Source organism: Podarcis tiliguerta, assembly GCF_965153285.1.
Source record: "Podarcis tiliguerta genome assembly, chromosome: 16".
NCBI classification, from domain to species: Eukaryota; Metazoa; Chordata; class Lepidosauria; order Squamata; family Lacertidae; genus Podarcis; species Podarcis tiliguerta.
Window position 1 is genome coordinate 9,178,257 of NC_139549.1, and position 142,132 is coordinate 9,320,388.

The window sequence follows — 142,132 nt, forward strand, 5'->3', positions numbered from 1 at the left end:
GGCCGGATTTAGAAGGCGATTGGGCCAGATCTGGCCCCCGGGCCTCAGGTTGCCTACCCCTGGGCCAGGGCTTGGGAACTGTGAGAAAGCCCTCTTCACAGCCCCCCAAATATAAAACAACAGCAGTCATCCGGATTATTACATTTACTCCCCCACTTTCTCTACTCCAAGGAGTTCAATGAGGGGTAGGTTAGGCTGACAGAAAGTGACTGGCCCACAGCCTCCCAGTGCACTTCATGGCCGAGTGGGAAATTCTTCCGGGTCCTAGCCTGACACCATTCTAGTGTGTCCCTAGTGTGTGTTACTACAAGGAAAAAGGTAAAGGTAAAGGGACCCCTGACCATTAGGTCCCTCTTCCTTAGTCTCAGAGGGCGAAGAGCGCTAGGATCTGCTGGCTCTGCCTGCCATTGGCTCTCTGGCGCCATCTACCTTTGGGCTCCCTGCCTTCCACCCTATCGTTTTCTCTGGGCACCAGTCTTTGCGAGTGACAAGGTGGAGGGATGTGGGCGGGCAACGAGAGGGGCCAGAGCTTCTCTTTCTCTCTCTGTCTCCTTTCTTCCCTTCTAGCCTCCCCCCACCCAAGGTGGCTGCTTTAAATAAATAAATAAAATAGTTTATTATTTATACCCCGCCTGGGCAGCTTCCAACAGAACACTAAAATACAATAACCTATTAAACATTAAAAGCTTCCCTAAACAGGGCTGCCTTCAGATGTCTTATAAAAGTCTGGTAGTTGTTGTTCTCTTTGGCATCTGATGGGAGGGCGTTCCACAGGCCGGGTGCCACTACCGAGAAGGCCCTCTGCCTGGTTCCCTGTAACCTGGCTTCTTGCAGCGAGGGAACCGCCAGAAGGCCCTCGGCGCTGGACCTCAGTGTCTGGGCAGAACGATGAAGGTGAAGACGCTCCTCCAGGGAAAAGGCTGCTCCTGCCCAAGTAACAAAAGCATTTGCTTGCAGAGGTCTTGGCTCCCCCCGCTCTCCTGCCCCCCCCCCGGCCATTTCAGCTTCTTCCCCCACCCTCCTTCCCAAATGCATGAAATTAAGCACATAGATCCCTCCTCCCGCCTTAGAGAATCTCATGGGAGATGGTCTCCCCCCTCCCAAAAGAGGAACAAAAAAACAAAAAGATGTTTGCTTTGCCCCCCCTCTCCTCGGGGAAAAGAAAAAGAATCACACCAGCGAAACCAATACAGAAAACCTTTTTTTTATTATTATTATTTTCAGGCGGAATGTGATGACTTCAGTTGTCAAACGATGGTATCTAGAGGGGCAATTAAAAGCAGACTTGCCAAAAAAAAAAAGGGGGGGGGGGAGGAGGAAATAACCTGAATTACAATAGTGGTGGGAGAAGGATCAGATTTGCCTTGAATAAATTTACATCTGTTTTTTATTATTATTTGCTCGCCAGTGCCTTCGCGACTAAGGAAGGAAATGAACTGTGCGTCATGAAGATGGGGAGATGAGGGCTGGGGGAGAGGCTGCCGCCTTTCGAGAGAAAAGAGTTTGCATAAAGAGAGCTCTCCCCCGTTAATTCCACTACAGCAACTGCCCAGACGTAACTGATGGGGAGGAGAAAAGCTGGAGGAGGCAAAAAAAAAAAATCCCCAAAGCCTCTCCGGGCTGGGATCCTTTGCATTTCAAATGCACCTTTAGAAAACGAAAAAGAAAGGCTGCTTGGAACATCAGGGGGAAGGATTCCACAAATAAAGACAAACCACTGCCGACTCCATAGCAGCCAACAGCTTGGAACTGGAGTTTTATATACATATATTTAAAAATTGAGGACTAGGAACTTCAAAGAAAGGGGGAGCGTGGGAATTCTGAGGTGTTAGAAGGAATCAAGTGATGACCCCATGTTTAAACATTCATAGAGACCCGGTGGTATGTTTCTAGGCTGGGCCGCCACAGAGACTACGGCTAGGATATATTTGCTTGAGTGACTGCTCCTCCATGCCTTTTAATATTAAAAATTAAGGTGAGTCTGGCTGGCTCTCACGACAGCAGGTGTCAACACAGAAGAGGGAGGAAAGGAGTTTGGGAGAATGTGGGGGAGCTGTGCGGTTTTAGCTTAGAATGACCTCAGAAAGGCTGGGCTGTCTCGCTGGGAACAAGGCGAATTGAATTCAACAGCATTCCAAAGATTCGGGGAAAGAGGAAATGATCACACACACACTCCCCCCCCCCCATTAAAAAAACTCCAAAATTATACCATAACCTGGCGGTGCGATGGGTAAATGTTGTAGTGGCTCCAAAGGCAGACTTCTGAATTAAACAGAAAGGTAAGAGGAGGAGTTGGGTTATATATATCAGAAAATTAAATTCAAGTGAGGGGAAATCTCTGTGATTTTCCTAGAGTTCACCTTTATGCAAATCCATGGAGAGACGGAACTGCTGTGGAAAAGACAGTGTGTGCATAATTACCAGTTCCTCAATTCACAGCTTTTAAAAATAAAATAAAAGGAGGGGTTCAAAGAATTGATTTTTTTAAAAGCAGAGAGAGGACAAGAAAGGCGGCCTTTTGACTAACCAGAAGGGGACAGAGATGGGAGAGGGGTGTTGTCACAAGACGAGCGTTGATGCTGGTGGATTTCTCTCTTTCTCTCTCAGGTTTGCGCACTCGGATCATGTCTTTGCAATGTTCGTTGATAAGGGGGGGAGGGGGATTAAAGGGGAGGGAGACTCCCCCCCCCCGGCTCCTTCCCCCATGCTGCCAATTTAAATCGGAAGGCCTCGCGGCAAATCCATAACCCTAAGTTAACATTCCTGCTTCCATTTTTAAAAAAAGAATACACACAACCTATGTTAATAAAAAAAATACCCCTTTCCTTTCACCCCTCCCCCCGCAGCCAAAAAATAAAATAAAATGGTAAAATAAAATAAAATAATAAAAATGCACAGCTTGCTAGACTTCGGAAGGGCCAAAGGTCTTCTCCTCTTGGGGCTTGCAGATCCAGCTCCCGTAGCCCATCTCCTGCAGGGCCCAGAAGAATTGCCGCTTGGCACTCTGGTATGTGACGGCCGCTTCCTTGGCCTCCGAGTACACGGTCAGTTTCTGCAGGGCCTTGCGATCCATCTTGGCACAGAGCGATTGGAAGAGTGCAAACAGGTTCCTCTTGGAGACCCGGGACACGTCCAGTTTTGGTCTGAGGGGAGGGAGGGAGGAACGTAAAGGAAAAGGACTCTAGGAGGGAGCCTAAGTGTTTCGTTGTCCTCCTGGCTTTCCCACGGCAGCCGCCAGCGCTAGCAATTCAAACTGGACGACAGAAAGATAAGAACGTGCTGATCTTTCGTAAGAATGTGTCAAAACTGTTGGGGCCGTCCAGCTCGCATTACCTTCACCAGTGACGGCCAAACGTGGCCCTCCGGCTGTTTTTGGACTACAATTCCCACCATCCCTGGCCACTGGTCCTGTTAGCTAGGGATGATGGGAGTTGCAGTCCAAAAACAGCTGGAGGGCCAGGTTTGGCCACACCGACCTACACTGAATGAATGTGTGAGGTTGGGTATGTTCTCTGCTCTGCCTGAAGATGCCTGGGACCATCTTCGTGCAAAGGAAGTGTGTCTCCCCTCCCCCCCTCAATTACCCACTTTTCTTATATCTCATCCAGTGTCAGTTTTGTTGCTGGTCCCAAGCATATGGCTGGAATATGCACGAAAACAAAGGCAGACAAAAATCTGTTTCCCACACCCACTGGAAGCAACCACTCAACCATACCTGATGTTACGGTTACCCCTCTACGCCTCCCCTCCGATAGCTGTGCCCCAGTCTTACCCATCTACTTTGCCTTTTGTGCCATCCAGGACTTCCACTTCAGAGTCATCGGGGAGGCACCAGTTGACGCTGGATTCCTTTGTCTTCCCCGTCTGCCTTGCGGAGTCGTAGACGCTGACTCTGCCAACCTGTGTTGGGAGAGAGAGAGAAAGAGATAGCAAAGCTGAATATTATATATATATATATATATATATATATATATATATATATATATGTGTGTGTGTGTGTGCGCGCGCGCGTGTGTGTGTGTGTAAAGGTAAAGATACCCCTGACCATTAGGTCCAGTCGCAAATGACTCTGGGGTTGCGGCACTCATCTCGCTTTACTGGCCGAGGGAGCCGGCGTACAGCTTCCGAGTCATGTGGCCAGCATGACTAAGCCGCTTCTGGCGAACCAGAGCAGCGCATGGAAACGCCGTTTACCTTCCCGCCAGAGCGGTACCTATTTATCTACTTGCACTTTGACATGCTTTCAAACTGCTAGGTGGGCAGGAGCAGGGACCAAACAACAGGAGCTCAATATGTACGTATAACAAACAGTGTATCCAGTGGTTTTCACCAGGACCGGGTTTCAACACTGCGATATATCGCCAGCTAAACATCATGTTAAGATTGATACATCACGATCTCTGAAATAAGGGTGGACCTAGGTAGAGGCACTGGCTGGCACTTTGCCTCCAACAGCAGAGGTAAGAACATGCCCTAGCAATTATTGACAGCCTTAGCCTTCACGCATGTATTAATTCTCTTTTAAAGCCATTCAATCTGGTGGCTATTCCAAAGCAATCGTCTTCCAAAGCAACCACTCTATTCCAAACTTAAAAATGGAAAGCGTAATGCTGGTGGTCAACAAAAGAGGTTTAAAGACTGTCTCAAGCCAAATGTAAAAAAATGTAGTATAAACACCAACAATTGGGAAACACAGGCCTGCGAGCGCTCCAGTTGGAGAACAGCCTTTACCAAAGGTATCATAGGCTTTGAAGACACTCAAACTCGGGACACAAGGGAGAAATGTGCTAAGAGGAAGGCATGCTTGGCAAATCCACACTGTGATCAACTTGTGCCCAGAAACCAATATCCCCACTGTGGAAGGAAGTGGGGATCCAGAATTGGCTTCCAGAGTCACTTATGGACTCATTGTTAAAACCGTGTTTATGGAAGACAATCTTACAGTGGTGCCTCGCAAGATGAAATTAATTCATTCTGCGAGTTTTTTCGTTCTATGAGTTTTTTCGTCTTGCGAAGCACCAATGTGTATTGACGGTTTCCCATAGGAATGCATTGGCGGTTTTTAAAAAAAAGGCGCAAGACGTTTCGGCTTGCAAAGCAAGCCCATAGGGAAATCCGTCTTGCGAAGCAACTCAGAAAACGAAAAACTCGTGTGCCAGTGTGGTGTAGTGGTTAAGAGTTGTAGTCTCGTAATCTGGGGAACCGGGTTCGCGTCTCTGCTCCTCCACATGCAGCTGCTGGGTGACCTTGGGCCAGTCACACTTCTCTGAAGTCTCTCAGCCCCACTCACCTCCCAGAGTGTTTGTTGTGGGGGAGGAAGGGAAAGGAGAATGTGAGCCGCTTTGAGACTCCTGAAGGGGAGTGAAAGGCGGGATATCAAATCCAAACTCTTCTTCTTCTTCTTCTCTTTCGTCTTGCGAGTTTTTCGTCTTCCAAGGCATTCGTCTTGCGAGGTACCACTGTACTTTGCTATGAGTGATTGCCAAAGAGGAAGATTCTGCCACATCTTGCGACAGCAAACTCAGCAGTCCATTGTGCAGAGGTATGTTATTTTGCCTGTCCTGAATCTTCCACCATTCAGGTTTGTTGGATGGGCCCAAAGTCTGAATACTAAGGAGGGAGAAAAGACTCTCCTCCCATCAATCCAATTTCTCCACAGCAGGCTTAGTTCTGTATACCTCTATAATGTCCCCCACTTACTTGCATTCCCTCCTCCAAACTAGAATTATAGAATTGTAGCGTTGGAGAGCCATTCCCCAAGGGTTGTCTAGTCCAAACCCCGGCAATGCAGGAATCTCAGCTAGACCGTATGTGACAAATATTGCAGCCGCATAGAGAAAAGGTCCAGACACCTATGCTTTGAGCATGACTGAACTATGGGAAGGTGGCATACAAATAATTGATGATGAAGGAGGAGGAGGAGGAAGAGAAGGAATTAAAACCGCAATGGGAATCAAACAGCGGTTACCTCCGGGTGATTGACAAAATACGGCTCGGGGAGTCCGGACTGGAATGTGTTGCCGTCTCGTGACATGCGGCAGCAGATGGCACGCGTCAAGTGACCTTGACTGTACAAGTAGCCTGGAAAGGGAACACAAAATGAGGTTGATGGCGCAGGCAATTTTATTTTGTTTTTTAAAAAGGAGCACAGATCAGCTGCTTCATCAACATGAAGGGCACCACCATCTTTGGAAGGGCTAACGGCAGCTGCATCTTGACAGGAAGGACAGAGGTTTAACACAAGCCTTGAGTACTTTGCTGCCTTTAAGACATTTATAGCCAGGGCCTGCTGTGTCCTTGTCATGAGACGGGGGCTTCCAAGGTCCCAAAAGGAGGAGGAGGAGGGGGGAAAACACCCAAATGAACATGCAGCAAAATCCCAACAGCCTCTTTTGCTTCCTATAGAGCAGGGATGGGAAAACTGGGCTGTGTGGATGTTCTTGGGTTCCGGTTCCCATCAGCCTCCAGCCAGCAAGGCTAATGGGTGATGGGAGTTGTAGTACAGCAACATTTGGAGAGCCCCACAGGTTCCCCAGCCCCTGCCCCAAGGTGAGTCATTCGTGGCAGAATTGCGTCTCTGTGCTCACCAATTGTGCCCATTTTTTTTAAACAACTACTGCTAATCAGATATTTTACTTGTGCTTTGCCATGCCAGGGCAGGTTACACTGGTTTAAATGTGCTGCATTACAACTGGTTAAACCAAAGATTTTTGGGGGTGTCTCTCTCTCTATATATATATGGACACCCCCCCAAAATAATTTATACACCACTTAATTTTGATTATCTCTAGGCAGTGTATACCAAGCCCAACAAATACAATCAAGATAAAACCAGTTAACCAACTGTAAAATCAGAAATGGTGTAAGAATGGCTGCTGGGATTTATTATTATTACTATTATTATTATTATTATTATTTCTTTTAAGTCTCCAGCAGATGCCGAAAAGTTCAACAGTTAAGCAACTGTAAAATCAGAAATGGTGTAAGAATGGCTGCTGGGATTTATTATTATTATTATTATTATTATTATTATTATTATTATTATTATTATTATTGTCTCCAGAAGATGCCGAAAAGTTCAACAGGGAAGGGGCATCTCTTCCCAGAACTGGGCCCACCATATGGAACGTGCAGCAACTTTTCCAAAAACCTATGTGGCCAGGCAAGGATAGAAGGAATCAAGCACTCCCAAGCTATTCTGGACCGAAGTCATTAAGGATGCTGAAAATTAATGTAGGAACCTTGAACTCAGCTTGGCAGCATCCTGGCAGCCAGGGAAAAGTTTTTGAGCAACGCACTGGCAACAGTCTGCCCCATCAACAATAGGAAATGTTTCTCTGGTGTCAAAGCTGCTGGGGGAGGGGGTGGAGAGAGGTGTGTCTTCTATGTACACGGAAGGCTACACAGCCAAGGCACCAGGGTGCCTCTGCCGGGAGGGAATTCTACCGCATGGGGCTGACACAGAGAAGGCTCCCCCCAATCCTGGGCCAACACTGCCCTTCCCCTGCTGATCTTAACACACAAGAGCATGGGTAGGCAAACTAAGGCCCGGGGGCCAGATCCGGCCCAATTCCCTTCTAAATCTGGCCCACGGACGGTCCAGGACGGTTTTTACATGAGTAGAATGTGTGCTTTTATTTAAAATGCATCTCTAGGTTATTTGTGGGGCCTGTCTGGTGTTTTTACATGAGTAGAACGTGTGCTTTTATTTAAAATGCATCTCTGGGTTATTTGTGGGGCATAGGAATTCGTTCATATATAGTCTGGCCCCCCACAAGGTCTGAGGGACAGTGGACTGGCCCCCTGCTGGAAAAGTTTGCTGACCCCTGCATCTCTTTAGCGAAGGAAGTTGCCTTTCAGACATCTTGGAATGGAGTGGGGTAAAGTAATAGGTGCTTTGGGGGGGGGGGTTATAGCTGAGAAGGCAGGGGAAAAGAGAGATACGAGACCCCCACACCCAGCAACAGGGAGGATGGAGAGATCTCTTACCAAGCGTGACTGAGCGGAGATACACAGGCTGCAGGAAGTGGGAGAGCAGCGCCCCCTGCAGGCCCAACACATTCCAGCGCAGGATTTTGTCGCTGCAGGACATGGTGCGCAGACGCTCGCCGTGCTGGATCCCGTCCCACGTTGGCACGATGTCGCTGGATTCCACCGGGATAGTGCCTTCCCCTGCAGGAAGAGAGGGAGCCAGTCGGGAGCTGCCTTGGCTGGAATGGCCCAAAGGCCACACACACACACACACACTAGAGCCCAAGGATGGCTGTCTTCAGCTGCTGCCGCCAGACAGACGCTGCTGGGTGCTCAGAGAGGAGGGCAGGGGGGCCAGGGCCTCTTTCAGCACCTGATGTGTTCAAAAGGTGGACCGCCTCTGCACAGAGAGGTTCCATTCAGCTGTTAGGTAAAGGGACCCCTGACCATTAGGTCCAGTCGTGGCCGACTCTGGGGTTGCGGCGCTCATCTCGCTTTATTAGCCGAAGGAGCAGGCGTACAGCTTCCGGGTCATGTGGCCAGCAGGACTAAGCCGCTTCTGGCGAACCAGAGCAGCGCACGGAAACGCCGTTTACCTTCCTACCTATTTATCTACTTGCACTTTGACGTGCTTTCGAACCGCTAGGTTGGCAGGAGCAGGGACCGAGCAACAGGAGCTCACCCCATCGCGGGGATTCAAACTGCCGACCTTCTGATCGGCAAGTCCCAGGCTCTGTGGTTTAACCCACAGCGCCACCTGCGTCCCCCATTCAGCTGTTACCGCGGCATAAAACAGGGCACACCCCTCCAGAGTTCCCTGAGCCTGGCTGAAATAGTGTCCTGGGCAGAGGGGCAGCCAGAGGAGCCTCGCAATGCCAGTAGCAAAACGAACAACTATAGTGGTACCTCGGGTTACAGACGCTTCAGGTTACAGACTCCACTAACCCAGAAATAGTACCTGGGGTTAAGAACTTTGCTTCAGGATGAGAACAGAAACTGTGCTCCAGCGGTGCAGCAGCAGCAGGAGACCCCATTAGCTAAAGTGGTGCTTCAGGTTAAGAACAGTTTCAGGTTAAGAACGGAACTCCGGAACGAATTAAGTACTTAACCCAAAGTACCACTGTACAGTGGTACCTCTGGTTGTGAATGGGATCCATTCCAGAGGCCCGTTCGCAACCTGAAAAGCCCGCAACCTGAAGCGCTGTATCTGCGCAGGTGCGCTGTACAATTTTGGGCTTCTGCGCATACGGCGAAACCCGGAAGTAACCCTTTCCGGTACTTCCGGGTCGCTGCGGGATGCAACCTGAAAATACGTATCATGAAGCAAACGTAACATGAGGTATGACTGAAAGGGGCCTGCCCACGAGACACTGACGCAAAAACCACTGAGAGCCAGTGTGGTGTAGTGGTTAAGAGCGGTAGTCTCGTAATCTGGGGAACCGGGTTCGCTTCCCCGCTCCTCCACATGCAGCTGCTGGGTGACCTTGGGCCAGTCACACTTCTTTGAAGTCTCTCAGCCCCACTCACCTCACAGAGTGTTTCTTGTGGGGGAGGAAGGGAAAGGAGAATGTTAGCCGCTTGGAGACTCCTTAAGAGGAGTGAAAGACGGGATATCAAGTCCAAACTCTTCTTCTTCTTCATGCACAAACGACCCAACAGAATGAAAATACCACTATTCCCCCAGCCTTTTTCCTGTCCCCCTCCCCAGAATTGAAAGCGGAGATGCTATATGTACCTTTCCTTGCTTGTCTGTATCACAAAAAACTTTAATTAAACAACCAATTTTAAAAAAGAGAAAAGGAACAAGCCTATAGAGCAAAAGTGAAATTGCTGTTTATCACCCTACTACCGTATTGCAACGGGCATTGGGCTGCATACAATGAAAAGAAGTTATTGCTGCTACTGGAGGGACTGACTGACTGACTCAGTATAAAGCAATTAGAAGGCTGGAAACTGTTATCCTAAAAAAACCACGTACCAGAATCCCCGGCCGCACATGTAAAAGCTGAAAAAGGGAAGCAACAAAACCCCGGTCGCGGGCTCAGTTCCCCCGGCACTCACCGTTTTCCACTTTTGTGCGCAGCTTCCCCTGCTTGGGATTCTCGAAGAGCGGCTGGTGCTGGCCTTCCCCGACTGTGTTGGCCTGGTCGGTGCAGGATTTGTCAAAGAGAGCCCCGTCCCCGCAAGGTGCCGTGCTAGGGGGCAGAAGAACAAGGCACACCCTGAACCCGAGAGGCTATGAAGAAATCAGTGTGGGCTGCTTTTCAGCAGGTCCCCCTGAAACAGCGCTCAAGCAAATTCTTAAAACGGCAAAATTAAAAGGCATTGAGCTAAATGGCCCTTCTAGCCCAAGGAGAGAGAATAATAATAATAATAATAATAATAAAAAAAATAAAATTTATTTATATCCCGCCCTCCCTAGCCGAAGCCAGGCTCAGGGAGGCTAACAACAATTAAATAATCAAACAATCCAACATTCTAAAAACATTTCATTATAAAATTAATTAAAATCAAATTAATGGCAACCGTTAAGCAAAATTCTGTGCAGGTTGCCAGAGGAGGGAGTCAGGTCCTACGGCCACACGCAGAACTGCAGGCCTCTCTATCTGACCCTTGGGCAGTTCCACCTCCCTCACAGAGCTCGCTGGGGGGCAGCAATCTTGGACAGGGCCTTTTCTGCGGCAGCCCCCAAGCTGCGGAATTCCCTCCTGAGAGAGGTGCGCCTGTCACCTTCACTAACATGGTTTTCATTGTGTGCTGAAGAAGCGCCTCTTTGCCCTGTCCTTTTGAGGTGTGTTTGGGGGGAACCCACCCTGCTCCTGGGACTGCAATTTGTTCTGAACTGCTCTTTAAATGGTTGTGACCTGCCCTGGGACCTTAAGGGGAGGGGTAGGAAATAAAATCAACGTCACACTGCCTGCCTGCTGTGTGGAACACTTATTTACCCCTGCCCAACTCTCCCCTTTGCTGTTTTTTGGGTTCCCCGATAGCTCTTTCCCCGTGTCGCATTCAACATCTCCTGCAAAACGCAGCACAATCAGGCACTCACGCCCTTCAGCCATCTTGCACCGCTGCACGCAGGTCAGGCCCCAGCTGGTGCTCACCTGATATACAGGTGAAAAGTGATGTCATCTTTGATCTTCAGCTTGCCATCCTCCAGGGGCTGGAAGATGCTGTCTTCGGGTGCCGAGGGGTCAAACTTCATGAGCTCTGTGTAGAGGAACCTGGAATAGCAGCACCACAATGTGAAGCGGTGCCAGGTCAACCTTCTTGCATTCTGCACACATTTACAGTGGTACCTTGGGTTAAGTACCGTATTTTTTGCTGTATTAAGACACACTTTTCCCCCTCCTAAAAAGTAAGGGGAAATGTGCGTGCGTCTTATGGAGTGAATGCAGGCTGCGCAGCTATCCCAGAAGCCAGAACAGCAAGAGGGATCGCTGCTTTCGCTGCGCAGCGATCCCTCTTGCTGTTCTGGCTTCTGGGATTCAGAATATTTTTTTTCTTGTTTTCCTCCTCCAAAAACTAGGTGCATCTTATGGTCTGGTGCATCTTATAGAGTGAAAAATACGGCACTTAATTGATTCTGGAGGTCTGTTTTAACCTAAAACTGTTTTCAACCTGAAGCACCACTTTAGCTAATGGGGCCTCCTGCTGCCGCCATAGCACAATTTCTGTTCTCATCCTGAATCAAAGTTCTTAACCCGAGGTACTATTTCTGGGTTAGCTGAGTCTGTAACCTGAAGCATCTGTAACCAGAAGGGTATGTAACCCGAGGTACCACTGTACTTGGCCGTAAAGCCCTCCACAGCAAGGCTGCCCCCCCCCCCAAGTAGGACTGCAATGTTTAATCAATCAGTTGTTTGGCTTTCCTTTCCCCCTCCTGCTCCTTGTTTAACTGCTTTTTAAACAGGTTTGTCGTTTTGAAATTTTAACGCAGGGTTTGGGAGGTTCTGGTGGCCTCGAAAGTGGGATGTGTTAAAATCTAAATAAATGGGCAGATGAAGCTGATGGACTACATGGAAATGGCGGAAATGACCGGCAGAATCCGAGACCAGGGAGAAGAGTCGATGGAAGAAGATTGGAAAAAATTTAAATTATATTTACAGAAATATTGCAAAATTAATGAATGTTAGAAGAATACTGGAATGAAGTTATATGGTTTTAGCAGAAATGTTATAAAGAATTAAGCAAAAACTGACTGTTAATGGGCCAAAGTGGAAAATTTAAAGACTGTGTTAAGATAAAATACAGATCAAAAAACTGAGAAAGAGGGAAAGGATTTGCTGAACCAGTTAATTTGAATTAGAATACAAAAAAGGGAGGTGCGAGGAAGTCGAGGAAACAAGCAAATGAAAGATAAAGATATGAAATTTGGATGTGTTTTTAAATGTTTTTGTTTCTTCTTGTTGTTTTGTTGTATTGTTTCTTTTTTTATTTTTGATGTATTGTTTGTTGAATTTTTGTATTTTTTTTTTTACCTTTTTTCTTTCTGTAACTATAAAACATCTAATAAATATTACTTATAAAAAAAATCTAAATAAATGATGAAAAGGCGCTTCAAACCATCAGGAAGCAGTTTATAAAACACATGTGCACACGGTGTTAGGGTTTTACTGTATATTTCATCATTTTAAGGTATCATTATTCATACTTGCCAGTCAACACCCTGTAAAGAGGGGTAGACAGCGAAAGAGAAAAGGGGGTGCCTCACCCTCCACCAGCCTCTCTGTCCCCTCCCAAAATATTTTATCTCTCAACAGAAAAAAACAAGTTCCTCACCCATGTGTGATACAGATAAAAATTGGCATCATTAAATACTCCGTTCATTCACAGTACAGTGGTGCCCCGCAAGACGAATGCCTCGCAAGACGGAAAACCCGCAAGGCGAAAGGGTTTTCCGTCTGCAGAGGCGCTTCGCAAGACGAATTTCCCTATGGGCTTGCTTCGCAAGACGAAAATTGATGAAAATTTTCGGGGTTTTTTTTTGCTCCAAAACCCATTTTGAATCGCTAAGCTGCTAAAAGCATTTTAGCAGCAAAACCGCTAATCCCCCACCCCTTAAAAAAGCCGTTTTTAGCCCTTAAAGTGCCAATAGCGCTAATAGCGCTAATCCGTCAATGGGCTTGCTTCGCAAGACGAAAAAACCGCAAGACGAAAAGACTCGCGGAACGGATTCTTTTCGTCTTGCGAGGCACCACTGTATCGCTCACAACGACCTGCAAGGTAGGACCAGTGCCTAGTATTCTCTCCTTGAACAGAGGCTGGGCACTCGAAACACATGCCCCGTTCTGGGCAGAGCTCTGCTGAATGGCCTTGCTTGGCTTCCCGCTTCCGCCTCCTCACCTTATGAAACCCCTCCTGGAAATGATCTCCGCATGACAGTCATTGACCGTCTCCCCTTTCAGGCTCAACTCCTCCCCTTTCACACAGCGATTCCCTGAGAGGCAAGGAGGAGAAAGAAAGAGGTCAGGAAAACACTGCATTAACAGACCCCAAGCAAAGGGCTTGGTGTAGACAAAAGGAGAGCCGAATTTGTTTACTTCCAGGTGGTTGTTGTGTGTGTGTGCATGTTTTTTAAACAACAGACCAAGGAATCCTTGGCGGTTTGCTGGGACAAAGAGTCAGTGGCATAGCGTGGGGGGTGCAGGGGGGGCCGGACGCACCAGGCGCAACATCGGGGGGGGGGGGGGGCGCTCGCACTCGCAGCTCTCTGCCCCTACCTGGCTCACTCATTCTCTCTCACTGCAGTGCTGGCTGTGCGAATCCGATCCGAGCCGCCGGGTCGCCGCCCACTGTGGAGGGGAGGGTGCCAGGCGTGCGGTGCGGTGCGGAGAGAGAGCGAGGGACTATCTGGGGGAGGGACAGTGCAGCGGGGGGGGGGGGCGCAAATTACTTGCCTTGCCCCGGGTTGGGGGGCGCAAATTACTTGCCTTGCCCCGGGTGCTGACAACCCACGCTACGCCACTGCACAGAGTTGTCACTCGCGAGCCGTCACTGAATATGAGCCTGCTGTAGAACCTGATGCCGTGCTACGGTTTACGTAATGCACTCCACAAACCCACCTTGGAAAGCTGCACGATATGGGCTGCGCTTGCAAAGCCGTGTTTTACAATGAGAGCAAATCTATACGGATTGACCTTCTGCAGCAGCCGAATTGCATTCCGATTGTTCTATCCCCCTTGATTACTTATTTATTTAATTAAACGAAAAGACGGCTGAGGCTAGTTTCCAATTTCATTCTGGGTTTGATTTTAAAACCTTCTTCGTGAAAGAAAAACCACCCAAAACATAGGGGCACTTATTCCCAGAGGAAGAGGCGGATAGTGGTTTGTACAGGGTTTTCCCTGGCACCCATAGGCCCCTTCCATGTGCTGCCCCTGGGGTCGCGAGATGAGTGCGGCTGTCTTTTCCTCCACTGAAAAGCACATGGAGCTGAAGGAGGAAGTTGGAAGTCGGAAAACTCTTCCCCATTTCCTCTTTCAGCTTTATGGGCTTTTCAAAGCTCATATTAACTCTGTTGGATCTGATTTCACTCCAGATTCCATTAATAGAACAGCAACAAGAAGGCTGGGTGCCTGCTTACTCCAATTCCATCTGGCTTTTCTTTGGGGGGGGGGGGGGCGAGAACGAAGTGACCTGAGTGGATGGTGTCCAAAAATAATCTGTTCCCCATGACCTTTTTTTTAAAACAAGTTTTTGTTTAGAGCAAGATTTCCCAAACTTGGGTCTCCAGCAGTTTTTGGACTACAATCCCCATCATCCCTAGTTAGAAGGAACCAGTGGTCAGGGATGACTGGAATTGTAGTTCCCAAACCGCCGGAGACCCAAGTTTGGGAAACACCAGTTTAGAGTCATTTAAATAAAGGTAAAGGGTAAAGGGACCTCTGACCATTAGGTCCAGTCACAGACGACTCTGGGGTTGCGGCGCTCATCTCGCTTTATTGGCCAAGGGAGCCGGTGTACAGCTTCCGGGTCACGTGGCCAGCATGACTAAGCCGCTTCTGGCCAACCAGAGAAGCGCATGGAAACGCCGTTCACCTTCCCACCAGAGTGGTACCTATTTATCTACTTTTACTTCATGCTTTCAAACTGCTAGGTTGGTAAGAGAAGGGAACGCGCAACGGGAGCTCACCCCATTGTGGGGATTTGAACCGCCGACCTTCTGATCGGCAAGCCCTAGGCTCTGTAGTTTAACCCACAGTGCCACCCGCATCCCTTAGAGTCACTTAAGGTACCCCTGCCCGTACGGGACAGTCTTGACAGACTCTAGGGTTGTGCGCCCATCTCACTCAAGAGGCCGGGGGCCAGCGCTGTCCGGAGACACTTCCGGGTCACGTGGCCAGCATGACATCGCTGCTCTGGCGAGCCAGAGCCGGACACGGAAACGCCATTTACCTTCCCGCTAGTAAGCGGTCCCTATTTATCTACTTGCACTTAGGGGTGCTTTCGAACTGCTAGGTTGGCAGGCGCTGGGACCGAACAACGGGAGCGCACCCCGCAGCGGGGATTCGAACTGCCAACCTTTCGATCAGCAAGCCCTAGGCGCTGAGGCTTTTACCCACAGCGCCACCCGCATCCCTAGAGTCACTTAGCAATGGCTAAATGGAGCTTTTAAGCAAGATTCTTCCCAGCTCTGATATGAGTAATCCCCCTGCCCGGACCAGAAGCGTCTCTTACCTGTTCCGATGCTCACCACGACCCCCAGCCCCTCTTGCCCTCGCCTCATGATGATGGCGGCCAGGATCTTGCGCCCGAGCAAGCTGTGCTGGATACGTGCGGTCAGGGTGTTGAACCGCTGGTGGCTCAGCATAGCGATCTGGTCGTGGAGTGTGCTTCCGCTCACGGGGAGCTGCGAGATGGAAGAAGAAGAAGAAGGGGAGGCCGGGAGTTTTCACAGCCGAAGAACAAGGCCCAGGGGAGAGGGGAGAGAAGCAAACTGCAAGGAAGCCTCTCCGGATATTGCTGGACTTCAACTCCCATCAGCCCCAGCAAGACTGGCCAATTGCTCGGGGTGATGGGAGCGGTAGTTCAGCAACATCTACGGGTCCAAGGTCTTCCCATATGGCCCATTAACAGTGACAGGAGAGGCGAGCGAGGGTGGCAGTTTTACCTCTGTGATGGTCAGGCCTTCGGAGTTCTCTGCCTTCTCCGTCTCCCCGATCAGAACCCGGAGCGCCGCGTCGGCAGCCTCCTGCTTGCCTTGCTTTTTGCTGTGCGCCGTGACGGCCGGGAACCAGCGGCCGCCCACTTTGGCTTGGAAGACAAACCTGCCAGGAGGAGGAAAATCAGCAGAGAAGGTGCAGGTTCAGTAACCGAGGGGCCCTGGGTGAGGTTGGCGCTATAAAATCAAGAGCCCCAGCAGGAAAACAATGCACAGGAAGAGAGCTTGAGAGAGTTGGAAAGGTCTCAACCAACAGGTACACAAGGAGGACAGGACATTCTTTATGTATGCTACAACAGCAGCAGGAATACTCATCACACAGTATTGGAAGACACAGGAACTACCCACGCTGGAAGAATGGCAGATGAAAGTTATCGACTATATGGAATTGGCAGAAATGACTGGCAGAATCAGAGACCAGGGAGAAGAGACGGTGAAGGAAGACTGGAGGAAGTTTAAAGACTATTTACAGAAACACTATAAGATAATGAATGTTTGATGACACCAGATTGAATGTAAAAGGTTATTAGTAAAAAATCGTTTTAAGGATTAAGAAAGATCAATATGTTATGATATATGGAAATGCAATTATATTAAGATATTAAAATTATGACAAAATTAAATCAAGACAGAGGGAAGGAATTTGCTGATAGAATATAAGATTTGGAATACAGAGAAGGAAGGTCTGGGGAGGTCGGTGACACAAGTTAATGCTAAGATTATAATGAGATAAAAATTGTTTTTATTTTCTTCTTTTTTTCTTTTATATGATGTTGTTGTCTGTGTTTATAGGGTGTTTTTTTCTGTTATATGTTGTATTGTGTTTTTCCTTTTGTTATGTTATACTTATTGTAAAAGCAAATAAAATATTATTATAAAAATAAAAGAGAGAGTTGGAAAGGTCAGAAAGAATGCAGCAAGCTTGAGTAAAGCCCGAAAAGTGACTGGCTGGGTCCTACCCCCCCCCCCCCGGTTCTGTTTTTAAGATCAGCCTGCTAAGAGGCTGCTGGACTTCCACCAAGCAGGCTGGATCGCTACATCTCTCCGAAGGGGACACCTGAGGCCGTCCAGGTGTGGCTGGACAGGTGTTGGAAGCCTGACCTCGTCTGGAGGGCCCCAAGAGGTGCCCCATCCTCAGCTTACAGTCCAGGGCAACCATGTGGTAAAGAATAATCGTAATAATAATAATTCAATTTATTGCCATAAGGTCCCAGGGCAGGTTACAACGATTTAAAATACAATATTAAAAACAGTTTGAGAACAAATTATAGCCACGAGGACAGAGCAGGACATATTAACAGGAGAAAGCTGGACCGAGAAACGTTTTTTCTCCCTCTCTTGTAAAAGGGGCATCCAAGAAAGCTGGATGTAAAAGGACTTCAGGCAACAGTGACAGAACTTGCTTCTGCAGGAGGGGGTGATGGCCACTGGCCTGGATGGCTTTAGACGAGGACTGGACAAATTAATGCAGGATAAGGTTATCAAAGGCCACGATGGCTATTCTCTGCCTCCACAGAGGCACCAGCTGCTGAAAACCACATGAGAGGGTCCCCCCCCCTCCTTTCTTTCCATTTCCCTCTTTTTCCTTCCGTTCCTTTTTAGATTTAGATTTTTAAAAGTGTTTCTTTCATTCTAGTGCATTATAAAAACACACCTTGCATTGAGTATGAACTTTCATATATCTGTGGACAAGTATCCAGAAAATAGAAGATGATGATGATAATAATACAAGTCATACCTCGAGTTACAGACACTTCAGGTTGGGTTTTTTCATGTTATGGACGTGCTGAAACCTGGAAGTACCAGAACGGGTTACTTCTAGGTTTCAGCGGTCACGCAGAAGCGCTAAATTGCGCTTTGCACAGAAGTGGTGAATCGCAACCTGTGCGGCGCTGTGGGTTGCGATCGCTGAAGGTTGTGAACATGCCTCCCACATGGATCACGTTCACAACCCGAGCGTCCACTGTAATAATAATGAAAACCACAAGAGAGTTTCTCTTGTGCTTGGGTCCTGCTTTTGGGCTTTCCCTTGTGGTGTACGGCTTGACCACTGTGAGAACAGGAGGCTGGATGAGCAGAGCTGCTGGCCTGATCCTGCAGCGAGAATCTCCTTATGTTTAATGGCCATCCTGCCCGGGGCAGTTCCCTAGTGGACCAGGAGGACTTATCGGTGATGCAGGCGAGCCCTTTCCGATACAGAAGTTCTGTAGCTCAGCAGCGGAGCTCCTGCTTTGCACACAAGACTCCAGTTCCCCCCGGGGTCTCTCTGGTTAAGAGAGATTAAGCCCCTGCCAGCCAGAAGGTGACCATCAAATGGGAGACTAAGGGCCTGGGCTTTGTTTTCTATGTTCTGCAAGCAACACAAGGAAAGAACCCTCTGGCTGGCTGGGCAGAGCGCCGCTGCGCCTACTCACTTGGGGTCGTGGGGTGGCCCAGTCTGATTGATCAGCTTGAACTCAGCAGCAAAGCCATTGGCCCGGGCGTACTCCAGGAGGCCACTGACTGGGTTGGAGTTCAGGTACTTAATCAGCTCGCCGACACCCTTAGCGCTCGCAGCTTTTGCCTCTTCCAGAGTTGCAGGCTGGACACCAGGCACATCCGCAGGCTGGTCACCCTGGGCCTCTGTCTGAAAAAGTCACCAAGGAAACAGAGAGAGAAAGAGGCTGATGAGGAGGCTGGAACGAGGCCAGGGAGCGCGGCGCACAGAGGAGGCCGGGAGACCTGTCTCCGTTCTCATTTTCATGACGTACTGAGCGTTGTTCATATTGTGATTTTACGTTGCGAACCGCCCTGAGATCTATGGGTATGGGGCGGTCTATACCTTTAAGAAACAATAAACAACAAGGATACCTGTTCAGGTAAGGTGCTGGTGTCCCCAGTGAGGCCCCTCATGGCGGCCTCGGCGGCCATCTGCTTCGCTCCCTTCTTGCTGTTCGATACCACGGCAGGGAAGACTCGTTCGCCCACTTTCACGCAGTACTTGAACCTGATCGAAGGAAAAGGGGAAGACAGAGTGTTCATGGGCTTATTGAGACTGAAGGTAGATCACACAGAAAGTGGTTGCAGCAGGAAGGCAGGTGGGGCCTGGGTCATTTCATAGAATCATAGATTCATAGAGTTGGAAGAGACCACAAGGGCCATCGAGTCCAACCCCCTGCCAAGCAGGAAACACCATCAGAGCACTCCTGACATATGGTTGTCAGGCCTCTGCTTAAAGACCTCCAAAGAAGCAGACTCCACCACACTCCTTGGCAGCAAATTCCACTGTCAAACAGCTCTTACTGTCAGGAAGTTCTTCCTAATGTTTAGGTGGAATCTTCTTTCTTGTAGTTTGGATCCATTGCTCCGTGTCCGCTTCTCTGGAGCAGCAGAAAACAACCTTTCTCCCTCCTCTATGTGACATCCTTTTCCAGAACCCCCACTCCCTTTGAACAGAAAAAGGAGAGGAAGCCTGTCCCCCCCCCCAAACACACACACCATGTTTCTTGATTTTAGTTCCTTTTAGACAGACAAGCCACTGGACAGAGCCAATATCTTCCTCTGCATTTTGTGCAGAGCCCAGCACACTGCTAAATACCATAACCTAAACCAAGCTAGTCAAATATTATAACCTAGACTGTCCCCCTTTGAGATAACTGCTGCTTTTTTTGGGGGGGGGGGAGCAAAGGCAAGGCTGATTCCAACCTACCTCAATCTGTGGCCCTCCAAAAATTGGAGGCCTACAACTACCATCATCCACGACCTGTTTGCCACGCTAGCTGGCGCTGATGGGAGCTGGAGTACAAAACACCTGGAGGGCACCCGGTTGGCAAAGGCTGGTTAGTGGGCTGGGTGCTCTCATAACCTTTGGCCTCCAGGTGTGGCTGAACTACAGTCCCCATCATCCCTGCCCACGAGTCATGATGGCTAGAGCTGATAAGAACTGCAACACAGCCACATCTGGAGGGCCAACGGCTTGCCACACCTGCCCTAGTGAATGAAGGGGCTCGGGAGAGGCCATTAAAAGAGATTAAGTCAGGCCTCTTGAAGCAAGACCGCCAAGAATGTTTTTGATCTTTAGCAGTGAGCCCTGAGAGCTTTGTCTCTTGCATAGTCAAGAAACAGAACCCAGGGCAAAAAAAAAAAACCAGAAGCATTTTTGTTAAGGATTGTAGGACAAGACCTGCCAAGAAAAATAAAGAACTTATTTATGTATGCTACAACAGCGGCAAGAGTCTTGTTGGCACAAGGATGGAAGAATCGAGGAAATCCCAGCGAAAGAACGGTGGCAAGAAAAATTGATGAGCTATGCGGAATTGGCAAAACTGACATATAAACTGCGTGAAAAGGACAACAGTGACTTCAAGGAAGAATGGGAACTTTCTACAAATTACCGCATTTTTTGCTCTATAAGACTCACTTTTTCCCTCCTAAAAAGTAAGGGGAAATGTGTGTGCGTCTTATGGAGCGAATGCAGGCTGCATAGCTATCCCAGAAGCCAGAACAGCAAGAGGGACTGCTGCTTTCACTGTGCAGCGATCCCTCTTGCTGTTCTGGCTTCTGAGATTTAGAATATTTTTTTTCTTGTTTTCCTCCTCCAAAAACCAGGTGCGTCTTGTGGTCTGGTGCGTCTTATAAGAGCGAAAAATACGGTACTTTAAAAGACAACAAAATGATCTGGACTCCTTGGCAGGTTTTGAATACAGCACAAGGAGAAACAAGAGGTTTTCCCGGTGGTGATGATGTGAGTGCGCGGACATCCTCAGGGACTCTTGCAATAAATAAACAAGCCCTCCCTCCATCCTCACCCCCCCCCCCAAAAACCACAAAGGTGGTGCCTGTGTCCTGGTCTATTCCCCTGAGAGCAAGAGCAGCCTAGGGCTTCGCCACGCTGTGAGCTTCACACGCTTCTGAACGCGAGTCGCGACCTACTTGGGATCGTGGGGAGGGCCATCCTGAGAGAGCAGCTGGAACTCGCAGACGCTCCCCGACTTCTGTGCGTATTCCATCAGGGCGCTGACGGGGTTCTTCCCAGAAAGCACATTCAGCTGTTGCGTTGTAGACAAAGCCTCTGACTCTGTCTGCTCAGGCTGGAGAGGGAAGGGAGGAAGGAAGAGAGGAGGAAATAAAGAAGGGGTTGTACCAGGATGCTGTAGAGTGGGGCTCTTTCTGCTGTTTTGTTTTAGTATCTCTCTCACTGAAGCACCATGTTGATTTGGCAACTCAGGGCGGGGGGGGGGGGCACCAATGGGAAATTATGCTCCTGGTGCCCAGAAGAGGAAATAATAATAATAATAATAATAAATTTTATTTATACACTGCCCTCCCCGGCCAGAGCCGGGCTCAGGGCGGCTAACACTAGTAAAATTACAGTAAAAAACAAACCAAAAAAACCCCACAATTTAAAATGCAGGTTAAAATGCAATTTAAAATGCAAATGAAAGGATGGCTGTAAAAGCCAGCTGACCACCACCCTCAACAAAACTTCCACTGACCCCCAACCTCTCCCCAGAGGCAAAATTTTGGCTCACAGGGCTGCAGTTTCAGGCACCCTAGCCTGGGGGAGACCCTCCCCACTGACTAGCCTGCTGCAAAACCCCAGGGGCTTGTGGGGGAGAGACTACAGCAGGGGCGGGCAGACATCAGGCAAGACAGATCTATTTTGCTGTTTACTACAAGCCCATGGTCTGCCTACCAGAGTCACGTGCGAAGACCAACAGTGAAGAATTAAAAGGACAGGGTGCCTCATGCTCATGACCTTAGGATCTATTTTCAACAGTACTGAACTTGGCTCAAAATCCTTTCACACCTGAGTCCATACCTGGCTAGCTTTCTTCATTTTTGCAGCCTAATTTAAGGAGGTGGGGGAAATCATTTTGCTATATATATATATATTTTTGACCAATTAAACTATTTATTGCACCAGCCGTAGGCCACGGCATCATTCAGAAGGAGAACAAAAAACAAACAAACCCAAACCCCAACCCCCCCCCCAAAACATAAAAATCATCAGGCACCACACATACAATAAAACCACAGTCACAGCTACTAAAATTATTTGTTGCATTAAATAGAATAGAATAGCAGAAGATTCTCAGGTAAAGGTAAAGAGACACCTGCCCATTAGGTCCAGTTGTGGCTGACTCTGGGGTTGCAGCGCTCATCTCACTTTATTGGCCGAGGGAGCCAGCGTACAGCTTCCAGGTCATGTGGCCAGCAGGACTAAGCCGCTTCTGGTGAACCAGAGCAGTGCACGGAAATGCCATTTACCTTTCCACCAGAGTGGTACCTATTTATCTACTTGCACTTTGACGTGCTTTCGAACTGCTAGGTGGGCAGGAGCAGGGACTGAGCAACGGGAGCTCACCCCGTTGCGGGGATTCGAACTGCCGACCTTCTGATTGGCAAGTCCTAGGCTCTGTGGTTTAACCCGCATCCCTTAAGATTCTCAGGTAGGTTGATTTTCAGGTAAGTTGTGCCAAATTAAATATCCGAATCCCCTTGTCATTTTGCTGTTGTTATCACCAAACAACACCCTTTCTGGGCTAACCTTGATGACTATGTTCTCCACTGGCAGAGGCAGCATTCCCAACAATCGACTAAAAGGTAGGGATGCCTATGTGTGTATATACCACAGTTTCTCAAGAAACATCAAAATGGTTTACAACAACCATTAAGAAACAAAAACCATACCCACCCCCCAAAAAACCCCTAACACAGATCTACCACCTAATTATTACAGATCAACAACAAGAAGCTGGGCCACTTCCATTGTGAGAAAATAAATCGATATGAAAATCGGATGAAGCTGATGGACTACATGGAATTGGCGGAAATGACTGGCAGAATCCGAGACCAGGGAGAAGAGTTGGTGGAAGAAGATTGGAAAAAATTCAAAGTATATTTACAGAAATATTGCAAAATTAACGAATGTTAGAAGAACGTTGGAATGAAGTTATATGGTTTTAGCAGAAATGTTATAAGAATTAAGCAAAAACTGATTGTTAATGGGCCAAAGTGGAAAATTTAAGGTTACGATTGTGTTAAGATAAATTATAGAACAAAAAATGGAGAAAGATGGAAAGGATTTGCTGAAATAGCTAATTGAACTAGAATACAAAAAAGGGAGGTGTGAGGAGGTCGATGAAACAAGTAAATGAAAGGTAAAGATATGGAAATATTGGATGTGTTTTTAAATGTTTTTGTTTTTCTTGTTGTTTTGCTGTATTGTTTTTTCTTTATTTTCGATGTATTGTAAGGTATTGTTCTGTTCTGTTAAACTTTTTATTGTTTCTTTTTTCTTTTTTCTGTAACTATTTAACCTCTAATAAATATTATTTTTTTAAAAAAATAAATTGATATGGAAATCGGATTGTGGTGGAGCCGCTTTTCACAGAAATGGCAGCTCCAGCGATCTCTGCTTTTGGCCCCTGCCTGCTACTGGGGTGGGTGGGGAGCCGCTCTCACCAGTTCTGCTTCGCTGAGAGAACTGTCCTCATATAAGGTTTTCTCCAGCTCCATGCCGTCCTCCCCTTCGTGCTCCACTTCGCGCAAGAGGATCTTCATGGCGTGGGCGGCTGCTTCCTGCTTGGCCAACTTCTTGCTGCCTGCTTCCGCTGGGGGGAACCGGCGGCCGTCGATCACCGCCTGGAATTTAAACCTTGACCAAAACACACAAGGCACAAAATGGTGAGCATGTGTGCTAATCAGTGAAACTGGCGCCATTATTTATCACATTTATGTCCAAGGAGCTTCAAGGCCCCCTCACCCGACACCCAATTTATCCTCGCAGTGATAACCACACAGTTAGGCCTCGAGAGTGTGTGATTAGCCCAGCGGACGTCCTGGATGAGCAGGGATTTGAGCCTCGGCTTCTATGCTCCCAAGTCCGATGCTGACAACTACAGAACACTGGTTCTCCTTTCCAAGCCCTCTGCCTCTACAAATAGGTTTTGTTAGGAAGGAGTTATTGATGCAGGTGGCGCTGTGGGTTAAACCACAGAGACTAGGACTTGCCGATCAGAAGGTCGGCGGTTCGAATCCCCGCCACGGGGTGAGCTCCCGTTGCTCGTTTCCTGCTCCTGCCAACCTAGCAGTTTGAAAGCATGTCAAAGTGCAAGTAGATAAATAGGTACCACTCTGGCGGGAAGCTAAACGGCGTTTCCGTGCGCTACTCTGGTTTGCCAGAAGCGGCTTAGTCATGCTGGCCACATGACCCGGAAGCTGTACGCTGGCTCCGTTTAAACCGTGTGTATCCTACCATTGCATCAATTAAGTCTTAATTTAGCTGCATCCCTTGATTCATCCCCGCGACGGGGTAAGCTCCTGTTGCTCGGTCCCTGCTCCTGCCAACCTAGCAGCTCGAAAGCACGTCAAAGTGCAAGTAGATAAATAGGTACCGCTCCGGCGGGAAGGTAAACGGCGTTTCTGTGCGCTGCTCTGGTTCGCCAGAAGCTGCTTAGTCATGCTGGCCACATGACCCGGAAGCTGTACGCCGGCTCCCTTGGCCAATAAAGCGAGATGAGCGCCGCAACCCCAGAGTCGGTCATGACTGGACCTAATGGTCAGGGGTCCCTTTACCTTTTTATTGGTGCAGCACTTACACCAGGGGTGGCAGAACCAGCACTCGAGCACTGGCCATGCTGGCCAAGGCTGTGGGGAGCTAGGAGTCCCAATGAAAGCTGGAAGGCCAGAGATATCCCCCACCGTCTTGCGCCTTTAGAGAACTCCTTCCTCCTTGCCTGATCTGTGGGCACAGCAAAAATTGTGGGGCATGCTCTAAAAGCTTGCTAGCTGGCTAGGCCTCTCAGTTCTAAGGAACAGCGCCCTTAGAAGAAGCCCAGCCCTCTTCTGTGGCTGTGCACTGCCAAGATAAAGAGGCTGCCAGGTGAATCATAGAATCGTAGAGTTGGAAGGGGCCCCCCAGAGCTCATCTAGCCCAACCCCTTGAAATGTAGGAATATCAACATGCGGTTCCCCCGTCCGATTTGGAACCACACTGGACCCTGCTTTGAGAATGTGTTAGCAGTTCTCTTTCAGGGAAGCTGGACTGCCAGTGGAGATTTTCTCTTTGGAGGAAGCCCCATCCCACCCCAAAAACTAAAACTCCCAAGGAACCCAGTTTCAAACTGTGGCGGCACTACAAGGAAGACAAGGAAGAAAAAGGCCTCGGCTGATGGTGGCAGGTGCTTGTTGGGCATGGGTAGACAAAATAAGGCCAGCCCATGGATCCGGTCCAATCGCCTTCTAAATCCGGCCCGCAGATTGTCCGGGAATCAGTGTGTTTTTATGTGAGTAGAATGTGTCCTTTTATTTAAAATGCATCTCTGGGTTATTTGTGGGGCATAGGAATTCTTTCATTTCCCCCAAAAAACTATGGTCTGAGGGACAGTGGATCGGCCCCCTGCTGAAAAAGCTTGCTGACCCCTGTTGTTGGGGCTTGTAGGACCGAAGGCAGGGAGCCCAACAGTAGGTGGCGCCGCCCAATTTCTGCTTTGCCACAGCCACCCTCCCTGCTGAGATCTACAAGGGCAACACTGAGGCTAAGTGGGAGGATGCCGGATGCAAGAAAGAGGGGCAGGCAGGTGAGAGCTGGCTGAGGGGGCAGAATGAGGTTGGCAGGGCAAAGCCCCATACGTTCAAGTGGACCAGCCTCCACTGGCCCAGGTAGCAACAGAGACTACAGAGCCAAACATCCCATAGCGGTTTCAAGCTCCCCGTCCTCACAGCTTGTCCTTCCCCGCTCTTTTGCATGGGAAGAATCTGCTCTCATGGAAAAAAGTAGGCCAATTTTCCTGTCTGGCGGGTCTATTGATGTACCAGAGGGTGGCACACACACACTGCTGGTGCCTAGAAAAGGCAAGGAGTGAGACAGAAAGAGACTCGTGTGTGTGTGTGTGTGTTTCTAAAAACACAGTGGCTATAAAGAGCAGCCAAGCAAGAACGTAAAAATAAAATCCAACCCACCCAACTGTTCAGAGCAATGCGCCAGAGGGAGGGAAGAGGAACGCTCCGGGTCCCCCCCACATGGCAACAGATGCTCCCTGCCAGAAGCAGACAGCGTGGAACTCCTCCAGCCATACGGGAACTTATGGGGCATAATATTTGCCTAGTGCAAAACTACTAATTAGCCACACAGCGGGCTTAACCCCCCCCCCCTTTGGAACTGCAGTTGAAGATTTGCTATTCTAAAGCCGAGGTGGAGGACCTCAGGCTGGGGGGCCAAATGTCACCCTCCAGGCCTCTCTATCCTCCCCCCCCCCCAGGGCACCTCCCAGGCTACATCCCCCTCCCCAGGCTGACCCCCCCCCTTCCATGCACCCTCTTCAAGTGCTTTTGTCGGGACAGAATGTGCCTTTGAACTTCAGCAACGCTTCTTGCTCGCCTGAATGATGTGGGTAGGTGGGTGTAGAAACTCCCTGGTTTTCGCATGCCTTTTTCCTGCTCAATTTCACCTCTGGCTTCACCCACTGCTTGCACGTGGCCCCAGGAAGACTGCCCATGGTGGAATGTGGCCCCCTTGGGCTGAAAAAGAGACCCCCCACCCTCCGCTCTAAAGGGGACCGCAGAGCTCATGCCAAGCACCGCTTTTCAAATTTGGAGACACAGAGAGAGAGGAAGGAGAAATACATTCAGCGTGCAGGTGGTTTGGTTCTCCATTTTACTCTCGCTTAGCTGAGTCTTCCTCCTTCCCCCTGAGGCTTTCGCTGCCTGGCAGTGGGAAGCGATTCTTAAATTGCAAGCGGCTGTTTCGCAGGCCTGAAGGAGGAGATGGAGCAAGCAGAAACGAAACCTTCCTATTGCTGCCCATTCATGCTCGTTCCTCTGTCCTGCGCTCCCCAACTTCAGAGCCCTGAAGGCGGAAACCGATCGCCACACACGATGATCAGGGTTTCAACACCAGCGTTGCGTGGAGTTTTTAAAAGACGGCGAGTCCTTGCTCCACAGAGCTTACTAACTAAATTTAGACGGACTTGGGGCTGTGGGACATTATTAGATTATTCAGCAGAGACTGCTGTGTCATCACTCGAACTGTTAATATAAGAAGAATGTTGTTTTGTAAAAGAAAGAAAGAAAGAAAGAAAGAACAGAGATTCCTGCATTTAAAGTGCTAAAACAAACAGTCTTTCTTTCCTTTTTAAGGGAAGCCTTGAAATATATCTCATCTGCCTGCTTATTAAGAGGCTTTTGTAACCTATGGGGCAGAGTAATACACAAAAGCAGTTGTGAAAGGAAGAGGGGCAACACACAATCTTAAACCAGCTGCAATCACCCTAGCATTTTAACCAATTCACATCTCTTGCTTTAAAGAAAACTGCTCTTTTTAATGTCTGCAGTGACTTGTACAAAGCCGAGGCAAATGCATCGAAACGTAACCTGAGCAAAAGTAATCCCCTTCTCCTTTCGGAGAAAACTTTCCTTTTTAACATATTTGCCAATGACCTGCACAGTCCGAGACAAACGCATAAACACTGAGCAAGCACAATCCCCTTCCCCGGTAAGAACAAACCCCCCCCCCCAGAAAGCGCTCCCTCCCCCTCTCCTCTCTTACCGTGGCTCGTGTGACGGCCCGCTCTGCTTCAGCAAGACAAACTCGCAATGCTGGTACGTGTACTGGGTGTATTCGATCAAGCCGCTGACGGGGTTCTTCTTCTGGCACGCCATGAGCTTCTCCAAGGGAGTGCACAGGAAGGCCGTGTCGAACTGGGCCGCGTAGCTGGGGGAGAGCGGGGACTCCATGATGCACCGGGACTCCTCGTCCTGGTTGTTGATGGCATTCAGGTCCTCCGGGATGTCGTCGGTGGCCCACTTGCCGTTCTCAAAGTTGTCGTAGTTGGGGAACCAGTGGTACCGGGGCCGCTTGCGAGGAGGGGGGGCCGCCGCCCGGGGAGAGCAAGCGTCTCCCTGCTCCGCTGGCTCCGACGACACCTGCTGCCCGTTCTCGACGTTCTCCTCCTCACTCTCTAGAAGCGGCGGCGGCGGCGGTGGAGGAGGAGGCGGGGAAGGGGAAGGAAGAGGAGGAGCTGGCAAGCTGGCGGGCAGCTCCGGTTCCGCGCAGGGGGTTGGAGGCTCGGGGTCCGGTTTTGGAGCAGGGGCGGCCATGTCCCTGACCTCTTCCGCCTTCTGCTTGTTCTGCATCCTCTTGCGCTTGTTGTCAGTGAGGGACCACTTAGGGGGGTTGGCGTTCTCCTTGCACACCTCCCCCAGCTTCTCCAAGGACAGCAGGGTGGAGTTCACGTTCCGGGCCTTGGAGAGGCCGATGTTTTTGGCAAGGTCGTGCGCCGTCGAGTCCGCGACACTGAACAGGTAGTTGCAGATCTTCTCCCTGACCTCGGCCATGGCGGCGGAATCGGGATAGTCCTCTGGGTCAGAGGCAGAGCTCTCTTCTTCTCCTCCTCCTCCTCCTCCAACCCCAGGAACTGGGAATCGGCCCTGGCCCCTCTGGCCGGTGGAGTTCCCTTCTCTCAACGCTCCCTGGGGCCTAGGGCTGTCTGCTAACCTCCACAAGGGAGGGTGCTCCCCTATTTTGCACAACTGCCCTCGCGTAAGAAGCCTGTAGAGGTGATGATTGACCTCCTTCTTCTGCACTTCGAGTTTACGGGCAAGGCAGCGGGCAGACTCGGCCTCCCCAGGTCGGAGCTGCCCCAAGATGTCCAAGAGCCGCTGTTCCACTCCTTGGCCGGAGAGCGTCAGGTGCCGCAAGTCTGTGATGAGCCCGTCAACTTCCCTCCTTGAACTGCCGCTGTACCTCGGCCGGGGGGGCTGGGGAGGCTGCTTCTGCTCCTGCCAGCTAGTGTTGCAGGGAGGCCTCCTGGCTGCGCCCCAACTGCTGTGCTGGGAGTTCTGGGGAGGTGAGAAGGTGCCTGGACCTCGGCGGTAGCCCTGGTACAGTTGGGGTCGCTGCGCCCGGGGCTGCCACAGCGGGGCTTCGGCGAGCTGCCCGTTTAGGAAGAGGACCTGCCGCTGCCGAAAATCCTCGCCTCCCTGCGGGACAAGAGGACCGTTAAAGAAAGCTGGGTTAGAGAGGCCGCTATGTTTTGGGGGCACCTGATCTGAACCTCTGCCTCGAGTGACACCTCTGCTCATAGCGTGCTGCTGGGGCGCAGGGCTGGGGGCGGGCACATGGGCACCAGACGAGAGGCAGCTGCGGCTTGCTCTCACGGGGGCTGCTGCGCAGAGGCCTGGCAAAGAGAAAACAAGAGAACAGGGCACGTTTCAGACCTCGGGTACACGCTCGGGGGAGCCGACGCACTTCTACCGAAACCAGTCCCTCTGCCCGTTCCCAAAAGACAACACCTGACGACGGGAAGAGGGTGGACGCCTCCTGTACAGCTACTGAAGACCTGCGCTCCCTTATCAGAGGAAGAGACTGGCTTAAGGTACCAAGGTCAGGGGAGATCTACAGATGAGCCTGGGATGGAGAACGCGTCTCCCAAACACAGTTCGACGCAAGGTATGTTCAGCTTGATTCAGGGTTTCTTGGGCAAGAGTTGTGCGATTTTACTTCCCAGCACATAGTAAAAGAGATTCAGGGGGGAAGAACGGAAGCACTTCTTCCCATCAGTTCAGAGTTAAACTATGGAATCCACTCCCCCAGGTGGCAGTGATAGACAAATTCAGGGAGAATGAGGCCATCGGTGGCTGCTAAGCCTGTCAAGAGGCAGCATGCTCTGAGTTAACAGTTGCTGGAAACTGCAGGTGCAGAGCTTTGCTAATGCACTGCTTGTAGGTTTCTTGTCGACATGTGTTCGGACACGGTGTGAACAAGATACTGGACCAGGCAGGCCACTCTGAGCTCTCCTCATGTTCTTAAAAGGAAAACCACCCCATAGCCCAGCTTTCCCTGTACAGCCATATTGCCTGCGTTTGTGGGGATATGGTTGGGGCCAGATTAAGAGTAGCTTCATAGCAGAATGGAAATTCCTAGGAGACCTTTAGAAAATAGTCAAGAGGAACAACCCTGGGGCAGAGTTAAGATTCCAGATACCAGGATGAAATACTTGCAAACCAAAATGACTGGGATTTCCCCCAGTCTATACATATGTGAGATTTTCGTCATTAAACCCAGCTGCAAATTGGGTTTGTCAGCAGAGTCTGTTTACATGGTTTCAGAGTCTATTTGGATCAGTACAGCTGTAGAACTGACCACCACCTGGCCGTCAAGACTCGTTCTCTCCAAGCGGCAGATTTGGAAAAACCTATGACTGATGTTGGAGAGCCAAACTTTTTTTTTATAATAAAAACAACCACCTTGTTCTAACTCACAGAACCAACATAACTGTTACATCTTCCCTTCAGTCGATGAAAAAGAAATCCTTAAGAGGGCTAGCCATGTTAAGGCAATCCCAGCCGAGTCTATCCGAAAGCAAACTGAGTTCAACAGAACTTACTCCCAAGCAAGTGCTAGCAGGACTGCAGCCTGGCAAAGCAATCCTTTTACATTCCTAGATCTACAGGATCACATTCAGCACCCCCCACCAAGTTCACAGGGGCTTCGTCACCAGGAAAGCAGGTATAATATTGTGGCTTCAGTTTGTCACAGCACCCAAACACAAAGAAAGAGACCTGCGGTGTTTTCAGACTCACAAATTTACTATGGTATGGAGACACGGAATGGATTATCTTTCAAGGCACCACAAGACTCTTTCTGCAGCAACCAAATTAAGTGTCTTCTGCTCTCTGGGAGAACAGGAAGTTGCTTTATGAGAAGTCAGAACGTTGGTCCAGCTACCTCAGTAATGCCTACACTGACTGGCAGTGGCTCTCTGGTGTTTTCGGCAGGTTTGAAGCCCATAGAGAGGGAGTTATATTCCTTTCCAGAATGCCCTCTGTTCAAACCCTAACTACCCCAATCTCAAGAGTTACAAGGGAAAAAGGAAGGCGGGGGGGGGGGGGTTGGTTGGTTGAGGGGTAGCAGAGGGAATTCCAGGCGGCAACTGGTAAAACAGGTATAGATAAGGGAAATCGGATAGTCTTACCTCTTTTTGTTCCACGCTGGTAAGAACCAGGCATTGCATAGATAGCAAGAAACAAAAAAAGAAGGGGAAAGCTCTGCAAAGAGAAGGCCTTCCCCAGAACAAGGGGGGGGGGGTAAGGGAAGAGAAGAAAGAGGAGGTGTGTGTGTGCCCCACTATGAGAGACACAGACACCCGTGGGTGGTGGGGGAGAAGGAAAGGCTCGCCACAAAGCAAGGACTCTGCAAGAACTACACAAAAACCCCACTATCCTCCTCCCTTCTCTCTCCACAGTACAGCAGGCAGGCTGGAATCCCTCCCTTAACATAACTGCCAGATAAGTTTCGCTTTCAATTCTCCAGAGGTCCAGCCTCCCTCTATGCTGTTCCGCCCAAGGAGTGTCTAGTTACAGACAGAGGGATGGGCCGGAGTTAAAGGCATTAGCTTTAGGTTGGGGGGGGGGCTTTAGGTGTGGGGGGGAGAAACCAACGATGATTGCTTCCTCCCCCTCTCTTGCAAGCTCATTGCAGCATTGCCTAGAAGTAAAAAAGCCTAGAATGGGAATGCCCCACCTCCGGAAAATACTTTTGGTTCCTTTTCATCACAGGCTGGTGGGAGGGACTATTACCTGCCAGGCAGAAGGGAAAGCACTTACCAGAATCTCATGCTTCTCTAAGTGGGAGATTCTTTCACTTATAACTCTTCTTTCCTTTATCCCTTACCCAGAGCTGCCAGACCTCAACTCAGCCTTCTCTGCTCCAACACTGCAACCAAATAGGCACCAGCTTCCTGCAGTTTGGGGTATCTTTCCGCATCTCCTTAACAATACTTTTGGTCATTCCTAAACCAGCCTCAGTACTAAGTTCACACACCTCTTATCTGCTTGTTTGTTTCGAAGGTTCCTGAGACACACATGCATCTATCCGCAACAGCAACTGCCCATTTGCCTTCATGGAGTTGGCTCTTTTCAGTCATTGCTCACTGCTCAGTAACTTCCAGTACAGAGAGTATTAAAGAACCTGCCTAGTGAATGACTAGTTGAATGTATGAATGAAAGCTCTGGCTTCACCTCCTATGGGTGCGTGTCATCTTGACAAATTACAATACATACAGTGCTACGATTCTCAAGTGGTTTAACAATCAATTCCTTTTCCCAGGGAACTCTGGGAGGGGAATATGGGTTTCCTAACTCTCAGCACCCCTAACAAACAACAATTTCCCAGGATTCTTTAGGGAGAAGCCACAACTGTTTAAATAGTGCTTTCAATGTATGGTGCAGATGAGACCTGGATATGACAGAAGAGAAAACTGAAGTGACATGCGCCTCCCCCCAACTATCTCCTCTTGACATAGCCATAGGCCAGTCCATCATGCCCTCCAGATATTTTGGACTACAACTCCCATAAGCCAGCATGCTGGGTTAACACACATAATTGATACCTACAGATCTCAGACAGCCAACAGAGCAGAGGCGCCAGGAGCCATCCTAGAACCCCAAGTGAGAAGCATTAAGCGAGGCAGGCGCGTAGCTCAAAACCGGGTCAAGGGCAGGTTGCAAATGGCACAGCATAAACTTTCCTCCTCGGATTGGTTAACAGGCTCAGATAACCCGCTCGCCTCTCCAGGTGCAAAACGAGACCTGCACATGGCGACTGTGGAAGAGCTTGCCAGGTCAGTTCAATGGGGGGGGGGGGGGCAGAACTGCACAGCTGTTGCATGGGCTGAGGAACAGTGGGAAGCACCTGGTCCACCTTTGGCAAAGAAGCCATCCGAAAGAATTAAACAACAAAAACAAAACAGCACTAAATTGAGCACCACGCATTTGCGACATGAACGTGAAAGGATTTTAAAACCTTGCAGCGAATAGCTCTATGGCCAATAAAGCACCCAATAACAACCAACACCGATGTGATATTATATACAGTGTCTGCCTTTCAGAGTGAAGTCACAAAGATCGTTGGGTATTCATGCATACTCTATAGGACTCATTCTTGTAAGTTTGGGCCCTCTCCTCAATTCACCAAGGTTAAGATTCAAAGCCCACCAGCGCTCTGCCCCATCAAAACACAAGTTATTCCCCACCCCCCAAAAAATATATAACGGCCTCAAGATACACTGGAAAGATTGGAGGCAGGTCTTTCCAGGAGGAAGGAAAGAGCTTAACTCTGGACCTGGTTAACCAAAAGGTGCCACTTCCCACCACTGCCTGGTAAGGCATTAAGACGATTGATTTTGCCATAGCCTGAGGATTATCTGCTTGTGGTAACACTGAGGAGGGCTTTCTCAGTGGTGGCACCAGTGTTGCTTAATGCTCTACCTGCTGAACTACAGGAGGCCCCATCAAGCACCGGCCTTCTACCAGCTCTTGAACATACACCTGTTCAGACAAACACTTCCCCGCTTAAGATTCATGTTTTAATTGCGATGCTGCTTTGATGGGCTCGTTTACTATATAGTTTAATCGTGGATGTTTTAATGCAGATGTTTTACAATGCATTCTAATTAATTGTGGGCAGCTGTGTCATTACTGGTTTTGTTGTCGTCGTTTCGTTGATGTCTTTATCCTTTTGTGAACCACCTTGGTATTTTCTGCTTCAAATGAAAGGTGGTGTATAAATTCTAACAACAACAACAACAACAACATTCTGATTTCAGCCAGCAGCCTTCTCTCAGGCAGCTGTGACACATCAAAAGGAGATCGAAGCTTTTGCATGTGTTTGCATCATGTTCTTGAAACCAGCTAAGCATAAGTTGCGGGGGGATCTAAGTTACAAAAGGGGAGGAATTCACACTCCCAGTTTGCCCCTACCCTCTTCTAACACCCAGGGGGCCTAAACAGTACCACAGAAACTTACCAGCCACAGTTCAACTCACCTGTCTAACCTGGGACTCTGAGAGCAGCTCCTCTGGCTCTGTTCAAGCTGCCTGGTCACTTGAGCCGGGAAGGTGAAATTTCACCCCAGTGGCAGCTCTCACGCTGCGCTTTGCAACAAGGTTCAAGGGCGGTAACTTTATCCCAGGGGGAAAGTACGTGCCCAATATTCATGGCGTTGCCAAACATATTTCAATTATTTGGAGCCAACAACATCTCTTGTGGCAGCCAAGTCTGCAGTTCACACATATCCCATTTCCTGCCCGATTGAAAATACGCTTTGAAAAAGAAAGGGAAAAAAGCTTCCTTCTTTGGATTCTTAAATGAGGAAGTTCTCGGGCAGCATGGACACTGACTAAAGTGAAATAATGCACATCTCAACAACTTTCAAAGCCAAACTTAACAGTCTGCAAAATGTCATAGCTGTTGACGGTAGCAGAGTCCAGAGGCTTTGTGCAAAATAAATTCAGCCATGCAAAAAGCCTACACACAACTACCCGGGAAGAACTCTCTCAAGGGCTCACAATTCTGTGGCAAAGAACTTGTGTTGCATCCTGAGGGTCCCAGGTGCCGTTCCCAACATCTGCAGTCAATAAGAAGGAATCACAGAACTGTAGAGTTGGGACTCAAAGGGTCATCCAGTCCAACCCCCTGCAACGCACCAATAATGGGTCTGGCAGTCTTTGCCGAGAGCTGCTGCCTTCAAAGTGAGAGGCCAATTCTCCGACTCAGGATAGAGGCAACTATACCGTTCAGCTCTCTTTTTGATGTGCATAATGAATGGGGCGCCTGCCGCAGGGAACTATCTCATCTCCAACGCTATTTAATTTCTATATGAAGCCGCTGGGAGCAGTCATTAGGAGTTTTGGGGCAAGGTGCCATCAGTATGCTGCTAACACTCGGCTCTATTTATCCAGGAGAGGCCATGCAAGCTCTAGAACCAGCGCCCTGGACGCAGTGGTGAGATGGGATGTGGAGAAACAAGCCGAGCTTGAATCTTGGCAAGGCGGAGGCACTGTGGGCGAAGGGTTCCCAGGTCCAAGCAATTGGTCCATTCATTTCCCGAAGGAGCAGGTTCACAGTCTGGATCCAGCTTTGTCCCTGGAGGTCCAGGTAACATGAATGGATAGAAGTGCATTTTACCAACTGCAACTGGTTACGACAGCTGCAACCTAGACTGGGGAAGCTGGGCCACAGTAGTGCAGGCACTGGTTACTTCAAAACTGGATGGCTGCAATGAGTTCTATGCGGGGCAATGCACGTGATCCAAAAGGTGCAATTAGTTGCTTTATGGTCGCTGATAGGAGTGATGCCCTCCTGGGCAGCTTATGTAGCAGGACAGATACATTTTCCATGGTATTCCCACCATCCAGGAAATTAGCCTGGTCCTCTACTTAACATGGATAAAAGCTACTGACAACAATTATCCCACAAATTAAGATTTCAGGGGTGGGAAGATTGAGCTCACCATCGCCTCCCCACTTGGCGCAGCTATTCTCAACCACAGAAACAAACACTTGTGCTACATGTGGTGAGGCAATATCTTATTTATCTGTAACACATGCGCAGGAACCAAAACAAGCATACATCAGATATTTAGTTGAAACTTGCTAGAATATAAATGACCCAGAAAAAGGGAAGGATCAGCACTTACGGCAGCTTCTGAAAAACATGAGTGGGCTGGGCTTGTTAATCTTCAGGCTGCCGTGCTTACGGAATTCACTGACTGTGGTTCGTGTCTCTTGAAAGAAATCACGATCAGTAAGCCATGGAACTTTGCTTAAGAGAGAAATGAACCACAAGGGCTAGATAGTGCCTTACCGCACTGAGAAAAAAGATGGTCATGAGAAATCATGATATTCAAATGGAAGCCCCATGTTTAGAGGCAGTCTACTTCTAAAAGGGTATTGCTGGGAGACTGACAGTGAGAGAAAGCTGTGGCTCTCCTGTCCTGCTTGTGGGCTTCCCTAGAGGCATCTGGAGGGCACTATGACGGACTGAGGATGCTAGATTAGATTGCCCCTTGGGCCCAATCCACAATGGCTCTTCTTAAATTATGATTGGAAAGTAGAGAGCCAAGTTCCATCTCCCCAAGCAGCATCTTCTTGCAGTGCAGTACCATGGTGTAGCAGTTGCTGCAGCAACAGGTCTTGCTACCAGCCTACTTAGGAGGACCGGGGGAAACCATCCTCCATCTTTCCCATGAAAGGAACGGTCTCTAGCTCAGCGGAAGAGCACCTGCTCTGCATGCAGAAGGTCCCAGGTTCAATCCCCGCCATCTACAGGCGGCACTGGGCATGTGCCCTGCCTGAGACCCTGGAAAGCCACTGTTGCCTATCTGTGTAGACCAGTGTTTCTCAAACTTGGGTCTCCAGCTGTTTTCAGATTATAATTCCCATCATCCCTGACCACTGGTCCTACTAGCTAGGGATGATGGGAGTTGTAGTCCAAAAACAGCTGGAGACCCAAGTTTGGGAAACACTGGTGTAGACAATACTGAGCTAGACGGATTACTGGCCTGACTTGGTGTAAGACAGATTCCCATGTTCCTAGGCTCTCTGTGAATTGGCTTTCCTGTAAAACTGATGGTTGACCAGGTTCCTATGCCAACAGTGTTTTTATTCTCCAGTATATTGTCTTTACCGTCTAAATGTGTTTTTTCTGTAAGTGCTTAATGCTGCTATTGGTTTTCGTGCTTGTTCTGTGTTGATTTTTATTTAGCTTCTCTTGCACCAACAACCGACAGTGACGGCTGTTAGGTTCCAAATAAATTAAATATCATGCTTTGGCCACATCAAGAGGAAGAGCGGCTACCTACAGCTTCAAGGTGCTCTTACAAGACAGCCACCCCCCGAAAGCCAAGAAACAAGCATGCACACATGTGCTTTTTAGCAGAGAAACTCTGCCGCATATGGTGTAGGGCAACAGGAAAGACAGCATAGCCTGAAAAATGCCTAGAAGTGTGGTCATCGTTGCAACAATGATTTATACCCCACCTTTCAGGAAGCAATTCCTTCCACGGTGGTACTCCTTCTATCTGGGATGGTCGTCCTCTTCCACCGAGCGCGCAGCTTCGGGAGGGACACACATGGAGCGGTGAGGGAGGAAGGGGACACCCGCCTAGCCAGCCAGATCAGCCGAATCAACCCTGGCGATCAATGGGGTGACAGATGTCGCAGCCAGATTGCCCTCACAACGATCATTGTGTAAAAGAGTCGTCAGGATCCTTGCAACAGAAAATTGGTGGTCAATACTTGTGTGAGTGACGAAGGGTGCTGGGACAGGAGCCAGATTTGCTGTCTTCTTTGGGCATGTGCACATTAGCGGCTTAAAACACAGTGGGAGTAGTTCCCCCTGTGCTTCAAGTTGCTTTTTTTAAGCTGCTGTACACACCACTTCCAGGTTTGTTTCCCCATGCCTGCAACTCAGGCACCCCAAACTGCTACTCAATGAAACTGCCAACTGCACAGACGCTGTCGTCTGCACAGGCACAAGAAATGTCTGAAAAGTGTACACCTCAGCATAGCAATAGTTTATGTATTCAAATCAGATGGGAAATGCATCAAGCAACCGTGTTTCTCAAGAAAGCACATGGACACCAGCGGTGGGAGAGCGCTGGAGTAGGAGTAAGTGGCAATGTGTACGAAACCTTTGTCTGCCTCCGTGTTCTCACAGAACCTTTCCCACAGGACAGCCACTGGTAGACACAGGATTGTGGGGAGACTTAAAGGGGGGGGGTTAACACTGCATGTGTTGGACTATAGCAAACGCATCATGCAGTGGATTAAAGCACACACAGGAGACACACTTTTTAATGTGTGTTTGGCCACTTTGGATTAATGTGTGTTTGGCCACTTTCGATTAATCTTTAGGAGGCAGATATAAACAAGTCAATGTAAACAATTGAAGATGCATACCACACAACCATCAATGAGATACGAAAGATCCAAGTCCACTATAGTGGAGCTCGTAACAAATATAAACGGAACTACTCAGCACTTTAAAATAATGATCACAAATAACCCTTTAAGGTGGGCCAGGATGGTTATCATCCTATTGTGTGTGCGTGAACTTAACCTTCACCGCTCCACTTTGGTACAACATACATCTAATGGAGTACTTCCTGGTTCACAACCCAGTCTTTTCACCATTAAGCTCCACTAGTTCTCTAACATAGCCTACATTCCTTTCCCAAACTACAGCTGATTTTGTTAGCAACTAATGCAAACCGTGCTGTTTAATGGGCAGCTGCCCAGACTAACAGTACCCCCTTTTGCAACAAGGGCTGGCTGCGGGTTTCTTCTGCGAAGCCTTCAACGAGGCAGAAAAACAACAACCCTCCCGATTTCCGGGGATTGATCCCTCTCCTAACAACTGACGTTCAAAGGTATACTGCTTCTCAACCCGGAGGTTCCATTTCACAGATCACGCTGCAATCCTATGCCCCTCTCCGACGCGGGAGTTAATTCCACCGAGCTCCGCGAAATTCACTTCCGAGTAGGCATGCAACTGGATCGGGCTCGTCAAGAGACGGGCAGGTTGCATGCATGGCGTTTCCTGGTGCAGTTCTACGGAGGGGCAATGGTGCAGCCCCAGAGGAGAGGGGGGAAAGGGGGCTGGAGAGAGGCTTGTGCGGCCCTTGTGTTGCATGCATGGGAAACGGGGCGCTTCTTCCAGGTCGGTGGAAAGCAGGACTTTGCGCACACACACATGCACCCCCCCCTCCGTGCCCCAATCCCCTTCCGAGCGAAGCTTGCCTTGGCCTGGCCTTACCTTACCTCCCCCCAAAAAACTACCCTGCGGGCACCGCCGACTGAAGCCGCCTCTATTGTGCAGGAGGGTCGCCGGCAAGGGCTGATGACGAAAGAACAGCCGCGCGGCGCCACCAAGCACGTGATACGGGGGGGGACATGGGGAGTAGGAGGAAGTGAAGCCGGAGCCGCCTTCTTTGGAGAGGGCAGAAAACTCTCCGCCTCCATCCTTCGGCGGAGCTTTCCCTAATCTCCCTCTTCCCAGGTACCGCCTTTTTGAAAAGGCGAGGGAAGGGAAATTCAAAGAGCAGCATCAGGCATGGTTGAAGTTCACAGCTGTTTCCTTTTTTAATGGAAATTCCCTTATTCCGAATAGGATTCCTCGCAAGAAAGGGGAAAGGTTGACAGCTTTCCACAGCTACATGCCTATAAAGAAACCTTCCCTGTTAAACACACGTGCTGGGGGTGGTGAATGACATGGGTATAGATGGCTTTAGAAACGGATGGGACAAAACTGAAATGGGCGTTTGGAGGGGGGGTCTATCAAGGGTTATTGGGTTTTATTTCTAAAAATAATGTGCGCCGTCTAGGGTTTGGAATCAGAAAACTGGAGCACTTGAGGGTTTATGTTCCTCGTTTAAACTGTGTGTACCCTACCATTAGGGACGCGGGTGGCGCTGTGGGTAAAACCTCAGCGCCTAGGACTTGCCGATCGTCAGGTCGGCGGTTCGAATCCCCGCGGCGGGGTGAGCTCCCGTCTTTCGGTCCCAGCTCCTGCCCACCTAGCAGTTCGAAAGCACCCCCGGGTGCAAGTAGATAAATAGGGACTGCTTACTAGCGGGAAGGTAAACGGCATTCCGTGTGCTGCGCTGGCTCGCCAGATGCAGCTTCGTCACACTGGCCACGTGACCCGGAAGTGTCTGCAGACCGCTGGCTCCCGGCCTCTAGAGTGAGATGAGCGCACAACTCTAGAGTCTGGCAAGACTGGCCCGTACGGGCAGGGGTACCTTTACCTTTTACCCTACCATTGCATCAACTGAGCCACATCCCTTGATTTCAGGGAATCTACTTTGGGCATAATACTTCGTTGGATACAGGCCAATGCATTTAAAGTCAGGTTTCAAAATTTAAATCAGGATCTTTTTTAACTCCCCCCCCCTCTAAGTTACAATCTGCGAAGGTGCACTCATACTTGGGGCAAGCCTACCTTGGGGGGGCGGTCCTCCTACCCCACATTGACACCAGAGAGCAACCTGTCCTCCTGGATGCCAGAGGGTGATGAAGCTTGGGGCTCCAACTGGGACCTAGGAGGGACTAAGCCCCTTGTAATGCTTGGGACAAATCCTGCCAACACCTGCAGTCTGGCCAAGGAACCCAGAGAGCAGAACACGTTGGAATGTAAGGGAGCAGCTTTTATGAATTTGTTTAAGAACATCAGAGGGGACCAGCTGGATCAAGTCAAAGCCAAATCTTGGTCAATAATCCCTTCCTTGCAGCAGGCAACCTGGTGGTCCAGGCATAGGAAGCTACCCTACACAGAATCAGACCATTTGTCTGTCTTGCTCAGTACTGTCTACACTCGTGGTTCAAATAATCAATAAATAACTTCCCACTAACTACTCTGAAGTTGCTGAGGGGCTTGGCGAATTGCTTCATGCGTGTTGTAGCAATGTAATGTGCTATGCTAGATGCTGTATGATTTTTAATGGCCTTTTCTCCTTATATAATTGTATTTTAGTCTATTCCGCAGTGCAAGAAATAACGAAACCACAGAAACACAATTTAAAATCTACTGTGAATATTTAATGAGATGGATGTGCCGTCCTCCCATTTTCAACTACAAGTCCACATGCATGCCACAGACCACCTGAATGAAGTATGCGGACCACTGGTAGTCCATAGACCACAGTCTGCAAACTCCTGGTCGACAATGACTCAAAGTGGCTCTCCAGCATTTCAGACAGGGTTCTCTCCAAGCCCTACCTGGAGAAACTGGGGATTGAACCTGGAGCATTCACAATGGAAAACAGATTTTTCAACACTGAGCTGCAGCCCCTCCTTCTCTGGGAAGCACAATAAGCAGTGCCTTAATGGGCAATACAGTGGTACCTCGGGTTAAGTACTTAATTCGGCCTGGAGGTCCGTTCTTAACATGAAACTGTTCTTAACCTGAAGCACCACATTAGCTAATGGGGCCTCCTGCTGCCGCCGCGCCCCCCAGAGCACGATTTCTGTTCTCATCCTGAAGCAAAGTTCTTAACCCGAAGCAATATTTTTGGGTTAGCGGAGTGTGTAACCTGAAGCTTATGTAACCCGAGGTACCACAGTACCCTAATGCAAGGATGTCTTCCATTTATTTTTCTTTCTTTTACACACACACACACACACACACACACACAGAGGCACACAGCATCCTACATCAGTGCAGCAGAGGGCCCGTACAGCAACCAGAGGGCTGAACTACTGTATTTTTTGCTCTATAAGACTCACTTTTTCCCTCCTAAAAAGTAAGGGCGTGTGCGTCTTATGGAGCGAATGCAGGCTGCGCAGCTATCACAGAAGCCAGAACAGCAGGAGGGGTTGTTACTTTCACTGCACAGCGATCCTTCTTGCTGTTCTGGCTTCTGAGATTCAGAATATTTTTTTTCTTGTTTTCCTCCTCCAAAAACTAGGTGCGTCTTGTGGTCTGGTGCGTCTTACAGAGCGAAAAATACGGTAAGTTTGGAGATCTATCAGGATAGTCACAAACAGGGAATGAAGGCCATTCCTCTCTGCTGCTGCTGATCCCCAGCAGTGGGTCATCAGAGACTGGCTCTGAATGTGGAGGTTCCATTAGATTCAGTTAGCATAGTACAGACAGCCTTCACGCGTGTTTCATCCGCTTTTCCTTTCCACTGCCGCCGTAGCCCCCCACATCAAATTCCACACATTAATTAGGTGCCATATTTAAAACTACCCATTCGCACTCCGGTTTCCGTCTGGCACTCTGTAAAGATAACTGGTGCTACATGTGAAGCAGGCGCAATAAAAAGAAAGCTTCCCTCAGAGGAATTGAGAGATCAATAGAATCATCACTGTATCCCATTACACACACTCTGCAGGTTGGTACAATTGAGGCTTGCAAGCAGCCACCTGCTGGTCTGCCCATTATGAGGCAGAAGCCAATAATATAAAACATTCTAAAACATAGCAGCCTTCGCCAACTTGGCGCCCTCCAGATTGGCGAAGCGCGTTTCTATGGAGTGGACATGGATCCAAACTACAAGAAAGAAGATTCCACCTAAACATTAGGAAGAACTTCCTGACAGTAAGAGCTGTTTGACAGTGGAATTTGCTGCCAAGGAGTGTGGTGGAGTCTCCTTCTTCGAAGGTCTTTAAGCAGAGGCTTGACAACCATATGTCAGGAGTGCTCTGATGGTGTTTCCTGCTTGGCAGGGGGTTGGACTCGATGGCCCTTGTGGTCTCTTCCAACTCTATGATTCTACAAGCGGTTGATGCATCTTTAAACAGCATACACTGGAAGGCTTGGCAGCTGGGCTACCAAAGTCATTTGCATGTTATTCACTTTGGATATCTTTGTCTAACGTTGCTGTTTTAGGAGGAAGCTTGGCTGGTTCCAAGGCGCAGTGGCCTTGATGCATCTAGAACCAACACATAATCTTAAGAATCAGAGAGGGACCAACGAGTGAAACTCAAGGCGTGTTCCACAGCAAAACAAAAGAAGCCACAGAGCTCTTTACCATTTAGCCCACCGAGAGCAGGAACAACTGAGGCACATGGCCAACACCAAGGGGGATTAGAGACTGCAGTCAGTATCTGTTTGGGAATCTCACACAAGCCACTCAGAGTTCCTCAGAGGAAAAGCAAGATGGAGAAGAAAGTTCAAGCTGACACATGAGCAAGCCAACATGGAGAAAGGGTGTCTCCACCAACACTGTGGTCCGTGTCTAATCACACTAGGAAATAACTCCGTAGGATTTCTCCCCTGATTCTCCTCTTCCACCATTTCAGCTTGCTTGTTCACGCACCTCTTGCTCCGGCCCAGAGAGGATAAGCAATCAGGAACATTTCAAGCTCTCCATATTCCTACCAGCCTACCTCCGAAGTGAAATGGAAATAGGAACAGAAAGCTACACATTTCAGCAACAGACGGAAAACCCCAAGGCTCTCCATGCAGTGGGATGAACACTGAGAACCAATCAGTCATTACTACCACCCTAGACTATTTATAGTCACCAGCAAAGAGGCCAGTCAAGTCCTCACCCAGGAGGAAGCAACACATAATAAGAGTTAACACATCCGAAAGGTGAAGGGAGACCTATTAAGCAAATGATTTTTGGTGAGCAACACACACTGAGATTCAGAGAGGAAGGTGGAAAGAAAAGGCACCCCCCCCTTTTTTGCTTTTAATGTTATTGCAGAGGCTGACAATTGGGAAAAGCAGCATGGATTCCAATTTCAATTAAGCTCTGATATGCAGACAGGCCTCTCTCATGAAGCACAGATAACTGCCTGCAGAAATGAAGGTGATTAAATCAAAATATACTGGGGCGGGGGTAAGAGGGGGGCCATTAAAGAACAGGGGTGAGCATAGTATAGCTTTTCAGGGTATAACATTTCAACTGCACACATTTGCAATATACATATATGAACTACAGCAGGTGCGGTCGAACTACAGCTCCCTGCCACCCCCCTCCGCCAGTTAGACATACTTGCTAGGGCTGACGGAAGCTTTATTTACTTTTAAACTTTTATCAGGCCCTTCCTCCCAAAGAAGCTCAGGGATACTCAGCAACAGCTGGAAGTCCAAATGTTCCCCACTCCTGAACTGCAGCCTGATTAAATCATGCATGTCTGCACCACTCTTTCATTTTGAACAGTTTACTGCGGCTCACTCAGCCTTGCATTTAAGCGCTGGCCTGACAGCCAGAGGCAATAAGGAATTCCATGCAGGCAGATGAGCTGGTTGGCAGAGAAAGACCGGAGGGCTCTGTCCCTCTCCAGAGCCCAGCACAGAAACCAAATGGACCACCACACACCAAGCCCCCAGCGCAGAAGTGAAACATGCTGCTGTGAGAGCGATGGAGTTCTCTGTCACTCTTTGCCAGCCCCATGCATGTTACTAACTTTGGCGGGCTGGATTTGCTAGTCACAAAAGGGGCAAGTCGGGCACGGACCACTGGACATCTTATTTCACACTACGCTTGCTTTAGAGATTTCACCAGGTACCTCCTGTGGAATTCCATGCAAACATCAGCAACCATAAGGGCTGGAAACTTTTAAAGTCCAGGTGCTTGCAAAGTTGAATTCTGAGGCCAGTACCACAGTCTGTACTCTCAAAGAAATATGGGGCACACAGTCTGTATTAGAACTGTTTGAAGGCTCCAATACACCACATTCTGTCCCCCATCAGCATTAAGATCATCTCTTTCTAGTCAACCACAGTTAAGCATCATGTGGGCACTGATGCTAACCATACTGAACAGCAACAAGGAAACATATTGTTTTCAAGTCATGACTCAATAATAAGCATATCCCTTCCTTTAAAATAAAAGGACACCTTGTATTTAACAGTTCATAGGCAACCTGGAATTCCATACAGGAAAGTGATCAGGTTGGAATTGAAGGGACATGTCACTCCATTCCTCCTCCTCCAGCCTTTGTGGTTCCTATGCATAGAGGAAACAAAATATTTTCCTCTGCAACCATATTGGAAAGGCAGCGGGCTGGCAGAGGGGAGGACTGCGTGAACCATCCTACTCCAACATCCCACTTGATGGAAGTCTGTCTTTTTCTTTCTTTCCTTCTTTCTAAAACCACCCTAGCAGCACAATTGTAACTCCATCTAATCAGAAGCAAAGCCTCTTTAATTCAATGGGGCCAGTTCCATAGTAGATGGGGTTAGGGCTCAAGCCTAAGAGGCTAGTGGCCTGCAATTCCATGCTTCCTGAGGAGACCATTAAGGTTTCTGGGGTTAGTGAGCAGCCCCAGGTTTTAAACCATCTCCTTTCCATTTTCTCTAGAGGGAGGTGTGGAGAGAAAGGCATGCAACCCCCCCCCCCTCACCTGCAGCTTTCTTCTCATTTTATCTGCAGCGCCGAGCGCTGAGGTATAATGAGCAGGGGGCAGTTAAGGTGGAAAGGAGGACAGCAATACTCATGGTGAAGATCCACACCAGGCATAGGCAAACTCGGCCCTCCAGATGTTTTGGGACTACAACTCCCATGATTCCCTAGCTAACAGGACCAGTGGTCAAGGATGATGGGAGTTGTAGTCCCAAAACATCTGGAGGGCCAAGTCTGCCTATGCCTGATCCACACCTTGCATTTGTGAAGAGGCTGCATCCTAATGTTTTAATGTTGTATCTTAATCTTTTAAACTGTATTTTAATCAACTTGTTTTTATTATTGGTTGTTAGCCGCCCTGAGCCTGGCCTTGGTTGGGGAGGGCAGGGTATAAATAAAAATGTATTATTATTATTATTATTTAAAGCACACCCAATGCACATTTAAAGAGCACAGGACTCCCAACAGTCCTGGGAACTATAGTTTCCCCTCACAGGTCTACAATTCCCAGTACCCGTCACAAACTACCATTCCTGGGGTTATTTGGTGGGGGTTTTTTTTGTCATGTGCTTTAAATGGTGTGGCTCTGCCCTCGAATAGCGCAACCCTGCGTGTGTACACTCGGAAGTCAGGCCCACTGAATTCACGTAAGGGAATGCAGGATTGCAATTCCCCACATGAGCAAGCCTCACGGGGCTGCGCTCCCAAGTTAAGCGTGCACAGGATCCGCTGGCTGGATTTCTCTGCAGGGCCCCGATCCACCCCCCCCCCCAAAAAAAAAATAAGGAAGCGCGAGGCAGAGAAGAGATGACAACGCGAGACAGCCCCTCCCGCCCCTTTCTCTGCCTCTCTCATCGCCCACCCACCTCTCCCATCCTCTCCTCTTGTGCAACGCGAACCTCCGCCTTCCCCGCCCCTTTGGCTTACTGAGCGCATCGTCGCTTAAGACGCAGAGAACACCGGCTCGCAGTTGGCGCGCATGCGCGAAGCAGAACGCCGCCGAGTCTATCGGGGGAAAAGCGGCGCACTGCTCGCCTGCTAAAGGGGGGCGGGGAAAGCGTCGCTCGGCCGCGCATGCGCGCCGGGCGCCAGCTTCCTCTCACAGCAGGGCAGGGCGCACGCGCGGAGCGGAGCGCCGCTTTCCCGCCCAGCGCCCTCCGCTTTCCCCCTCCCGCGCTCTCCTCCCGCTCCTTTTCCCTCAGCCGGAGGCTTCTCGGAGGCTCCTTACCCGCTCGGCCACTTCCGCCCCGGAGCTCGGCCGCCCCTAAGCGGCGACTGTTGGGCCCGCCGCGAACTCCCCCCCTCAGCGGTCCGCTTTCTCCTTTTTTCTGCTCAGCGCCGCCGTGCTGGGCGCAGAGTGGTGCCGTCACGCGAGGCGCGACCGGCGGCGGCGGCGGATGCAGCGACGTCACGTGACCCGGGCTTGCCCTGGCGTCACGTGACAGGCCCTTCACCTAGGTAGGGGCAGCTGTCTTCGCTGGCTGTGCGTATGAGAGAGAAACCTCCATAGTCAGAGGTAGTGTACCTTTGTGAAAGGCAGGGGAGCGAGAGAGCAGGAGCCATTTTTAAAAAATGTATTTTTAATTTTATTTATAAATCTCCCCCGTCCAAGGATTCTCAAAAGGGCTCACATGCCATTGTATCTAAACTGTAGTCGTACTTTAGAACCTTTGAAAGCAATGGACAGGGTTAATTTAGGCGCAGTAATTTCAGTGGGTGTAGGGAGTCTTCTGTTCTCATGAGGTGGCCAAAGGATTGGAGCCTCAGCTTCAGGATCTGTCCTTCTAGTGAGCACTCAGGGCTGATTTCCTTCAGAATGGAGAGTCCCATGGACTGCAAGAAGATCAAACCTATTCATTCTGAAGGAAATCAGCCCTGAGTGCTCACTGGAAGGACAGATCCTGAAGCTGAGACTCCAAGACTTTGGCCACCTCATGAGAAGAGAAGACTCCCTGGAAAAGACCCTGATGTTGGGAAAGATGGAGGGCACAAGGAGAAGGAGAGGACAGAGGACGAGATGGAGGGACAGTGTTCTCGAAGCTACCAGCATGAGTTTGACCAAACTGCGGGAGGCAGTGGAAGACAGGAGTGCCTGGCGTGCTCTGGTCCAGGGGGTCACGAAGAGTCGGACACGACTAAACAAGAACAACTCTTGAGTATGATTTAGCTGGGTACATCCCAAGCCAATAATCATGGTAATATATAAAATCATTGTTACTAGGCTGCAGCATTTTTAATTGATTTATTGGTTGGATTTCCACCCCCCCTTTTTTAAAAAAATAATATATCCTTTTATCTAAAAGCTTTCACCTTCACACAATTAAAATTGTCTGCTTGTTCATTTGTACATTTAATTTCCCTCCCTCACTGTTCTCCCTGATGTTATCCTCAACAGCAACCCTGTGATGTGGGTTAGGCTGAGAGGCAGTGACTGGCCTAACCCAGTGAGCTACATGGCTGAGTGGTGGATTTGAACATTTGTCTAAGAACATGGAAAAGCCTGTTGGGTCAGGCCAATGGCCCATTTAGTCCAGCATCGTGTTCACAAAGTGACTGCCCAGTCTCTCCCAGGTCTCAGTCTTCCCTTCCAACCACTACCAAAATACCGTATTCTTTGCTCTATAAGACCCACTTTTCCCCTCCTAAAAAGTAAAGGGAAATGTGTGTGCTTCTTATGGAGCGAATGCAGGCTGCACAGCTATCCCAGAAGCCAGAACAGCAAGAGGGATTGCTGCTTTCACTGCGCAGCGATCCCTCTTGCTGTTCTGGCTTCTGAGATTCAGAGTATTTTTTTTTCTTGTTTTCCTCCTCCAAAAACTAGGTGTGTCTTGTGGTCTGGTGCGTCTTATAGAGCGAAAAATACGGTAACTACCAAACTTTTAGGAGACATCTGAAGACAGCCCTGTTTAGGGAAGCTTTTAATGTTTAATAGGTTATTGTATTTCAGTGTTCTGTTGGAAGCTGCCCAGAGTGGCTGGGGAAACCCAGCCAGATGGGCGGGGTATAAATAAATTATTATTATTGTTGTTGTTGTTGTTGTTGTTGTTGTTATTCCACACTGTTATATCACAGTGCTCAAAGCAGTATCATAAAACCTGCCTTCTTTGGGGCACTGGCCTTTAGCTCTATAAATTTAGAGCATTTGTACCTTTTGTTCTTCACTCTAAAAAGCTCACAGAGCCGCTTATGTAAAATCAATTAAAACAAGACAGGTTCTGCCCTCAGGCTTAACAATCTTTTAAAAAGAATAAAACGGAACCATTGGCAAGATTTCAAAATGTCCTGAACTTAGAAGCCTTTAAAAGCCTGAGATGGGCAGGGTGGGGAAGGCAGACTACCTAATTAATTGGGGCAGATTTTTTATTTAAAAAAATATTGTTAGTTTGGGGACTTATTCTGTATGCTTGAGTCCCATCTATTCCCTGGGTTCCTTGATCCAGTCAGGGTTAAAATCTAATGGAGGATTCCATTGCTGAACTAGTCAAGAAAGTTTGTGAATTAATGGCCCTGCCCCTGCTTTGTGCTAGAGGGCAAATGGGGGGGGGGTGTGGCTCCTCCCTGGCTGGTACTGAAAAAGTAAAAAGCCAGAGTGTGTGAACCAAGAGCAGACTAGAAGCAGGCAGAAGCTGGGAGTCGGAGGCAGGTTTGACTTCTGCTGGAATCCAAGGCTTGACAACATGGATAACTCAGTTAGTTAGAGCAGGGGTCAGCAAACTTTTTCAGCAGGGAGCCAGTCCACTGTCCCTCAGACCTTGTGGGGGGCCGGACTATATTTTGAAATAAAAAATGAATGAATTCCTATGCCCTACAAATAACCCAGAGATGCATTTTAAATAAAAGGACACATTCTACTCATGTAAAAACACGCTGATTTCTGGACTGTCTGCGGGCCGGATTGAGAAGGCGATTGGGCTGGATCCGGCTCCCGGGCCTTAGTTTGCCTACCCATGGGTTAGAGCGTGGTGCTGATAATGCCATGGTTGCAGGTTCAATGCCCATATTGAATATTCCTGCATATTCCTGCATTGCCGGAGCTTAGACTAGATCAGGGGTAGTCAACCTTTTTATACCTACTGCCCACCAATGCATCTTTCTCGATGGTAAAATTTCCTTACCGCCCACCAGTGCTCGATGGAAGGAGGGTTCAGCTTGTGCCGTAGAACTCCCTACCGCCCACCTAGAATCCTGAAACGCCCACTAGTGGGCGGTAGGGACCAGGTTGACAACCCCTGGACTAGATGATCCTCAGGGTCCCTTCCAACTTTACAGTTCTGTGAACTATAGGAGAAGCAAGACTATTTGGCGGGTTGTTGCTGTGAGCTTCTCCATCGTAGGCTCAGGTTATACATGTGTGTAAATAAACCTTATATCATAAAGACACCACAAACTTGACATGAGCCAACAGTGTGACGCGGCAGCTAAAAAAGCCAATGCAATTCTGGGCTGCATCAATAGGAGTATAGCATCTAGATCAAGGGAAGTAATAGTGCCACTGTATTCTGCTCTGGTCAGACCTCACCTGGAGTACTGTGTCCAGTCCTTGGCACCACAGTTCAAGAAGGACACTGACAAACTGGAACGTGTCCAGAGGAGGGCAACCAAAATGGTCAAAGGCCTGGAAACGATGCCTTATGAGGAACGGCTAAGGGAGCTGGGCATGTTTAGCCTGGAGAAGAGGAGGTTAAGGGGAGATAGGATAGCCATGTTCAAATATATAAAAGGATGTCACATAGAGGAGGGAGAAAGGTTGTTTCCTCTGCTGCAGAGAAGCGGACACGGAGCAATGGATCCAAACTACAAGAAAGAAGATTCCACCTAAACATTAGGAAGAACTTCCTGACAGTTAAGAGCTGTTCGACAGTGGAATTTGCTGCCAAGGAGTGTGGTGGAGTCTCCTTCTTAGGAGGTCTTTAAGCAGAGGCTTGACAACCATATGTCAGGAGTGCTCTGATGGTGTTTCCTGCTTGGCAGGGGGTTGGACTCGATGGCCCTTGTGGTCTCTTCCAACTCTATGATTCTATGATTCAGTCTCTGCTGCACCTCATTCCAAGGAAATCAAACCCAGAATCCCTGAAACCTCACACGACTCAGAGATTGGGGTGGCGTGCAAGAATATTGTTTTTTAGTAGAATGTCTTAATAAATTTGCAGCAGGCAATGCTGTCCTCAAAGAAGTGATTTTCTCTCCTGGTATGCCAGGATCTGGTAGTTGGCTCTTGATGAGAAATTAACTCAGCAGTGCAGAAGAAATTTGCACAGAGAAATTCTCAGAAACATGGTTCCAGTTTATTGCTTATGCAAATACAAAACACAATATGGTAGGAGATGTTTTTCTCCAGATTTAAGTGAACAACACTTTCAAAATGATGCAGCTGGTAGGGAATAAAATAATTGATGACAATACAGGACAAGTTCTCCAAGACTGAGCGGCCTTTTGTACTTCTTCAGGGAATGAAGAATATGCCCGGGCAGCAGCTGTCATGGGAGTCTGCCGGTCAGTAATCACACAGTTCAAAGATGGAGTTAACTCTTTATTAGAATACCACAATCTCCACAGACTTGATTGAGCAGAGCAGCTCATTCCTGGGGGGTCTTCCTCCATGAAAATCAGTCGCCAAGACTGAAAGTCCCTGTCTCCTCAGAGCTTTTCCCAAACAGCCAGAGACTGCGCCTGCCTGCAGCCAACCTCTCCTCTGCCCTTTCCATGCCTCTTCTGGTTCTGGAAGACAAGGAGCGGGGAAGCTTGTCACAGCAGGTAGGGGGAGACACCCTTGACTCTTCACCAGCCAGACTCATCTCTGCCTCTTGGCCTCCCCCATCCCACTCTCCTACTTCAGCATCTGCCTCCAATTCTGGACTCCTCTCTGCCACCGACTCGACCCGCTCACTAAGCCCTTTTACCTCTTCATTTTACACCTCTTCTCAGTCTTCTCCCCCTGACCCCTCATCATCATCCCACCACCCATCCCCAGGCTCCGAGCATTCTTCACTTGGGGGTTCCCCAGCTGGTTCCACCATTCCTCTGCGTCCAACTGGTCCATGACACCTCAGGGTACGCCCCCCCCTTTTCTGGAGACAACTGTTGTAATCAAAATCTCTGCCCTTTCCCCCTTATGGGGCATCCAAGAGCCCATATAGAGTCCTTAAGTAGGTTCCCTATTGGTAGGAGAAAATAACAGGACAACCAGAGAATATTGAGAAGCAAAGCAGCTAGGAAGCCTGATCTTTATTGATCTGTTGCAACAGGGTGCTCCCCTCACACGAAGGAGGGAGGAGGAACCCAGAACAATGGCGTGCAATGCCTTATAAAGACTTTTGAAATTGCCACTCCATAGATCAAGACCACCCCCAGAAACATCATACATACATCACAGAAAAGGCGGTCTAAAACAGAAATTTAAATGTTGTTTTTCTCCTGTTGTTGTTTATCTCCTGTCTGGCAGGTTTCTTGATTGGATATCCTGGGGAGCCTGGCCAGTCTTTTGTAATGATAAATACCGTATTTTTCGCTCTATAAGACGCACCAGACCATAAGACACACCTAGTTTTTGGAGGAGGAAAACAAGAAAAAAAATATTCTGAATCTCAGAAGCCAGAACAGCAAGAGGGATCGCTATGCAGTGAAAGCAGCGATCCCTCTTGCTGTTCTGGCTTCTGGGATAGCTGCGCAGCCTGCATTTGGTCCATAAGACGCACACACATTTCCCCTTACTTTTTAGGAGGGAAAAAGTGAGTCCTATAGAGCAAAAAATACGGTACTTAGTTCCTGAGCCAGGTCACAGGCTCAACCTATTCATACACAGACATACCTATAAGACAGAATTTGTGAAGGAAAAGACAATGGGGAGGCTTTTCCATTTTCCTTTGACCTTGCAGAGAAAACATTTGGTCAGTTTGGGAATCAAAATGGTTCCAGGTCGGTCTTCCTGTGCTGATCTATGTACGTGCTTGGTTGGTACACTTATGAACATTTAACATATATCAAAGATCTCAAAATTCCTATCACACAACACTGCCTGAAATTGTGGTGAGTTGCTGCTGCCAGCCAGTGTAGGCAACACTGATCTAGATGGACCAGTGGTCTGACTCAGGAGTTTCCTGCACACCTCCGAAGCTGCTGGGTTTCCCCCGGAGCTTGTAAGCACATCCTCCTAATTGCTTTCAGTGTTGAGATGCGCTGCTGTTTATTTCAGCTCATTCCTGATTTAAATTCTCCTCATGCTGCTTTCCAGGAATGTGAAGGTGGATCCATCTATTTTAATTTTAAAATGGAAGCTTGAGTGGCAGCAGGGAAGGGAGCGGGGGGGGGGGGGGGGAGAGACGGACAGAAAGGACTCCGTCTCCAATTAAATTGGACTCGCCATTCTTTCTGTCTGTCTGTCTTGTCTTCCCTCCCTCCCCCGAGGTAAATCCCTTTTAATTTGATTAGGACAAAAATTCCTGGCACTAAGCAGATTGAGCTTGTCAGCTGCTCTGTTGCATTCCCCCCTGTAACTAAGGGAATGTAATTTACCATCTGGCAAGGAGATCAAAATGCATTGAGGCAGCCCGTTGATGGCAAGCCAGAAGAAGGTTCCTTGCGACAGCATCTTTTCTGGCGTGGTGGACCAAGTAAGAGGATGAGCTTCCTTTACAGCATAATAAATAATAATAATAATAATAATAATAATAATAATAATAATAATAATTTATTATTTATACCCCGCCCATCTGGCTGGGCCTCCCCAGCCACTCTGGGCGGCTTCCATAGAAACCAAAAATACAGTAAAATATCACACGTTAAAAACTTCCCTGAACAGGGCTGCCTTAAGATGTCTTCTGAATGTCAGGTAGTTGTTTGTCGCTTTGACATCTGATGGGAGGGCGTTCAACAGGGCGGGCGCCACTACCGAGAAGGCCCTCTGCCTGGTTCCCTGTAGCTTTGCTTCTCGCAATGAGGGAACCGCCAGAAGGCCCTCGGCGCTGGACCTCAGTGTCCGGGCAGAACGATGGGGGTGGAGACGCTCCTTCAGGTATACTGGACCGAGTGGGGGACCTTTTTGTACAGCACAAGGGCCACATAACTTCATGGACGATCATCTGGGGGCCACATTCCAGTGGTGGGCAGGGCCATTGGGGAAAGTGATGGATGCGATGCTGACCTCTCTGTCCACCATGCAAAATTTGGTTAAAGCCAAGTGAAATATACTCAGAGTCAAGAGTGGATTTCATGCTCTTTATTCAGCTCATAGTGGTGAGGAGGAATGAAAGTTTCCCCAAAGTATCTGCTTTATATACATTATTTACACAATGGGCTGCACGTGATTGGCTAATTCCAGAATTCTCCTGTAGGCCAATCAGGTTGTGGATTCACTTCCATCTGGAGCTGGATTGGGTGGCTCCTGCAGACCAATCATACTGCTGCATTGTTCTAGGACCAATCAGACTGCTGCATTCTGAATCCTATTGTTCTAGGACCAATCAGACTGCTGCATTTTGGGTCCTATTGTTCTAGGACCAATCAGACTGCTGCGTTTTGGTTCCTATTCAACTCAGTACATAACACCAAGGCTGTTTTGAAAGGTTCGGTCAGCCATATTGATTCAAAATGGCGTCCGGTTGTATCGAAACGTTGACAAAACGCCTCCTTCTCTTTGATCTCGGGAACCATCATGCCAAATCTGGATATCTAAAGAGGTGTCAAGCTGCATAGAAAACGGATGAAAAGCTTTCCAAAATATACAGTCGACTCCGAAGTCACGCACATTTAACTTGCGCGGTTGTGACTTTGCACAGTTGGTGGAAGGATAATTGGAATGACACAAATTAAATGCACGCAAAGCAGGGGTGAACGAAGGTGTCGTGACACCCAGGGTAGGGCGTCGCTACGTAGGGTGCATGTGCGGCGTTACTACGTACAACGCATGCGCCGTACGAAGTGACGCCACACATGCGCTGTACATAGCGGTTTGCCAACAGTGCCGGGATCCTCTGCTCGCAAACAGAGGATGCTCAACTTGCGGCTGCGGTGGTGTGATGGCTACTCGCTCCGCCCCTGCGGGGTGCCTTTTTGTCACACACACACCCAGACACGGTATCTGGGGCACACTGCCCGCTCCCCTGTAACGCCACTGCATGCAAGGCAGGGAACTTAAAATTTCTCTCTGCGCTGGGTTTTTCCAGTGCTTGGCTTAGCGGGGTTTGGGATGAACGCACAGACCCTCCAAGTCCCCCTATTTTCCAGGGGCAGCCCCAGATTTACAGAAGCCGTCATGGTTTCTGATTTGATCACAGAATGTCCCACTTTCCCTTAAAGGGTAAAGGGACCCCTGACCATTAGATCCAGTCGCAGACGACTCTGGGGTTGCGGCACTCATCTCGCTTTACTGGCCAAGGGAGCCAGCATAAAGCTTCCGGGTCATGTGGCCAGCATGAATAAGCCGCTTCTGGCAAACCAGAGCAGCGCACGGAAACGCCGTTTACCTTCCCGCCAGAGCGGTACCTATTTATCTACTTCCCTCTGGGGGCAGGAAACTGCCAGCTCCCCTTTGTCCTCTGGAAATGACTCATGGGGAGGGGGAAAGGGGGAACCAGCCAGGTGACAAGACACTCAGGTTACCTCCACAACTCCTCCCTCAACCCCTCCTTTTTGTGATGTAGTTGTGATGTAGTCTTAGGGGTGTGGTTTGGGGGATTAGTAACTAATAAAAGTTGGGGTCTTCTTTTGTTCTGGGCTTCCATTTTGCTTCATCTTGTTGCGGGTGGGAGTCCTGTCACGACAGTATCCAATAAAGGCCAAGCCTACAGGCTGCTGTTTTAGAATCATAGAATCATAGAGTTGGAAGAGACCAGAAGGGCCATCGAGTCCAACCCCCTGCCAAGCAGGAAACACCATCAGAGCACTCCTGACATATGGTTGTCAAGCCTCTGCTTAAAGACCTCCAAAGAAGGAGACTCCACCACACTCCTTGGCAGCAAATCCCACTGTCGAACAGCTCTTACTGTCAGGAAGTTCTTCCTAATGTTTAGGTGGAATCTTCTTTCTTGTAGTTTGGATCCATTGCTCCGTGTCCGCTTCTCTGGAGCAGCAGAAAACAACCTTTCTCCCTCCTCTATGTGACATCCTTTTATATATTTGAACATGGCTATCATATCATCCCTTCACCTCCTCTTCTCCAGGCTAAACATGCCCAGCTCCCTTAGCCGTTCCTCATAAGGCATCGTTTCCAGGCCTTTGACCATTTTGGTTGCCCTCCTCTGGACACGTTCCAGTTTGTCAGTGTCCTTGCTCCAAGTTATCCTGGTTGGTGTCTTTGTTTTTGTCCAAGGGAGCCCTCGGATTTTCCCGTTAACACAGTATCCCTGGAATGTACCCCCCCCAAAAGATGTGAATGTATTGTGCTGTCTATGCTACATGCGCGTCTAAAACCACCTATCGGAAGTGGCTCTCCTCCTTTTGATCACTGATCATCACTGAGCAAACACGCCTGGGGTTGGATATTAATTTCCTTACCGTTCCCAAGAGGCTCTTCCTGTCTGAGTTGTGTATCTCTCTGAAATTATCTGTACGGCGGCCTTTATGAGGCTGTATTTCATCCCCGCATGGCATACGATGCTACTTTGCGCGGGGTACCAAGTAATTAAGGCCAGCTTACAAGTCTCCTGATTTATGGGAACCCAGGGCTGCTCTCCGGCGCCCGTCAATACGAAGCGAGCAACACGGAGCCGGGAGCCACCCCAGACACTATCTGTTTCATTAAACAAGGAACTGCCACAAAAGAAACAACAACTTTAATATCCTCTCGGTGCTGCCAAGCATTAATAGCGTCGGCACTCATTCCCCGGGACTGAAATTGGCAAGGCGCTTGTTAATATATCTGACGGACGGAGCTATTGCCAGCTCTTCAAACTCATCTACAGTGGTGCCCCGCAAGACGAATGCCTCGCAAGACGGAAAACCCGCTAGACGAAAGGGTTTTCCGTTTTGGAGGTGCTTCGCAGGACGAATTTCTCTATGGGCTTGCTTCGCAAGATGAAAATGTCTTGCGATTCCTGGGGTTTTTTTCCGCTCCCTACCCCCTTTTTCTAAGGCACTAAGCTGCTAATAGCCTTTTAGCAGCTAATCCGCTAATCCGCTAATCCCTTAAGCCTTTAATAGCCTTTAATAGCCGCTAAACCGCTAATAGCGCTAATCCGCTAATGGGCTTGCTTCGCAAGACGAAAAAACCGCTAGACGAAGAGACTCACGGAACGGATTCTTTTCATCTTGCGAGGCACCACTGTATTTGCATGCAAAGTTATAGATACTTCCACCTTCACCAGCAACTCATGGTGGTTTAGACCAGTGGTCAGCAAACTTTTTCAGCCGGGGGCCAGTCCACTGTCCCTCAGACCTTGTGGGGAGCTGGACTATATTTTGAAAAAATAAATGAATGAATGAATTCCTATGCCCCACAAATGACCCAGAGATGCATTTTAAATAAAAGCACACGTTCTACTCATGTAAAAACACGCTGATTCCCAGACTGTCCACGGGCTGGATTTAGAAGGCGATTGGACCGGATCCGGCCCCGGATCTGGCCTTAGTTTGCCATGTTTTTACTGGCCCTGGAGTGCTGCTGGGCAGTCGGCTGGGTGGCCAGACGCTCTTGCTCCTGGCTCGATTTGGGTTGCCGGGGTGTTCAGTGGTTTCCACAGCTGACACGCTGGGCGTCCCCGGTTCCCCTTCGGCAGTGGCAGCAGCAGTCTCGGCAGCCCGGAGCCAGCCTGGTAGCGCAGTTGGCTCTGGCTGCCTTCAGGAGCTGCTCGCTGCCGTGGCGCCCGCCATTTTGTGTCACCAGAGGTCCCCATATGATGTGTCATGTGCCTTTGAACCAATCACGCAACATTCATTCCCTACTAATAAATCTACAACACTTAAAATATAAATCCGGGAACATTAAATGAAATCTGGGGACATTCCGGGGACGGATTTTGTCTGGGGATGGATTTGTAAATACGGGGACTGTCCCCAGGAAATGGGGACGTCTGGTAACCATATGTTAGGGTCCCAGAAACCCCTGTGAAGGGGGATAGATAGTTAAACCACACTGGGAACTGCAGTTCTATGAAAGGGATAGGGGTAGCCTAACAGCTGTACCACTGAGCTACAGTCCATCTGCTACAAATCCAATAAGATTCCAGACCTCATGTTTCTGAGAAAAGGGATGGCTTGAACAGAAACACAGGAAGCCACTATCTACTGAGTCAGACCCTTGGGTCCATTTATATAATTATTATTATTATTATTATTATTATTATTATTATTATTATTTATACCCTGCCCATCTGGCTGGGTTTCCCCAGCTACTCTGGGTGGCTTCCAACAGAATATTAAAATACAATAACCCATTAAACATTAAAAGCTTCCCTAAACAGGGCTGCTTTGTCCATGGAATTTTCTTGGCAGGGATACTGGAATGGCTTGCCGATGTTGGAGGAGACTCTTGAGAGTCCCATGGACTGCAAGAAGATCAAACCTCTCCATTCTGAAGGAAATCAGCCCTGAGTGCTCACTAGAAGGACAGGTCCTGAAGCTGAGGCTCCAATACTTTGGCCACCTCATGAGAAGAGAAGACTCCCTGGAAAAGACCCTGATGTTGGGAAAGATGGAGGGCACAAGGAGAAGGGGACGACAGAGGACGAGATGGTGGGGCAGTGTTCTCCAAGCTATGAACATGAGTTTGACCAAACTGTGGGAGGCAGTGGAAGACAGGAGTGCCTGGCGTGCTCTGGTCCAGGGGGTCACAAAGAGTCGGACATGACTAAACGACTAAACAACAACAACAAAACAAGGCTGCCTTCCGATGTCTTCTAAAAGTCTGGTAGTTGTTTTTCTCTTTGACATCTGGTGGGAGGGCGTTCCACAGGGCGGGCGCCACTACCGAGAAGGCCCTCTGCCTGGTTCCCTGTAACTTGGCTTTTCGCAGTGAGGGAACCACCAGAAGGCCCTCGGCACTGGACCTCAGCGTCCGGGCAGAACGATGGGGGTGGAGACGCTCCTTCAGGTATACTGGGCCGAGGCCGTTTAGGGCTTTCAAGGTCAGCACCAACACTTTGAATTGTGCTTGGAAATGTACTGGGAGCCAGTGTAGGTCTTTCAAGACCGGTGTTACGTGGTCTTGGTGGCCGCTCCCAGTCACCAGTCTAGCTGCCGCATTCTGGATTAGTTGTAGTTTCTGGGTCACCTTCAAAGGTAGCCCCACGTAGAGCACATTGCAGTAGTCAAAGCGAGAGATAACCAGAGCATGCACCACTCTGGTGAGGTAGTCTGCGGGCAGGTAGGGTCTCATCCTGCGTACCAGATGGAGATGGAGAAAATGCCATAGACAGCTGCCCTCGACACATTGGCATTGCCTTCACTGTCTGGAAGCATCAGCTCTCCAGAGTATCAGTCAGGGAGTCCTACCTGGAGATGGCAAGGACAGAACCTGGGACCTTTTGCACGCAAAACAGATTCTCCATTACTATTCTTCAGATGCTGCTGGACTACAACTCCCATCGTCCCTGGCCATTGGCTGAGGCTGATGGGAGTTGGAGTACAACATCATCTGGCTTCCCACCCACCTCTGCTTTAAAAGGGCCCATTTCACCTTGCTCCCTCTTAGGTACCATCTCATAGAGGTGCATAGGATGGGCTGGTCCTTTTCCCCCCCAAGACCAGAGCTGCACATATCTCGCATGGCCATCAGGGGGCAGCATCGGACAGGCCTTGAGAACCAGGCCAGCGAGTTTTCCCTACGAGTGATCCTCTTCCACAGGATTCTTTGCATCTGCCGCCCCCCAATCTTTATTGCATTTTTAAAAAAATTTACAGGAATAAAAAGGAATAGATTAATCCTAAACCACATATACTAAGAGAAAAGGGGAAAAAATACATAAGAGAAAATTTTAGAAATTTAAATTAATTATAAAAAAAGAAAAAACAAAGAGAGAGGGGAAAAGATATTTATCAAATACACAACATTATTTAAGGAGTACAAACCTTAATTTGAATATTCTATACACAAAATTCCTAAAAAGGAGTTATCTTCATATTTCATCTTTCCTTCTTTTTTTATTTTCTGGTTTGTGTCCCTTATATGTTTATTGATTTCCCTCTATCTCTTTGCGGCTTGATCACAATGTAAGTAAGTAACTAGACTTTATTTGCATAGCCGACAGGCCATAGCATCAAAGGACAAACACCAACAGGAATACATTACAGATATAGTTACCATAAAATCTTGTGACCCTAGGTAAATTAATAATCTCAGTACTTAAAACTTGGCAGAAGTAATAAAATAATAATAATAAAACATAATGATAATAATAATAAAAACCTAGGCGAGGAATCCGGGTGACGACACTGATGTCATTCAGATAACAGCTCTCAGTCTCATTGCTCTCTCGATAAATTTGGCAACCTTCTCTGTTGTCGAGCTGTTCTGGTCGGCTAGAAGTGAGAACAATTTGGCTTCGCAAGAGCGGCCCGGGATGGCAGATAGGAGCTTGATCACAATTATTACAGTTAAATCTGTATTTGGTTGTTTTTAAATAAACAAAATTCCCTTATATCTGTGAACTTAATCTAGGCACAACCGAGTGTTATTGTTGGAGCTGTATTTTGTCAGGTAGTTTTTAAAGCAATCCCATTCTTTTTCGACCTTTTCACCTGAGGGTTCTTGCTTACCTGGTTGTTTCATGGCTCCATTTAAAGTCCTGGAATTGTAGAGGTGGAAGGGGTCCCGAGGGCCATCTAGTCCACCCCCCTGCAATGCAGGAGTCCTACCCACAGCCGTCGCTGGGTGGCCTTGAACCACCAGCTTTCTGGTTAACAACCAGATGCATGGGTCCATTGTGCCAACCGATGGATTGTACTTGACCCCTGGAGCCCTAAGCTGGGGGTGGGCAGCACCCAAGCATGCCTCAGAGATGTGGCCCAATCAGTGGCGTAGCGTGGGTTGTCAGCACCCGGGGCAAGGCAAGTAATTTGCGCCCCCTAACCCGGGGCAAGGCAAGAAATTTGCGCGCCCCCCCCCCCGCTGCACTGTCCCTCCCCCAGATAGTCCCTCGCTCTCTCTCCGCACCGCATGCCTGGCACCCTCCCCTCCACAGTGGGCGGCGACCCGGCGGCTCGGATCGGATTCGCACATCCAGCACTGCAGTGAGAGAGAGTGAGTGAGCCAGGTAGGGGCAGAGAGCTGCGAGTGCGAGCGCGCGCCCCCAGATGTTGCGCCCGGTGCGGCCGGGCCCCCCTGCACCCCCCACGCTACGCCACTGGGCCCAATGGTAAGCATAGCAAGATATTTGGCACCAGCTTGGCTGCACGAGTTGCCAGAAAGGGGCATATAAGACACCATCTAGCTGTCTTAGGGACTCCACTCTGGATTTGTGCCTGGTTCCCTGTAACCTCACTTCTCACAGTGAGGGAACCGCCAGAAGGCCCTCGGCGCTGGACCTCAGTGTCTGGGAAGAATGATGGGTGTGGAGACGCTCCTTCAGGTATACTGGACCGAGGCCATTTAGGGCTTGAAAGGTCAGCACCAACACTCTGAATTGGCCTCGGAAACGTACTGGGAGCCAGTGTAGGTCTTGAAGGACCGGTGTTATATGGTCTCGGTGGCCGCCCCCAGTCACCAGTCTAGCTGCCGCATTCTGGATTAGTTGTAGTTTCCGGGTCACCTTCAAAGGTAGCCCCACGTAGAGCGCATTGCAGTAGTCCAAGCGAGAGATAACCAGAGCATGCACCACTCTGGCGAGACAGTCCATGGGCAGGTAGGGTCTCAGCCTGCGTACCAGATGGAGCTGGTAGACAGCTGCCCTGGACACAGAATTGACCTGCGCCTCCATGGACAGCTTATCCCATTCAGGACCAGGGAGTCCTCCACACCTGCCCTCTTCCAGGTGGAAAAGCCCCATCTGCCTCTACCAGGATATCAGACAGGGGACATTCCCATCTCTACCTGGAGATGCTGGGGAAGCAACCTGGGACCTTTTGCATGCAAAGCAGATGCTCTGCAACCAAACTACAGCTCCTCTCCAACATAATGCATATCAATGCAGATCAATGCAGATCCCCCCATCTAGTCCAATATTGTCAGTTCTGACAGGCAGCATCTCTCTAAGGTCTGAAGCAGACTCCGGTCTCTCTCATCTTTAATTCATTTTATTATTATTTTCAAAACTGGGGATCACAGGAATCGAGCCAAACAGGTGCAATGATTTAAGTACGTTTGAAATTTAATTTAAAATCTCATCATGGTGGGTTACATTCTTTTGTGTTCTGTTCGCTTCTGTTAATGGTTTTTCGGCCGTAATTTTGCATTGCTTCATCAATGAAAAGCAGTAATTTATTTTTTTTAAAAAAAGGATGCTGGAAAACCCCTCTGTACCCTAGCTGTCTCCCCTGCCCCTCGCCCTTTAACTCAGACAGAAACTAGGATTTTAACCAAATATGTAACTGACAGATCTCATGATCCCCCATTTATTGCATCTTAAATCTTCTGAGCAAACAAAATGAAACATTTTATGGGCTCGTGACTCAGCTCAGAAGAGGGTGGAGAGCGAGGCTCAGCTGGAAGCAGAAGGCTGTTTTTCCAAGAGAGGGGTCCTGCGGCTTATGGCTGTGTGCATAATTTGAAACCTCTCCTCCTTCCAGTCCTAAGCACTTGAGTGAGGCCAGTGGCGTAGCGTGGGTTGTCAGCACCCGGGGCAAGTCAAGTAATTTGCGCCCCCTAACCCGTGGATTTTAGCAGGGGGCAGAGAGCTGCGAGTGCGAGTGCGCGCCCCCCCAGATGTTGCGCCCGGTGCGGCCGGCCCCCCCCTGCACCCCCCACGCTACGCCACTGAGTGAGGCACAAATGCAGTCTGTGCATGCCCAGAGGCAACCTCTTATTCGTATGCAGTTAAGACATGCTCCATTTGTTTTCGACAGGGGTTCAAAGCCTTGATTGGGACTCTCCTCTTTGAGAACTGAGTCACTGTTTCCAGCTGAGTCACTTTCTTCCTAGCTGAGTCCCTGCTCCCTTCATGGGATGAACCAGAAACCCCCAAATCTTCGCTTTTGTTTTTGTTTTAAAAAGGTCACTTTCCACCATTTCTAGAAGAAGAAGAGAAGAAGAGTTTGGATTTGATATCCCGCTTTATCACTACCCAAAGGAGTCTCAAAGCGGCTAACATTCTCCTTTCCCTTCCTCCCCCACAACAAGCACTCTGTGAGGTGAGTGGGGCTGAGAGACTTCAGAGAAGTGTGACTGGCCCAAGGTCACCCAGCAGCTGCCTGTGGATGAGCAGAGACGCGAACCCGGTTCCCCAGATTACGAGTCTACCACTCTTAACCACTACACCACACTGGCTCTCATAGAACCTCAGCTATGAGACAAAATGTGCAGACAGTATTCTTCTTCTTATTATTTATTCAAAATTATAACAACACATATTATCCAAAAACATATCATCCTTGTCCCCCCCCCATTTTTCCTCCCCCCACCCTCCCACACAAAACACCCCCACCCCACCCCCCGACTTCCCTCAGTTCCAGTCTTTGGTTTCTCTAAGAATGCAGTTTTCTGCATGTTACAAAGTTGTATAGATCCTCAAACTATTCAGCTGATTATTATCAATAAAAAGTTTGCGAATGTTTATTCAAAACCTGCCAAGTTCGCTTTGTTGTGTCTTCAGATACTTTGTAAAGGGTTCCCATTCATCTTTAAAGTCACAGTTATCCTTGTCCCGTAGCTTGTATGTCAGTTTTGCCAGTTCTGCATAGTCCATCAATTTTTCTCGCCATGATTCTTTAGTTGGGGTTTCTTCAGTCTTCCATCCTTGTGCTATTAAAACTCTTGCGGCCGTTGTCGCTTACAGGAAGATGCTTTTCAACTTTTTTGGCAGGTCTTTCCCTACAATCCCCAACAAAAATGCCTTCAATTCGTTGTATATCATTTCCCAATTTTTTTTTAATTACCTTACAATCCCACCACATATGATAAAATGTCCCCTCCTTTCCCTTAAACTTCCAACATATATTTGAACTAGTTTTGTACATTTTCCCTAACTGCACTGGTGTTGTGTACCATCTGTACATCACCTTCATGTAATTCTCTTTCAGTAGGGAACAATCTGTAAATTTTAAATCAGTTTTCCATAATTTTCCCCAATCTTCCATCATAATGTTGTGACGTGAAGACAGTATTTTCAGTTGTGTGTGAGAGAGAAAATAGCACTGCCATTGTTTCATTTTGTTCCGTCCCCTCCCTGGAAAAAAATCCATGTAGCTCAGACTTTTCCTCTTCAACCTCAATGAGGGCTAGAAGCTTGCCTTCTGGAAGCCAAAGGTGAGGCTGCCAAGAAGCCAGCTCTTGCCATCAGTCAGGAAATGAGTTCAGCTTCCAATTCTGTCTCAACGCAGAGCCTGTGAGCAGTTGCATGAGAGAGTTCTTTGATCTTCAATTCTTATGAATGACACCCTTAGGGACCTGATTTTTCTCGATGGTTAGCTGTGGTCTTTCGGCTGCATGCCCAGGCAAGCTTTCTTACCCACAATCCCCGTCACCCTACAAAAGAAGCGCAGGCCTTTGCTGGGCTCCAAACCCATTAGTCGACTTCAGACAGCCCCAGGTGCAGATGGTGGCTTCTTTTGATCATCTCTTGCCCAAGGCAAGATCTAGGCAGCGACATTTTAAATACCAAGCGCTGGCTGTTCACTTCCTTCCTAGACTCGCTTTCCCCCCACCGCGTTTAGACTCTGTATGTGCTACGGGACCACATTCGCACTGTTGCAGGAATTTACGTATAGGTTAGGGGGGGGTTGCCCCTCCAGCAGATATCATGCACATGCAGCCCACTACCAAAATCAGCACAATCCCTTTTGTGACTTTTGTGATTTGTCCCCGCAAAACACTTCGTCACAGTTTCTCCCTATCTATTCAAAGGGCCTCCGCTGCACGATACCAAATGTAAGAATTCACTGATCAATGTATCTATGTAGTGTCTCCCTGGGAAAACTTCAGAAATTCATATAGACATGTGAGCTCAGCTATTCAGCAACCCCTCTGCCTGAGTGATAATCCCTGGCATCCTGATACCTGAGTGCCAGACAGGTAGCCATTCCAGAAATAACAAACCCAGATGAAGAAAAAAGGGTGGGATTAACTTGGCTGGGAAACAGGGAAATGTAAATATCTCTTTTGTTACACTTGATGGGTGTTTGGTGGAGGGCAAGGGGAATCATGAGGCAGGGTCCAGGATGCTCAGATTACTGCCACCAGACCTCCCCTTTCATGATGTAACCATGAGGTATCAGTGATGTTGTTTGAGGGGGAGATGACATGGGGATTAGCAGCTAATAAAAGTTTGGGTTCTCTTTTGTTCAGGGCTTCCATCTTGTTCCACCTTGTGGCAGGTGGGAGTCTTGTCACGACAGTCTTCAATAAAGACCAAGCCTACTGGCTGCTGTTTACTCTGGCATTCCTGGCTGTTGTCCTTGTTTTTCGTCCAAGGGAGCCCTCAGATTTCTCTCTTAACAGCACGAAACGCGTAAAGCTCTGCGATGCCACTTTAAGCACCCATGGCTTCACTCAAAAAGAACCATGGGAACTGTGGTTTGTTAAAGGTGCTGAGAGATGTTAGGAGGGGAAGCCCCCTTTGATTTTCCTTGCAGAGCAACTGTTCCTAGAGAGGTTAAAAACAGTCGATTCAGCTTCCCAAGGAATTGTCGCTCTGTTTTTTAAATGCATGGTGCAAATGTGGCCTGTGTCTCCTTTGGTAGGGAGTGACATGTTCCAGCACTGGATAAGGGCAGCCTATCTGAAGCAGGAATGAAGGAGGAATTTGATTTAGTAGTAGGCATTTAAAGGCAAGCATGATTGACACCTTTCAAAGCAGGAAGTGGACCCAAACCCAGGAATGGTACCCGGCAGTAGGTGGCGCTAGAGCCAAACCTGACCCTATACTCCGCTGGGAGCCAGTGCAACTGGTAAAGCACTGGGTGAATATGCTCCCATGGCAGGGACCCCAATGGCCCATCTAGTCATAGAATCAAAGAGTTGCAGAGTTGGAAGGGACTTCAGAGGTTCTCTAGTCTAACCCCCTGCAACGCTGGAATATGCATTTGTCAAACTTGCAAGCTTGGCACCACGCTCTAATCAACTGAGCTATTTTCCAGCATCATGTTGTCACAGTGGCCAGCCGGATGCCTCAACGGGAAACCTGCAATTGGGACCCAGGCCTTCTCTCCTCCTGGGGCTTCCAGCAACTGGTATTCAGAAAGATTGCCGCCTCTAAACATGGGAGCAGAACTGAGCCATTATGGCTAGTGGCCATTGATCGCCCTTTGATGAAGAGATGGCGGCTCTTGGGGCCTCGGCTGTCCAATCACGGTTGCTGGCTCCCATCTGCCAACGCCGGTTGCCAGCCCGACAAAGGCCCCCCAACCCATTTGTCTTTCATATGAAAAATGCCACGGTACTTTTCAGCCAAGCAAAGGCGGTTTGTGTATGTGTGCTGGCGAAGGAGGCAGGCTGCCTTTTTGCTTCCTTCTCTCCCCGCTCACCTCGAGAGACCAGTAATTGCTGCTGACATTTCAACCAAGAATAGATTCAACACCTGCTTGAGGCTTTTTTCCCTTTTTCCCTTTTCATTTTCAAAGCCCGGTATCCATCACCCATTCCTTTCAACAGCGATGGAGAAAGCAGAAAGGACTTGGCTGATCTGCGCCATCGGAAAACGTTTTATAGAATAATAGAATTGTAGAGTTCCGGAAGGGGCGACGAGGGTCATCTAGTCCAACCCCCTGCAATGCAGGAATCTTTTGCTCAACGTGGGGACTCGAACCCACTGCCCTGAGATAGAGAGTCAATGCACAGTAGGAGATAATCAATCTCTCACTTATTCTGGTTTGCTTGAAAGCTCCATGTGATAAGAGGGCTGATTCCAAGGGTCATGTACTCAAACGTGGGGCGCCCAGGTGGACCCCAGGGAGAACCTAAGAAGACCCCTGCTGGATCAGACCAATGGATCATCTAGTCATTGGGGGATACAGGAAGCCCTGAATTCATATTTTTTAGATGTCCCTTTTGCGATGAGGCACATAGAAAAACCACTGACCCCCTGCTGGTGAGGCTTGCTGACCTTCCGGCAAAGCAAAAATTCGATATTCTCCTGTTAGGCAAAGACCGCAAGACGACCCGGATTGTCGCCAGATTCTGCGCACAGATCTGTAGGCGCAGACCACCCCCCAATTCAATCTAGTTTGCTAAGAAAATTCCTAAACCCGGATCCACGGGCGACTTTGGGTCGTTTCTCTAAGGCGGTCTATTTTAAAGTTTATATGTGTTTATATGCCTATCGCACTTTTAATCTTAAAATCCATTGTTATGCATTGTTTTATATGTTTGTTTTGCTATTGGGATTGGGGTTCCATTTGTGTCTCTCAAGCTGGTCTCTGACCGTAATAAATTTCATTTCATGTCATCTAGTCTAGCATCCTGTTCTTGTTGATAGCAAAACAAATAGCTATGGGAAACCCACAATGAGGACCCAAGGACAACAGCAGTCTCAGCATCTGGTACTCAGGCATTGCTGCCTTCAACCTGGAGGGAGAACATAACCCTTTTGGCTTGTTGCAGTCGGTAGCCTTCTCCTCCATGTGTTTGTCTAATCCTCTTAATCTAAACTGGTGCCCATCACTGTCTCCTGTGGGACCGAGTTCCACAGTTTCACTCTGCACTGTGTGAAATTCTTCATCTGTCCTGAACCTTCCAACATTCAGCTTCATTCAGCTTACCTCTACTTCGCCTTGTCTGTCTTTGCTTCACCCCCTTTATAATACCTCTGCAGGTTCTCGGAGACGGACAGATGGGGACTGGTAGTCACAGGAGGGGGAGACTCCCTGGCTTCTTCAGCAGCCTGCCTCCACCCTGCCTCCTGGCCCCTCTCGAGCCTCTGCTTCTGCCTCCGCTTCTGCACTGCTCTTCCACAGCCTCTTCCTGCTCACTATGCCCTGTTGTCTCTTCAGCTTCCAACACCTCCTCCTCCCAGCTCCTCTGGCCACTTATTGTCATCCCACCACCAATCCCCTGGCTCTGATCCCAGCTGGTTCCTCCCATCATTTCACTCCTCTGCATCCAGACAGTCCATGACAGGAGATGACTCTTGACTAGAGAATATTAGCAGAGGGGTCACAAGTGGATGGGAAAGGCACTCTGCATATTCTCAAGAGACGCGTTGTTTTATTAACGTGCCCAAGTACTGAGGTTCTGCTAGGTGAGCATGGGAGCAAAATAGCTCCCCTTTTCCCTGCAGTTGACCCTGCTGTTAGACCTGGGCTGTGGAACCTGTGACCCTCATCCAGATATTGCTTCCAACTCCCCTCAGGCCCACAGCCAAAGTCTAGGATCTGCAACTACACTAGGCAGCGGGAGATCATTGTCTCAAGCAGATGGTTTTGGAGATCATGAATGGGCAGCAAGTTGTCAATCCAAGGCTGCAATCCTAACCTGTCAGCTTGGAATAAAAAGGTAAAGGTAAAGGTACCCCTGCCCGTAAGGGCCAGTCTTGACAGACTCTAGGGTTGTGCGCTCATCTCACTCTAGAGGCCGGGAGCCAGCGCTGTCCGCAGACACTTCCGGGTCACGTGGCCAGCGTGACAAGCTGCATCTGGCGAGCCAGCGCAGCACACGGAACGCCGTTTACCTTCCCGCTGGTAAGCGGTCCCTATTTATCTACTTGCACCCGGAGGTGCTTTTGAACTGCTAGGTTGGCAGGCGCTGGGACCGAACGACGGGAGCGCACCCCGCCGCGGGGATTCGAACCGCTGACCATGCGATCGGCAAGTCCTAGGTGCTGAGGCTTTACCCACAGCGCCACCCGCGTCCCACTGTCAGCTTGGAATAGGCACCACTGAATCCAGCAGGACTTACATCCGAGGAGACATAATGTACTTTTTTCTAATGTGTGTGGTTGGGGTTGTGTGGTTGTGTGTTGGGGGGGGTTGATCGATACTGTGAAAAGCGGATTAGTCTCCCCTCGTGACATCCATTCTTGGTGCAGAGGTCTCCCCGAGGGCAAACCAGTGCGATGAATGAGCTACCCATAATCCGACATCTCCATTCAGCCTTCCCAGGCGAATCGGCTCACCGCAGCGGTAATATTCCGGTTCTAAATTTATTACAGAGTCTTAAACATTCACGTCGTCTCCCTCGCTCTCCCTGCCTGCTGCCTGATTTAATTTTAAATCCAGTTCTTCCTGAGCGGAGGCGTTCCTTTGGTTCTGGAGAGACAATGGGCACCCCCAAACTCTTGCTGTTTTTCAGGTGGGATTCAGTCGTGGGCCAGGAATATCGGGTTCTGCGCAACTGAAGTCAGCTGGGAGGTCTTGCACGTCACACCCGCTCCCCCACCCCAAATGAAAACACTTCAGGATAACTATAAAGGTAAAGGTAAAGGGACCCCTGACCATTAGGTCCAGTCGTGGCCGACTCTGGGGTTGCGGCGCTCATTTCGCTTTATTGGCTGAGGGAGCCGGCGTACAGCTTCCGGGTCATGTGGCCAGCATGACTAAGCCACTTCTGGCGAACCAGAGCAGTGCATGGAAACGCCATTTACCTTCCCGCCGGAGTGGTACCTATTTATCTACTTGCACTTTGATGTGCTTTCGAACTGCTAGGTGGGCAGGAGCAGGGACTGAGCAACGGGAGCTCACCCCATCGCAGGGATTTGAACTGCCGACCTTCTGATCGGCAAGTCCTAGGCTCTGTGGTTTAACTCACAGCGCCACCTGTGTACAGAGGCCTAAAGGGGCGCATCGGATTCCCAGCCCTGAGCTTCCCCAGCCCTTCAACCAAGGCCCTTCCCACTCCACAAAGTTTCAGCTTGTGAAGATTTAAGCAGCAGTGCCAGAACAAAGAGACTAGTGAATGTTTTACTCTGCAGTCGGTGTAGCTTGAGCCTCGAGGAAGCACAGGCAGTGGTTATTTCCGAGTCCCCAGGGGGACCATTACTCTCTTTTCTCCATCCCACACATGCCAACCATTATTTGCAGCCTGGGAAATCTCTTTTTTTCATCTGCAGAACCAGGATTTGAGCACAGGATCTTTGAGGAGGTTTTTCGCAGAGCCAGTTCTTGGAGGGATTCAAGATTAAATGGGGGGGGGGGAGAACCGGGAACCGGGGCTTTGTTTGGAAATACTTTATGCTAACTACACCAATGTTATTAAGCCAGGTGGTTGAAGTGTGGAGGGGGTGGGGAGTATTGACATGTTTACCTAGTATCTAGGGGCACTTCATTTCCGCAACACTTCAGAAGTTGGAATGTGCATCAGCATTCTGTGACTCCTCAGTGAAAAAGCCAGCCGCTAAGGTAGGCTCAGGGACACTGGTGGTGCTGTGGGTTAAACCACAGAGCCTAGGACTTGCCGATCAAGGTCGCGGTTCGAATCCCTATGACGGGGTGAGCTCCCGTTGCTCAGTCCCTGCTCCTGCCAACCTAGCAGTTCAAAAGCACGTCAAAGTGCAAGTAGATAAATAGGTACCACTCCAGCGGGAAGGTAAATGGCATTTCCGTGCGCTGCTCTGGTTTGCCAGAAGCGGCTTAGTCATGCTGGCCACATGACCCGGAAGCTGTACGCCGGCTCCCTCGGCCCATAAAAAGTGAGATGAGCACCGCAACCCCAGAGTCGGCCACAACTGGACCTCATTTGAATCAGCTGAAGGCACAGGTCTTGCGGTCAAGCTATGGGGGTTTCCAAATCTGCACCTGGCCTTTGACTCGAGCTGTTCATTTATTTATTTTTTTTGAACTGCCTTCTTTTATTCGGCTTACCTGATTTTAGAGGGATGAATTCCAAAATGACTGCGGCAATGTCTGCACTGGAAATTTATGGTTTGCAATTAAATTTGATCCTTCCCTCATCCCTCGATGATCCTACCGACACACCCAAAGGCAGGGTTGATGTTGCATGACATGGTGTGTGTGTTTTTTAAAAAACCTTTTGAGCAATTGGAATGTTTGCAAACACTCCGTAGCCCCCCTGACAACCGCCAAGACCTCTTTTGCAGTCAGCTGACAGGTGGAGCTCTCCTAGCTCTGCAGCTCTCAAATACCCGCAGCCTCCCTTTTGACTTCCCTTGTGTCAGGCTTATCTGATTTCCCCCCCCCCCCCAGGTAAAATTAGCAAGAAAAAGAAAGGGGGGGGGGGAGAGCTATTCAGCCGCTTTTCTGTGCAAGGCTGATGCATGCTCCTGTGATTTGACATGTCTCCCCACCAGCTCAGCGAGAGTGCGGAAAGATTATCTCAAAGCCGAGGGTTGAAATTGCAAATAGATAATGGATTGAGGGAATACTTAATAAAAATTAGAGGAGAGAATGGGCCCGAGTAATCTTCTGATCTGGGGAAGGAATGAAAGAACAGAGAACAGAGAGAGAAAACACAAAAGGGTTTCAAAGCCTTTTATATCAGGACTGTCTACCACGTATATGCTGTGTCCGCGTCTCTCTATGTAGGTATCTACATAAATTATATACCCGCATAGGTGAAGACATAGAGAACGACCTCTTGAGATTCAAGTCCAAGGCACTTTTTTTTAGTTTTACTTTTTTGATTCTTTACAGTGAACAGGTTAAAGCCATTAGTTTGGATTCAGACATGATTGTTTCTGGGTACAGAGCTGATTGTTGTTTTTCGAGTGGTGGGGGGACACGGTTGTTGGAGATTGCCAATTGCTCCCTCCCATCTCCTCCTTCCCCCCTCCTGTGCCATCCCCTCTGGTTAAAGACAACCCACCCCCTGCTCCTCCTCAACTCGGGCACAATAAAGCATGGCTGCTTAAGGTTGCCAACTTCTCCTGCTCGTGCCAGCTCCTCCGCCACAAAGCAGCAGCACGGCCTGCAAGCACACTGTGTGTGTGTGGGGGGGGGAATAGCCACACCTGCCGTTTACTCTTAAAAGGCACAGGAGCAGGCTGGTGATTGGGTCAGCTGGCAACCTTACTAACAAGCCCAGAAGGGGCGGGGAACGCAGGGGGGACACACACACATGCTGCTAATAGTTTCTATTCCTCGTTCTCCTTCAAGCTAGCTCCCAAGGTCTGCAACTGATGGTCTGCAAGCCCCCGCCCAGCCACTAAAATTCAGCCCTTCAGTCTTCTGAAACTTGAAATTGGGGAAAGACATCACAAGTAGGGCTGGGTGATATATCAACGTATAGTCCAAAACCACTTTGAAGTCCATATCGTGATATCAATTTCCTAATTTCTGACCTGGCAACAGATTGAGAATCACGATGCATGTTAGGGCTGGGTGATATACTGCCCAAAACCACGATATTGGTTTTATCATTTGTGACCTTGCAATATATTGCAAATCGTAGGTGTGTGGGTGGGTGCTATGCAAAAACTGCAATGTGGGGGGAGACCGTGAAGCCGGCCTCTACCTGGCTCCATCCTTATTTCAGGCCTTGTGATATATTGGGATGTTTAGCTGGTGATATACAGTGGTACCTCGGGTTAAGTACTTAATTTGTTCTGGAGGTCCGTTCTTAACCTGAAACTGTTCTTAACCTGAAGCACCACTTTAGCCTATGGGCCTCCTACTGCCGCTGGAGCACGATTTCTGTTCTTATGCTGAAGCAAAGTTCTTAACCTGAAGCACTATTTCTGGGTTAGCGGAGTCTGTTTTAAGTCTTTTTTTACCAATTCAGTATATTTTCTTTTAATTGTCAAATAATTCTGTGTACATTGCGGCAGCCTTTGGCTATGTGCAATAAAACTGACTGAGACTGAGTTCTTAACCTGAAGCACTATTTCTGGGTTAGGGGAGTCTGTAACCTGAAGCGTATGTAACCCGAGGTACCACTGTATCATGAAGTTGAAAACCAGGTATCGCCCAGCCCTAATCACTAGTGCAGGGAGGAGGGGGGGGCCTGTGTCCAAGATGCTATTGGACTACAACTCCCATCACTCCTGACCATTGATCGTATTGGCTGGGGCTGATGGGAGTTGGGAGTCCCATGTCTTGAGGGCCACAAGTTCCCTCATCCCTGCACTAGACTCTGTTGCTGCTTTGCCGGCCTATTTTGTCCCTCTCGAGCTTCTGTAGAGGCCCTTCCAGGAACTGCTCGGAAGGTTGTACACAGGTGACCAGGGCTGAATGAGGCACACTGCACTGTTGTCAGCAGTGCCAGCGTCTAAGAGACATCAACACTAGGGTTGCCAGCTTGTCAAGCGGACACCTGCTTCTCTGCCTTTAACAGCGGCGTTCTCCGAAGATGTTCGAAGGTGACAATGGCAAGCGGAGCACCTGTTCAAGGCAGAGCAGCTGGACAAGGCAGGGGAGTCAGGTGGGATCTCCACGTAAGAGGTACTCGCTTGCACCCCCCAGCGCTGCCAGTCAGAGAAAACAGAACTGAGCTAGATTGACAAGTAGCCTGACCTGGTATAACAAAAGCAGCTTCCTGTGTTCTGAAGGCAGGATAATAATAATATAATAATAAATTTTTATTTATATCCCGCCCTCCCCAGCCAAAGCCGGGCTCAGGGCGGCTAACAACAATAAAATAATACAACATTCTAAAATCATTTCATTAATTCAAATCAAATTAATGGCAACCATTGGGCTAGAGTTCTGTGAAGATTGCCAAAGGAGGGAGTCAGGCTGTGCCCTGACCAAAGGCCTGGTGGAACAGCTCTGTCTTGCAGCCCCTGTGGAAAGATGTCAAGTCCCGCAGGGCCCTAGTCTCTTGTGACAGAGTGTTCCACCAGATCGGAGCCACAGCCGAAAAAGCCCTGGCTCTAGTTGAGGCCAGCCTAACCTCTCTGTGGCCTGGGACCTCCAAGATGTTTTTGTTTGAAGATCGTAAGTTCCTCTGTGGGACATACCAGGAGAGGCGGTCCCGTAGGTACGAGGGTCCTAGGCTGTATAGGGCTTTAAAGGCTAAAACCAGTACCTTAAACCTGATCCTGTACTCCACCGGGAGCCAGTGCAGCTGGTTTTAGCACTGGGTGAATGTGATCTCACAGCGAGGACCCCGTAAGGAGTCTCGCTGCGGCATTCTGCACCCGCTGGAGTTTCCGGGTCAGTCTCAAGGGCAGCCCCATGTAGAGCGAGTTACAATAATCCAGTCTGGAGGTGACCGTCGCGTGGATCACAGTGGCTAGGTGAGGGCGAGAGGGGTAAGGGGCCAACTGGATGCTCACTGAATAGACCAGCTGCTCTGCATGCAGAAGGGGAAAACGATGGCCCTCGAGATGGTGTTGCCTATCACCCAGACCACAGGCCATGCTGTGGGACTGATGGGAGCTACAAGTCCAAGAACACACCTTCTCCCAGAAGCATGGTTGGGGGCGGCACGAGACGCAGCCTTTTCTGTGGCTGCTCCCATATTGCGGAATCCCCTCCCGAGAGATCAGACCGGCTCCTTCTGGGCTTTCCTTCCAAGTCCTGCCTATTCGGACAGGCCTTTGAAAACTAAGCTGCAGACGAGGCCAGTTACCGGGCCGCTGTCAGGGCGGACTGTATTTTAATTGCTGCTTCTCAGTGTATTTTAACTACAGTATTTTTTGCTCTATTAAGACTCACTTTTTCCCTTCTAAAAAGTAAGGGGAAATGTGTGTGCGTCTTACGGAGCGAATGCAGGCTGCGCAGCTATCCCAGAAGCCAGAACAGCAAGAGGGATTGCTGATTTCACTGCGCAGCAATCCCTCTTGCTGTTCTGGCTTCTGAGATTCAGAATATTTTTTTTCTTGTTTTCCTCCTCCAAAAACTAGGTGCGTCTTGTGGTCTTATAGAGCGAAAAATACGGCAGTTTGCGCTTCATGTTTTTGTATGCTGGAAGCCACCTTGAATCCCAACTTAGGAGGAAGGTGGGATATAAACTCGTTCATAGAATTAGAGAGTTGGAAGGGAGCACAAGAGTCATCTACTTCAACCCCCTGCAATGCAAGAATCTTTTGCCCAATGTGGGGCTTGAATACATGACTCTTGAGATTAAGAGTCTCGTGCTCTAGGGACTGAGCCAGGGTGTGGGTGTGTGGACACACGCACACTCTACACTAGGGTGCCAAATCTTGACACTCATGCTTCCCCCAAAGAATGCCGGAAGCTGTGGTTTATTATCACCACTGAGAGCTGTTAGGAGACCCCCCCCCCCAAATTCCCCTCAAAGAGCTACAATTCCCAGAGTCCTCTATGAAGAGGGTTTGCTAAACCGCTCTGGGAATTGCAGTTTCCTGAGGGAAGAAGAGGAGGAGTTTGGATTTGATATCCTGCTTTATCACTAAACTAAGGAGTCTCAAAGCGGCTCACATTCTCCTTTCCCTTCCTCCCCCACAACAGACACTCTGTGAGGTGAGTGGGGCTGAGAGACTTCAGAGAAGTGTGACTGGCCCAAGGTCACCCAGCAGCTGCATGTGGAGGAGCAGGGAATCGAACCCGGTTCCCCAGATTACGGGACTACCGCTCTTAACCACTACACCACACCGGGTGTGGGAGGAAAGGGGTCTCCTAACAACTCTCAGTACCCTTAACAAGCAAGAGCTCCCAGAATGCTTTGGGGGAAGCCATGACGGGTTGAAGTTGTACCATAGTGCTTTAACTGTATGGTACAGAGAGAGAAAGAGAGAGAGAGAGAGAGAGAGAGAGAAGCGGAGAGAAAGGACATGAAGGAAGGAGGGCAAGAGTGGAGAGTGGGTGGCTGGGCGAGAGAGTTTTAAAAACATTTGGTGGCAATGCAATCTGAGTCAGGTCACACTTCAGAAAACAAGAGCCAGCTTGGTACAGGTCCAATGCAGGGAAGAAGGCCAAACTGGCAATTAGCCACGGAAGGTTTTAAACCCACAATACAGCAAAGTGGGTGTCCAGCTGCGCCTGGCCTTTCCCAACAGCCACCCCATATTTAATGAGAAACAAAGAGCTGGCAGAGTTCAGGGTGGCAGCGGAAGCCCTGCCCAGCCCTTGCTGAACGGTGGAGGCTGGGAGAGAAAAGACCATGCGGCAGTTAATGAGGTTCCTATTCAGCTCGCGAGGCAGGGGGGTAGCTGTAATCTGCTTTTGTGCCCACTCCCTGCTCCTAAAAGACCTTCAGGGGAGTGAGTGGTTTGGGCAAAGCACAAGCCATTGGAAAGAACACCCCCTTCCTGCCTGCCTGCCTGCCCTTTCTTGTTCACTGTTGCAATGAAATCCTCCTTCTGCTATAGGAATGCAGAGCAAGCGTGTTTGGAAGGTGTGGGGAGAAAGCACGGAAACGAACCGTGCAAAAACCCATCAATCGCAGCACCCAGCTTCCCACGGGTAGGCTGCCTCGGACGGTAGGGGTTCCATTCAGGAATCGCACTTAACAGCCAGCATTTGTGGATGCCCTCGCTCCCCCTCAAATATTAGCACATCCTTGCTGGTTTCATGGGAGTGGGGTGGCCAAGAGGCATTGATGTGCCTCTGAACGCCAGCCTCTGGGAATCGCAAGTGGGGGAAGTGTTGTTCTTGCGCCCAAGCCCTGCCTTCAATCTTCCCCAAAGAAGCATCTGGGTCAGCTCTTGAAGGGCTGGATGGATCATTGGCCCGATCGACCTGTGAGGCTCTTCTTGGAATCTTAGGAAGCCCAGGAGTCAATTCCGCAGCTCTGCAAACAAAATGCTTGTTCGCTTTGCCAGAAATCTGTGGCCTGTCCATTTTGTGCTTTGATGGCTCCAAAACTCTACTGGGAGAGAAAACAACAAACTCTGCCCACATTCTCCACCAAACCTGAAGGCTGGTGATTTGCAGAACTACCGTATTTTTCGCTCTGTAAGACACACTTTTTCCCTCCTAAAAAGGGGAAATGTGTGTGCGTCTTATGGAGCGAATGCAGGCTGCGCAGCTATCCCAGAAGCTAGAACAGAAAGAGGGATTTTTGCTTTCGCTGCGAAGTGATCCCTCTTGCTGTTCTGGCTTCTGGGACAGCCGCGCAAAGCCTCCTCAGGGCAGGAGGAACGCTCTCCCTGCCTTGAAGAGGCTTTGCGTGGCTATCCCAGAAGCCAGAACTGCAAGAGGGATTGCTGCGCAGCGAAAGCGGTGATCCCTCTTGCTGTTCTGGCTTCTGGGATTCAGAATATTTTTTTTCTTATTTTCCTCGTCCAAAAACTAGGTGCGTTTTATGGTACGATAGAGCGAAAAATACTGCAGTTTCCAGGTTGTTGGTGGAGAATGTTTTGTTTTGCGGGGCTTAGGAACAGAAACACAGGAAGATGACTTATGGCGAGTCAGACCACTGGTTGATTCAGCTCAGTATTAATTATCTCTGCTGTCAGCGTCTTCCTAGGATTTCAGACACAGGGGTTTCTCCCAGCCCTATCTGGCGATGCCTTTGGGGACCGAACCTGGGAGCTCTTGCATGCACTGAGCTACAGACCTTCCAAGCCTTACCTTCAGGTGCGGATAATTCCCAGCAGAGATTTCTCTAAGCCCAGTTTCAGGCTCCCTCTCCTTGGGTGGCGGGACGATGACAGAAGACTTCAAACCAGCCTGGCACCAGTTGAAAACCTTCCGCCGCGTGTCGACGCACCACGCCACGTCCCCTTGGTCTGCCAAGCGACCCGTAACCCCAGAAACAATCACACGAGCGAGCAAGGTTCAGGCAGGGCCACCCTCCCCAAACTGCCCGCCTATAAACTAGCTCGTCAGATACAAAAAGAGTACTTCGAAATATTATACAATATTATCCTTTATAATATAGCAATATATTTTCATAGGTAAAATAAAACTATGGTTATGCTTTCCCCTAATAATCTTTTTGTTAAAAAAAGAAAAAGAAAAGAAATAAGAAAAAAAAAGCGAGCTTTTAAGTGCAGCTTCCTCACCGAAGCTCTTATCGTCTCGACAAACGCGTCAAGCGCCAGGCTAGGTCAGACGCAGCTGTTTTGTAAAGGTGTGCAGTTGCTGTTTGGCTCCTTTCTGACGGTGGGGGGCGGGCGGGTAGACATATGTGGGTCAAACCATGGTGGATTTGCTGAGGTGGCATTAGGACCGGCGTTGCCAACACCTTCTCGGTGGTTCCAGTTTCCCCTATTCCTCCGCCTCCGCAGGCATTTCCAAATGATGGGTGATTATTAGCAGCACACTCGTAGCAGACAGAAGTTGTGGGAAGGTTGCTGGGACCTGAGCCCACAATGGCGAAGTCCAGAGAATGAGCATAGGGTGCCTGCTGCACCGGACCAGTGGCGCACCTCCGAGTGGCCAACCAGAAGCCTGTGGGAAACGGGCAAGCAGGATCCGAGCACAAGAGGAGTCTCACCTCCTGAGGTTTCCAGCGGCTGGTATTCAGAAGTACAGCAGCCTTCAAAGCCATGGTGGCTAGAAGCTCTCTCCCACGAATTTGCCTAATCCTCTTTCGAAACCATTTAGGCAAGTGGCCAACACTGCCTCCTGGGGAGCAGGGTAACGTGGGCAGAAAGGAAAAGGGCAGAATTGAGTTTGGGCAAATACCACGCCCTGTTTCAAAAGCAGTATGCCATTTCAGGAGTCACGGCTTTCGCCCAAAGTATCCTGCAGTTTAAGGATGCTGAGATTCGTTGGCAAACCGTTTCCCCCCACGGAGCAACAATTCACAGAGTGGTTTGACAATCAATCCCTCTTCCCGGGAGACTCCGGAAATTGTAGCTCTGAGAGAGGAACAGCGGTGTTTCCTAATACCTGCCGTTGCATTTAACAAGCCACAGCTCCCAAAATTCTTTTTTTTGGGGGGGGGTGGCGGGGAGCCGTGGCTGTTGAAGAGGTATCATAGTGCTCCAAACGGTGCAGATATGACATTTATCTTGTGCCTGGCATCTCATTGCTTTGCCAGATGGTGAGCTGAAGGGGACATCTTTGCTGAGGAATCTCGTCCCATTTTCCCACCCTACCCTTTGTATACCTGGCTGTGTCGCCTCAGTGGTGGAGATGGCTTGTTTACATTTTTGTTTAAAAAAAGGTCGCGGGGAGGCAGGGGCTGCCGCAAGGTGTCTTGGTGTCAAAAATACGCTCCAGAGCTGATGCACACATTCAAGAAGTAAAAACACAGCACCTGATACGGCTCTGCTGAGACTGTACCACTCTGGAATGTCAGGAAGCACAACCCAACTACAATTCCTCCTCATGTCATACATGACCAGAATGCTAGAACATAGGAAGCCATCTTGTACTGAGTCAGATGAGCTCAGGCTTGTCCACACTGACTGGCAGCAGTTCTCCTAGGCTGGCAGATGTCTCCAGATGTCTACCTGGGATAATTTGCATGCAAAGCAGGGGTTGGGCTTGTCTACAGAGCCATGGTGCTCCCTCCCTAAGCTAAGCTGCAATCTCTCTCTCTCTCTTGTGAAGATGGCGACCTTCCGAAAAAGGGGTTCTAACTGAAAGGGGTGGGCATCGATCCTGCAATCTTCTCCCCTTGCCCAAAGCAGTATAAGAAAAGCCCCAGGCTGCATTGTTTCACATGCTCTTTCTAAAAACCAAGCCCATCAAAACTGGTAAGGCGTGGCAAGATTGGCACCTCCGACTGCACAGAGTGTCTTGGGCTCATTTCTGTTTAGTAAAAGAAAAAAAAGGGGGGGATGATCTCTGGTGAGCGAAGGAGTTACTAGGAGGGGTGTTAAATCTGATCCTGCAGTCTGTAATCACTGCCTCCCCCCAAAAAACCCTTTCTTCAATTTGTAGTTAATTGCCTAACAGCTGCCTTGGAACAGGCTGCTTTACGAAATTCATTTAAGCATTCATCGCGGCCCATTTTTTCTTTCCAGCTTCCGGTCCCAGCGCGGTTTTGACGGGCTCTTCTCATTTCCGGAGAAACACAGGTGCTTTGAGTGATGGCGGGAGATGCCACGGAAATAAGGGGCCTGACCTGGAGGGACAAGGAGGGGCAGACGCGGGGCTGAGATCCTGCTAGCCAAACAGATATAGAATCTGACGCTCCCTTCTCTGGATTCATGTCAGAAGGACGGGGTAGGAAGAATGAGGCGCCTTTGGGAAGAGGGGTTTGGCTGGTCACCAGGGTGAGCAAAGAAGACCCTCCAGACAAGCAGCCAGCAATTTTCTCTCTCTAGACTGGACCAAAAAATAATAATGTTCTTGCCCCCAAGCCACTGATCTGCCAGAAATGATCAACACTGGGGCGGGGAGGAGGCTAGTAACTTTTCCAGACTAACAGCCATTGGGGATCCGAAATGGCTCAAGGGAGTGATCAGTTAACCCTTTCCTACTGTGCAGTTCTCGCATGATTGAAACCAGCTGCTAGGAGTCCTGCAATGTGGAACTGAGTCTGCATTCTGAGTAGCTTGAGGTAGAGGGAGGCTTGCCTTCAGAACGGGAAAGCAGAGCTGTCCAGGGTGCTGAAATGGAACGAGGCTCTTTCTGTGACAGCTGTGTGGGCTGACGCTGCTTCCTGGAATTTCCCCATAAGTCCCTTGCCCACCGTGCTACCCCCTACCAGAGTGGCTAAGAGGATTCGGGAGGGGTGGGTATGCCTGCTTCGAACAGCACCTCTGCCCTCTGCGTGGAGCTTTTGAGGAGCCGACCTCCTCTCTCTGAGCCTCTGTCTTCACATCTGCCGCAGGGGGGGCCTGAAGACTCCTGCCTGTCTCACAGGGCTGCCAAACAAGGATTTACAGCAAAAAGAAACATGCAGATGAGTTGAAGTGCTAGGAAGAAAGATGTAGGAAGCTGCTTTATACAGAGTCAGACTGCTTTCCCACCTAGCTCAGGGATGTCGACACAGGCTGGCAGCAGCGGCTGTCCTGGGTTTCAGGCAAGGGACATTCCCATCCCTAACTGGAGATGCCGGGGGTTGAATCTGGTGCCTTCTGCATGCAAAACAGATGCTTTAACATTGCGGGGTGGCCCTTCCCTTCAAAATAAAGATTCTAGTCCTCACAGAGCATGAAGCCAGTCTCTATCTTCCTTTCCTCGTGGTGGAGGTGCCCTAACTCGCTTTTATGTAGCTAAAGGAATGCAGGGAAGGGCTGCCTTATATAGAGTCGGCCCATTGGCCCATCTAACTCAGTATTACAGACACTGACCGGCAGCTGCTCTCCAGGCGGGGGACAGTAACAGTCCAACCGGAGATGCCAGGAACGGAACCTGGGACCTTTTGCATGCAAAGCGGATGCTCTAGGGCTGAGCCACAGCTCCTTTCCCAGCAGCGAAAGCTGCCTTATATTGAATCGCACCATTCGGCCCATCTAGCTAAGTGCTGGCAGGTGAAATGTCCTCGTTCTGATCACTTCAGACAAATCCTAGCTTTTCTGGGAGGCCGGGGGACTGACCGAGAAGACTCAGAGGGGCTCGCACCGTACATAACCCTCCTCCAAATATTTCCTGGCAAAGCAGGGCATCTTCAAAGCCCCAAACTGGCGTGGGGGGGGGGGAGAGAATTCAGTGGGCGTTATAAGGATCCTGCCCTGAAGCTCCGCTCCGTTTCCTAAGCAACTTCAATTGCAAGGAATGCGGGCCACCTACCCTCCTCGCTAAGTGGCAGGTTTCTTCCCTCCCTCTTCCCCGTTTAATGCTTTCTGGCGCTGCGATGTTCGGAAAAGCCGCACACAGCTGCTGAAGGGGAGTTTTGACAAAAGACATCCCCCCCACCCCCCCGCCTCCCCCGAAATAAAAACCCCACATGCCGAAAAATCGCTAAAAAGCACTTAGATCTACCTGGGGTGTTTTCTCCCTCCCCTTTCTCGGCTCGCAATTAACCGGAGCCGCGGGGCGGCGCGTAATTAATATCGCTGAGCAATTACACGCTTGCTTTGCCTGTTCAAAGGGAACATGAAGAGTCACCTGCTCAGCTCTCGCTGGAACGAGCCAGCGGCCGCCACGCGGGGCTCAGAAGCCGAGCCAAGCCCCCCCCCCCCCAAACAGCCTGAATGAGGAGCCGTGCCAGAGGGAGGCATTTGCCTGACAAAAAAGCAGGTGGCAGCGGTTGGGTGATGCCAACAATCGCCTTGACAAAAGGGAATGGAGGGTTCAGAGCAGAGGGCTGTGGCTGTTTTGCTCCTCGCTCCCTCTGGGAAGTTAAAGGTAAAGGGACCCCTGACCATTAGGTCCAGTCGTGGCCGACTCTGGGGTTGCGGCGCTCATCTCGCTTTATTGGCCGAGGGAGCCGGCGTACAGCTTCTGGGTCATGTGGCCAGCATGACTAAGCCGCTTCTGGCGAACCAGAGCAGTGCACAGAAACGCAATTTACCTTCCCGCCAGAGTGGTACCTATTTATCTACTTGCACTTTGACATGCTAGGTTGGCAGGAGCAGGGACCGAGCAACGGGAGCTCACCCCGTCGCAGGGATTCGAACCGCTGACCTTCTGATCGGCAAGTCCTAGGCTCTGTGGTTTAACCCACGGCGCCACCCACGTCCCTGGGTCTCTGGGGAGTTAAAAGGGTGTTAAAAGCAGGCAGCATAAAAAGAGTGAGTTTGGGCCCCTTGGGGGGATGGAGAAACCCCTTTTGACCAGCAGCAGGTGTCACCAAACTGGGAGGGATAGCTAGTGCTGCAGAAGACAGAATAGGGCTGCAAGATGGCCTTACAGATTGGAGAACTGGAACCAAACTGACAAAATGAATTTCACTAGGAACAAATGTTAAGTTTTGCACCTAGGCAGGAAGAACCAGCTGCACAAATATAAGGTGGGGGACAGCTGCCACTGGCATATGTGAAAAGGGTCTAGGAGTCTTGGTGCAGTACAAGCTGAATATGAGTCAACAGCGTGATGCAGCAGCAAAAAATACTAATGCCATTCTAGGATGCATCAACAGAAGTATATAGTGTCCCGATCAAGGGAAGTAATAGTCCCACTCTATTCTGCCTTGGTCAGACCACACCTGGAATCCTCTGTCCAGTTCTGGCACCACAGATTAAGAAGAAGATTGAGAAGCTGGAAGGTTTGTAGAGGAGGGTGGCCAAGATGATCAAGGGCCTGGAAACCAAGCCTTATGAGGAACGGTTGAGAGAGTTGGGTATGTTTAGCCTGGAAAAGAGAAGACTTCGAGGAGATATGATAGCCTTCTTCAAATATCTCAAGGGCTGTCACACGGAAGAGGGAACAAGCTAGTTTTCTCCTGCTCTGGAGGGTGGGACTCGAACCAATGGCTTCAAATTACAAGAAAGGAGATTCTGGCTAAACATTAGGCTCTGCCTCTCTTTGGAACTTTCCCACCCTGCAAAGGCCTCCGTCATGGAAATCTGCTTATTTCCTCCTCCCTCCCAACGCGTTTTCCTTTTGTGCTGTGGCATTTGAAAAAACAAAAACGCATCCGCAGAACTAAAAAAAGACGAAAGCTCACGCAAGTGGCACCCCAGGACTCACTCGGGGAGGGAGGGAAGAATCTAATAGTCTCCCCTGAAAGCGTGTGCATTCTTGGGGCTACCTTCTCATCCCCAGCCTTCAGGTAGTCTCCGGATCTGAGCCCGTGGTGTAAGGAGGGATTTTAATATCCAGAAATGAATTATTTGGAAGGCCTTACATTTAGCACACTGCAAAATGGTATCCCGCCTTTTCTCCAAGGGAGATCAAAGTTGCATGCAGAATTCTCTGCCCCTCTCTACTTTATCCTCACAACACCCCTGCGAGGTAGGGTTAGGCTGGGATACGCTAACCGCTAATGCGAATGGCGGCATTTAACGCATTTCCGAATGGGCTGTAGCTGAGTGTGAACAGCTCAACCTGAGCTCAATGAATCAGTGGTAAGATTCAGACATGACTTAGACAGCAGTGGCGGGGAACCTGTTCAATCCCTGGTGTCTCCAACAGAGCCTGGATACGCCCCCTTGACTGAAACTCTGGACAGCCGCTGCCAGTCAGTGTAGACAGCACACAGCTAGATGGACCAAGGGTCTGACTCTGCATTAGGCAGCTTCCTAATGATTCCTAGTAATTGTTTTTTCAAATAAGCTGTGCATTCCACACCCTGAAAAATCCTGGGGCTTGCACACCCTTCAAATGCAAGCCAGTGGCATTTCAAACCAGGCTTGGAACTGATTTGACTGCCAGTGGCAATTCAGTTCAACCACTTTGACTGCCGTTTCATTAACCAGTGTGTAGCCTAATTGTCTACATGGCAATTCAAAGCGCGAGCAAGCCAATTTAAGTGCCAATAGCGAATTACATTTAAACCGGGTTCAAACCAGTTCACCAATGGCTGAATGTGCAGGAGTGCCCACCACCATAAAAAACAAACAAACCTACAATTCCCAATATGCTTTTAGGGGGGAGAAAAGCCCTACTAATGCTAAAAAGCTGATGAATCTGGGAAGCCCAGATGAGAGGTTTGTAATGTGGATAGGCCCTTGGAAACTGCAGCTGCAACGCAGTTTCAGGCTGGTAACCGCAATGTTTAAAGAAGGGTCGTGGCCATGTGGCCCAAAGGGATGTGATTTTTCAAAGCACCACTGGCGAGCCAAAAGGGGCTCAGGGCGATTCTCTCAGGAGGACGATGGAGAACAACTTCTCTTTCGCTTTGCATTTCTTGGAGCGCTCGGAATCTGAGCAAACCCATTTCCTCAGCGGCAATCTCCTTGCCCATGGCGAGGGGAGGGCAAACGCCAGCCCATCCGGATGCGTCGAAATCGCTGCTTCATCTCCGCCAAGAACAGCTTTAGTGGTGGGAAACTTCCGATTTCTCCAAGTCAAGGAAACTCTTCTTAGGCCTCAGCAAAAGGTGACACCTGCCGTTTCCCCTTTTTCTTAAAACAAAACAAAAAAGACCCAACGCAGAAGAGGCCACAAAGGGTACCGTTACGGCGGTCTCCTTGGCAAAACCAATTCTGAGGGAGCTGGAATGATACCTCAAGACCTTTGCCAAAATTCAGCGGAGGAGGAGGAGGAGTGGGGGAAGGGGGGGCACCTGTGTTTCGGCCAATTCGCCACCTCCCCGGTCGCCTTTTGACTTTCTTCGGCAAGACACTTAATGCACGGAGGGGAAGAAGGGATAGTAATGTTTTTTGAAAATAAAAATAAAAACAACCAGGGAAGAAAGAAGGAGATGAACAACCCCAATGCCGGTGGCTTGGGGTCCAACACAGTGGAATGGTCCCCCTACCTTGCGCCGTTGCATCGATGCCCTTGGAGTTGGCTTGTTTTTCGATTTTCGAAGACCTGAGATTGAACGTGGATTCCTACGGTCCACCGAACGTTGCTGCGAGGGGCTCTGCCGAAAACGCCCGTTTCACACACCCCACCCCACCCCGACAACAGGGGGCGCTACCACCGAGACGAGCCCACATTGTTTCCAGGCGACCCCACAAGGCGGCGGCCGGGGTCCTCTGCTCTCCCCCACCCCCCACATCCAGGGCCAGGACTGACACCCCCACACGGATAACAAAAGACCCACGTGTGCGTGTTGTTTTTGTCATTTCCCTCACATCCGACGGGGCTCAGCAACTACTGGAGCTGGTGTAAGGGGTGGGGAAAGAGGTTGAGCTGACCCCCAAAGGGCTGTCCGAGAGCGGCGTCTGGGGGGCGCCCACACCCATGCTCACCCCCCGGGCCTCGAGGATGGTGGCCAGGAGTTGCTGCTGCTGCTGGCACAGAGCGTCCGTGATGAGCAAGGGCAGGGAGTGGAAGCTGCTGTTCAGCTGTTCCAGTTTGGACTCCAGCCCGCCTATCTGCTTCTCCAGGTCTTCGCTCCGGTCGTTCAGTTCCGTGATGAGGTCGTACATGACGTTCTGCATCTGTTTAATTAAAACAAAAAAAAAATTTAAAAGAAGAATTCTCATTTTTTTAAAAAAAAAGAAGGGACAAATTAGCAGGCTACATTGAGGTCAGAAGGGACGCGGGTGGCGCTGTGGGTTAAACCACAGAGCCTAGGGCTTGCTGATCAGAAGGTCGGCGGTTCGAATCCCCGCGACGGGGTGAGCTCCCGCTGCTCGGTCCCTGCTCCTGCCAACCTAGCAGTTCGAAAGCATGTCAAAGTGAGGGTGCAGAGCAAGGCCAGCAGGAGTGTGTGGCCTTGGGGATAGAGGTGGGGTTAATAATAATAATAATAATAATAATATAATTTATTATTTGTACCCCGCCCACCTGGCTGGGCTTCCCCAGTCACTCTGGGCGGCTTCCAAAAAAATATTAAAATACTGTAATACATCAAACATTAAAAGCTTCCCTAAACAGGGCTGCCTTCAGATGTCTTCTAAAAGTCTGGTAGTTGTTGTTCTCTTTGACATCTGGTGGGAGGGCGTTCCACAGGGCAGGCGCCACCACCGAGAAGGCCCTCTGCCTGGTTCCCTGTAACTTGGCTTCTCGCAGTGAGGGAACCGCCAGAAGGCCCTCGGCGCTGGACCTGAGTGTCCGGGTAGAACGATGGAGGTGGAGACACTCCTTCAGATATACTGGACCGAGGCCGTTTAAGCAAGCAAGAAAGCAAGCAAGCAAGCAAGCAAGCAAGGAAGCAGTGAGCTCCATTAGGTAAACACATTTCTTTCCCTGCTCCACGCACCGCCACCCGCCACAAGTCTGAGCCGAGAAGAGAGTGTGTTATCACTTCCTTCCACAGGGTTGCCTGGCAACCAAACGTTCGGGGAAGCCCCGCATGGAAGGTGCCAGATCGCTGCCTCCCACCTCTGCCACCACTCCCTGACTCAGAATCCCCATGCAGTCGAGAGAGGCTGGAGGGAACGGATTTCGGGCAAGGGGGAGGAGGCAGCCTTGTCGAGGACTGGAGCTGGCTCGGAAGAAAGATCACGGCTGCAGTGTGGGGTACCTTCATCTCCCTTCTGGGGATCCTTTGGTGAGCATCTTCAGATCAAACCCAAGTACAGTGGTACCTCGGGTTACAGGCGCTTCAGGTTACAGACTCCGCTAACCCAGAAATAGTACCTCGGGTCAAGAACTTTGCTTCAGGATGAGAACAGAAATCGCGCGGCGGTGGCACTGTGGCAGCGGGAGGCCCCATTAGCTAAAGTGGTGCTTCAGGTTAAGAACAGTTTCAGGTTAAGAACAGACCTCCAGAACGAATTAAGTTCTTAACCTGAGGTACCACCAGTGGCGTAGCGTGGGTTGTCAGTACCCGGGGCAAGGCAAGTAATTTGCGCCGCCCCCCTGCATTGTCCCTCCCCCAGATAGTCCCTCGCTCTCTCTCCGCACCGCACCGCACGCCTAGCACCCTCCCCTCCACAGTGGGCGGTGACCCGGCGGCTTGGATCGGATTCGCACAGCCAGCACTGCAGTGAGAGAGAGCGAGTGAGCCAGGTAGGGGCAGAGAGCTGCGAGTGCGAGCGCGCCCCCCTCCAATGTTGCGCCCGGTGCGGCCGGCCCCCCCTGCACCCCCCACGCTACGCCACTGGGGACCACTGTAGCCACAAATGCAATTTTTGCACCATCCTGATGTCGGGCATGGTATAAGTCCAAGCCAGTCCACAGATACATCCTGTAGGACTCAAATCACCTCATCCTATCCCCCATTTCCTAAATCAGGCATGGCGGGACCTCCGGCCTGGACCGCAGGGGTCCATGCACTGGTAACCTGATTGCTGCAATGAGCTCTCTGTGGGGCTGCCCTTGGGGGTTGGTCTGGAGGCTGCTGTTGCAGAACACAGTGGCTTGTGGGGGCAAACGCCTGCTAGTGTACGGACACCTGAGGTGCAAGAGGAATTTGCATTGGTTGGCAATCTGCAACCAGGCCAAGCTCAATGGCTCTTTAACTGTTCTATTTGTTTTGTGTGTAAATAGCCTGGAGACAGTGGTTTAGAAGGTGCTGTGGGTTAAACCACAGAGCCTAGGACTTGCCGATCAGAAGGTCAGTGGTTCGAATCCCCACGACGGGGTGAGCTCCCGTTGCTCGGTCCCTGCTCCTGCCCACCTAGCAGTTCGAAAGCACGTCAAAGTGCAAGTAGATAAATGGGTACCACTCCGGCGGGAAGGTAAACGGCGTTTCCATGCGCTGCTCTGGTTGGCCAGAAGCGGCTCAGTCATGCTGGCCGGAAGCTGTACGCCGGCTCCCTCGGCCAATAAAGCGAGATGAGCGCCGCAACCCCAGAATCGGCCACGACTGGATCTAATCGTCAGGGGTCCCTTTACCCTTTACTTTAATATAATAATAATAATAATAATAATAATAATAATAATAGTAGTAGTAGTAGTAATAAATGTGGCCCTCTGAGCCTCTGTCTGGCCCCTAGGACTCTCCCCAAAGCACTTCTGTTCCCCAGGCCACACCATTCCCTGGACCTGCCTCCTTCAGCGTTTCTGCCATTCCTGAGCTCTAGATAATGCCTCTTTGGACGAGAACATATGCAGAAACTAGCCTACTGTATAAAGGTAAAATCTGCATCCGTTGCTCCACCCACTTTTGCCTCTGGCCCCGCCCACCCCAGGCACGTGGCCCCTGGAAAGTTGCCCAGAAGGGAATGCGGCTCTTGGGTTTTGGGAAAAGGTTCCCCACTCCTGTCTCAAATCCTGGGAGAGAGAGAAAGAGAGAGAGAGAGAGAGACGGTTACCTTAGAAAGATCGACCAGGGTGTTGGCTTGGTCACTCAGTTTCCTCTGTTCCATCTTCACACCCCTTAACCTGGAAAAGGGGCGAAAGAGCAACCAATCAGCTTGCGGGCATTAAAAGGTGCGTCCCGCCTGCCCACCCAATCCAAAGCCCAGAGCTCTGATTCCACCTGTTGCCTTGCTGGGTTCCCAATGAGGACTAGAACATTGGCAAGCCGAGCCTTTGCCTGGAGGTCAAACACTGCCGGCGGCGCTACCGGAGGAAGACCCGTAGATGAGCCCCTTCCCATTCATCTTGGATTAATCTTCTGCTGGCTAAATTTGCACCCGCACCGGGACGGTTTATTTTATCACACCTATCTGATTTTCAGTTTACTTCATCTTTAACAGTTTACATAATTTCTAACCATCTCCCCCCCCCCCACATACTTTAACCATAAAAACTTCACATTTTATCACTTATAAAATACATTATCTTCTACTTCTAACCCTACCGCCTATATCCGCTTCCAAAGCTATTCTAAGATTTATTAACATATTTTTTCAAATATTCCTTAGACTTCTTCCAATCTTCTTCCACCATCTCTTCTCTCTGGTCTCAGAGTCTCCCGGTCCATCATCTTCATCTGCCATTCTTCGATAGTTGGTAAATCTTGTTTCCCCTGTCACTTGCTAACTGATTTTTTTTTTAAAAAAAATTCTTTCCCAAAACAGCAACCTGGGGGTGCTGTGGACTCAACTCACAGCATTCTGCGTGCAAGGTGGCTGCTGTTCCACGGACCCAAAGCCCTTCCTCAGCTTCCTTAGGGCGGAAGCAGCCCTTTGCTGCCCCTAGCGCAGGAAACCCTTGCTCCAAATGGCTACAGCGACTCCTGACGTCCCAGGAGCAGCTCTCGGCAGGCTCTGCAACCTGCTATCCCTTATAGTTAGGAGATGCCAGCGTGGCGGAACAGAGGAGAAAAGAGCCCAGCTTACTGATGAATGGCTTGGAGGAATTTTCTCTGGTGTTTCCGGACTTTGGCGTGGTCGATTTTCTTCAGCAGTTTGGTGTGTTTGTAGATGAGCCAGGTCTCCCGCAAGACGTTGGCAGCCGCGTTTTTGATCTGCAAGGGGAGAGAAGAAAAAGCAGGGCCCCGGGGTTAGCTCACCTGCCCAGGTGAAGTGACATTTTCCTTCCCTCTCTTCCTCCCCCAAAACAGCACATAGCCAACATCTTATGCTCTCTGAAGGATTAGGCAGGCTCACAGAGCAGAGGGCTCTCACCAAGCCCTTTATTTTCCTTTTTTTAAAAAATACATTTTTATTGGTTTTTTTACATATCATTTTCAACAACCATTTAACCTAACTTCTTATCTTACACAATGTTTTAGACTTCCGTCAACAACCTCTGATGATTTCCCGTTCTTTATCACTTATTCTGCATTTCTTAATTTCTCTATTACTCTTAATTATCATTAACTAATGATTCTCTTCATAGTCTTTCTTGCAATATTTCAAACAGTCCTCCTTACAGAACTTCTTGCAGTCCTACTAGTGTAATCTGTTTGTTACAATTGCTTTTCAAGTATTTTCCATCTTCAGGTAAAACGTGCCAATTCTTCCCCTCCCCCGTGCCTGGGGGGGGGGGGAGGGCTCTGAGGTGGGCCAGCCCTGAGATCCAGACTCCATGCCGCCCTTCTCTCCATGAAGGCCTCTCTGCCTCCCTTTTAATTCTGGGTGATAATTCTTAGTACAGAAGGAACTGCACTCTGCACATGTTGAATGGCACTCTTGTGTGCCGTGTTTCTGGGGACGCCCTAGGCCAAAGCCTGGCATCCTGGGATCTGAAAAGCAGCCGGCCCAAGATACACAGAAGGAGCTGCATTAGATGGGCTAATGGTCTGACCCGAAAAATACGCCAACACAAGCGAGGGCAGAGAGATTCCCCAACCCTCTGGTAATGAGTTGCTGTGCAAAATTATGCATCCAGTTTAACTCTAATTGTATTTTTAAAACTGTTTTTAATACTGTGTTTTGATGCTGTAACCTGCCCTGGGACCTTAGGGTGAAGGCAGGTTTAATAATAATAATAATAATAATAATAATAATAATAACAACAACAACAATAGGCCCCTTGTCACCCATTCCCTCAACCCAGAGAAGGATCTTAAAGAAACTCCTGGGTTTGTTGAAATCAGGAGAGGCATTCCAGGAGGTATTGGGGTCCTGAGCTGTAAAGAGCTTTCTAGGTCAAAACCAGCACTCTGAATTGCACGGGGAGCCAATGCAGCTGTTAACAGAATTGGTGTCATGCGATCTCGTTTGCCTCAAAGCTGTCAACAAGTCGGGCAGCCCATTCGGTCCTATCTGAGGCTTCTGAGTCATTTTTAAAGCACACTGCAGTAGTCCGACCTTCCAGTTACCACCGGGGCCACAGATTCCTGTAGCCAAGATACCCCAAGCCCCAGTCTGGTTGTAGCTGGGCCGCCAGCCGAAGCAGATCGTGTTGGCTGGGGTTGGGTGGCAGTTACATGCAGCCTACCCCTGTCTATTAGTAGCATTAATTATAATTATTATCATGTTGTTGTTGTTTAGTCGTGTCCGACTCTTCGTGACCCCATGGACCAGAGCACACCAGGCACTCCTGTCTTCCACTGCCTCCCGCAGTTTGGTCAAACTCATGCTAGTAGCTTCGAGAACACTGTCCCACCATCTCGTCCTCCGTCGTCCCCTTCTCCTCTTTCCCAACACCAGGGTCTTTTCCAGAGAGTCTTCTCTTCTCATGAGGTGGTCAAAGTATTGGAGCCTCAGCTTCAGGATCTGTCCTTCCAGTGAGCACTCAGGGCTGATTTCCTTCAGAGAGGTTTGATCTTCTTGCAGTCCATGGGACTCTCAAGAGTCTCCTCCAGCACCAGAATTCAAAAGCATCCATTCTTCGGCGATCAGCCTTCTTTATGGTCCAGCTCTCGCTTCCATACATCACTACTGGGAAAACCGTAGCTTGAACTATACGGACCTTTGTTGGCAAGGTGATGTCTCTGCTTTTTTAAATTATTATCATATTAATGATTAATTCATTCATATTTATACCCCAGCTTTCCACCAAGGAGCTCAAGGTAGTTGTATGCTTGTCCTTCTTCCTGTTTTAAGCCGCACAACACCCCTGGGAGGTGGGCTAAGCTGAGTCAGAGACTGGCCCACGGTCACCTTCATGGCCGAGTGTGGACAAGAACCCAGGTGTCCCAAAACCACTACCCTAGAGCAGGTGTGGGGAAGGGTTGGCCCTCCAGGAGTTGGGGAACTACAACTGCCATCACTCCCAGACGTAGGTTATGCTCTCTGGGGCTGATGGGAGTTGTAGTTAAGCAAAAATAAGATCTGAACAACTCTTCTAACTCATGGAATCCTTGACCCTCCAGATCAGGGGTCAGCAAATTTTTTCAGCAGGGGGCCGGTCCACTGTCCCTCAGACCTTGTGGGGGGCCAGACTATATTTTGGAAAAAAATATGAACGAATTCCTATGCCCCACAAACAACCCAGAGATGCATTTTAAAGAAAAGGACACATTCTACTCATGTAAAAACACGCTGATTCCTGGACCGTCTGCGGGCTGGATTTAGAAGGCGATTGGGCCAGATCCGGCCCCTAGGTTGCCTACCCATGCTCAAGATGCTGCTGTTGGGTGATGGCTCCTGCCTGTCCCTGAACCCTGGGCCTCGCTGGCGAGGTCTGATGGGGGCAGCGACACCATCCAGAGTGCCACAGGGCCCCTGCCCCTGTTCTAACAGAGGACGCTGAGGACTCAAGCCGTGACCTTCTACATGCAAAGCATGTGACCTGCCCGCTAAGCGGCAGAGCCCCTCCCTCTGGAGGAAAGGAGCTTCCTTCTGGATCCAATTAAATTATCTGCAATGTGTGGTTAAGCTAATGCCAATAACAACTCAATTTCCACTTTGATTCCCCAGCCCTGGAGATGCCACACCGAGCAGCTAATACCTTTTTAATTTACAGGGATATGGAGACATTTGCAAAGGGGGTGGGGGTGGGGCTGGCAACTGGCGGAAGGGAGAGGGGCAGACAGGCAGCTCACAGCAGCAGCAGTGCAGTTTCCTGCCCCAAAGAAAGAGAATCTTGCCTGGAACCTGGGAAGACGACTGCCAGTCAGTGTAGACAGTACTGAACTGGTGGTCTGACTCAGTCAATTATTATACAGCTTTCTGAAGACATCTGAAGGCAGCCCTCTAATGGGAAGTTTTTAATGTTTGGCATTTCATTATGTTTTCTATATTCTGTCGGAAGCCACCCAGAGCAGCTGGGACAACCCAGCCAGATGGGTTGCTTGTTGTTGTTTAGTCGTTTAGTCATGTCTGACTCTTCGTGACCCCATGGACCAGAGCACGCCAGGCACTCCTGTCTTCCACTGCCTCCCGCAGTTTGGTCAAACTCATGCTGGTAGCTTCGAGAACACTATCCAACCATCTCGTCCTCTGTCGTCTCCTTGTGCCCTCAGTCTTTCCCAACATCAGGGTCTTTTCCAGGGAGTCTTCTCTTCTCATGAAGTGGCCAAAGTATTGGAGCCTCAGCTTCAGGATCTGTCCTTCCAGGGAGCACTCAGGGCTGATTTCCTTGCCAGGTGGGTGGGTATAAGCAATGTTGTTTTTTTCTGGGGGTACGCATACCCCTAAACATTTTGTAAATCTAAGTTTTGCCTCATTGAAGGGTAGTATTTCAATATGAGTAGGAAAATGAGAGTACCCCTAAACATTTTTTTTGGGGGGGGAAGCACTGAGTATAAGTAATCATCATCATGCCTGGTCTTTGGCCATGTTCACTAGGAGTGATGGGAGTTATACTTCAGTAACATCTGGGGGTGGCAAAAGGTTCCCCACTTGTGGCCTACACAGGCTGGCAGCAGCTCTCCAGCGTTGAGGGTCCCTCCCAACCTCACCTGGAGATGCCAGAGATGGAGATTTAAGGGGTGATATGATAGCCATGTTCAAATATATAAAAGGATGTCACATAGAGGAGGGAGAAAGGTTGTTTTCTGCTGCTCCAGAGAAGCAGACACGGAGCAATGGATCCAAACCACAAGAAAGAAGATTCCACCTAAACATTAGGAAGAACATCCTGACAGTAAGAGCTGTTTGACAGTGGAATTTGCTGCCAAGGAGTGTGGTGGAGCCTCCTTCTTTGGAGATCTTTAAGCAGAGGCTTGACAACCATATGTCAGGAGTGCTCTGATGGTGGTTCCTGCTTGGCAGGGGGTTGGACTCGATGGCCCTTGTGGTCTCTTCCAACTCTATGATTCTATGATTCTATGAAGCTGGGACCCTCTGCATGCAAGGCAAAGATTCTCTACCACTGAAGCTGATGGAAGGCACTCTGTGCTACTGAAGCCACCTGAACCTCAAATGACAGCAAAGGATTCAGAAGTATCCCCAAGATATGTACCCGGTCTTTCAGAGGGCAAGGCTCTCTTGCCACCCCCATGTCGAGGGAGATGTGAAAAAGCAATCCTTGCTCTCTCGACTCCCCCTTCACAGTTCGTCTGTTTTCTTTTTCTTTTCAAGGAGCTAAAAAGAAGCAGCTCTGAGGCGGGGAAAGCCGGTTCTGTCCATGAATCATTCTTGCTACGCACAAGGGCTGCTCCTTCGGAAAAACTCTCGAAGAAAATGGATTCTTGGAATTAGCAACCTGGGAGGGCAGCAAACCCACCATGCATGTGTAACATAAAAATGATGGATTGGGAGCTGTGCTTTGCTCATCACCTGTGAAACTTATGTCCGTGCCTGGATGGAGCTGGAGAAGGAAAAGGCTGGCTGATTGCATGTTGCATCTCAGTGAGTGTAAAATTGAAGATAGGCTTCCTCATACTAAGAACTCTCCTGGGATGATCTTCTGTAGATTTGGTACTGGGTTTAGTTTAAGGGAGAGGTTTTCTTTCCTTATTACCTGGGAGGCTGTCTGCCCCTTTACAGATCTGTCAGTTGGTTTGGATCTTCTGGGGAGATTCTTTTGGAGGGGTTTATTTCCTTATTGTGGCTGGCAAAACCCTCTTTTAAATAAAACAAATAAATCATTTGACAATTATTAACAAAGCCGCTCTAGGAAAAAAATACACCGGGTCGTAACATTCTGCAAGAAAATATTATTTAGCATAAAAATGACAGGATTTCTGTCATTTTAAAACCCTCAAAACCTACTTGAATTTGTTTTCGTGAGACTTGATGGGACAAACAGTTTCCCCATAATTTATTTCTATAGTGACTTACAACTCTTGCTTGTAGATGATGTGTGTTTGTGTGTGTGTGTGTGTTTTTGTAAGGTTCTCCACTTCTGGCTGTCTGAGGTGGCCACTGGCCCACTCTTAAAAGCTTTCTGCAAGCAATCAGTTCAGGTTCCTTCTGAAAACAGCCAGTTCCTTCCCCCCCAGCATCCCACCTGGAGGGGAAAAAGATGGGAAGGATGTAGGAAAGAGAGAAAGGGGAGTGGCCCTGTCCTGGTTTGGGTTTCATCTTGTCCGCCTCTGACTTTGGCCCTACCCACAATCATCATAAGGGACGCGGGTGGCACTGTGGGTTAAACCACAGAGCCTAGGACTTGCCGATCAGAAGGTCGGCGGTTTGAATCCCCGCGACGGGGTGAGCTCCCGTTGCTCGGTCCCAGCTCATGCCAACCTAGCAGTTCGAAAGCACATCAAAGTGCTAGTAGATAAATAGGTACCGCTCCGGCGGGAAGGTAGACGGCGTTTCCGTGCGCTGCTCTGATTCGCCAGAAGCGGCTTAGTCATGCTGGCCACATGACCCGGAAGTTGTACGCCGGCTCCCTCAGCCAATAAAGCGAGATGAGCACCGCAACCCCAGAGTCGGTCACAACTGGACCTAATGGTCAGGTGTCCCTTTACCTTTACAATCATCATGCAGCCCCCAAAGGATTACCCCCAAGGGAAATGAGTTGTTTGATGACACCCCTTTGCCCCCCAAATGTTGAATGCTTTGAAAAATGTATCCTGCTCTAGGATCTGATCCAATTAAGAGTACTTTAAAAGCAAAACCCAGAAGAAACAAATACATAAATAAAATACAATTGGCACACAAAAACCTTATTAACACCTTGATGCTGCCTTGCCAGATAAATCTCTCTCTCCCCCTCCAGTTGTCTGACATGCACGAGACCTGGGAGATCTTCACGCAGGCCTGGAAGTGTTGGGGAACTTGTCATGATACGGGGCCTCTGAAGAAACAGCTTCTCGAATCATTAATTTGCTCTAGTGCTCCCCTGATGGACATGCACACAGCCCCTGCCTGCTCCGAACAAGCCTTTCAGGCCGTTCTCCTCTTTTTCTCACTCCCCTTCAAAGAGAACACCTCTGACATTTCTCCCGGCTCCAACCTCGGGCAGTCAGGGATCTTGCGAAACCTGCCCCTGGGGAACAAGAGCTCCTCTTCTCCGCCTCATCTAAAAAAAGCCTTCCATAAGCAAGCAAAATTATCCAGAGAGGCCGGAGAGAAAGCAATTTAGATAATGAATCTGGCGGAAGGAGGAGGGGGGGAGAGAGAGGTGGCCCCGGAGGACCAGAGGGAAGTGCGAGGAAGTTGCTAGGCAAAAGCAACAGCCTAAAAAAAGAAGGTTCTGATGCAGCCTTTTCCGCCAAATCCAAGCATAAGGAGGAACGAAATCAGAATATTTTAATGTCCACAGTGGACCCGTTCCGTTGCCAATTAACATGGCTGTAATATCAGGTACTCAAGTCCCAGAATGGACAACTTTGTGGAGGGTATGTCTGTTGGCAAGCTCTTAGCCGTGATTTCTTATGAACCTCCAGCATCAGAGGCAGTCTACCCCTGAATACCAGCTTTTCTGAAGTGAACCACTGCCCACCCAGCTCAATATTGTCTACACTGACCGACAGCAGCTCTCCAGGGTTTCAGGCACGAGGCATCCCCAGTCTGACCTGGAGATGTTGGGGCCTGATCCTGGGACCTTGTGCATGCAAGGCAGATGCCCCACCACTGAACCACAGGGCGTCTCGTGGGAGGGTCTCCCTCCACCCGCTCGCAGGCCGCTTACCCGCTTGGTGAGTTGCGTGTCCATCATGAAGTTGTGGACGTGCTTCTCGGCTTTGGTGAGCTCCAGCTTCCGTGCCACGACAGCCACTACCAGGGCGGTGCAGCCAGCCCCCTGGCAGGCGAAGGAGAGAACCAAAAACAAAACACAACACTGAGAGTTAGCCAGAAATCCAACCCAAATATTAACTCAGCTTCCTGTTTGCACTGCTGCCGCAGCCTGTTTGAAATCCCCGTGGCTGCTGTTTTGAATTCCCCCAAGGACAGAAATCCTTGCCCTTGCGGCTACTACCATTAGTGTTTTTGTTTTCTAGCCCACGGTTTTGTTTCTGGCTGACGCGCCCAACCATTTTGTATAGTGAGGAACCTCAGGCCTGGGGGACCAAGGTGACCTCCAGGCCTCTCAATCTACCCTCGAAACTCTCCCTAGGCCACAGCCCCTTCCTCAACGGCCCTAAACGGCCTCGGCCCAGTATACCTGAAGGAGCGTCTCCACCCCCATCATTCTGCCCGGACACTGAGGTCAAGCTCCGAGGGCCTTCTGGCGGTTCCCTCACTGCGGAAAGGCCAAGTTACAGGGAACCAGGCAGAGGGCCTTCTCGGTAGTGGCGCCCACCCTGTGGAATGCCCTCCCACCAGATGTCAAAGAGATAAACAACTACCTGACATTCAGAAGACATCTTAAGGCAGCCCTGTTCAGGGAAGTTTTTAATGTATGACATATTAGTTTATTTTTGGTCTTTGTGGAAGCCGCCCAGAGTGGCTGGGGAAACCCAGCCAGATGGGCGGGGTACGAATAATAAATTATTATTATTATTAACCCCACCTCTATCCCCAAGGCCACACACTCCTGCTGGCCTTGCTCTGCACCCTCACTGGGTGTTTTTCTAATACTGCCTCTGGCTTGTCTTGAGGGGAGGATAGATAGGGGAACGGGTGTGTAGAAACAAACCTATCTCTGCCCACTCTCGCCTCTCTGTCCCCACCCTTCACAGACATAATAGATTCTTCAGTCCCGATTGATTGATTGATTGACTGACTGATTGACTGATTGATTGATTGATGATTTGATTTATATATCCCCCTTTATCAAAAGATCCCAGGGCAGCGTACAACACATTTTATGAACCATAATAATTAAAACATAATACAAAGTGTAATAATAGACAGCACAGGGCGCCTGCCCTGTGAAATACCCTCCCGTCAGATATCAAAGACAGAACCTATTATACAACCTGCCACAGAAATCTGACGGCAGTCCTATATTGGAAAGTTTTTGATGTATTGTGTGTTCTCTTATATTCTGTTGGAAGCTGCCCAGAGTGGGCGGGGCAACCCAGTCAGGTGGGCAGAGTACAGTTGTTGTTGTTGTTGCTGCTGCTGCTGCTATTGTTGTTGTCGTCAATACAGTCATACCTCGGGTTACAGCCACTTCAGGTTGCATCTTTTCGGGTTGCAGACCGCCAAAACCCGGAAGTACGGGAACGGGTTACTTCTGGGTTTTGGCAGTTGCGCAGGCACAGAAGCACTAAATTGCACTTTGTGCATGCGCAGAAACGCCAAAATTGCAACCCGAGTTTCCACTGTATTATTATTATTATTGTCATCAGAGTCCAAGGCAGCTGCAATGTCCTGGTTCCCTCCGGCCCCACCATTTGGCAGATGAATGATGGGGGGCGGGGAGTGTCAGACAAAATATGCCACTCACAGTTGTCCTGGGACCTCAACTCCAAAACTCCCCAAAGCCACGTAGCAAGGAGAAAAAGACAAGGCTATACAACAGCCTCTGCCCTAAAGATTTGCATCTGAGCTGCTATCCATGGTGCTGAAACAGCACCTGCTTGCTCCAAAAGTGGACAGCGGTGCCTGCTGTTCATCCACAAGCCCCGTTAAGCAAGAAATTGCCTTAAAAGAACTGGGGGTTTTTTAAATGAATTTGCTTATTAATGAGAACATTAAGGATAAATGCCTTTTTCTGGTATTCTTACAAGCAACAATAAGCACCTAGGAACTGTAAACCAACACAGTCGGGCTAGACTGCAGGCTTACAACCTACGGCAGCCCTCCCTGATCAAGGGCAATCCAGAAGTGCTTGGGACTCCAACTCCCATCAGCCCCCAGCCAGTAGGGCGAATGGTCAGTGATGATGGGAGTTGTGGTCCAACAACATTTGGAGGACCACAGGTTCCCACACCCTTTGCTGCCATGACCTTATCACAGCCACCTGCACAGGTGGTGGGGGAACGACACACCTGGGGGCCAAACGTGGCCTCCAGGCCTCTCCATCTGGCCCTCCAGTCTCTCCCCAGACCAGCCCTGCTTTTCTCACCCTCCTTGGGTGTTTCTGCCTGGCTGGAAGATGCCCTTGAGCTCTGTTTGTGGACCTCGCTTCCCTTGGCGAGAATAGAGAGAATGTGTGAGTGAACACTGGAACTAGCCTGTCATGCAAAGGTAAAATGTGTATAATAACAATAATAATAATTTTTATTTATACCCCACCCTCCCCAGCCAAGGCCGGGCTTAGGGCAGCTAACAAGCAATAATAAAAACAAGTTGAATGAATACAACTTAAAAACAAGATTGAAATACAACATTAAAATGTTGAAACAGTAAAAATATTAAAATGCAGCCTCATCACAGGAGGAGAAAAGAAAAAGAAAGAGGGGGAGGGAATCAAATTGGCTCCAAGCCAAAGGCCAGGTGGAACAACTCCATCTTACAGGCCCTGCGGAAAGAAATCAGATCCTGCAGGGCCCTGGTCTCATGAGGCAGAGCGTTCCACCAGGCCGGAGCCAGAGTTGAAAAGGCCCTGGCTCTGGTTGAAGCTAACCTAACTTCCTAAGGGCCTGGGACCTCCAAACTGTTGTCATTTGTGGACCTTAAGGTCCTCCGTGGGGCATACCGGGAGAGGTGGTCCCGTAGGTACGAGGGTCCTAGGCCATGAAGGGCTTTAAAGGTCAAAACCTGTATACATTTTGCTCTGCCTCCTTTTGCCTGCTATTATCCAGCAGCCCTCAGAAGGTGGACCGGAAGAGAATGAAGCCCTCAGCCCCTCAAAGGCTCCCCACCCTCCACCCCTCCCCTCCCCCCTTGGCTCATTGGCCAAAGGGGAGGGAGCAGCAAAGCCGTCACAAATTGCCATGTAAAGAGCGAAGTGGTTCTTAAGCTCCGGGCGGCGGGTTACAAAACAGAGGCCGGGTGCGTAGAGAGATTGTAGCCTGTGCCTCCCTGCCCGCCTTCCCCCCTTGCCGGCCCAGAAGAATGACAGCTGGGCTGTGTCTTTTCTCTTTATCCGAGTGATTACATCCCAATCAGGGCCTGCTGAACAGCGCATCTGGCAGAGGGACGGTGGGCAAAGGAGCCGCTTCCTCTGCTAAACGCAGACAGCTGCCAGGCCTCCAAACAGTTTAGGTAGAAGCGTTGTTTTATGGGTGTCGTGGCGTGTGTCTGTGTACCTGTCCACAGCAGGTGTTTGGCATGTGAACGCATGTCCAATTTGACAGAACCACACATCTATTTTTGCCCTTTCTCTCTCTCTCTCTCTCTCTCTCTGCTTTCCCCCCGCCCTGCCACCACCCTGGAGATTAGACACTCCAGTAAGCCCATCTCAGTCTTTAATTAACAAGCCTGGTCCGATCTCAATTCTGAAGCATTCCCATAAGCCCTGGCCTGGTGGGGTTTAGGGCTTTTGTTATCTCCAAACACACACACACATTCACACCACACTCTCTCCCTGAATATGCAAAGGTTTTCTTTTTAAGGCCGCTCTTTTAAGGCAAAATCCTATGGCGGCAAAAGAGAGAAACCCAAAACCCAAACCGTGTGGAAAATGGCGAGCCTGCTGCTTTCGAGTGATAGTGAACGACAAACCTTTTGAGGAAATCGTCTTCAGAGAGACTCTGAATGAGCAGTCACCTGGAGTGAGCTGGATGCAAGATGTGTCAGCTAAACCGGAGAAGCCCTCAAAAAACACACACCCTGGGGCCGTTCAGATGTTGTGGGACTTCCAACTCCCACCAGTCCCACCCAGCAATGCCATTGGTCAAGGATGATGTTGGAGTCTGAACCAAAGGCCAGGGGGGTGTTTTGAAAAAAAAGGCATCTCTCCAATTGCCAGGAGATTGGGCAGCAAGTTGTAGGTGCCCGCTGCCATGTGTAGGTAGGTAAAGGTAAAGGGTAAGGGGACCCCTGGCCATTAGGCTCAGTCGTGGCCGACTCTGGGGTTGCGGTGCTCATCTTGCTATACTGGCCGAGGGAGCCGGCGTACAGCTTCCGGGTCATGTGGCCAGCATGACTAAGCCGCTTCTGGCAAACCAGAGCAGCGCACGGAAATGCCGTTTACCTTCCCTCTGGAGCGGTACCTATTTATCTACTTGCACTTTGACGTACTTTCGAACTGCTAGGTTGGCAGGAGCAGGGACCGAGCAACGAGAGCTCACCCCGTCACAGGGATTCGAACCACCGACCTTCTGATCGGCAAGTCCTAGGCTCTGTGGTTTAACCCACAGCGCCACCCGTGTCCCCCATGTGTGGGTAGACTGATGTTTTTCTAAGAGCTGTTAAGCACGTGACCTTCACATATGCTGTTGCACAATAGACTTCAGTTCCCTGTGATATGCAGCCCCACTGAGACTTTTGAGTATGAAAATGAGAAAGCTAAGCTTGCTAAAGGAAATGCAGGCTTGATAGAAAAAGTTCTAGTTCTATCCGAGAGAGGAAGATAACAAGGACCTGCTACAGGAAGAGATCCCAACAAAATAAGAGTAGCAGGTGATGTTAATGGACTATGCTGAGTCGGCGAAACTAACCAGGAAAATTTGGAACCAGCAGGACCAGGCCTTTTTGAAAGACTGGAATAAATTTACATTGTATTTGAGAGACAACTGTAAACAACTGACATCGTTAGTAGGGCTACAAGAAGTTTTGTAAGGTTAGAGATATCAATTATTATCAATATGATGTTTAAATGTTGTATTTAAGATCTGGATTTAAGAGTAATAATAATACAGTGGTACCTCGGGTTAAGAACTTAATTCGTTCCGGAGGTCCGTTCTTAACCTGCAACTGTTCTTAACCTGAGGTACCACTGTAGCTAATGGGGCCTCCCACCACTGTGGTGCCGCCAGCGTGCGATTTCTGTTCTCATCCTGAAGCAAAGTTCTTAACCCAAGGTACTATTTCTGGTTTAGCGGAGTCTGTAACCTGAAGTGTCTGTAACCCGAGGTACCACTGTAATAACAAAATGCAATATCAGAGCAAATTAGGAAAACCATAGTTGAGGAGGAGGGAAATCTTTGGCCAAGATGGCCAAGTGGTCTTTAGATATTATATGTATGATGGATGTTTTGTCAAAAAAATATTTATAAAATTCAATTAAAAAATTTATATATATAAAGAATAGAGAATAAGGACCTGCTAGATCAGCCCAATGGCCTCTCTAGTCCAGCATCCTGTTCTCACTGTGGCTAATCAGCTGCCTGTGAGGAACCCGCAAGCAGGACCTAGGCACAAGAGCTCTCTCTTCTCTGGTGGTTTCCTGTAACTGGTATTCAGAAACATCGGTGCCCCCAACTAAGTCTACTATGCAGCTGGTCCCTTACCTTTCCCGTCCCGACCTGGCCACAGTGATCCATGCGACGGTCATCTCCAGGCTTGACTACTGTAATTCGCTCTACGCGGGGCTGCCCTTGAAGCTGTCCCAGAAACTCCAGCGGGTACAGAATGCTGCAGCGAGGCTCCTCATGGGGTCTCTGCCATGGGAGCATATTCACCCAGTGCTTTTCAAGCTGCACTGGCTCCCGGTGGAGTACAGGGTCAGATTTAAGGTGCTGCTTTTGACCTTTAAAGCCCTTCACGGCCTAGGACCCTCGTACCTACGGGACCGCCTCTCCCGGTATGCCCCACGGAGAGCCTCAAGGTCCATAAATAGCAACACCCTAGAGGTCCCGTGCCCTAAGGAAGTTAGATTAGCCACAACCATAACCAGGGCCTTTTCAACATTGGCTCCGACCTGGTGGAACGCTCTGCTTCATGAGACCAGGGCCCTGCAGGATCTGATTTCTTTCCGCAGGGCCTGTAAGACAGAGTTGTTCCGCCTGGCCTTTGGCTTGGAGCCAGTTTGATTCCCTCCCCCTCTTTCTTTTTATTTTTCCTTTCTGCTCCTGTGATGAGGCTGCATTTTAATATTTTAATGTTGTATTTTAATCTTCTTTTTAAGTTGTATTCATTCAACTTGTTTTTATTATTGCTTGTTAGCCGCCCTTGGCTGGGGAGGGCGGGGTATAAATAAAAATTATTACTATTATTATTATTATTATTATTATTATTATTATTACTAGCCATGGTGGCTCTGCTCTGCTTCCACTGTTGGATGTCCACGAGTCCTCTAGAGTTCATAACTTTATAATTTTATCAACTTATATCGTGTCACCTTCGCCTTTTCTCTCAACTTACAAGTTCTCAAATGCTGCAAGATGGAGATGCATAGAACCACGCTTGCTCTTTGATATCTGAAGGAGGGAGAAACAAAGGAAGGGGGGTCTTCTCTCCGAAGAAGAAGAAGAAGAAGAAGAAGAAGAAGAAGAAGAAGAGGAGTTTGGATTTGATATCCCGCTTTATCACTACCCGAAGGAGTCTCAGAGCGGCTAACAGTCTCCTTTCCCTTCCTCCCCCACAACAAACACTCTGTGGGGTGAGTGGGGCTGAGAGACTTCAGAGAAGTGTGACTGGCCCAAGGTCACACAGCAGCTGCATGTGGAGGAACGGGGAAGCGAACCCGGTTCACCAGATTACGAGTCTACCGCTCTGAACCACTGCACCACACTGGCTCTCTCCCAAGGTGGCGCTGAGAAGGAGGAAGTGAGGTCAGCAACCCTGAGAGCATCCGTCCAAAAGCAGAAGGAAGGTCAGCACAGGTTAGGTCAGAAACACAGTCTAGGAAGTTGGGAGGTTATCCTCTCTATCACCTTCCTTCCAAGGCAAATCCCATCAGCATCAATACAAGCCGAGTTGCACTCCAACAGGAAGCGTACTTCAACTCTGGAAAAATCTTAACACTTCTATGTGTCATTCCACATATTAAACCTGGGTTTGCTACCAGCTGCACACTCAGCAGGGAAGAGAAAGCTATCCCAGCTCTCTGAGAAGTAGGGGGATTAATTTACCTTGCAAACCTACCAACTGCGCCCCTTCTCGAAACCAATGCATGAACCGAAACACACTTATCCTCTGAAAAGCTGCCCTGAATTTTTAAATGCAATTCTCCAGCCAAAAATACACATATCCGTGAAAGGAATGGTCAATGATGCATCATCTGCTAATTGGAATCTGCGGGAGAGATGCTCTGCCAAGCTTCAAAGATTTCAGAAGCCTGCTCCACTGTAACTCAGAACCAGCATTAGTAATTGAGATATATAAACCAGGTGCCGAACGCCTCCTTAAACCAAGGTTACAGTAGCCAAAACGGAACGCCTAGTGGCCATTTTGGGGCTCGAAAGTCGTATTTTTCAAAACGGCTTTTTTGGTTCCTGAAATTCACTCTGATTGTGCAGATAAAATATAACTGGTAGAATTCTGCAGGATGTGTTGCTAGTGTGTGAAAACAGCCAAGACCCAAGAATCCCCAGGCATACACCTTCAGATGGTGGAGACCTCAGACGCCATCCTACCATCTTCACTAGGTTGCAAAATGCACCTTGCACCCAGCAAATTTTGAACGTTGCTTGGAATAATGCTTTTTAATTCTGAGTAATTCCAAATGCTTTTGCTTTTTTTTTTACAGGGTAGGGGTGAGTATACGGCACAAAGGGGTGGGGGTGGCAGCCCCCCAAAGTTTGGGAAACACTTGCTACACCACCGCTGGGAAAGCGCTTGCAAAAATGTAAACATTAGGGTCACGGGTATTTGAAGAAATACACCCCAAAATGCAAGCCGATGCACACACGCAAAAAGCTTGTGGAAAGGGGGAACAGCGAGAAAACAAAATTGACAAACTAAAGGATGAGCTGGTGAGACTCACCCAATACTCCTGGAGATGCCCTACTAAAATTTATCATTCTTCATTTAAGCATTCACATAAAAAGTACCGCGTTTTTCGCTCTATAAGACGCACCAGACCACAAGAGGCACCTAGTTTTTGGAGGAGGAAAACAAGAAAATAAATATTCTGAATCTCAGAAGCCAGAACAGCAAGAGGGATCGCTGGACAGTGAAAGCAGCAATCCCTCTTGCTGTTCTGGCTTCTGGGATAGCTGTGCAGCCGGCATTCGCTCCGTAAGACGCACACACATTTCCCCTTACTTTTTAGGAGGGAAAAAGTGAGTCTTATAGAGCGAAAAATATGGTAACTTGCCAACCGAGCCCCGGTTTTAAATATTAAGCAGAGCCCTGCCGCTCTGGAGGAACTCTGCAGTTATCCGCTCTCCCCCTCCTGCCCACTCGGCCCTGAAGCAGCAGGATCCTACTTAGCGGGAGATTTCGTTGTTGCTTTTTAATACCTCTGTGCTCTGAGATCTGCCAGCCATGGCAGGGAAGAAGCCTCAGGTGCTAAAAGACTCATTTTCTGGATGAATGGCGTAGAAAGGTCACTCTTGCCAGGTCTGGAGGGGATTTCCTCTCCAGCTCAGCTTGAGCTCTCCAAGCAGCCAATGCGCAGCTCGGCTGCGTCTCCATTACAGCCCTGCCTTGTTCCTGCTTATCCCTGGCTGTGTCCCGCAATCCCACAAGTGTTACCATGTCAGAGCGGAATATTGCATGGAGCGCAACTATCTGGCGTCTTGAAAAACTCAGCTTTCTTCTAAGAACAAAAAATAAAAATAAAGAGGCTAGGCATGAGGAACTGGTAACCTGCAGGCCAAATGTGGCCCCTGGGGGGATTTCAAACCCCCCCCTGATGCAATTAGGTTTTAAAAAAGCTTTCACATCAGCTCCAATAGAAGGCTCCCCACCCCGCAGTCTAATTGCAGGGCAAGGGGTTTGTGATCTTCCTGGAAAGGTTAACCCATGGGTAGGCAAACTAAGGCCTGGGGGCCGCATCCAGCCCAATCGCCTTCTAAATCTGGCCCATGGACGGTCCGGGAATCAGTGTGTTTTTTACATGAGTAGAATGTGTCCTTTTATTTAAAATGCATCTCTGGGTTATTTGTGGGGCATAGGAATTGGTTCTCCCCCGCCTTAACATATAGTCCAGCCCTCCACAAGTTCTGAGGGACAGTGGACCGGCCCGCTGCTGAAAAAGTTCGCTGACCCCTGGGTTAACCCTTCTCTCCCCAGCTGCAACTTGCAGGAAATTCATTCATTCATTCATTCATTCATTCATTCTCTCTCTCTCTCTCTCTCTCTCTCTCTCATTCTCACACACAAAATCTGGCTTGACAATAGTTAATTTCCAGCCTGACAGCTGGGTGTGTCTGTGTTCATGAGGTGTACAGTATCTGTGTGTGTGTGCGTTTGTGTGTGTGCACGCGCGCACATACCCACATTAATGTTGTTTGCCCATTACTTTTTAAACCGCATGTTTAAAATAAGAACTCTTATGTGTGCCTCTTGTTTTTGTATCTATTGCATGCTCGGAATAGATCTCTTGAAAGTACAGTGGTACCTCGGGTTACATACGCTTCAGGTTACATACGCTTCAGGTTGCAGACTCTGCTAACCCAGAAATAGTACCTCAGGTTAAGAACTTTGCTTCAGGATGAGAACAGAAATTGTGCTCCGGTGGCACGGCAGCAGCAGACCTCCGGAACGAATTAAGAACAGACCTCCGGAACGAATTAAGTACTTAACCTGAGGTACCACTGTAATGGGCTTGACTTACTTTAGTGGATCTACTTTGAGTAGAACTTAGCTGGGCAGGATTGGAACCAGTGACTTAAAATGGAAGGGAAGCAGATTTCAGCTTGAAACAATAGTAATTGACCTATATACCAATCTTGGCTCATGAGGCCATTCCCCCACCCAAAAAAAAAACCCCCACTCCCAGCTGTCAATCAGCTGATATCACCATTGGTCGGCCATCATTCTCCATCAACATATGTAGCAGAACAAGTAAATAAAATGAATGGCACCATTTCAGACTGCACCACTTCAGAGTGGTCTCCAAGATTTAAAAACTCCATATATTCCTGCAATGTAATTGGAAATTGTGCTGTGCATGTGGTTCCTATACACACGGGATTCCCTGCAAATATAAAAGGAGAAGGAACAGCAGCAATTTGTTCTAGCTATAGAAGAAATCACTGTATATAAATAATATACCTTATTGCATTAAGCCCAAGAACCATGAGTTAATGTTGCTGGTTATAGTATTTATCATTTCCTTTCTATAAAATTATTCCATAATTTGCTTTTTGTATATGCAAGTAAAACTTAATAAATGTTAAGTTGTTGTTGTTTTAAAAGTCTTACAAGTGTGTATGTGGGGGGGGGGGGGAATAGCTAGGACAGGGATAGGCAAACTCCGGCCCTCCAGATGCTTTGGACTACAATTCCCATCATCCCTGACCACTGGTCCTGTTAGGTAGGGATGATGGGAATTGTAGTCCCAAACATCTGGAGGGCTGGAGTTTACCTATGCCTGAGCTAGGACATGTATGCTGGCTGACTATTTGTAGGGAGCTTTTTAAAGGCAAGAGAGCATCTTTTTTCTTTCGAAGAGGGAGTAATATTTCCTCTTTGCCTGCAGTCTAAGGTGGTTCAATCCATTTCATCATTCTGCTCCATGTGCAGATGAGGACTGGAAAGAGATTGGCGATGCTGGGGAGGAGCTGTAGCTCACTGACAAATTGGCCGCCTTGCATACATAAGAGCCGAAGGTTCAATCCCTGGAATCACCAGTAAATGGATCACAGAGAGGAAGAAAAAAAGGCTGTGTGTGTGTGAGAGAGAAAGCTGAGCTGACTCAATAAAGGCCACTCCTTTGGGTTAAAAATGCACGCACACACACACACACACACACACACACACAAACCTACATGACTGTGGACAACAGGGCTGTTAACCAGCACTAAGGGGAAATCGATCTGCGTTAAGAGATCCCGATTATGTGCCCCAAGGAAAAGCACACGGCTGATCAACCCTTTCCAGCGGCGGGTGTTCAAAGAAAGGTTAGTGAAAATAAACAAGAGCAGGTGCCAAGCTCAGAGGGATGGGAACCTCAGAGAACAAGCGGCAGGCCTTGAGGCGGGGTGGAATCGAGCTTCCAAGGTTTCCAGCGGGGCAGGAGGCAGAGAAGCCGCTGTTTTGTCTCTCATCTCCGCTTGGTACGGGTCAGAAAGTAGCAAGAGGCAGCCACCAGTCAGAAAGAGAGGGAGGGACCCTCTGGTTCAGTGAGATGGTGTGATGGCCTGGGAATCGGACTCAGAGGCTGAACCTGAGGAATCCCAGCCTGCACAGGATTCCCCGCCTCCAGAACCAGCTGAGCCGGGGCTGGGGCCTGAGCCTGAAGGGTCCTCATCTGTGCTGGATCCTCAGATGCAGGCACAAGCTGAGTCCGCTCTGGCTCCTGAGGTGATGGAGGACCCATTGCCTGCAGGTGCTCCACTCTCAGCCCCGTCAGGGGAAGGTGAGGCGGCCTCTGGGTCCAGTAACCCTCCAGCCTCTCCTGAGCTGCAGAGGCTCAGGGCAGAGAGACGGAGGGAACTAAGTCCCCGCAGGAGGAGTGCTCGCCTCCTAGGCCCCAGAGGAGATAAAGGCCAGTCAGCCCAGACCCAGGTTGTGGGAGCAACGTCGTTGGAAACCTGTTTCTGCCAGCACCCAGACCTGTTTTTCCGGAGTTCCCGACCACGCCTGGCTTCTTGCTTTGGACCCCGCTTCGCCCTTGGTGGACAGTCTCCAGTCCCTCGACCCAGGACCGGACTCTGACCACGCCTCACGGTAACCCCCCCCCCAGGACCAGCACAGATGGCCCAGCAATTGCCCCTCTCAGGAATGCAGAAAGTTCCCTTATGCTGCAACCAGACACATCAAGCTCAGTATTTATGGTGTCGTTCTTCATCTTGGGTCTCCGGATGTTAAGAACGCAAAAGCGCTGCTGGATCCGGGTGATGGCCAGCCTAATCTAGCATCCTGTTCTCAGGGCGGCCAACCAGGAAACCAGCAAGCGTGCAGGATCCAAGCACACATTGCTGGACTGCAATCCCCATCATCCATGATCATCGGGCTAAGCTGGCTGAGGACAATGGGAGTTGTAGTCCAGCAGCACCTGGGGGACCCAAAGCAGGAGAAGACTTGGTCTACCCAGCAAGCACCACTGGGGTCCAACTGTTGGGTCCATAGGATCACAGGAGAGTTGGAAAGGATCCAACCCCCTGCGGGATCTCTCAGGGTGAGAGGTGGGAGAAGAGAGGGATGCTCCCAGGTGAGAGCTGGGCGTACGCACCTTTTCCTGTATGGGGCAAAGTTTAAGAAATACCATATTTTTTGCTCTATAAGACTCACTTTTTCCCTCCTAAAAAGTAAGGGGAAATGTGTGTGCGTCTTATGGGGCGAATGCAGGCTGCGCAGCTATCCCAGAAGCCAGAACAGCAAGAGGGATTGCTGCTTTCACTGCGCAGAGATCCCTCTTGCTGTTCTGGCTTCTGAGATTCAGAATATTTTTCCCCCTTGTTTTCCTCCTCCAAAAACTAGGTGCGTCTTGTGGTCTGGTGCATCTTATAGAGCGAAAAATACGGTATTTGTGAGAGGGGATCTTGCATTTTTCGGTCTCTTCTGTTTCTTTTCATTTAATTTCTTCCTCTTATTTTTTTTATGTAGATTAGGTTGTCTTTTATTGTACAGTGGACGCTCGGGTTGCGAACGTGATCCGTGCGGGAAGCACGTTTGCAACTCGCAGCAGCACGTCTGCGCATGTGCGGGTTGCGATTTGTAGCTTCTGCACATGCGCAAAGTGCGATTTAGCGCTTCTGCGCATGCTCAACTGCCGAAACCCAGAAGTAACCCGTTCTGGTACTTCCAGGTTTCGGCACGTCCGTAACTCCCCAAAAAAAGCAACCTGAAGCGTCTGTAACCCGAGGTATGACTGTATTGTGAAAAGTGTTAACAAGACACACACATCCCAATACTGCCTTTTATTCAATTTGGCAACCCTACCATAGACCCCCACCAGGTTCTAGAAGTGAATTTGGCCCCCAGGCTGCAAATTGTTCCCTAGCTCTGCTAAAGTTCAAAAGGAAGCCAGGCTGAACCCTGGAAACTTTAAAGAAGCTGCTGTGTGTGTGTCTTCCCAGAATCTATCCCAACATGCATCAAGAGGTCACACCAGGATTATTTGGGTGTCGCTGAATTAATGATTCTCCAGCTGCAGTGGAGATGATCCTTGAAGGCTGCGGTGCCAGAGCACTGATAAATTATGTGGAAACCTCCCTAGTCTCGGATTAATGATGGGTCTTTAAAAAAAAGAGTTCCCAAGAATAAGAAGAAAAGAGGTCAGGACAGAAGGAAAGGTTCTAGGCTGGCCAAGCCCTTCCAAATAAAGCACGTGGTATTTATTTATTGACGACTGATTGATGGCGAAGAATTGCCAAGGCACCGCTGCACATCCCAGAGGACTGACCTCTGGGGAGTCGGCGAAATGGTGTTCTTAAACATTGTGCTGGCAGGCTTCTGAATAGTGAAATAAACAAACAGGAACGTTTTCTTGCAAAAGGAAGGGCAGGCTTACCCATTCGCACAAATCGTTTTTCTGGGTTTTGCTCGTAAGAAGAGCCCGACTCCTAGATCAGGAAAACAGCACATCCGGTCTAGCACATCCTGTTCTCACAGTGGCCACCCAGATGTCCCAAAGGCCTAGCAGGACCCCAAGAGCAACAGCAATTCTCCCCACCTCCGATCCCCAACAATGCGGCCTCTGACGGTGGAAGCAGAAAATAGCCATTGTGGCTGGTAGCCACTGATAATCTTTTCCTCCATGAATTGTGTCTAATCCTCTCTTGAAGCTACCTAAGTTGGTGGCTGTCAATACACCTTGTGGGAGGGAGTTCCACAGAGTAACCATGTGGAGTGGAGAAGTGCCTTCTTTTAATCTGTCCCAAATCATTCAGCTATATCGGATGGCTCCAAGTAGCATGAAAGAGAGAAGCTTCTCTCTGCGAACTTTTTCTCCATGCCGTGCTTGCTTTTAGATACCTCTATCATGTCATATTCCCCCTTTCCTCTAAACCCCAAAGCCCCAAATGTTGTAAGATTTTGGTTGGCCTTTTCCAAACCTTTACCAGCAAGGGGAAAAGGTTTTCAAGCAACCCAGCAACTGCTGGGAAATCTGTATTCAGCTGCCTTTTCTGAGATATAGGCTGCAATCCCTCCATCCACCCATCTGGGAGTAAGACCTGCCAAACTCCATGGGATTTATGCCAATTTGCACCATTCATTTTGGGACGCGGGTGGCGCTGTGGGTTAAACCACAGAGCCTAGGGCTTGCCGATCAGAAGGTCGGCAGTTCGAATCCCCGCGATGGGGTGAGCTCCCGTTGCTCAGTCCCTGCTCCTGCCAACCTAGCATGTCAAAGGGCAAGTAGATAAATAGGTACCGCTCCAGCAGGAAGGTAAACGGCGTTTCCGTGTGCTGCTCTGGTTCGCCAGAAGCGGCTTAGTCATGACCCGGAAGCTGTACACCGGCTCCCTCGGCCAGTAAAGCGAGATGAGCGTTGCAACCCCAGAGTCGGCCACGACTGGACCTAACGGTCAGGGGTCCCTTTACCTTTAGCTTTACACCATTCATTTAACACCTCATGGTACCACTTTAAACAGCCACGGTTTTCCCCAAAGAACTTTGGGAGCTGTAGTTTGTTAAAGGAGCTGAGAGTTATTTGGAGAGTCCTGTTTCCTCCACGGAGCTACAGTTCTCTTGACTGGTTTAATAATCAAACCTTCTTTACAGGTAACTCTGGGAGCTGTAGCTCTATGTGGGGTGGCACTGGGGTCTTCTCTCAGCACCCTTAACAAGCTCCCAGAATCCTTTGGGGGGAGCCACATAACCCTGCACTTTAAATGTATAAAGTTGATCCTCAGTTCTTGGTAGACACCTATAGGAATGGTATCCAAAGCAGGCAATTCAAGAGCTTCTTCTCCACCATGAGGCCTAGAGGCATGGTTTTGAAATTAAAGCCATGCCTCTCAGGGAGCTGGACATTGCCACAGAGCCTGTGCTCCTTCCCTGAACCCTGAATGGACCGTCGCTCGTTGACTCATAAAGCTCTGGGATTCTCACCAGGCTGTAGATCCAGCTTCCGAGAAATAAATCTGGCAAAGGAATATCTCCACCCAGTTGCAAACCTTCAGCAACATTCGGAAGGGGAGAGGACTTGCCGCTGCTGTATATTTCCCCTGGGTGGGTTAGGGCAGCCCAATCCAGCTCATTAATTAAAAGAGAGATAAACAAACCAGAAATGGTGCTGTGTGTGTAAGTAGCTTGGATTAATGGAGTGGGCTGGGGGTGGGCAGGCGAGAATGCTCCACAGCTGGCTCCGGAAGACATCTGGGACAACTCTGGAGAGGTTGGAACCACGGCAGAAAGTGTTCAGGAAGAGCCTTGCTGGATGGGACAAGCAAAGACCCGTCCAGCAGTCCAATATCCTGTTTCCCACAGTCTTGGGCCAGAGGCTCTTGAGAAATCACACCCCGCAGGGTGCGGGGGCAACAGCCCTTCCTGTGCTTTGTCCTCTACAGCTGGGAGCAGCTGGGTATTTAGAGGCAGGTTAGAATCATAGAATCATAGAGTTGGACGAGACCACAAGGGCCATCGAGTCCAACCCCCTGCCAAGCAGGAAACACCATCAGAGCACTCCTGACATATGGTTGTCAAGCTTCTGCTTAAAGACCTCCAAAGAAGGAGACTCCACCACACTCCTTGGCAGCAAATTCCATTGTCGAACAGCTCTTACTGTCAGGAAGTTCTTCCTTATGTTTAGGTGGAATCTTCTTTCTTGTAGTTTGGATCCATTGCTCCGTGTCCGCTTCTCTGGAGCCGCAGAAAACAACCTTTCTCCCTCCTCTATGTGACATCCTTTTATATATTTGAACATGGCTATCATATCCCCCCTTAACCTCCTCTTCTCCAGGCTAAACATGCCCAGCTCCCTTAGCCGTTCCTCATAAGGCATCGTTTCCAGGCCTTTGACCATTTTGGTTGCCCTCCTCTGGACACGTTCCAGTTTGTCAGTGTCCTTCTTGAACTCTGGTGCCCAGAACTGGACACAGTACTCCAGGTGAGGTCTGACCAGAGCAGAATACAGTGGCACTATTACTTCCAGGTTGCCGCTGGACATGGAGGTTCCTTTCCTAACCAGCAGAGGTTACCAAAGAGGCTCTGCTGGTTCAGGCGAGAACGGCCATCTTCATTCAACACCCTCGTTTGCACACACACAGGCAAGCAGCGGAGGCTGCTGCCAGGCAGACGCCACTTGCCTGCATTTATTAATTATTGTTATTATTAATTAAATATGTACACCGCACAACGCCCGCAGGTCTTAGGGCGGTTCACCGCATAAAATCACAACCGGAAAACACAAGGTAGATAATAAAAATAGAAACAAGAACAACGCAATAATGCCCCCTCCCCAATGCGTTATTATTCTTATTAAAGGTAAAGGTAAAGGGACCCCTGACCATTAGGTCCAGTTGTGGCCGACTCTGGGGTTGCGGCGCTCATCTCGCTTTATTGGCCGAGGGAGCCGGCGTACAGCTTCCGGGTCATGTGGCCAGCATGACTAAGCCGCTTCTGGCGAACCAGAGCAGCGCACGGAAACGCCATTTGCCTTCCTGCCAGAGCAGTACCTATTTATCTACTTGCACTTTGACGTGCTTTCGAACTGCTAGGTTGGCAGGAGCAGGGACCGAGCAACGGGAGCTCACCCCGTTGCGGGGATTCGAACCGCCGACCTTCTGATCGGCAAGTCCTAGGCTCTGTGGTTTCACCCACAGCGCCACCCGCGTCCCTTTATTATTCTTATTATTAAAGCACTAAACTAGTTGTGGCTTCCCCGAAAGAATTCTGGGAGCTGTAGTTTGTTAAGGGAGCTGCAAGCTGTTAGGAGATGCCCTATTCCCCCCTGCCAGAACTACAGTTCCCAGAGTTCCATGGGAAGAGGGGACCAATTGTTAAACCGCTCTAGGAACTGTAGCTCTCCGAGGGGATCAAAGAGATTGGCCAGTGCCTGCTGGGGCTGATGGGAGTTGGAGTCCAACAGCATCAGGAGGCTGCCAGCCCTGAAACAGCACTTCAGACGAGACGCAGAATGTTTAATCTTCCCCCAGGACTGCCCCCACGAGGTTCCCACTTACCATAATGCCTGTGAGCAAGCAGACGCCTTTGCCGCAGTATGTGTGTGGCACCATGTCGCCGTAGCCGATGGACAGGAACGTGATGGAGATGAGCCACATGGCACCCAGGAAGTTGCTGGTAACGTCCTGCTGGTCATGGTACCTGCCGAGGAAATACAGGCACAGGTAAGGAACTTTTTTTAAAAAATAAATTTTTAATTAAATTTTATGTTACACAGTTTAAAATACTCATTTTAACATCCTGAAAATATCAGTGTGACTTCCCTTCTTCTCCTTCCATTGTTTGTTTTGCATATTGTTATGTACTGAAGTTCTCAGTTTTCACTCAGGTCCACATATGCAAATAAGGGATTGAAAGTGACATTCAGTGATTGGATAGTTACAGAAAATGGTTACTGTTGCGTTGTAGTGGAGCTCTATATAAGCAGGCTGGCTGAACCCTTCAGTTCAGTTCTGTTCTGGCCTGTGAATAAACAAGAGCTGTCTGAAGAATCGCTGTGTCGTCTGATATGTTCACCCACAACTTAACACATATCATAGATTCCTGCATATTTTTCTAAAACTAAACCATTCAGTATTCCATTATTGCACCCATCAAACCTTATTTACACTGTCGAGTTTATCTTAACGCTGCCAACGTTTTCAGGTGTGCACAATTTCCCCCCAGATATTCAATAAACGTTTTCCAGTCTTCTCTAAACCTATGTTCTTCTTGTTCTTTAATTCTGTATGTTAAATCTGCAAGGTGCACATATTCCGTCAGCTTAAGTTGCCATTCTTCTTTAGTTGGGACCTCACTCGTTTTCCATTTTGGGAGCTAACAAAACACGGACCGCAGTAGTAGTAGTAGTTGTTGTTTAGTCGTGTCCGACTCCTCGTGACCCCATGGACCAGAGCACGCCAGGCACTCCTGTCTTCCACTGCCTTCCAGAACACTGTCCAGCCACCTCGTCCTCTGTCGTCCCCTTCTCCTTGTGCCCTCAATCTTTCCCAACATCAGGGTCTTTTCCAGGGAGTCTTCTCTTCTCATGAGGTGGCCAAAGTGTTGGAGCCTCAGCTCCATACATAAATAACCTTTTTCATCCAAGGGCCACATTGCCTTTGGAGCAATCTTCTGGGGGCCATGAGGCAGCAGGGGGATGGGCCAACAGCAAAAGTGGGAGGAGCAAGATATGCAAACTTTACCTTCCTACAGTAGGCTGGTTTCTACACACAATTCTCCCAAGACTACATCCATGGAAGTAAGAGACATTATATCAGATTTGAAAGATGCAGAAACACTCAAGGAGTCAAAACAGGAGCAGGGAAAGGTGTGGCCTAGGGAGAAGGGGTGGGGCCTACAGAGAGTCCCATGGGCCAAACAGAGAGGCTATCCTATTATTATTATTATTATTATTATTATTATTATTATTATTATTAACTTGTACCCTGCCCATCTGACTGGGTTTCCCCAGCCACTCTGGGCAGCTTCCAACAGAATATAACAGAACACAGCAAAACATCACAGACATTAAAATCTTCCAGATACAGGGCTGCCTTCAGGTGTCATATAATTGTTTATTGTGTACAGAAACAATCTTTTATTCTCTGGAACAACTCGCCCATTGAGATTAGGCTGGCGCCTTCGCTTTAGTTTTCGGTGCCTGGAAAAAACATTTTTTTTGCTTAGGCAAGCCTGCCCAGCTATGTAAAGCTGATGTGCATTTTTATATATTTTTATCCAATTTTAACTATAATGGGAGGAGGGAATAAGGCCAACCTGGATTGTAGCCAATGCTAGCCCTACTCAGAGTAAAGCCATCAAAATGAACGAGTCTAAGTTAACCATGTCTATTAACTTCCAATGTGTCTACTCTGAGTAGGACTAGCACTGAATGCAACCCTCAGCTTTTAGCTTCTGACTTTCATTGGCAATTTTAATCTGTATTATTACAGTTTATGTAAACCCGCTTAGAGGGGTTTTTTTTAATAAAATAAAATATGTCTGTGGTGAGAATGAGCAGGAATGGTGAGACAGTTTCAGACTAGTGCAGAGCAATCTCCAAGAGCTGTAATCAACTCTTGCCATTGTGAAAAAAAGTATCGCTGCACATTAGACAGGGACCATAAAACATTTCAAACTGAAAAACGGGTACTGCGTTCTCAAAATATTCTCAAGAGGAAGCAGCCCAGGACTTTTTATTTCCTAGAACGCCAACCAGACATCAAATGTACCATTCTGGGGCAGCAAGAAAAGGACATTTCTGTGAATCAAAGAAACCCACGTCCTCAAAAATGCCCCTGGCGAGAATCTGGGAACTGCATAAATGTTCTTGCGGTGCTGCATATATCCACTGTTCCCCACCCCAAACGAAAAACTTTGTGTCTGACTACACTAAAAGGGGGAGGAAGGGTGCTTACTTTCTGAAGAGTAGTGGGTTCAATCATTTTATTTTTTAATTACAGTGGTACCTTGGTTCTCAAACTTAATCCGTTCCGGAAATCTGTTCCAAAACCAAAGCGTTCCAAAACCAAGGCACGCTTTCCCATAGAAAGTAATGCAAAATGGATTAATCCGTTCCAGACTTTGAAAAACAACCCCTAAGACAGCAATTTAACATGAATTTTACTAACAAGACCATCGGTCCATAAAATGAAACCCGCATCCCCTTGTACTTATTACTATACACTTAATATAGTTTCTAATACTTTCTTATAACATGTTGCACCATTTTTCCTTATTTATTAATGTTTAATTTACACAGGGGTAAGTGCAATACAGCAACCAAGGAGGTCACTGTGCAACCCATTGGTTTTAAGTATAAAAACATAGGCAGGTGTTGGTGGAGAGCTTGAGGAAGTGCCCTGTTTGCCCTAACAGACCGGCCTCCACTGGCTGGAAGTGTCTGAGTGGGAAAGAAGTGAGAGGAAACTCAGCTGAAGACACGGCTTCAGATTCTGACAGGTGATGATGACCTGTGAGGGCAGCAAAACTGCTGTCGGGCCAACCCAGGCGCCGGGCTGCCAATGGCGCCAAGACTCTTTAACGCTCCTGCATCACCTTTGCACAAGCACACTTGGACAGGCAGCTGAGAAGCCGGCTTTGCCTTGCAGCGGGATTGAAACTAAGCCCCCAAAGGGATGGGCTTTAAAGAGGATTGGGCAAGCTCACGGAGGGGAATAATGCTCCCATCACCTCCTGGCAAATAGAAGGGGAAGAAATGGAGGCAGTGAGAGATTTTACTTTCTTGGGCTCCATGTTCACTGCAGATGGTGACAGATGTCACGAAATTAAAAGATGCCTGCTTCTTGGGAGAAAAGCAATGACAAACCGAGACTGCATCTTAAAAAGCAGAGACATCACCTTGCCAACAGAGGTCTGTATAGTTAAAGCTATGGTTTTCTCAGTAGTGATGTTTGGAAGTGAGAGCTGGACGATAAAGAAGGATGATCGCGGAAGAATTGATGCTTTTGAATGATGGTGCTGGAGGAGACTCTTGAGAGTCCCACGGACTGCAAGAAGATCAAACCTCTCCATTCTGAAGGAAATCAGCCCTGAGTGCTCACAGGAAGGACAGATCCTGAAACTGAGGCTCCAGTACTTTGGCCACCTCATGAGAAGAGAAGACTCCCTGGAAAAGACCCTGATGTTGGGAAAGATGGAGGGCACAAAGAGAAGGGGACGACAGAGGACGAGATGGTGGGACAGTGTTCTCGAAGCTACCAGCATGAGTTTGACCAAACTGCGGGAGGCAGTGGAAGACAGGAGTGCCTGGCGTGTTCTGGTCCAGGGGGTCACGAAGAATTGGACACGACTAAACGACAACAAACCACCGTGGTTACGCTCTGACTCCACAGTCAGAAGCAGCAATTTTCCCCCTGAATTATCAGCTGCTGCAAACGGCCGAGTTGGGAGAGGGCTCTTGTGCTTGGGGGGTCCTGCTCTGAAGGTTTCCTGCAGGCATCTCTTTGGCCACTGTGAGGATAGGATGCTGAACTGAATGGGCATTGGCCTGATCCATGTCCTTCTTCTGTCCTTACATCCTCAACCAAGCTATTCCTTTTTTGGAGGGTGGGTTCCAATCATGGACTGGAAAAGGCAGGGTGAGCAATTATAGTCGATGCGGAAAGTCTTGCACAAGAAACCTGCTCTCCACCCCCCAAAAAGGAAATTGGACAAATTACAATAAGGAAAGTCATGGAGGGGAGGAGATGCAGTGAAAGGGCAAAAAGTCATAGGATTGTAGAGTTGGAAGGGACCCCGAGGGTCATCTAGTCCAACCCCCTGCAATGCAGGAATATTTTGCCCAAGGTGAAGCTCGAACCCACAACCCTGAGATTAAGAGTCTCGTGCTCTACCGACTGAGCTATCCCTTTATTTGATACAACATTGCCTGATCTCCTTGCAAACCAATCAGGACCGCAGGCTCAGTTCTGTAAATTCTTTTGTGCCCCCTCTCTATCCCTCATCTGGCCATGATCAGAGTTCAAGGACAAATGCCAGCCTGGCAAAAACACTCCAGGAGAGGGCAGAGGAAGGCCAGGGAGTGGGTGTGGCCTGGGGAGAGCCCACAGGGCCAGGAAAAGGGGTTTGGAGGGCCAGAGTTTCCATTGGAAGATGCCAAAAATTCCTTTTGGGGGGGGGACAGACGTAGTGGTACACATACCCCTAAAATTTATGTGACTTTTCTACTTTTGTCCATTTACTGTATTTATTTCCCCCGATTTGAACTATAAAATGGTGATTTTCTTGAGTCAAAATGAGAGTACCCCTAAACATTTTATTTTGTTTTTAAGAAAAAAAAGCACTGCCAAAAATCATTTGCATCCTGTTAACAATGCATGTAGGAGAAACAGTAGACTTGTACTCTGATGCTCCAGAAGGCAGGATTAGAGAAGCAACGGGTTAAAATTGCAACCGGGAAGGTTATTGGCTAAAAAGGCACATTTTGGCAACCAAGGAAGAAAACACTGGGGAGGTGGTCTCTGGAGAGAATTCCAAGGGCCAGACGGAAAGGTCTGGAGGGCCACATTCAGCCCAAATGCCTGAAGTCCCCCTCCTCCCCGCTCTAATTCAACACACACACAGAGAGAAAATCATTACCTACCCGGAAGCACTTGAACCAGGCAGGAAAAGACAGGATTAATAATAATAATAATAATAATAATAATAATATCCTGCCCTCCTCAGCCAAAGCTGGGCCCATCCCTATCAATAACCTGGTGCCACGGCCGGACAACAGCAACATAAAATCAAGTTGCCGGCCAGTTGACAACGCTGGACATTCTCATCTTAAAGATGGGATTCGTCTTGCTTTTGGGGGAGGACAGAGGGCCCAGCTGTTAGCAACGGGATCCCAAAGTACTTCTCGGTCCTCTTTCACAGCCTCTCTACCAGATCGTTAAACAGGCAAAAGCCAGATGAGGTTATTTTGGCTTGGTTTCTGAGGGATCAGTTGGGTCCAAGTTTCTCAACCCATCACTCTCAGAATTATGGGGGTTTTGGCATGCAATTTTTTTCTTCTTCCCAAAGAAGGAGAAGGGGGGGGGAGGAAATCTAATTCCCAACATCTCCTGGATGCGAAGAGGCTCGTGAAGTATGGGAGCATAAAAGTGAAATATGATGTACGTACACAGAGACAAACAGGCCCATCCGATGTTCGCCTGAAACACTTGCCTTCCCCGAATTCTATTTTGCAGAAAGTGGAGGAAGTTTGGGCAGGGGCTATTCAACCAAAAGCTCAGACCCCCATCTACTAAGCTAAGGCTCAACCCAGGGAATTTGAAGGATTAAAGAACACTTGAAAATCTCTCAGTGTTTTTAGATTAAGTCTAGGACTTTGTCCAGGTTGAAGGGTGGGGGTAGTTGGTTGTTGTTTTTTTAAAAAAACCATCTTCCACATTACACAGAACTCTTAGAATACACAAGGTTTGAAGTTACACAGAGCTCTGCATCATGATGAATAAGGCTAAAGACTTTGACTAGGAGGTCAGGACAGAGCCAGTGTGGTGTAGTGGTTAAGAGCGATAGACTCGTAATCTGGGGAACCGGGTTCGCTTCCCTGCTCCTCTACATGCAGCTGCTGGGTGACCTTGGGCCAGTCACACTTCTCTGAAGTCTCTCAGCCCCACTCACCTCACAGAGTGTTTTTTGTGGGGGAGGAAGGGAAAGGAGAATGTTAGCCACTTTGAGACTCCTTAAAGGGAGTGAAAGGCGGGATATCAAATCCAAACTCTTCTTCTTCTTCTTCTTCTTGCCCCAGCTTAAGGTGACTCATGTCAACTGCACTAAATTGTGAAACTCCCACCCCACAGAGCTGCGTTGAACATCTTTGTTGTGGAACATTTGCTTTATGCTGAAGACCTCTATGCACAGGTCTCTGGCAGTTAAGGGGTGGCTGGTTTGGCAGTGGGGATTTGCCAGCTATCCTACAGGGAGGGAGGGAACATTTGCCCATCAACTGACTTCAAAGTGATCCCTCCTGCAAATAAAACGTTAGCTGCAGATCAACTGTGCAGACAGGGACAAACTTGTCAAGAAAACCAGGTCCCATGTTAAAGGTCGGAGCTAAATAGGGAAGGGAACTGAAAGGTCAGAGACGATTTATGACAAGGCTCACGTAAAAAGGGGTGAGGAACGAGAGTCGGGTCCTGCCTCCCCTGTCGGAGTCAGCGTGCCTCTGAATTATCCGTCGCTGGGAATCGCAAGCAGGGAGAGCCGCTTTTGCTCTCAGGTTCCTATTGCAGGCTCCCCAAGAGACATTTGGCTGGACACTGTGAGAAGATGCCGGGACAGATGGACCACTGGCCTGGTCCAGCAGGCCTTTAATTATATTCCTAGGAATAACAGTGAGAGAAAGGCTCTTTCCTCTGCCTTTTGGCTTCCCGCAGGAATCCAGACGGCCACTGCGAGAACAGGATGATGGACTAGACAGGGCTTTGCAAGGCTGTCCAACCCTATCTGGAAATGTTATTAGGATTTGAACCCAGGGCCTTCTGCATGCAAGGGAGACACCATGCAGTGTCCCTTACCTTTTTTTATATACAGCGGTACCTCAGGTTAAGAACTTAATTCGTTCTGGAGGTCTGTTCTTAACCTGAAACTGTTCTTAACCTGAAGCACCACTTTAGCTAAATGGGGCCTCCCGCCGCCACCGCTGCGCAATTTCTGTTCTCATCCTGAAGCAAAGTTCTTAACCCGAGGTACTATTTCTGGGTTAGTGGAGTATGCAAGCTGAAGCATCTGTAACCTGAAGTGTCTGTAACCCGAGGTACCACTGTACAAGCTCCCTTGAAAACTGCTTTCATTACATCCCAGAGGAGGGGGGTAGTTATGTTGTTTACATCATTTTCTTTGAAGTAGTTTTGGAGGGTCTTCAAGAGACTCTCTCTTGTTGTTTGGTCTGTGGCCAGTATGGGGTGTTTGACGGACCATGATGGGGTGGTTTGTATTTCCTCTCCTAGTTTGAGGATAGCTTCTACTGGAGCATGGCCTGTGATCTTAACATTGCTGATATTTGTTGTTTCGACCAAGGGGATCAGGCCTGGTACGAGCAGGATCCTACGTAGTCTAGACTATGGCGGCCAGACTGTTGCTGGTGTCACCTGGGTTCTCGCCCCCATATATCATACAGTGGTACCTTGGGTTACATACGCTTCAGGTTACATACGCTTCAGGTTACAGACTCCACTAACCCAGAAATAATACCTCGGGTTAAGAACTTTGCTTCAGGGTAAGAACAGAAATCGTGCAGCAGCGGGAGGCCCAATTAGCCAAAGTGGTGCTTCAGGTTAAGAACAGTTTCAGGTTAAGAACAGACCTCCAGAACGAATTAAGTTCTTAACCCAAGAACTTAACCCACTGCATAGGCCTCCACCTTTTAGCATTTTTTAGTAGCCTGTGGGAATCTTTAGTTTTTCAGGGTTTTCCTTGGAGAAAAGGGTTGTCACTGGGGTCATGGGGTGCCGCTCCTGGGAGGTGCCACTCATGTTTAGCTTGAGGTAACTGTGTGTCTCTTTCCTTAAATATGATAGTAAGATTCTAGTCCTCATGGTTCTGTACCAAGGGCTGATTAAAACTGGGCCCCAGCTTCTGTTGTTCTTAGCTCAGCAATTCAATGAAAACCTGGACAAGGAAATATTCTGCGCATATAAGGAGGTGCTCACTTTTTAAAATCTTCTATAGATAATCAGGGTTTTCACATTATTAAAAGAGAACAGGACCTAACAAGTCAGAAAGCCGCATCCACCCTAACGTGACGTGGATGACTTATCCAAGACTTATCCAAAAGAGTTTTTTAAAATAAAACTTTACTGTGATTCCCAGCACTGAGATGGTGAGGCAAGAAACAAGCTCAGGGTGAGAAGACCCGCTAGGGAGAAGACCTGCTATTATGGGCCACGTGGAACGCACTGGCAAAGCACAAGAGCCCACCACTCATTATAAGATAAAGGAAACATCTCCTCTCTGAAGAAGACAGACAGGAATATTGTAGATCTCTGGCTGTGTTCGTTAAGGGAATTGGAGGCAGGCAGGTGTGTGCAAGCAAGCAAGCAAGCAAGCAAGCAAACAAACAAACAGAGGTTTACATGGAGGAAGAGGAGGAGGAGGACAGCTCCCAGTACCTAATGAGAAAAGGCTGCATTTCCTTTGCCAAGAAGGCAGAAAAACTGACACAAGCCTTGGATGCTGAAGGAAGGCTTCACGGCCCAAGGATGCAATAAGAGCCTGCCTGTTGGATCAGACTAAAGGTCCATCTAGGCCAGCAGCCTCTTCTCCCAGAGGTCAAGCAGATGCCTCTTCCAGGAAGGCCGGCAGCAGGACCAGACTGCAATGGCAGCTCTCTCCCTGGTGGTGATCCTCAGCAGCTGGCATTGTTGTGTTGTTTAGCTGTTTAGTTGTGTCCGACTCTTCGTGACCCCCTGGACCAGAGCATGCCAGGCACTCCTGTCTTCCACTGCCTCCCGCTTCGAGAACACTGTCCCACCATCTTGTCCTCTGTTGTCCCCTTCTCCTTGTGCCCTCCATCTTTCCCAAAATCAGGGTCTTTTCTAGGTAGTCTTCTCTTCTCATGAGGCGGCCAAAGTCTTGGAGCCTCAGCTTCACGATCTGTCCTTCCAGTGAGCACTAAGGGCTGATTTCCTTCAGAATGGAGAGGTTTGATCTTCTTGCAGGCCATGGGACTCTCAAGAGTCTCCTCCAGCACCAGAATTCAAAAGCATCCATTCTTCGGCCATCAGCCTTCTTTGTGGTCCAGCTCTCACTTCCATACATCACTACTGGGAAAACCATAGCTTTAACAATACGGACCTTTGTTGGCAAGGTGATGTCTCTGCTTTTTAAGATGCTGTCTAGGTTTGTTGTTGCTTTTCTCCTATTTATCTATTTACACTTTGAGGTGCTTTCGAACTGCTAGGTTGGCAGGAGCAGGGACCGAGCAACGGGAGCTCACCCTGTCGCGGGGATCTGAACCGTCGACCTTCTGATCGGCAAGCCCTAGGCTCTGTGGTTTAACCCACAGCGCCACCCACGTCCCGTCCCTGTTATACCTAACTGCAAATTCAAATGTATCCCTATTGTGTTTTATGACTTCCTTGATATTGTATGTGGGCTGGAACTGGTCTGTGACCGAAATAATAAAATTTATTCAAGAGAAGCAGCTCAGTCTTAAGACTGTTTGCAGAAGAACCAGGAAGGGTCCTGCCGGATCTGGCCAATGGTCCATCTATTCCTGAATCCTGTCCTAACAGCAGCCAACCCAATGCAAGCAGAACCTGAGCGCAAGAGAGCTCGCCTCTCCTGAGCTTCCCAGCAATTGGCATTCAGAAGCACTACTGAATCATCACAGCGAATAGTCACCGGTAGCCTTTTTCTCTATGGTAAGCAAAGCCCTGCGGGACAAGGCTAAATAAAGGGATCTGTCGACCGCAGCATCCTGACCCCGCAATAACCGACCAGATGCCCCAACAGGGAATCCTGTACAACAGGACCTCCCCCTGCAACCGGTAATCAAAGGCATTCATACAAGCAGGCGCCCTATGAGAATAACATTCTATATCTGGCAAAACATGGAAATCCAAGCACCAAAGCTTGAAGGGGTAGGGTGGGCGTAGCAGTTTTGTTAGTACTCTGTGCATGCTCAGGAGCTCGCTGTTTCTGTGCGGCTCGTTTTCAAGTCAGAAGTGCTCTCCCGGCTTAAAACCCAGCAAGCTTAGCAGGAGTCCATTCGGAAAGCAGTGCCGCCGCCCCCCCCCCCCCCCCCGCACTCCAAAAGCAATCCTCTGTGGCTGATAGACTCTGGCTAAGCGGAGGAAAGAAACTAGGACTCAGCAGGTGGCGCCCATGAGTCAAATAAACTCCCTTTATCCATTTCAAGTCAACCCACAGCCTTTGTAGAAGCAGAGAAGGAAGGATTGCTTGCCTCCCCGTCTGAAAGAGGCCCGGGGTGAAATCCTACTCATAAGCAGACACAAGGGCCTCAGTTTGCTTGTTCATTTCAATGGGTCTAACTCTGAGGAGGGCTCGCGCAGGATACAACCACCATCTCCCCCAAATATTCTGATCCCACAAGGAAGCCCTTCGTTTTCCAAAAGGGAGGCGTTGATGGTTTCATGTGCGCTTGGAAATGCAGTTTGCAGGACCGCCAGCCGTCCACCCTAAACCAAGCACAGACACAAGGCGGTCCGGTGTGGCTGCTCAGCTGTGCGCTCTGCACATCCTCAAGAGTCTCAAGGATGTCTGCCAGCACGTCACTGAAACCAAGCTGGGAAATAGATCACAGATAGAACTTCAAAGGCAGGTGTGGGTGGGTGTGGAGATTATAAAACTGTTGTGACTGGCCCTGGCTACAATCTATTATTGTTTCATTTCTATTCATTGAACTGCCCATTTTTGCCCCAGTCCTGACCGTCAGTGGCATGTGGCCCCCAGAATGTTGTCCAGATGCGAATGTGGCCCTCCGGCGCAATGATACACTGGACTATAGGTATCGGGGTATAACAGGCATAGGCAAACTCCGGCCCTCCAGATGTTTGGGACTACAATTCCCATCATCCCTTGCTAACAGGACCAGTGGTCAGACATGATGGGAATTGTAGTCCCAAACATCTGGAGGGCCCGAGTTTGCCTATGCCTAGGGTATCACATCGAAATCATAGCCTGGGAAAAGCTCTGGAACAAAACCATAAACTTTCCGGCCTGCTATTTGATAAAGGAAAGCATACAAAAAAGGCTCTATAGTTGGTATCTGACGCCCAGTCAACTGGTTAAAATGTACAAGAGAGGGTCCAAACTGTGTTGGAAATGTGAAAAGACTGAGGGATCTTTCATACATATCTAATCCTTATTTTCCCTAAATTGATTTTTGAATTTTATTGTTATTCATGTTTTTATACTGCATTTTATGCTGCTTTTATAATTAAGTGTTTTAAATTTCTTGTTAGCCGCCCTGAGCCCGGTTTTTTAACAGGGAAGGGCGGGGTATAAATAAAAAATTATTATTATTCTACATAGGTGGTGGCAAATACTATGCCGCCAAATACAAAGAGATGGTCTATGGTGAGCTTTTTTTATTTTTTTAAAGAATGCATTTCCAAAGAATCCAGAAACCTTTCTATTAGTGATAATTGGTGATGAGCTCCCCTCGAGGGTACTCAATTTATTTCTTTATGCAACTGCGGCGGCCGGAATAGTGCATGCTAAAAGTTGGAAAGGAGAAGAAAAGAACAATGGCTGTATACCATATTTTTCGCTCTATAAGACGCACCAGACCACAAGACGCACCTAGTTTTTGGAGGAGGAAAACAAGAAAAAATATATTCTGAATCTCAGAAGCCAGAACAGCAAGAGGGATCGCTGCGCAGTGAAAGCAGCAATCCCTCTTGCTGTTCTGGCTTCTGGGATAGCTGCGCAGCCTGCATTCGTTCCATAAGACGCACACACATTTCCCCTTACTTTTTAGGAGGGGAAAAGTGAGTCTTATAGAGCAAAAAATACGGTAAATACACAGAAGACGCCGAACTGACGAGCACAACAGCCAAAATAAGGAATCAGGATGGAAAACAAATGAAGGGCGAATGGGGAAACCTTTGGGGAGTTGATGCTAAATCGAAACTACAAATAGGGGTAATCCTCTGAACAACAAATACAAAGAAGGACTGGAAGGGAAAAATAGGGTGAATTAATATATGGATATGCAGCAATAGAGGATCTATTATGAATGCCTTGGAAGGCTATATGGAAATAATATTTGAGAGTAAAGTATGATTTGTAAATAGAAAAATGGAAAATGCATTTTTAAAAAGGGGGGTGGAATGCAGCCCTTGGGCTTTGGAAAAGGTCCCCCACCCCCGCTGCTATATATTAATACAGTGGTACCTCAGGTTAAGTACTTAATTCGTTCCGGAGGTCTGTACTTAACCTGAAACTGTTCTTAACCTGAAGCACCACTTTAGCTAATGGGGCCTCCTGCTGATGCTGCGCCGCCGGAGCACGATTTCTGTTCTCATCCTGAAGCAAAGTTCTTAACCTGAAGCACTATTCCTGGGTTAGTGGAGTCTGTAACCTGAAGTGTATGTAACCTGAAGCGTATGTAGGTACCACTGTAGGTACCACTGTAAGCAAATTCATTCTGCCAGCTGTATCCTCATGTAACCAAAACAACACTAGGTGCAAGAGAAACAGCAGCGGTTTGAGGGGAAACCCCAAATTTTGCAACAGCACAAAAAAGAAATTGGAAGGAATTCTACAAGGAGGGGAACCCCCCCCCCCAAAAAAAAGCAAACCAATGAGGACTGAGCATGTCCAGAAGACTGATGGATTCATAGGGGAATGAGAATAGAATAAAATGGCAGTGATAAGTGGCTGGCACCCTGGGCAGGAACATTTCCTGCTGAAACATTTTGTTGCGGCACCCTCTGCCTTTCTACCCTTTAAAAATGAGGGGCAGCCACAAAGCTGGCCAGGATCCAAGCTACCCCCCCCAACACTCTATCCACAAGCCCCTTCCCTACAAAGATACCAGTCCTCATATTTTTGCACCAATACCTGATTTTAAAGAGAATCGGAAGCTGCTTTATACTGAGTCCATCTAGCTCCATACTGTCTACACTGACCAGCAGCAGCTCTCCAGAATTTCAGACGAAGGGCATTCCCAGCCCTACTTAGAGACTGCCGGACCTGCAACCAACCTATGCTCTACCGTTGAGCTACAGCCGTGCGCTACACTGCGTCGGAGGACCAGTCCATCCAGCTCAGCATGGTCCGCACTGACCGGCAGCAGCTCTCCGGGGTTGCAAGCAGGGTTTCCTAGCCCTACCTGGAAAGGCCATTGGGGATTGAAGCTGGGATCTCCTGCAGGGCAAGCTCTGCTGCTAAGCCGTGATTTTGCAAGTGAGTGGGTGGGTGGGTGGGGCAATGAACGGGGGGGGTGGATGCCTGGAGGGGGGCGCATAAGGAAATGTGGTGCCAGGGTGCCGGCCGGTGCCAGTCTCCTCCAGCAACTCAAAAGAGAGATCCCTTGAGCAGAACGGGTTTTTAAACATGCCTTTTTGTTCCGCTGCAACCCTGCTCATCCCCATTTTCTAAATTAGAGCTACTTTGGCAGGTGGTTATTCCTGGCTCTCGTCCCCGGTTGCCAGGGAGTCCCGCCTGCACCCCCATGTGCGTGCTATCTGCCCCCCCCCCCCACGATTCTTCCCCATGCAACTCCTGTACAAAGCTGTTTGTGAACACCAAGGCTCCATGTGTGCGAGAGAGAAAGTGAGAGAAAGTGTCCATCTCTCCAACTGCACATTTATTCCAAGCATGGGGTGCCGGTTCCCAGCTCCGTATCTGCTGAATAATGCCATAGCACAGCGGAAGGGTATTTTTAGTAGAGGGAAAACCGCAGGCAGGAAGGGGGCGGGGTGGCTAACTAAACCCTCTGCCTCCTCCCTCACCTGTTCTTCCAGTGGTGGTTAACTTCACCCCATCCCTCATACACACCTCTCTGGGTAGTGGTTAACTAATCCTTTCTCTCCCCCCCAATTCGAGTGGCGGTTATCTTAACCCCTTCCCCACCACCCCACCTGTTTTCTATGCCCTCCATCTCTCTACAGTGGTACCTCGGGTAAAGTACTTAATTTGTTCCGGAGGTCTGTACTTAACCTGACACTGTTCTTAACCTGAAGCACCACTTTAGCTAATGGGGGCCTCCAGAGCACAATTCCTGTTCTCATCCTGAAGCAAAGTTCTTAACCTGAAGCACTATTTCTGGCTTAGCAGAGTCTGTAACCTGAAGCGTATTTAACCCGAGGTAGCACTGTATTTTCCTTTTTTAAAACACAGAACAACAGACAGTGACAGTCAGAACAGAGGCCTCCTCGACTGAGCCAGCCTTGCCCTGTTTAGCAGCGCTTAGCAGATTCGTTAATTTGGGGTACCACAGCCATGGAAGGAAATTCCCTCCCTCCCTCTTGCTGGGTTTGGCGAGGAAGAGGGGAGGACAACCAAGGAAACAAACAAGGCTGGGTGTCCACAGAGAGCAGATGATATCTGCACTTGGCACCAGCAGCCAAATTTCCGTTCTGTCCCTTTGGGAGTTTTTTATGGGGGGGGGGGAGTCTGGTTGGAGGCCAGTGGTTGCTCTCATGTGAGCTGTTCCTGCTTTCGGTGAAAACATCTGGACCCTTGGCGTGCGCATGCATATTCTCACGCACATGCACACTGTCTCATTGTCGGCCCCCAACAAACGGTTTCTCTCCACCCAGTGGCGTAGCATGGGTTGTCAGCACCCGGGGCAAGGCAAGTAATTTGCGCCCCCCCCCCCGCTGCACTGTCCCTCCCCCGGATAGTCCCTCGCTCTCTCTCCGCACCGCACCGCACGCCTGGCACACCCCCCCTCCACAGTGGGCGGCGACCTGGCGGCTCGGATCGGATTCGCACAGCCAGCACTGCAGTGAGAGAGAGTGAGTGAGCCAGGTAGGGGCAGAGAGCTGCGAGTGCGAGCGCCCCCCCCCCCGATGTTGCGCCCGGTGCGGCCGGCCCCCCCTGCACCCCCCACGCTACGCCACTGTCTCCACCCAGCTCCCAAGCACTGCGTTCGGTGCGTGTTGAGTGGGTGGGGGCTCCTTTCCAAGGGAAACGAGCAAGGCTTCTGCATGCTAGCCTCCTAGAGCTCGGCTGTCCGCACACCCCTTTGCAAAGAGGAAGAGATGAGGGTCAAGTTAAACACCACCCCTCCCCTACCACTGAACAGATCGACCCCTTGCAAGCAGAGAGACAGAGGTGGAAAGGGGTGTCTGTGTTTAACTTGACCCTTTCCCTGCAGCTGCATCTCTACCTGTGGTACGACAACCAAAATGGTCAAAGGCCTGGAAACGATGCCTTATGAGGAACTGAGGAACGGCTAAGGGAGCTGGGCATGTTTAGCCTGGAGAAGAGGAGGTTAAGGGGTGATATGATAGCCATGTTCAAATATATAAAAGGATGTCACATCGAGGAGGGAGAAAGGTTGTTTTCTGCTGCTCCAGAGAAGCGGACACGGAGCAGTGGATCCAAACTACAAGAAAGAAGATTCCACCTAAACATTAGGAAGAACTTCCTGACAGTAAGAGCTGTTCGACAGTGGAATTTGCTGCCAAGGAGTGTGGTGGAGTCTCCTTCTTTGGAGGTCTTTAAGCAGAGGCTTGACAACCATATGTCAGGAGTGCTCTGATGGTGTTTCCTGCTTGGCAGGGGGTTGGACTCGATGGCCCTTGTGGTCTCTTCCAACTCTATGATTCTATGATCTGCCTTGCGTGCAGAAGGTCCTTGCATGCAGAAAAATCCCCAGCATTGTCACGTAGGGCTGGGAAGTGTCCCTGCCTGGAACCCTGGAGAGGCGCTGCCAGTCAGTGTGGACAATACTGAGTTGGGTGGACTCAGCAGAAGGCAGACCCCTATGTTCCTCAGAACGGATGCAGCTCAGGGGTGGAGCATCTGCTTCCTTCCAGGTGTAGTCCCGATTAAAGATTGCGGTTTGTTCAGGAATGAAGCCTAAATGGGCGTCCTAACAACAACAACAACAAGTGCCCATAAACTGCATCTGCGAAATGACTGTTGTGTTGATGTTGACCCTTAAGGGGCTTCTTAAGAACCTAGATCAGCTCTTCTGGATCAGGCCAATGGCCCATCTAGTCCCAGGATCCAGTTCTCCCAGTGGCCAACCAGTTGCCTCTTGGAAAGCCTGAGAACAACACACACCCCACCTGTGATGCCCAGCATACCTCTTACAGCGCAGGTAGACATTATCCACTGGGGAGCCAGCATGGTGTGGTGGTTACAGCATCGGACTAGAATCAAAGTTGGAAGGGACCCTAAGGATAATCTCATCCAACCCCCTGCAATGCAGGAATATGCAGCTGTCTCCTGCGGGGATCGAACCTGCAACCTTGATGTTATCAGCACCACGCTCAAACCAACTGAGCTATCCAGCCTGACTAGGACCCGGGAGACCTGGGTTCAAACCTTCATCTCATCCACAAAAGTTCACTGGGTGCAACTTTAAGACAGTCCCTGTGTCCTCTCAGCCTAACCTACCTCAAAGGGTTGTCATGGAGATTGAATGAGAAGGGAAAGAGCCACGTAGGCCACCTCAAGCTCTTTGGAGAAAAAAGGCAGGGTACAGATCAGATAGATAGATAGATAGATAGATAGATAGATAGATAGACAGAGTGGTATTACTGGATTACATATGCTTCAGGTTACAGGCTCCGCTAACCCAGAAATATTACCTCGGGTTAAGAACTTTGCTTCAGGATGAGAACAGAAATCATGCTCCAGTGGCATGGCGGCAGCGGAAGGCCCCATTAGCTAAAGTGGTACCTCAGGTTAAGAACAGTTTCAGGTTAAGAGCAGACCTCCGGAACGAATTAAGTACTTAACCCGAGGTACCACTGTAGGTAGGTAGGTAGGTAGATAGATAGATAGATAGATAGACAGACAGATAGAAAGAATGTGGAGAATGAATCGTTTTTCTTCTTCTTCTTAAACGCACACACGTGGAATTAGGGTGGACCGGATTACTCAGTGTGGAAGGCAAAGGGGGAGTAAAAGAAGCTGGCAGCTAGAGAATTGTTGGCATCTGGCGTTCCGCAGGGCACCCGCTGGCATCCTGCCAACCTCCCCCACCTTGGCAAAGATCCGCCGCTCGCTGAGTCTTTCATTCTTCTCTCCCTTCTCCCTCCACTTCCCAGGGAGCCTGGCAACAGGGGTATATTCCACCCTCTAAGCCGCTCCCATCGCTTGCCAGGCACTAATGAGGTCGTGGGCGTTTGGGGTGGGGGCAAGGCTTAGTCAGTCCTTTCCCTTAATTATTATTTTTGCAGGAATGCCCACCAGTGGTGACTCTTCTTTGGCACCCAGCCTCGCAAACGGTTCGGAGACTGGCACACACAATCTCGCATCTTTGGGAGGTTTTTTTTTGTCTTCTTCAACTGCGGGTTAGCTTTTGCCCGTGGCAACAGGTCTTTTTTTTGGTGGGTGGGTGAGGTTTTCTGGGGACGGGTGAAAAGAGCAGAAACGCAGTGGCCGCTTTAAACCGATCCCCTGTCAAAACGGGAACTGGGCTGACGGCTGAAGGCGGGGGTCGCCTGTCTCGTGCTCCGCTCGCCAGAGGCCTCTCCTGCCAATCGGAGGCAGCTGGTTCGTCCTGAGTCATCTGTCGCCGGGCAAAGCCACCTCTCTTTGTGGCAGAGGTTTTGTGACAGGAAGATTTGGCCAACAAACGCTGCCCAGTTTTGGCTGGGGAACCGATGGGCCCATGAGTTGTTGTTGGAGAAGAGGGGCTAAATCTGAATAAACACAAATGTCATTGGACTCCAACTCCCGCCAACCCCCAGCCAGCACTGACACGGGTCAGGTATAATCAGAGTTGCAGTCTGAACATCTGCAGAACACCAGGTTGGCTACCCTTGACCTGCATTGATTGACAGGTGGTCTCCAGAGCTTTCCCAAACAGGAGTCTTTTCCAGCCCAATCTGGGAATGCTGGGCATTGGACATGGGAGCAGCTTTAACCACTCTCAATTCCAACCTGATACAGTGGTACCTCGGGTTAAGTACTTCATTCATTCCGGAGGTCCGTTCTTAACCTGAAACTGTTCTTAACCTGAAGCACCACTTTAGCTAATGGGGCCTCCTGCTGCTGCCATGCTGCCGGAGCACGATTTCTGTTCTCATCCTGAAGCAAAGTTCTTAACCTGAAGCACTATTTCAGGGTTAGCGGAGTATGTAACCTGAAGCGTATGTAACCTGAAGCGTATGTAACCTGAGGTACCACTGTAATTGCCACCTGCCCAGATTTTAACTTGTCTGAATTAATTTTAAGATGTATTTTAATTAATTGATGTCTGTTTCTATGCATATTGTGTTGTTTTCATGATGTTAGCCGCTCTGAGCATGGCTCGGCCGGGGAGGGCGGGATACAAATAATAAATAATAATAATAATAATAATAATCCCACACAGCACAGCCTATAGACAGGGATGATGGGAGTTGTAGTTCAGTGAATATTCCTGGATCCCAACTCCCATAAGTCCCACACAGCACAGCCTATAGACAGGGATGATGGGAGTTGTAGTACAACGAATATTCCTGGACCCCAACTCCCATAAGTCCCAGACAGCACGGCCAATAGACAGGGATGATGGGAGTTGTAGTACAACGAATATTCCTGGATCCCAACTCCCATCAGCCCCCAGCCGGACACACACAAGAGGCACCTCCCTACGGCACATCCCCTGCGTCTTTGTGCGCGACTCGCGAGCTCACCTCTCACACACACGCACCGTCCAGGCAGCAATGATCCACAGGGAGATGCTGAAGACCAGGAGGACAGTCCCGGGGCAGATGGTCATGAGGGTCTTCATGACGAAGCGGGTGTTGAAGTTGATCTTGTTGAGGGCCCCGATGCTGCGGGACGAAGCGTCCGTGAAGAGTTTGCTGTGCAAGAGCATGACCCGGGCGATCAAGTAGAGACGCAGAAACATGGGGATGGAGAGGATAATGTCCACGTCCGCCTCCGCCCGCGAAGGCGTGTACGAGAAGGCCAGCCGGGCCGTCCAAAAAAACTTGTACTCCCCAGGGATGGGGTGAATGGCGCACACCAGCATTTCCAGGCTGATGTAGAGGATACGTTCATAGGTCATGGCGATCCGCCAGTCGTCGGCACCATTGTCGATCACGAAGAGCTGGCAGGGAGGGGAGGGAAGGGAGAAAACGGCAAGGGTTAGAAGAGATGGGGCTGGCAGCAGAATGTTGTCACAGGGTGGGGCATTCCTGTAAAAGGATGTCTGCCAGTCAACCAGCCGTGCCCCACTCCACGGTACTCCATTCCGTCCTGCCCCAGTTTCTCCCCAGCAGATGCTTAACATTCAATGGGCATTGAGTATGATGAATCCTCACTGAGTTTAGGATTTTTTCCCATGAAAAGTTTTTTGTTTGTTCTTCTGGGGATTCTCTCAAGATGTGTCAATACCTCCCTTTTGTGAGTGGATAGGTTCAAGCAGCGGGTTTTTTTTCTGAGGGGGGACGCAGGGGTAAGCATTCCCCCCTAAACATTTGGTGAATCTTTGTACTTTTGTCCATTTGCTGTATTTATTTCTCCCGATTTGAACTATAAAATTGTGATTTTCTTGAGTCAAAATGAGAATATCCCTAAACATTTCTTAAGAAAAAAAGCACTGGGGTCAAGCATAAGTGACCTTAACTTAGGGCTATACTGGATAATTATTATTATTGTTATTTACACCATTTCTATATTGCCCCATAAATATATAAACTTATACCTGTATATGTATATGTATACGTATATGTATATACACACACACATCTACACTGCTTTTTTTCTTTAAAAATGTTTAGGAGTACTCTCATTTTGCTACTCATATTGAAATACTGCCCCTCAATGAGGCCAAACTTAGATTCACAAAATGTTTAGGGGCATACGTACCCACAGAAAAAAAGCAGTGTGCGTGTGTAATTCTAACCAATGTACTGACTAAAACAACAAGTATTAAAAAATGCATAGTTAGCTTATAAAAATGTTACATTAATACAAAATTACTAATAACTGTGAACCAATAACTATAAACCAACTATAAACTATAAACAAACTTTGGACGCACCTTCAGCCTCTCAGCCTCCTGGCTGTCACTCATAGTCCCCACCCATCCGGTTATATCTCCCGCTTGGACTACTGCAATGCGCTCTACGTGGGGCTACCTTTGAAGGTGACCCGGAAACTACAACTAATCCAGAATGCGGCAGCTAGACTGGTGACTGGGAGCGGCCGCCGAGACCATATAACACCGGTCTTGGAAGACCTACATTGGCTCCCAGTACGTTTCCGAGCACTATTCAGAGTGTTGGTGCTGACCTTTAAAGCCCTAAATGGCCTGGGTCCAGTATATCTGAAGGAGCGTCTCCACCTCCATCATTCTGCCCGGACACTGAGGTCCAGCTCCGAGGGCTTTCTGGCGGTTCCCTCACTGTGAGAGGCCAGGTTACAGGGAACCAGGCAGAGGGCCTTCTCGGTAGTGGCGCCTGCCCTGTGGAACGCCCTCCCATCAGATGTCAAAGCGATAAACAACTACCTGACATTCAGAAGACATCTGAAAGCAGCCCTGTTCAGGGAAGTTTTTAATATGTGACATTTTAGTGTATTTTTCATCTTTGTTGGAAGCCGCCCAGAGTGGCTGGGGAAACCCAGCCAGATGGGCGGGGTACAAATAAAAAATTATTATTATTATTATTATTATTATTATTATTATTATTATTATTATTTACCACCCCACACCCCCCGCTCTCCGCAGAACCCTCAAGACTGCCCATATCTGTGTCCCATTCAGCAGGCAGCCACACAGTCCACACCCAGTCCCAAAGTTTGGCGTGTTTCCTAGAGGATACTGAAGAAGATGGAAAGAAAAGACACCCTTTCCAACCCACAGTTCTCACTCTGGCCTCTGGCCCCTTCTTCTTCACCTCAATAGTCTCCACTTGTCCATTTCCTGGAGACATCGGGCCGGAGGACCAGTATGAGAAACAGGATGCAAGGCCAGAGACGGCGGGGACTCGATTCAAGTGGGCTCTTAGGCAACCTTTGTCCCCACCGAGCAGGGAGGATGCCCAGTGGCCAATAAGGTGGAGATCTTCCATTGTGTGTATAGGAAACCAACGCTTAATTACAACCTGCATTTCTCACAGATAATCACATTAATACACCTGCAGGAAATATTCCCCATTGGAGAGGAGGGGGGGAGTCGAGATTTCCTGCAGGTATATTAATGGGATTGTGTGTGAGAAACGCAGACTATTATTTCCCACCCTCCGCCATCATCGTGACCAAGAGGCGCGTCTGGGCTCCCCCCTTGGAAAGTTTTCATGCCTGCCTATCTGCAAGGCAGCTGTAGTCTATTTAAAGGGAGCCAGGGGCCTTGGGCCAACCGCCAGCCAGCAACTCGGCCCTTCCTGCCCGGGGCTCCATTACATACACACAGAAACCCACAGAGGGGGGAAATGCCATTGATCTCTCTTGACATCCGTCCTCCCTCTACCCCAAACAACAACAGAATGGATCTATTTCTCGGAGACTCTCCTACCCCACCCAACAACATGTGAGCGTTGCCACCGGGTTTCCATGGCAACCCCATCCTAAGTCCAGAGGTACCTAATTAGTCTTCCCTGATGCTAAGTTGGCAGCAGGGGAAGAGAGAGCAGAGGGGAAGGCCACATCTACAACATTCATTTAAAGCACTATGATACCTCTTTAAAGACTCATGGCTTCCCCCAAAGGATTCTGGGAGCGGTAGTTTAAGGGTGCCGAGAAATGTTTAGAAATCACACACACACACCCCGCTCCGTTCCTCTCCTAAAGCTATAGTCCCCAGAGAGGTTAAATCGTAATCTTCTCTTCATCACAGATAACTCTGGGAATTAGGGCTCTCCTAATCTGAACTCCCAGAATTCTCTGGGGGCAGCCATAGCTGTTAAGGGTGCAGAAAGTTGTCAGGAGGCCCCAATAGGCCCCATCACAGAGCTATTGTTTCCATAATTGTTTAACAATTAGTCCCTCTTCACAGAGAACTCTGGGAAATGTAGTTCTGGGAGAGGAACGGGGGTTTTCTAACGACTCTTGGCAAGTGTAACGAAAGGCAGCTCCCAGAATTCTCTGGGGAAAACTATGACTGTTTACAGGAGAATTACAGTACTACGGAAAAAGAGAGGTATTGATGAACAGGGAAAATAAAAAATGCAGTTCCCTTTAACAAATAGATTGAAGGTATATACAAGCTCACTACACATGAACAAGCTGTGGACAAACGTAGACTTTCCATGGACAAATTCAGCGATAAATACCATATTAGGTTAAGGTCTGCTTAACTACAATACCTTTTTTCGGTAGTGTATATATTCACTTTTCTCTGTGTGGGTCAAGTTAAGATTTACCTGTGAAAAAGGACTTTGTATTACAGTGGTACCTCGGGTTAAGAACATAATTCGTTCCGGAGGTCCGTTCTTAACCTGAAACTGTTCTTAACCTGAGGTACCACTTTAGCTAATGGGGCCTCCTGCTGCTGCCACGCTGCCAAAGCACAATTTCTGTTCTCATCCTGAAGCAAAGTTCTTAAGAGCCAGTATGGTGTAGTGGTTAAGAGCGGTAGTCACGTAATCTGGGGAACCGGGTTCGCGTCTCTGCTCCTCCACATGCAGCTGCTGGGTGACCTTGGGCCAGTCACACTTCTCTGAAGTCTCTCAGCCCCACTCACCTCACAGAGTGTTTGTTGTGGGGGAGGAAGGGAAAGGAGAATGTGAGCCGCTTTGAGACTCCTTAAAGGGAGTGAAAGGCGGGATATCAAATCCAAACTCTTCTTCTTAACCCGAGGTAATATTTCTGGGTTAGTGGAGTCTGTAACCTGAAGCGTATGTAACCTGAGGTACCACTGCACTCTTTCCCCTCCCCACTTCATATTTGTTTAGATTAGTTTGGTTTTATATTGTATTTTGTTTTTTGAAAATCTTATTAAGGGGGGGAGGTGGTGATGATGATGATGATTTATTAATAATAATACAGAGGAGGAGGGACTACTAAATGCATCTTACTCAATATCACCCACCTGCCCCCAAAGCATAATGGAAGCCAAACAAATCAAGGACAATTGGGCATTCATAGAAGCATAGAATCATAGAATTATAGAATCATAGAGTTGGAAGTGACCCCAAGGGCCATCGAGTCCAACCCCCTGCCAAGCAGGAAACACCATCAGAGCACTCCTGACATATGGTTGTCAAGCCTCTGCTTAAAGACCTCCAAAGAAGGAGACTCCACCACACTCCTTGGCAGCAGATTCCACTGTCGAACAGCTCTTACTGTCAGGAAGTTCTTCCTAATGTTTAGGTGGAATCTTCTTTCTTGTAGGTGGAATCTTCTTTCTTCTTTCTTTCTTCTTTCTCATGCCCACAACAACAACCTTTCCCCTCCTCTCTCGTTGCATAAATAAAAACAAGCGGCATAAATAAATACACACTACACTCCATGCCAGAAGCTCAACTGCCTGGCTTTCCCAACCACAAACACTCCCTTTTTAAGTCTCTCTTGGGGCTGTGGTGGGATTGCATTGCAATTCAGAGAGGAAACCCATTTGGAATTGCCCAGAGTGAAATGCTAATTAATGAAAGAGCGGGGGGGGGGGGGGGAGTGCTGTCATGCATGGCAAGGATTCCCTTGCATGTTAAAGGAGCTTTAACTCAGGCAGGTGTTAACTCCAGAATCCGCCACTCATTGCCAGGGACAGAAATATTTGCCGCTAAGTAACAGTTACTGAAAATGACAAGTAGAGAGAACACTATCACACTCAGGTCAACAGGATGCTGGAGTAGACGGGCCTCTGGCCTGACATTATCAAGGAAATATCATAGAATTGTAGAGTCAGACGGGAGCACAAGGGTCATCTAGTCCAACCCCCTGAAATGCAGGAATCTTTTGCCCAACACCTGATCCAGCAGGGCTCTTTCGATGTTCTTAACGTTTGAATTTGAACTGAATTTATTACGGTCCCAGACCAGACTCACATACCGGACTAAACAAATCAGAAACACAATAAAATTAAGTTTAAGCTATCAATCAATATAACCATACAATACAGTTATGGCAGCGGTTAAAATATGGTTTAAGTCTTAATCTCTACAATATTCTCTATAATTTGCTTCTAGTCTTTATAATAGCACAGCTTATTCTCTAATGTTTATACTAAATCTAAAGGGTGGGAGGGGGGGTCCTGATCCCACACACTTTACATGCAGCGCTGAAGTAGGGGGCACCCAACAAATAGTTCTGGGGTTTGACTTCAGTTTCAGCTTTGGCCCAAATTAAATCCTGAATCCTCTGACTGAGGCTCAGGGCTCCTATTTTTGCCCCCACCCCCTCTGCTGGGAGCCAAAACTCAACCCAGAATAAACCCACTGTAATGGTTCTAGGGGTTGCTCGTGCGTAAGCTTGTCCCAACGTCTGGCTGGGTTGCCTGAGTGAACCTTTCCTGTCCGGGCAGCCACTCGCCCGTGACTGTCTCAATCGCTGGCAGAATCCATCAGTGGGCAATTCTTAAACTTCTTCCAGCATAGAAGTTCTTTGACGCCCAGTCTCCTCCTACTCTCCCTGCGCGGAAGCCTTCTGCGTAAGGAGGGCGTAGGCAGCGGAGGACCCTTCCTCTCCCCGCTGGTCCCCGGCAAGGAGTCATGGGATCGCCTCGCCGATTCCCCCATCTCCCCCCCTTCTCCACTGGAGCTACGTTGATTCTCTCCCCCAGAAGATGGGCTGCCTCTCCCACTCCCGGGACGCTCTCTGGGATCCCTTCGGAGCTTGCTCTCTCCCTCGGACACTGATGGCAGATCCCTGACACCCACCTTCTCACAAACAAACCCAGTCCCCAAACAACCCACTTGACTTTTATTCATTTACAGTGGTACCTCCGTTTACGAACAGTCCTGTTTATGAACTATTCGGTTTACGAACTCCGCAAAACTGGAAGTAGTGCCCAGTTTGCAAAACATACCTCGGTATACGAACGGAAGCCAAACAGTGGAAGGGCACCGGCGGCAGGAGGCCTCATTAGGGAAAGCGTGCCTCGTTTTAAGAACGGATTTGGTTTAAGAATGGACTTCAGGGACAGATTAAGTTTGTAAACCGAGGTACCACTGTATTTCATAAAATTAATATGCCACTTGATTGTGTGTGTTGTTGCTTTTTTAAAAAAACAAACAAACCCAAAGTGGTATACAATCAATGTTGTACAATGCAATTATCTGTAAGCGTTGAAAAACAACAATTGAGAACCCTTTTTAAAAGTTAAAGTCAACAATGAGCTAAAAACCAGATGAAAACCTCTATCTCCATGCTCTACGTGTCTGGATGGGCTTTTTTTTTTTTTTTTTTAAATGTTTTTAGTAGGTGCCAGAAAGACTACAGCCTGGTGTCAAGAGGCAGGGAGTTCCAAAGTGCAGGTGCAGCCACACTAAAAGATCAACTGCTTACAAAAGTGGAACGCATCCCTTGCATGAGCAAAATGGGACTTTGGAGAAGCAAAAGGCTGTACAGTGGTGCCCCGCAAGACGAATGCCTCGCAAGACGAAAAACCCGCTAGACAAAAGGGTTTTCCGTTTTGGAGGTGCTTCGCAGGACGAATTTCTCTATGGGCTTGCTTCGCAAGACGAAAATGCCTTGCGATTCCTGGGGTGTTTTTTTCCGCTCCCCACCCCCTTTTTCTAAGGCACTAAGCTGCTAATAGCCTTTTAGCAGCTAATCCGCTAATCCCTTAAACCTTTAATAGCCGCTAATAGCCGCTAAACCGCTAATAGCGCTAATCCACTAATCCGCTAATGGGCTTGCTTCGCAAGACGAAAAAACCGCTAGACGAAGAGACTCACGGAACGGATTCTTTTCCTGTTGCGAGGCACCACTGTATTTAATTCTACTAAGCTTTGGTGAGATTAAGCTCAGCCTAACAACGAGGTAATTTTGTCTTGTGGTGTTTTTTTGTGTTTTTGTACAGTGGTACCTCGGGTTACAGGCGCTTCAGGATACAGATGCTTCAGGTTACAGACTCCGCTAACCCAGAAATAGTACCTCGGGTTAAGAACTTTGCTTCAGGATGAGAACAGAAATTGCGCAGCAGCGGCGAGGCGGCGGCAGCGTGAGGTCCCATTAGCTAAAGTGGTGCTTCAGGTTAAGAGCAGTTTCAGGTTAAGAACAGACCTCCGGAACGAATTAAGTTCTTAACCCAAGGTACCACTGTATTGTGATTTTACGCTGTGAATTGCCCTGAGACCTGTGGGTGTGCAAATTTAATCAGCAGCAGCAGCAACAACAACGCCAGTTCTGCAGTTTGGAGAGGTCCAGCAAGCATGGATGAGGTTAGGCAACCTTGCAGACTTTTAATGACCCCGCCACCTTTCCAAAGCTAATCCTTAGCTTTGTGCAAAGCCCAGAGCCTGGAAACACACAGCTTCCTAGCCCAGCCCTTGAAGACAGATAAAAGTAACTGGATTCACAGAGGTTGGCAAGGAAGACAAGATGAAATTGCTTCTCGCAGTGGACGTCTGTCACCAGAAACATCCCTAGAGCAAACTAACACAACTTAAAAGGTAGCACAGTTCATACGTAGGAAGCCGCCTTATAATTTCCGCAGACCCCTGGGCCCACCTAGCTCCCCCCCCCCAATATAATCTTTATTAGTTTTACAAATTTAATATTACATATACATATTCTATTACATTTTAGATTTGTACTTGCTCCTAAGTGCTGACTTCCCTCCTTCCTTCTTCTGACTTCTTTATATCGCCTCTAAATTTTTTGCATTGTCTTTATTAATTTTATATATAGTTGGAGGCAGTGAGAGATTTTACTTTCTTGGGCTCCATGATCACTGCAGATGGTGACAGCAGTCACGAAATTAAAAGACGCCTGCTCCTTGGGAGAAAGGCGATGGCAAACCTAGACAGCATCTTAAAAAGCAGAGACATCACCTTGCCAACAAAGGTCCATATAGTTAAAGCTATGGTTTTCCCAGTAGTGATGTATGGAAGTGAGAGCTGGATCATAAAGAAGGCTGATCACCGAAGAATTGATGCTTTTGAATTCTGGTGCCGGAGGAGACTCTTGAGAGTCCCATGGACTGCAAGAAGATCAAACCTCTCCATTCTGAAGGAAATCAGCCCTGAGTGCTCACTGGAAGGACAGATCCTGAAGCTGAGGCTTCAATACTTTGGTCACCTCATGAGAAGAGAAGACTCTCTGGAAAAGACCCTGATGTTGGGAAGGATGGAGGGCACAAGAAGAAGGGGATGAAAGAGGATGAGATGGTTGGACAGTGTTCTCGAAGCTACAAACATGAGTCTAACCAAACTGTGGGAGGCAGTGGAAGACAGGAGTGCCTGGCGTGCTCTGGTCCATGCGGTCACAAAGAGTCAGACACAACTAAACGACTAAACAACAACATATAGTTATTCTGCTTCCAAATTTGTCCATAAAATGTCTGTAGATGAATAAATCCTTCTATATATAATCCATATATCATTTGCAACTACTATTGGTTACTTTAATTGCATTGTACTTATTGTTGTTATTTTTCCAATCAAGTTATTTGTATGGCACATTATGAGGTTTGTTTCAATTCTACTGGTTTCTCTATTTCACGCATATCTTTCCTATGTACAGCATAATTTTCTTCCATTCTTTTTGAAATGTTTCATCGCCCTGTTGTCGGATTTCCCCCGTTAATTTAGCTATTTCTGCGTATTCCATTACCTTCTGTTGCCAATCTTCCACTTCCTTGGCCCACCTAACTTAGTATTGTCTATACTGACAAGCAGAGGCTCATTATTTCAGGCAGGGGGCATCCCCAGACATCCCTGGAGATGCCTGGGATTGAACCCAGAGCCTTCTGCATGCAAGGTAGATCCTCTACCACTGAGCTATACCCATTCTGTAACAATAAAAAGATCTGGAGGTGGGAAAACTCATTTGCGGGGGGGGGGGGGGAGAAATCAAACGAGCACAGAATGCTAAATGCCAGGGAGGTCAAGAGTGGAAAACCAGGGAGAGGAGGAACAGAGCTGCTGAACAGAACGCAGCAACATTTTGTTGCAGCCTGTAAATACACAACCATTCATCACCCCTCCCAGGCTTCTCATATTTCCTCCACCAACTTTCTATGCCAACCCGCAATAATTTCAGGTTCGGGAACACAAGCGGCATCGCAACGCCATGGGCGTTTTTGCAGAGTGCCAGAATTCAATCACATGTCTGATTTGGAACAAAGCTCTCTTGCCTCGTCTCCCCCAGAGGCCTGACCTTTACCTGAGACACATCAATAACATCTGCATCACCTGGAGCCAAGCAGGGAGGAGCCCCTGGAGAGAAATTCCACCTGCATTTCGGCAACCTCCACACCATCCACCAAAGCCTGGACCAGTCTACAAAGCAGATTCCTTTTTGGATAGCACAGAGCATTGATGCAATGGCCGTATAAAGACATTAAAAAATATATAATATATAATATATAATCAGTGTTCACACATTATCTGCAGCAGACAGAAGCTCAAGTGATCTACGCCAGATCAGCAAGAAGGTCTTCCGAATTCCAAACGTCTAACCCAGTGTTTCCCAAACTTGGGTATCCAGCTGTTTTCGGACTACAATTCCCATCATCCCTGACCGCTGGTCTTGCTAGCTAGGGATGATGGGAGTTGTAGTCCAAATACAGCTTGGAACCCATAGAAATAGAAGTTACTTTCTGAAAATACTACTATACTATAAAGGTAGTAGAATGGTTTTTTAATTTAAAAATCCCCCTTGCTCACCAAAAAGCAAATCCAAAAACTTTACAAAGAGGCTCAGGCATGCGGGAGCTAAACACCAGGCACTGTTTTAAGAAACTCGTGTTACAAAGGTATGGCAAAGTCTCTTAATGGGGCCTACTCCCAGGTAAGGAGGTAAAGGATGGCAACCTAGGCTTTGTTTGGCACGGGTGGGGGGGCTCTTGTGCTGTATAAAAAGGTAAAGGGACACCTGACCATTAGGCCCAGTCGTGGCCAACTCTGGGGTTGCAGTGCTCATCTCGCTTTCTTGGCCGAGGGAGCCGGCGTACAGCTTCCGGATCATGTGGCCAGCATGACTAAGCCGCTTCTGGCGAACCAGAGCAGCGCACGGAAACGCCGTTTACCTTCCTGCCGGAGCGGTACCTATTTATCTACTTGCACTTTGACGTGCTTCCGAACTGCTAGGTTGGCAGGAGCAGGGACCGAGCAACGGGAGCTCACCCCGTTGCGGGGATTCGAACCGCCGACCTTTTGATCGGCAAGTCCTAGGCTCTGTGGTTTAACCCACAGCGCCACTTGTGCTGTATAGCAGGCAGAAATTCAACAGGTTAAGTTTCTTCTGGTACAATTATGGGAAGGTGTGCCAGGATCCTCCTGTTTAATGCTCTGTTGGTTTTGCTGTGTATTTTCCTTGTATTCCTTTCTATTCCATAAAGACGGTTTAAAAATTTGCCAGCCAGCGTTGAGTTATGCCTTTTCATTTGTGGCTATGCATATTATGGCTGGCTGCAGTAATTCAAAATGATTCCTGGGTTCGGGGGGGGGGGAATGT

At 48.9% G+C, this 142,132-nt stretch overlaps 2 protein-coding genes and 2 long non-coding RNA genes across 13 annotated transcripts in view; 1 reads left to right on the forward strand and 3 right to left on the reverse strand.

Moving 5' to 3' along the window:
- Positions 1–1,188: 1,188 nt before the first annotated feature.
- ADAR (adenosine deaminase RNA specific) lies at positions 1,189–46,166 on the reverse strand. Of its 10 annotated transcripts, none has more exons than XM_083416449.1 (15): positions 45,985–46,166; positions 27,666–29,098; positions 23,582–23,774; positions 21,047–21,204; positions 18,986–19,121; positions 18,550–18,761; positions 16,085–16,241; positions 15,652–15,823; positions 13,318–13,411; positions 11,076–11,195; positions 10,033–10,166; positions 7,990–8,172; positions 5,969–6,081; positions 3,773–3,900; positions 1,189–3,143 (listed from the first exon to the last, which is right to left on the reverse strand). In XM_083416449.1, the coding sequence occupies exons 2-15, from the start codon at positions 28,451–28,453 to the stop codon at positions 2,903–2,905; spliced, it is 2,829 nt and encodes a 942-aa protein (XP_083272575.1). In that variant the 5' UTR covers positions 28,454–29,098; positions 45,985–46,166; the 3' UTR covers positions 1,189–2,902. The 10 variants fall into 10 exon arrangements, with proteins under 10 accessions (XP_083272575.1, XP_083272578.1, XP_083272581.1 ...); XM_083416452.1 differs by having other exon boundaries at positions 27,666–29,295; positions 45,985–46,154; XM_083416455.1 differs by lacking the exon at positions 45,985–46,166 and adding an exon at positions 45,684–45,772.
- On the forward strand, positions 40,968–44,890 carry LOC310666295. The gene is made up of 3 exons (XR_014505862.1): positions 40,968–41,156; positions 41,412–41,933; positions 42,180–44,890. It is a non-coding gene; the product is annotated as an uncharacterized lncRNA (long non-coding RNA).
- Positions 46,167–70,185: 24,019 nt separating the features above from the next.
- LOC310666287 lies at positions 70,186–75,602 on the reverse strand. The gene is made up of 2 exons (XR_014505853.1): positions 71,540–75,602; positions 70,186–71,390 (listed from the first exon to the last, which is right to left on the reverse strand). It is a non-coding gene; the product is annotated as an uncharacterized lncRNA (long non-coding RNA).
- Positions 75,603–84,097: 8,495 nt separating this feature from the next.
- The window catches only part of KCNN3 (potassium calcium-activated channel subfamily N member 3), a 91,582-nt gene continuing 33,547 nt past the window's right edge, over positions 84,098–142,132 (reverse strand). Inside the window, exons 3-8 of the mRNA XM_083416559.1 lie at positions 131,260–131,678; positions 112,492–112,633; positions 95,223–95,333; positions 88,148–88,275; positions 87,176–87,245; positions 84,098–84,412 (exon numbers count right to left, since the gene is read on the reverse strand). Of these exons, the coding sequence (XP_083272685.1) occupies positions 84,116–84,412; positions 87,176–87,245; positions 88,148–88,275; positions 95,223–95,333; positions 112,492–112,633; positions 131,260–131,678 (1,167 nt within the window). The 3' untranslated portion in view covers positions 84,098–84,115. The remainder of the gene's footprint in view (positions 84,413–87,175; positions 87,246–88,147; positions 88,276–95,222; positions 95,334–112,491; positions 112,634–131,259; positions 131,679–142,132) is intronic.

Excerpts from the sequence above, each read along its gene's own strand:
- ADAR (XM_083416450.1), bottom strand. The coding sequence starts at position 31,396 with ATGTTAAGGGAGGGATTCCAGCCTGCCTGCTGTACTGTGGAGAGAGAA. Across the intron at positions 16,242-18,549 it reads GGGCCACCCCACGACCCCAA|GTTTGTCTTCCAAGCCAAAG; the intron begins GTGAGTAGGCGC and ends TCCTCCTGGCAG. Across the intron at positions 3,144-3,772 it reads ACAAAAGGCAAAGTAGATGG|ACCAAAACTGGACGTGTCCC; the intron begins GTAAGACTGGGG and ends CCCTCCCCTCAG.